General features: G+C 37.6%; 4 long non-coding RNA genes, 55 other non-coding genes and 5 pseudogenes across 60 annotated transcripts; all 64 read right to left on the bottom strand.

Annotated features, from left to right (window-relative positions):
• Positions 1-28854: 28854 nt before the first annotated feature.
• Positions 28855-28928, bottom strand: LOC115867392 (small nucleolar RNA SNORD113/SNORD114 family). Its single transcript, XR_004045104.2, has one exon. It is a non-coding gene; the product is annotated as a small nucleolar RNA SNORD113/SNORD114 family (small nucleolar RNA).
• Positions 28929-30009: 1081 nt separating this feature from the next.
• On the bottom strand, positions 30010-30155 carry LOC115867403 (small nucleolar RNA SNORA79). The gene has a single exon (XR_004045113.1). It is a non-coding gene; the product is annotated as a small nucleolar RNA SNORA79 (small nucleolar RNA).
• A 55-nt stretch (positions 30156-30210) lies between these two features.
• LOC132596790 (uncharacterized) lies at positions 30211-33209 on the bottom strand. Its single transcript, XR_009562794.1, has 4 exons — positions 33125-33209; positions 32527-32602; positions 30858-30900; positions 30211-30292 (listed from the first exon to the last, which is right to left on the bottom strand). It is a non-coding gene; the product is annotated as an uncharacterized lncRNA (long non-coding RNA).
• LOC115867449 (small nucleolar RNA SNORD113/SNORD114 family) lies at positions 32124-32198 on the bottom strand. The gene has a single exon (XR_004045150.1). It is a non-coding gene; the product is annotated as a small nucleolar RNA SNORD113/SNORD114 family (small nucleolar RNA).
• Positions 32725-32796, bottom strand: LOC115867413 (small nucleolar RNA SNORD113/SNORD114 family). Its single transcript, XR_004045121.1, has one exon. It is a non-coding gene; the product is annotated as a small nucleolar RNA SNORD113/SNORD114 family (small nucleolar RNA).
• A 501-nt stretch (positions 33210-33710) lies between the features above and the next one.
• LOC115867390 (small nucleolar RNA SNORD113/SNORD114 family) lies at positions 33711-33783 on the bottom strand. The gene has a single exon (XR_004045102.1). It is a non-coding gene; the product is annotated as a small nucleolar RNA SNORD113/SNORD114 family (small nucleolar RNA).
• Positions 33784-34698: 915 nt separating this feature from the next.
• On the bottom strand, positions 34699-34770 carry LOC115867370 (small nucleolar RNA SNORD113/SNORD114 family). Its single transcript, XR_004045085.2, has one exon. It is a non-coding gene; the product is annotated as a small nucleolar RNA SNORD113/SNORD114 family (small nucleolar RNA).
• Positions 34771-35537: 767 nt separating this feature from the next.
• On the bottom strand, positions 35538-35606 carry LOC115867436 (small nucleolar RNA SNORD113/SNORD114 family; annotated as a pseudogene).
• Positions 35607-36507: 901 nt separating this feature from the next.
• Positions 36508-48656, bottom strand: LOC132596789 (uncharacterized). 2 transcript variants are annotated; one of them, XR_009562793.1, is made up of 8 exons: positions 48345-48656; positions 47370-47454; positions 46191-46265; positions 44666-44750; positions 39311-39411; positions 38428-38513; positions 37022-37098; positions 36508-36738 (listed from the first exon to the last, which is right to left on the bottom strand). It is a non-coding gene; the product is annotated as an uncharacterized lncRNA (long non-coding RNA). The 2 variants fall into 2 exon arrangements; XR_009562792.1 differs by lacking the exon at positions 36508-36738 and having other exon boundaries at positions 36746-37098.
• Positions 36627-36702, bottom strand: LOC115867369 (small nucleolar RNA SNORD113/SNORD114 family). Its single transcript, XR_004045084.1, has one exon. It is a non-coding gene; the product is annotated as a small nucleolar RNA SNORD113/SNORD114 family (small nucleolar RNA).
• On the bottom strand, positions 38920-38992 carry LOC115867444 (small nucleolar RNA SNORD113/SNORD114 family). Its single transcript, XR_004045146.1, has one exon. It is a non-coding gene; the product is annotated as a small nucleolar RNA SNORD113/SNORD114 family (small nucleolar RNA).
• LOC115867450 (small nucleolar RNA SNORD113/SNORD114 family) lies at positions 44857-44933 on the bottom strand. The gene has a single exon (XR_004045151.1). It is a non-coding gene; the product is annotated as a small nucleolar RNA SNORD113/SNORD114 family (small nucleolar RNA).
• LOC115867380 (small nucleolar RNA SNORD113/SNORD114 family) lies at positions 45781-45852 on the bottom strand. The gene has a single exon (XR_004045094.1). It is a non-coding gene; the product is annotated as a small nucleolar RNA SNORD113/SNORD114 family (small nucleolar RNA).
• LOC115867430 (small nucleolar RNA SNORD113/SNORD114 family) lies at positions 46986-47057 on the bottom strand. The gene has a single exon (XR_004045135.1). It is a non-coding gene; the product is annotated as a small nucleolar RNA SNORD113/SNORD114 family (small nucleolar RNA).
• On the bottom strand, positions 47939-48008 carry LOC115867396 (small nucleolar RNA SNORD113/SNORD114 family; annotated as a pseudogene).
• Positions 48657-49513: 857 nt separating the features above from the next.
• On the bottom strand, positions 49514-49588 carry LOC115867441 (small nucleolar RNA SNORD113/SNORD114 family). The gene has a single exon (XR_004045143.1). It is a non-coding gene; the product is annotated as a small nucleolar RNA SNORD113/SNORD114 family (small nucleolar RNA).
• Positions 49589-49871: 283 nt separating this feature from the next.
• Positions 49872-64400, bottom strand: LOC132596788 (uncharacterized). Its single transcript, XR_009562791.1, has 10 exons — positions 64351-64400; positions 57446-57530; positions 56478-56551; positions 55520-55597; positions 54559-54640; positions 53931-54008; positions 52939-52954; positions 51985-52068; positions 50831-50916; positions 49872-50005 (listed from the first exon to the last, which is right to left on the bottom strand). It is a non-coding gene; the product is annotated as an uncharacterized lncRNA (long non-coding RNA).
• Positions 50429-50500, bottom strand: LOC115867452 (small nucleolar RNA SNORD113/SNORD114 family). The gene has a single exon (XR_004045153.2). It is a non-coding gene; the product is annotated as a small nucleolar RNA SNORD113/SNORD114 family (small nucleolar RNA).
• LOC115867454 (small nucleolar RNA SNORD113/SNORD114 family) lies at positions 51400-51473 on the bottom strand. The gene has a single exon (XR_004045155.1). It is a non-coding gene; the product is annotated as a small nucleolar RNA SNORD113/SNORD114 family (small nucleolar RNA).
• On the bottom strand, positions 52559-52622 carry LOC115867456 (small nucleolar RNA SNORD113/SNORD114 family; annotated as a pseudogene).
• On the bottom strand, positions 54154-54228 carry LOC115867423 (small nucleolar RNA SNORD113/SNORD114 family). Its single transcript, XR_004045130.1, has one exon. It is a non-coding gene; the product is annotated as a small nucleolar RNA SNORD113/SNORD114 family (small nucleolar RNA).
• Positions 55131-55207, bottom strand: LOC115867442 (small nucleolar RNA SNORD113/SNORD114 family). The gene has a single exon (XR_004045144.1). It is a non-coding gene; the product is annotated as a small nucleolar RNA SNORD113/SNORD114 family (small nucleolar RNA).
• Positions 56091-56162, bottom strand: LOC115867378 (small nucleolar RNA SNORD113/SNORD114 family). Its single transcript, XR_004045092.1, has one exon. It is a non-coding gene; the product is annotated as a small nucleolar RNA SNORD113/SNORD114 family (small nucleolar RNA).
• Positions 57068-57139, bottom strand: LOC115867421 (small nucleolar RNA SNORD113/SNORD114 family). Its single transcript, XR_004045128.1, has one exon. It is a non-coding gene; the product is annotated as a small nucleolar RNA SNORD113/SNORD114 family (small nucleolar RNA).
• On the bottom strand, positions 58010-58081 carry LOC115867395 (small nucleolar RNA SNORD113/SNORD114 family). Its single transcript, XR_004045106.2, has one exon. It is a non-coding gene; the product is annotated as a small nucleolar RNA SNORD113/SNORD114 family (small nucleolar RNA).
• Positions 62506-62577, bottom strand: LOC115867389 (small nucleolar RNA SNORD113/SNORD114 family). Its single transcript, XR_004045101.1, has one exon. It is a non-coding gene; the product is annotated as a small nucleolar RNA SNORD113/SNORD114 family (small nucleolar RNA).
• LOC115867391 (small nucleolar RNA SNORD113/SNORD114 family) lies at positions 63936-64010 on the bottom strand. The gene has a single exon (XR_004045103.1). It is a non-coding gene; the product is annotated as a small nucleolar RNA SNORD113/SNORD114 family (small nucleolar RNA).
• Positions 64401-64573: 173 nt separating the features above from the next.
• On the bottom strand, positions 64574-64648 carry LOC115867424 (small nucleolar RNA SNORD113/SNORD114 family). Its single transcript, XR_004045131.2, has one exon. It is a non-coding gene; the product is annotated as a small nucleolar RNA SNORD113/SNORD114 family (small nucleolar RNA).
• An 883-nt stretch (positions 64649-65531) lies between these two features.
• LOC115867433 (small nucleolar RNA SNORD113/SNORD114 family) lies at positions 65532-65603 on the bottom strand. Its single transcript, XR_004045137.2, has one exon. It is a non-coding gene; the product is annotated as a small nucleolar RNA SNORD113/SNORD114 family (small nucleolar RNA).
• Positions 65604-66945: 1342 nt separating this feature from the next.
• On the bottom strand, positions 66946-69621 carry LOC132596787 (uncharacterized). Its single transcript, XR_009562790.1, has 3 exons — positions 69543-69621; positions 68573-68642; positions 66946-67011 (listed from the first exon to the last, which is right to left on the bottom strand). It is a non-coding gene; the product is annotated as an uncharacterized lncRNA (long non-coding RNA).
• Positions 67154-67228, bottom strand: LOC115867443 (small nucleolar RNA SNORD113/SNORD114 family). The gene has a single exon (XR_004045145.1). It is a non-coding gene; the product is annotated as a small nucleolar RNA SNORD113/SNORD114 family (small nucleolar RNA).
• Positions 68110-68181, bottom strand: LOC115867418 (small nucleolar RNA SNORD113/SNORD114 family). The gene has a single exon (XR_004045125.1). It is a non-coding gene; the product is annotated as a small nucleolar RNA SNORD113/SNORD114 family (small nucleolar RNA).
• Positions 69622-69764: 143 nt separating the features above from the next.
• Positions 69765-69837, bottom strand: LOC115867438 (small nucleolar RNA SNORD113/SNORD114 family). Its single transcript, XR_004045140.1, has one exon. It is a non-coding gene; the product is annotated as a small nucleolar RNA SNORD113/SNORD114 family (small nucleolar RNA).
• Positions 69838-71606: 1769 nt separating this feature from the next.
• LOC115867425 (small nucleolar RNA SNORD113/SNORD114 family) lies at positions 71607-71681 on the bottom strand. The gene has a single exon (XR_004045132.1). It is a non-coding gene; the product is annotated as a small nucleolar RNA SNORD113/SNORD114 family (small nucleolar RNA).
• An 879-nt stretch (positions 71682-72560) lies between these two features.
• Positions 72561-72632, bottom strand: LOC115867419 (small nucleolar RNA SNORD113/SNORD114 family). Its single transcript, XR_004045126.2, has one exon. It is a non-coding gene; the product is annotated as a small nucleolar RNA SNORD113/SNORD114 family (small nucleolar RNA).
• A 1593-nt stretch (positions 72633-74225) lies between these two features.
• On the bottom strand, positions 74226-74300 carry LOC115867373 (small nucleolar RNA SNORD113/SNORD114 family). The gene has a single exon (XR_004045087.2). It is a non-coding gene; the product is annotated as a small nucleolar RNA SNORD113/SNORD114 family (small nucleolar RNA).
• Positions 74301-76765: 2465 nt separating this feature from the next.
• Positions 76766-76839, bottom strand: LOC115867381 (small nucleolar RNA SNORD113/SNORD114 family). The gene has a single exon (XR_004045095.1). It is a non-coding gene; the product is annotated as a small nucleolar RNA SNORD113/SNORD114 family (small nucleolar RNA).
• An 855-nt stretch (positions 76840-77694) lies between these two features.
• On the bottom strand, positions 77695-77766 carry LOC115867379 (small nucleolar RNA SNORD113/SNORD114 family). Its single transcript, XR_004045093.1, has one exon. It is a non-coding gene; the product is annotated as a small nucleolar RNA SNORD113/SNORD114 family (small nucleolar RNA).
• Positions 77767-79129: 1363 nt separating this feature from the next.
• On the bottom strand, positions 79130-79204 carry LOC115867376 (small nucleolar RNA SNORD113/SNORD114 family). The gene has a single exon (XR_004045090.1). It is a non-coding gene; the product is annotated as a small nucleolar RNA SNORD113/SNORD114 family (small nucleolar RNA).
• Positions 79205-80098: 894 nt separating this feature from the next.
• LOC115867428 (small nucleolar RNA SNORD113/SNORD114 family) lies at positions 80099-80169 on the bottom strand (annotated as a pseudogene).
• Positions 80170-81078: 909 nt separating this feature from the next.
• Positions 81079-81152, bottom strand: LOC115867394 (small nucleolar RNA SNORD113/SNORD114 family). Its single transcript, XR_004045105.2, has one exon. It is a non-coding gene; the product is annotated as a small nucleolar RNA SNORD113/SNORD114 family (small nucleolar RNA).
• A 1346-nt stretch (positions 81153-82498) lies between these two features.
• LOC115867374 (small nucleolar RNA SNORD113/SNORD114 family) lies at positions 82499-82571 on the bottom strand. The gene has a single exon (XR_004045088.1). It is a non-coding gene; the product is annotated as a small nucleolar RNA SNORD113/SNORD114 family (small nucleolar RNA).
• Positions 82572-83261: 690 nt separating this feature from the next.
• LOC115867388 (small nucleolar RNA SNORD113/SNORD114 family) lies at positions 83262-83334 on the bottom strand. The gene has a single exon (XR_004045100.2). It is a non-coding gene; the product is annotated as a small nucleolar RNA SNORD113/SNORD114 family (small nucleolar RNA).
• A 701-nt stretch (positions 83335-84035) lies between these two features.
• LOC115867440 (small nucleolar RNA SNORD113/SNORD114 family) lies at positions 84036-84109 on the bottom strand. Its single transcript, XR_004045142.1, has one exon. It is a non-coding gene; the product is annotated as a small nucleolar RNA SNORD113/SNORD114 family (small nucleolar RNA).
• A 13049-nt stretch (positions 84110-97158) lies between these two features.
• On the bottom strand, positions 97159-97233 carry LOC115867455 (small nucleolar RNA SNORD113/SNORD114 family). The gene has a single exon (XR_004045156.1). It is a non-coding gene; the product is annotated as a small nucleolar RNA SNORD113/SNORD114 family (small nucleolar RNA).
• A 1181-nt stretch (positions 97234-98414) lies between these two features.
• On the bottom strand, positions 98415-98489 carry LOC115867446 (small nucleolar RNA SNORD113/SNORD114 family). The gene has a single exon (XR_004045148.1). It is a non-coding gene; the product is annotated as a small nucleolar RNA SNORD113/SNORD114 family (small nucleolar RNA).
• An 867-nt stretch (positions 98490-99356) lies between these two features.
• On the bottom strand, positions 99357-99432 carry LOC115867434 (small nucleolar RNA SNORD113/SNORD114 family). Its single transcript, XR_004045138.1, has one exon. It is a non-coding gene; the product is annotated as a small nucleolar RNA SNORD113/SNORD114 family (small nucleolar RNA).
• Positions 99433-100345: 913 nt separating this feature from the next.
• Positions 100346-100420, bottom strand: LOC115867429 (small nucleolar RNA SNORD113/SNORD114 family). The gene has a single exon (XR_004045134.1). It is a non-coding gene; the product is annotated as a small nucleolar RNA SNORD113/SNORD114 family (small nucleolar RNA).
• Positions 100421-100858: 438 nt separating this feature from the next.
• Positions 100859-100933, bottom strand: LOC115867420 (small nucleolar RNA SNORD113/SNORD114 family). Its single transcript, XR_004045127.1, has one exon. It is a non-coding gene; the product is annotated as a small nucleolar RNA SNORD113/SNORD114 family (small nucleolar RNA).
• Positions 100934-101659: 726 nt separating this feature from the next.
• Positions 101660-101734, bottom strand: LOC115867445 (small nucleolar RNA SNORD113/SNORD114 family). The gene has a single exon (XR_004045147.1). It is a non-coding gene; the product is annotated as a small nucleolar RNA SNORD113/SNORD114 family (small nucleolar RNA).
• An 896-nt stretch (positions 101735-102630) lies between these two features.
• LOC115867435 (small nucleolar RNA SNORD113/SNORD114 family) lies at positions 102631-102703 on the bottom strand. Its single transcript, XR_004045139.1, has one exon. It is a non-coding gene; the product is annotated as a small nucleolar RNA SNORD113/SNORD114 family (small nucleolar RNA).
• Positions 102704-104289: 1586 nt separating this feature from the next.
• Positions 104290-104364, bottom strand: LOC115867432 (small nucleolar RNA SNORD113/SNORD114 family). The gene has a single exon (XR_004045136.1). It is a non-coding gene; the product is annotated as a small nucleolar RNA SNORD113/SNORD114 family (small nucleolar RNA).
• An 878-nt stretch (positions 104365-105242) lies between these two features.
• On the bottom strand, positions 105243-105317 carry LOC115867416 (small nucleolar RNA SNORD113/SNORD114 family). The gene has a single exon (XR_004045123.1). It is a non-coding gene; the product is annotated as a small nucleolar RNA SNORD113/SNORD114 family (small nucleolar RNA).
• A 920-nt stretch (positions 105318-106237) lies between these two features.
• Positions 106238-106310, bottom strand: LOC115867447 (small nucleolar RNA SNORD113/SNORD114 family). The gene has a single exon (XR_004045149.1). It is a non-coding gene; the product is annotated as a small nucleolar RNA SNORD113/SNORD114 family (small nucleolar RNA).
• A 652-nt stretch (positions 106311-106962) lies between these two features.
• On the bottom strand, positions 106963-107037 carry LOC115867412 (small nucleolar RNA SNORD113/SNORD114 family). Its single transcript, XR_004045120.1, has one exon. It is a non-coding gene; the product is annotated as a small nucleolar RNA SNORD113/SNORD114 family (small nucleolar RNA).
• Positions 107038-107950: 913 nt separating this feature from the next.
• Positions 107951-108022, bottom strand: LOC115867422 (small nucleolar RNA SNORD113/SNORD114 family). The gene has a single exon (XR_004045129.1). It is a non-coding gene; the product is annotated as a small nucleolar RNA SNORD113/SNORD114 family (small nucleolar RNA).
• A 687-nt stretch (positions 108023-108709) lies between these two features.
• LOC115867417 (small nucleolar RNA SNORD113/SNORD114 family) lies at positions 108710-108784 on the bottom strand. Its single transcript, XR_004045124.1, has one exon. It is a non-coding gene; the product is annotated as a small nucleolar RNA SNORD113/SNORD114 family (small nucleolar RNA).
• A 1383-nt stretch (positions 108785-110167) lies between these two features.
• Positions 110168-110238, bottom strand: LOC115867431 (small nucleolar RNA SNORD113/SNORD114 family; annotated as a pseudogene).
• Positions 110239-112093: 1855 nt separating this feature from the next.
• On the bottom strand, positions 112094-112166 carry LOC115867377 (small nucleolar RNA SNORD113/SNORD114 family). Its single transcript, XR_004045091.1, has one exon. It is a non-coding gene; the product is annotated as a small nucleolar RNA SNORD113/SNORD114 family (small nucleolar RNA).
• Positions 112167-113893: 1727 nt separating this feature from the next.
• LOC115867453 (small nucleolar RNA SNORD113/SNORD114 family) lies at positions 113894-113967 on the bottom strand. Its single transcript, XR_004045154.1, has one exon. It is a non-coding gene; the product is annotated as a small nucleolar RNA SNORD113/SNORD114 family (small nucleolar RNA).
• A 2210-nt stretch (positions 113968-116177) lies between these two features.
• Positions 116178-116252, bottom strand: LOC115867372 (small nucleolar RNA SNORD113/SNORD114 family). Its single transcript, XR_004045086.1, has one exon. It is a non-coding gene; the product is annotated as a small nucleolar RNA SNORD113/SNORD114 family (small nucleolar RNA).
• A 2311-nt stretch (positions 116253-118563) lies between these two features.
• Positions 118564-118638, bottom strand: LOC115867385 (small nucleolar RNA SNORD113/SNORD114 family). The gene has a single exon (XR_004045097.1). It is a non-coding gene; the product is annotated as a small nucleolar RNA SNORD113/SNORD114 family (small nucleolar RNA).
• Positions 118639-119941: 1303 nt separating this feature from the next.
• Positions 119942-120019, bottom strand: LOC115867386 (small nucleolar RNA SNORD113/SNORD114 family). Its single transcript, XR_004045098.1, has one exon. It is a non-coding gene; the product is annotated as a small nucleolar RNA SNORD113/SNORD114 family (small nucleolar RNA).
• A 1996-nt stretch (positions 120020-122015) lies between these two features.
• LOC115867384 (small nucleolar RNA SNORD113/SNORD114 family) lies at positions 122016-122090 on the bottom strand. Its single transcript, XR_004045096.1, has one exon. It is a non-coding gene; the product is annotated as a small nucleolar RNA SNORD113/SNORD114 family (small nucleolar RNA).
• Between the last annotated feature and the right edge of the window lie 19430 nt (positions 122091-141520).

The following is a 141520-nucleotide window of genomic DNA, read 5'->3' as shown; positions in this document are numbered from 1 at the left end:
CATCAGAGGTGATGGCACGTCCCCACTGCCCCATTTCCTCATCTTTCTCTCTCTTTTCCCTCGGGGCTCTTTCCGGGTGGAAGGAATGCGGTTTGGGCATCATCTAAGAGGAAAGATTGGTCGTGCTGCATGTGAAAGATCACGGCTGCCACCGCAACTGTTCTGACCCTCATCAAACTAAGTGGGGTTGAAGTAGAAAGACCTGGGCCTCTTCAAGAACCCGGTGCCCCTTCCCCAAATGCCACGACAAAGCCCAGAACTGAGTCACGGCCTATTGCCATCGAAACAAACGCACTACCAACAGCCTACCTCTGTGCCCCCGCTTTAGAGCCGGCCAAGAACCACTTCCTTTCCCAGAGGTTGGCGTCGCCTCCATGAAGTCCTCCTGAAAAGGATGGGGTAAGAAGCATCAGTGTCAGACACACCATACAGATCAAGGGAAGCAGACGTCTCAGCTCACTCACCCTGGACTGGAGCTGACAACTTCTGTCTCATTCAGGAAGTCTTCCAAGCTGGTATTTGATATTGAAGAGTGGTCGGTGGGAACGATCTGTCATAAAAGATCGAGTACACCAAAGGAAACCTCTCCTTAGTACCGCAAAGAAGAACCACCTACAGACAGCTTCTTCCCTAACAGCAGCATCGCCTCCTAAGGATGAATAGATACTATGGTAAGTGAACCAGGTGTGTCCCTGGTAAAGCACATGGCCTGTGGCCAGCTCTCTGCTTATTTCTCTTGACCCAGGGTTGATGATAAAGCCCTTTCCCCTAAACTGGCATATATCAAACATTCCTCCAGATTTAAAATAAGCCCACTCCAGAATTCCTGTTGGAAATAAACAGGTCCTACCACCGACCAATTCTAGAGACCCCCGAGGCTTCATCTTGATCTCAGAACTGGCTTTTCTCCCCAAAGGTGTCATTATGTCTAGGACATCTTTTCAGAATAAACCAGAGGCTGAGGGGCAGTGGTCCAGGGCACCTACATTGTCCAGGGCATGCTCTCTGTGCCACAGGCATTCACCAACGTGGGTTGGGCTAAGTCCAAGACAAATGCAGCCACAGGTAACCTACCTGCATGTTCCAGGCATGGAGCTGTCTTGGGGACCACAGTCTTCCTCCAGGTAGGCACCCCCTTGGGAAGTACTCCTAAGAATGGATAAGATATTGATGGTTAGTGGAACAGATGATTAAAGTCAGAAATATGGGACAGGCTTTGTGGGCAACCATTAATTCGTGTCCGCAGCGCCCCTTCCTGGAAGCTGAGATCTGTGCCAGAAGGCCTCTAAGGTGGGATCTGATACTGGAAAAAAGGTTAACCAGGTGTGTTTCGTCCTCATGAAAGAAACAGAGACCTAGAAAACCTGTCCTCAGGTACCACCAATTACGCCGATACAGTCGCCACTGGGTCTTCCCCAGACTTGACAGTCAGTCCTGGAAGCCCTGTTAGTACGGACTGGACGCGGATGGTTAGCAGAACAGGCGACATGAGTCATGAATACAAGGTGTCGTGGCCGGCCACTTATTTCTGTCCACTGGGCGGAAGCTGACAGTAACATCTGTCCCTGAAGCTGAGGTCTGGACCAGAAGGCCTTCAAGATGGGATTTGATACTGGAAAAGAGGTTAACCAGGTGTGTTTCGTCCTCATTAAAGAAACAGAAACCCAGAAAACCTCTCTTCAGGTACCACGGATGAACACTGACCAGAACACCAGTGATTCTTCCCCAGACTCGACATTCAATCCTGGACGTCCTGTTAGTATGGAATTGGATACCGCAGTGGTTGAAGTGCTGGTGTAAGCCACTGGATGAATGCATGCGGTCCGTGACCCATCCGTCCGAGTACCCCAGCGGAGCAGACCCCGACGGCATCCTCAACATCCTGACATTGGCATCGTGGCCAGAGGGTGTTGAGGCTATAGAGACGCTGCTCATAAAAGCTGTCCCATTTTTGGTTCACTCCCCGCCCCACAGGGCAAACTTTTCTCAGTTATCATAGAGACACGGATGCCCCACGCCAAGGCGGGCTCCCCCAAAGGTCCTCCCAAGGACTCCCTGGATATGGAGGTGTGGTGGCCCAAGTGACCTGGGTCATAAAGAAAGTGCACACACGCTGGCCAGTGGGTCACTTGAGTACTTTGGGGTGGTGCAGACAGCATGCCCCTCCCCCTGAATTTGGATGGCCTCACACCTCGGAAGCCCCCAAAGAAAGATCCTACTGCAAACAAGTCCAAGTTTGCAGTATCTGGGTAGCGAACGCCTCGAGGATGCTCTCTTCCAGGTCTAGTGGAGCCCGGCCGGCCCTGCTTTATCGTCTCCTTCCCCAGAGTTGGCACTGCTTCCGGAAGTTCTCCAAGGGGGGATTAGATACTGAGGGTTAGTGGACCAGGTCACAAACGGCACAAATAAAGCGTGTGCTCTCTGGTCAACCATCTCATGTACCCAGGCACGTGTTGAGGCCACTCTGCTCGTCCACAAGTTAGCCCTGCCCTTGAAGCCGCCAAGCCAGCGCCGTTTGCTGGGAATAAGGCTGCCACCCGTGAGTTATCGTCACACACAAGACAAACGCATCACAAACAAACCCTGCCGAGCTGCACGGAGCGCAGACCTAGTGTCCCCACCCCGCCGTTGATGTTAGCTCCAGGAAAGCTTGCAAGGCGGGATTAGATACTGCAAAGAGGTCGACCGTGTAATGTGCGCCATAAAGAAAGCGAACGCGCCACGGACCACCTCTCTCCAAGTACCAAGCAGCAGCAGTACTGACACCAGGGCAGTGGCTCTTCCTCAAAGCTGAGATCACCTCCTGGGAGTCTTCCAAGGCGAGATGTGATATTGAGAAGAAGTAGACCATGTGTCCTACGTCATAAATAAAGCGTACACACCATGGTCAACCGCGTCTTCAAATACCAGGAAGTGACGCCAACCCCGCCTCTCTTCCCTTCCTCTGGGATCACCTCCAGGGAGCCCTAGCAGTCTGCATCATGAGTCATCAGCCATCAGCAAGGGTGGCAACGACCACAAACCCATGCCCACTGCTGCTACCACCTCCAGGGTGCCCTGTAAGGCTGGGACTGAGTGCCGAGTGTTGGCTGGGGGGATAAAGCACGTGATCTGTGCTGGATGGCGTCTACCTCACAGGCCCTGCTCCCAAGTTGGCATGGCCTCCAGGAAGTCCCCTCAGGCTGACTGATGCTGAGAATTAGTGGACCATGTGACATACGTCATAAACATCACGTACGTTTTATGGTCGACCATCTCTCCACATACAGGGGAATGGAGCTGAAGCCAGACCAGTGCGTCTCCCACGAAGTTGGCTTTGCCTCTGGGAAGCCCTCTGCGACAGAATTTGATATTGAGAAGACGTGGACCACATTACATACGACACAGAGACAGCGCATGTTCTATGGTCAACCATCTTTTCAGGTACCGTGGGAAGGGCTGATGTCGGACCCGGCATCTCTTTCCTCTCCTTAGCATCACCTTCCGGAAGCCCTCTGAGGCTAGAGGCAGTATTGAGAAGAGGCCACCATGCAATGTTTGCTAGAGGCGTGGTGGACGTGGCACAGAGAAACCCCTCAAGGACCCAGAGTGGAGATGACGCCAGGACGAGCGCTATGCCTGACACTCAACATGGCCTACAGGAAGCCCCCAGGGTGCAGTGGCTGTTATGAAAAGGTGGACCGAGTCACATGCGTTGTAAGTAAGGCATATGAAGCGTGGTCAACTCCTAGGAAGTATCTCAAAGCGGTCCTGGTGCCAGAACCAGGAGACCTATGAGGCTGGATATCTGGAGACCTATGAGGCTGACTATCTGATACTGAAATGAAGCAGACCACGTTACATACGCTGTTGATCAAACCCATGCAGTGCGGTTGAACCCTTTCCAGGTACCGTGAGGTCGGCGCTGACGCCAGAACCAGGGCTCGGACTCTACTGTCAGACTGGCAGCATCTTCCGCCAAGTTCTCCAAGGCTGGGTTGGAGGGAGGGGAGGAAGCGGGCCCACGGACCATACATCGTCTGTGAGCATATGTGGCCCATCAGATCTTCATGGAGGAGCAATGTTGAGTCCAGAGCCAGGGCGTCTTCCCCGAGAAGACTAAACTTGATATGGAAAAAAGATAGACTGTACACGCACCATCAGTGAAAAATACGGGTCAGTGTGTCTTCAAGTACCTGGTGTGGCATCGTCTCGCGGGCACCCGTGTCCACCTCTACACGGGCACTCGGTCCTGGAGCCATCTGACGATAGCTTTGAGGCTGATGAGAGGCAGAACGTGGAACAACAGCCCTCCTTCGTGAACATTCGCGGTGCCAACCACCACTTCTTCAAGTACTATGGGGGGGGGGTGCACCAAGGTGGAAACAGGACACCTTCCTAGAAGTTATCATTGTCCTAGGGAAGCCCTTAGAGGCTGCATTTGACACTGAGGAGAAGACTGTCGCAAGCATTAACAGATTAAGTACACATCTAACAGTCTACCATTCCACCAAGTACCACGGAGCAGGGAGGACGCTGAGACCAGTGTCACTTCTCTAACTTCAGGCTGTCTCCAGGACGGTTTGGATGGCTGGGCTGGATACCAAGAAGCGGTTTACCGTCCCACATACATATTCAAAATGTATGTGGGACGGTAAACCATTTCTTCAAGTACCGCACGATGGCAGTGATGGCTGGAAGAAGGCTCGCGTCTGCAAAGTTGCCTCTGGGGACCTCTTCAAGGCTGTATTTGATGCTGAGAAGAAGCAGGTCATGGTGTCACACTAAACAAGAGTCGCGAAGTCAACCATGTCATTGAACGCCAGAGAGCAGCACTGATCCCAGAAAGAGAATCAAGATCTCCTCCCCAGAGACGGTGAGATTTCCCGAGGCAGAACTTGATATAAGAAGAGTGAGAGTATGTCATTTCGCACCATGCAGAAAAGAACATGTCATACAGAAAACCATCTCTTCGAGTGTCACGGAGAGGCCTGATGCTGGGTCCAAGGGCGCCTCCCTGAAGACGACGTCACTTCTGGGAGCCTCGAGGATGGATTTGATACTGAGGGTTAGTGGACCGTGTTACATACGTCACAGATAAAGCGTACGCTATACGGTCTACTATCTCTCCAAGTACCACACAGGGATGCCGAGGACAGAGGCTGAGGACACGTCCAGAAAGCCTTCCAGAGCTGGAGGGAATCAGAAGGCAGGTCGAGTACAACACATGCATCATGCGACAAGCACACACAGGCTAGGAGTCTTGTCTCCACTGTCAGGAGTTGACGCAGACGCTTGAACTGGTGGCTTATCCCCAAAGCTGGCAACTCCTCCAGGAAGCCCTCCAAGGCTGAAAGTCCCACTGAGCGGAAGTGGACGATGTTCTGGATTTCATCATTCCAGAAATACCGATCAACGTGCCTACTAGGTGCCAGGCACCATGTTGGATCTGAGGGAACGGGTAGGTGGGCGTGGTGGGAGGGTGGACATGGCATGTGGCTAACAGGACTGTGTGGGGGAGGGTGGAGAGCAAAATGAGAACTAGAAGATGGCGTGTGCACCACCGAAGAGAACACCTGTCTAGTTATCCCGAGCAGGCCAAGCAAATAGCCTCGGGGCACGTGAAGCCCAGGTCATGAGCACTCGTTTCGAGCGTTAAAAAAAATAACTGTGCCACAAGGAAAGACTGACGGCCGTCTCTGCCTCAATGCCAGGGGCATTTCCAGGAGGTCCTCTCAGGCCAGATGGGATCTGAGCAGTAACCACCGTGCCATCTTCATAAACCAGGTGGCTGTCGTTTTGGTCAATGGATTCCCTAAAGTCTGAACCTCCATCTCATCCCCAGTCTTGGCACTGCCTCCAGAAAACCTCTGACACTGAATTTAATATTGATCAGAGGTGGACCTTCGTACAAACATAGGAACTTCAACACAGGGGAATATCTCTTCAATACCACACAGTGTGATGGAGGCTGGGCTGGTGGGTCTCCCTGACGGTGGTGTCGGTTCCATGAAGCCCTCCAAAGCTGGCCAGGCTACTGGGAAGTGGTGGGTCACGTCACACAAATCTTTCCTCGTGCATATGCCACACGGCAGCCATCTCTTCAAGGACCATGGCTGAGGCTGGAACCGGTGTCTCTCCCCAAAGCTGCATCACCTCCAGGAAAGCCCCCAGGGGCTGCATTTAATAGGCCTTGTTGTAAGACTCGGACATCAAACATGGGCCCCGGGGATTACCGTGGAGCAGGGCCGCAGCTAAACCCAGTGTCCTCTTCCCTCACGTTGGCAACACCTCCGGGGTGCCCTCCGAGGATGGATTGGATACTGAGAGTTAGTGGACCATGTTACATAGGTCAAAAATCATAAAGCCTACGTTCCATAGTCTACCATCTCTGCAGGAACCATGGAGTGGTGCTGACCCCAGAGCCAGGGCTTGTCCCTGAAGTTGGTGTCGCTTCCAGGCTTCCAGAAAACTTTCTGAGGCCTGATTTGGCACTGGGAAGCAGGCACGTAATGAACATAAACTGCTCCCCTCAAGTCTGGGGTAGCATTTCTGATAGGGAACACGTGCTTCTACCCTGAAGCAGCATCTCCCCTAGGAAGGCCATGCCAACTTGGAAAGACCGAGAAGCAAACCATGCAATGTTGAGCGTGCTTTGGCCATTACACGGTCAACTGTTTCTTAGTCACAGTGAAGGGCAGTGGTTTGCTCTGCATGGCAGAATGGGAAATTCTAAGAGCAGAGCTCATATGTGAAAGGGGGGCCTCGACTTCTGGGTAACAACCTGCCTGAGCTCACCCAAGCTCTGAAAGTCCTCGCCACACGCCACATGCCCTTGTAGACTCAAACCACAGAGCTGAGTGGGCAGTGGGTACTTCCAGATCCTGCTCAACACCTCCACTTCCTCCCAGAGGTCTTCCTTGGGTCTCTCCATCCCCTCTCATAGCCCAGCTGTCAATACCATCACCCCGCATGAATGGGAGGCACGGCCGTGAGGTCAGTTAGTCTCCAAGGAAAGGGCAAGAGCCTGGGCGGCATGGTGGGGGGCATGGCTGTCCTCCGACGTCTCGAACCCCACTGCATGGCACTCCCCTGCTCCCAATCCATATGTTGAACAACAAACTCCACAGAACAGCATTCAAGGCTTCAGCCTTTGTCTCCGTCCTCTTCCCTGATCCCTGAGCTCTGACACTACCTTCCAGCTCCAAGCTTTGCATCCCCGACCCTCCACAGCACCCTGATCACGTCTTTCCCCCAGCTCCATCACACCTTCCATGTGGTGACTCAGAGAAAGAAGCTCATATTTATAAAAAAAACAAACAAACCCATGAGGTGCTGGAGCTGTGAATAAAAATGGTCTCTGTCCTCCTGGAGCTTCTAGCCTTGCAGGGGAGACTCACATGGAAATAATTATTGCAGAGCATTGATTTCAAAATTAAAAGGGGCCAAAATGTTGTGAAGGAGCAGGGAGCATATAAGAAGAAGATCTGATGAATCAGGAGGAGTTTCTCAGAAGAAGTTTAAAATAAAAGATGAAGTATGAGGAAACTAAGCTAGGAAGAGAGGGGACAAGAGTGGACAGTGCAGGGTTGAAGCAGAGGAATGGATGGAGCACGGACCATAGAGAGGGCTCATGGACCAGACAGGTAGAGCGTGAGCCAGATGGAACACAGAATGGATGGAGCATGGACCAGACAGATGGCTCATGGACCAGATGGAGCATGCCAGATAAATGGCTCATAGACCAGCTAGGTGGCTCAGAGACCAGACAGGTAGAGCGTGAGCCAGATGGAACACAGAATGGATGGAGCATGGACCAGACAAATGGCTCGTGGACCAGATGGAGCATGGACTAGATAAATGGCTCATGGACCAGATAGGTGGCTCATGGACCAGACAGGTAGAGCATGAACCAGATGGAACACAGAATGGATGGAGCATGGACAAGACAGATGGCTCATGGACCAGATGGAGCATGGACCAGATAAATGGCTCATGGACCAGATAGGTGGCTCGTGGACCAGACAGGTAGAGCGTGAGCCAGATGGAACACAGAATGGATGGAGCATGGACCAGACAGATGGCTCATGGACCAGATGGAGCATGGACCAGATAAATGGCTCATGGACCAGATAGGTGGCTCAGGGACCAGACAGGTGGAGCATGGTCTGGATGGAGCATGGTAAGCAAAAGAGCATCTATGTGAATGGTACATGGAGAGCCAGAAATGTGCCAGAAATGATGCCGAGGAGCTAGGTGGGGACTAGATCATTCAGAGCTTTACAGCAAAGGTTAATGATTACAAATTTTATCCTTAAGCCAAGCGAAAGCTCTTATTAGTTGATAAGGGACTTGAGTTTTACATTTTTACATCTCTTGCTGATATGAAGAGAAAGCGCTGGGGGAAAAAGTGGAGGCAGGGAGAAAGAGTATAGGGTCTAAAAGAAGAGAGTTGCGCCCTGGACAGGGTAGGAGTCATGGAAATGCAGGAAAGTGGGCATGTTTGGAAATAGAAGGAAGGGCATAGCAGACTTGGTAAGGTCCCAGATGTGGATGAGGAATGTGGAGCAGTAAGACAACACGAAGAATCTGTGCAAGTGTTTGGAACAGACATCAGGAGGGGGTGGCACCTGCCTCTGAGCTGGGGAGCATCTGATGAAGAATGAGCGTTGGTGGGGGAATGGGAGTTTAGTTCTGAGTGCTCTGAGTTCGAAGCACTGGTGAGAAATCCTAGCGGAGATGCTGAGTCAGCAATCTGATGGAGGTCGCTGGTGATCCTAATGAAAGCACTTCCAGGGGAAAGATAAGGTGAGAAGTCAAATTAAAATGAGATACAGAGACTACCAAGAGGGTGGTAGCTGGATGGAGGAGATGGATTCCTGTGATTTTTCAGACTCAAAGGACAGCAGTGTGGTAGGGGCCAATGGGAAGGCTGCAGGGTTGGGGAGGGCTGTGTGAGACTCCTGAGAAGCTGGAGGGACGGAGCCCAAGCTTGGCGGTGGGGGGGGGGGGGGTTGCTGCTGGCCCAGCGGCAGGTCACTTCCTCCCTGGTCCTAGGGAAAGAGAAGCCAGTAGGCGAGGAAGATGGTAGGAAGCTGCGGGGGTTCATTTGGATGGCTTTTATTTTCCCTGTGTCTGTGATGGGAGAGGAACTCAACGCTGCCGCTCCTTGGTATGGGAGCTCCTCTGATGCAGGAAGGGGGTCACCGACCTCGGTGTTGCATCTCCAGTGCCCAGCACCAGATATTCCACAGAGTAGTGGGCAAGGAAAGAACAGACAACTCTGAATAGCAGAGGTGGACCCTGAAAGTACCCTCGTCCTCCTGGATAAAGTGACATGCATCCCTACTAGCCTCCTGGATCTCTAGAGACGTGGGTGAGCTCACTTTCCCCACCCAGCCTCCTGACCCCAGATGGCTGGTGGCTGGTGGCCCTTCTCACTTCCCCAGGCATCGCTCCTCTCCCTCACCTGTCCACCTGTTTGGTCGCTCTTTCAACGGCACATCGATATACCCGTGCACTCCTCTGTCTCACAAACTCACCCCTTCAGGCACACATTTACTTCTCTGCTACTCATCCTTGCGTTGACTCACCCACACATCCTTGCAGACACTTAACCTTAAGCACACATGTGCTGGCATCAGTCCCGTGTGGAGCCCGAGGCTGCCTGAGGGGCAACCTCAGTGTTCCTGCCTCCCAGGAGCTCACAGGATGGGAGAAGACAGACATGATCCACACACCAATACGTGATGATGGAGGTATGCCGCGTGCTAGGATTTCAGGCTTCCATGATCTCTAGTCCAGAAACGGTACGGAGTTTCAGCTACTGCAGAGGGGGGCTAGAGCACAGAAAGCAGATGGGTGATTTGTTCCTCCCAAAGATTAGGACACAGGGGTGGAAAACTACGTAGAGGAGATGGTGATAAATCCCACTCATATCTTAGCATTTGGAAGGGGATACCCAGGAGGAAGGGGAAGAAACAGATACCTCCTCAGCTTAATAATTACAGAGGGCAGAGTGAGGACAATACTATTTCACTGCTTTGCCACACAGGAATTTAGATGTAGGCATGTTTTGTTTTGTTTTGTTTTAACTGAGGCATAAGCACTAACAGACTTAGAAACTGGTTGTGTACTTCCTAAATCAGCAAAAAAAAATTTTTTTAAGAGAAATGTAGTCTATATAATATACTAAAAGATAGCAGGGAAGAAAGAAAGGGTGAAAAAAAGAAATCAAGCATTAAGTGCAGTTTTTTTTTTAAGTCCAAACAAGACAATCCAGAAAAAAATGTAAATGAGTTAAACGCCCTTAAAAGAGGGAGTTTTCAAGTCAAAAATCCTCAAAGCCAACTATATGTTGTCTATTTGAAGCACACTTTCAATCAATTAACTCAAAAAGACTCAAATCCAAGGGATGGGCCTCAATTTTTGTGCATTTGCCTCTCTGGGAGCCCACACAATCACGCGTTGACATCTGAAAAAACTACGGAATTTATACAGCAGCTGATGGCCATCAATCAACTCCCTATCAACGGCATCCCCAGTTTTGCATACACAGCAATTTGTTCAATTTGTTTCTGCAATTCCTTAAACATCTCGTTGCAGAGGCTTTCCAAGGGTATTCTTAGGGGTACCTGGGGCCCCCTGTCACTGGCAGGATGGTGCCCACAGCTCAAGGTCTCCACCCAGCTCCAAAGAGGGCAGCTTTGATTTGATCTGTCTTACTTATTGAGCTTCTGGGTAATAGTTGGTCTGAACAAAAGGCTTGGCTGCATTTGAAAACCAGTGTTTAATTACATTTTGCTCTTATTGTTTTATAAAGATTAGTGGGAAATGGAAAAATAAAATCGCTGATACCGGTGGTAAGAACATAGATCTCATATATACTTAAGAAATGAAGACAAAGATGGAGACCATTAGGTGAACCTAATGTGGCCAGTTCTCAGCCTCAATAACTGAATTTAAGGCAGTCAACTACGTGTTTGGAAAGAACGAAATTAAAGAACATCCGTGGAATGCTAGAAATTGCCTGGGAAGGTACAGAATGTTGAGCTCTCGAAGAGCAGAATTCTTTGGAACATGCAAGTCTCTGGTTCAACTTTCAAACAACACTTTGCCTTGAATACAGACTTCCAGAAACAATTATATGAGAAAGCAGGGTTACCTAACTCAGGAACACAAATGAAAATAAAGCAGAGGTGCTTCTGAATTTCAAGTACCCAAGAGCAAAGTCATTAAGCAGGTTGAAGAAAACCACCTCTCAGAGACAGAAGGTACCATCCACAGCAACGAAATTCACAAACATTTACATTAGGAATAAAATAGCATCCAAAAATGGGGAAACAGAAGCAGTGTCCAGAGCCCTCTCAGTCATAAAGACATCAAATAGGCAAAAAGTAAGTGAGAAACATACCTCAAATCGAGAGGCAAGTAACATTGTACTTAGAAAATGAGAAATGAAGATGCTTACTTCATCAATATTAGTATACACTGTCCTAAAAGCTCTAACCAATACAATAAAACAAAAAATAGATAAATGTTATAAACTATTAGAATGACGTTTAAATTATGGTTATTTACAATTACTTAATTCTTTACTAAGAAAATCCAAAAGAATCAACTGAAAAGCTAGTAAAACTAAATGTCTTTACATCAAAATCTGTATCCTATAAACAAGATGTACACCTTACTTTTAAAGGCCCATGAAACATTCACAAAATTAAAGAAAGCACAAAGGAGACATCCATAAGTTCCCCAAAGTAGAATTTGTGTGTCCACATTCTCTAAACGCAATGAAGTATGACCACAATTGAATAAAAAAGTATAAGCAACAATACACAACTCAAATAAAGTAGAAATTAATTTAAAAAGTAAGCTCTACTTTTGCATATTTAATTCAGATAATCATTTCTTCTAAGAACTAGAAGAAATGAAAAGCATAATTACAAGAAGAAATGAAAAGCATAATTATAAAAATTTTAAAATATTGAAAAGACTACATATTAAAACTTATGACAGGCAGTCAAAATTGCAATCAGAGGCAAATTCATACTACGAAATGGTTTCACTATTAAAGAAGAATAACATAAGGGACATATGAACAGATCCATAAAACAAGGAAAGCAGAAGGAAGGGATCAATAAAGATAAAAGCAGATATTGGTGAATTTGAACACACACAAAAACAGTTGAATTGATAAACTATTCCCAAGAACTGATTCTTTGAAAACCCTCTAAAATATACACTCCTCTACCTCACCTAATAAAAAAAGAGATAAAGTACACATATACAAAATTAAGAATGAAAAAGATGATATAATCACAGAAATAGATACAATTTTATTATAAAAATACTATTTATAATTCTATGCTTAGAAATATTTAAATCTCAGAAAAATAGATTATTTTCTAGGATTAGCTTTAAAAGAATCATGGAGCACTCGCTATGTGCCAGACTCAGTGCAAGATACTTTATCTCTTTAATTCTCACAGTGGCCCTCTTAGCTACAGGCTCTCATTAACCATTTAACAAGTGAGGAAACTAAGAATTAGGGAGAAGACATAGTTTTCCCGAGGTCACATGAAAAATGACAGAGCAAGAATTTGAACCCAAGTTGCCTGATTCCAGGGCCTGCACATGTAAACGCTGAGCTATATCAGGAAAAGAAGCAAACATTCTCAAGATTTAGAAAGTCTGAAGAATCCAATAAATACAGAAGAAATAGGAAAAGTTGCCAGAATTATCCCAGGAGAGTTATATGGCTGAGTTCTTTCAAGCTTTCATGAAATAGATCATTTAAATGATGTATATATGGTACAGAATACAGAAAAAGGTGGATGGTTCCCTAATTCATTTTACAAAGCCAGCATAACTTTGAAATCAAATGAACAAAAAATTAATTTGAGATACTAGCGGACCAAATCATGTAGTATATTAAAAGGCCAGTATACCACAACCAGGTAGAATTTGATCCAAAAATGTTTCTAAGTTATGAAACATTATTATAATTCATTGCATCAACAGGTCAATGGAGAAAAACAACACCAATATCTCTATAGATATCAAAAAAGTATTTCATAAAATTCTAATCCATTCCTGATTTTAATCGTACATGAAAAAGAAATAAATACTTAATTAGCATTATAAAAACATACAGCCTTAAAAAAGTATCTGTTATCATACTTAACATGAACCAGAAATGAGATAAAGTTTTCTGTTATCAACAATTTAATGTTTTGGAAGATCTAGCCAATACTATAAGACAAGGAAGAGAAATAGAAGAGATAAAATTTTTAAAAATTTCCTGTAATTGTATAGATACGAATGACTCTTTACCTAGAAATTCCAAAACATTCAACTAAAAACTTGTAGAACATACGAGAGAATTCAATGAGATAGCCAAAACAATACATACATAATCTCTTCCCTACATACCAGTAACAACCAGTCAGAAAATATAAGAAAACATTCACAATAGAAGCAGTACTTAATTCCTTGAAATAAACTTAATGACAAATTGTGAATCTGTCAAATTTGACAAATTGTGAATATATATATTAAACTGCAGAATATGTAAAGCCACAGTATCAAAAAATACCAATTCTTTTTAATTTACAATTTTATAAAATTCCACAGAATATCTATAAAGCATGTTTTTAACTTCACCATATTACTAAAATTCACCTGGAAGAATAAACAAATGAGACTAAACAAGAAAATCTTGAAAAATAAGAATGAAGGAAGACTATTGCTATCAAATAATAATACATATTACAACGATACAATATATTATAACAAAGCAATTCTAGGGTAAGAATAGACAGATTAATGGCATACTAGAAAGCCACAATGAGAAACAAAAACTATAAAAGTATCTAGCATGTGGTAAACGTGGAAATGAAGGATGCAGTTGCTTCTCACAATAATTAAAGGATTAAAGATTCAATATAAAGAAGAAATCATGAAAGAACTAGGAAAAAATAAAAGTGACTAATTATATGAGCTTCTAAGCAAGAAGAAACTATAAGAACAAATTAGTGATAGATTTTTAGAACTTAAAATTTTTTTAAATAAAAATGTTGAAAGCTCCATGAACAAAATGGAATGGCAAATGAAAAATGGGGGGGGGGGGAAATGTTGGTAATATAGGATGGAAAAAGAGTTACTATTCTTATTTTGAAAGGTATTATAAAATAAAAGATACACCAGTAGAGAAAAATGGGAAAATGACTTTCAGTTCAATATGGTGAATTACATATAGATATTCACCTGCCCTCTCTCTTGAAACTGCGCTAAATGAAAGTGAAGGGATTTTCACCTGGAGCGTGAGGACACAGGGAAGAGGACAAGAAGATAGGGGAGGGTAACTGATTCAGAGCTGGGAACGCTAGACTGGCAGTGAGGAAAGCTGAAATAAAGGCCAGGGTATGCCATGGAACCCACTGAAGTCTCAGGACTTGGCAGTACCAGGTGCCTCCAGGAACACCTGGGCCTAAATAAGATGAATTGGCTAAAAGTCTGTAAAAGAAGACAGAGCCCCAGATCTTCACCCATTAGGCAAAGCCTTCCCTAACTGTGAGAGAAGACTGAAAAGGTATTACACGCAGAAAGCAAAGCAGAGGTGACTGGAGCAGAGATGCACCAGTTGAGGGCAAGAGTCCTAAAGTTGAAAAAGAAGGTGAAGCTTTGCAAGTTGGTTGCTGAGACCACCCAGTCTTCCTCTACAAATCTCCCAGAGCACTGGCAGCCAGTGATACTCTAGACCAGAAACTGAAAAACTTTCTTTGGAGCATCTGAGCAATCTAAAAGAAAAAAAACATAAAAATGCTGAAACCTGGGTTCCCCAATCAAAAAGACCAGTTAGTTCACTCTACAGTAAAGCCCATAGTTTACAGGGCTCAGCCACATACTGAGAGCTTCCAAATAGCCCATTAGTGTATCTGGATGCATGCATTACAGATGTGCATCTATATCATCTATACCTATATATCTATCTATATGACCAGAGAGTTGAGAAAAGCACCTAACATGGAAGTTAGAGACTCACTTGGAAGGAGGAAGAGACCAAAAAAAAAAAAAAAAAAAAAAGCTTGGAGATTTTGTGAGAGAAAATAAATTTCAGAAAACCTATTATTAATATTTTCAGAAATATCAAAGAAGCAATTACCTCCATGAAACAAAATGCTATAAAATACTGTTCAGGGTATAATTTTAAAAAAAACTCTTGAATATCAGAGATTGCAGAAGTGAAAACAGGTTAAAAGAAGAAGACAGAGAAATCTCTCAGGAAGAGAACAAAGAGGTGAAGAGATGAAAATCAGAGGAAAAATACATGAGTAGCAGAGAATCAGTCAAAGAGATCCAACATACAAACAATATAAGTTCAAGAAAGAGAAAAGTGATAGGACATTGTCCAAGGAATCGTTTAAGAAAAATTTTCACAACTGAAGGACACACATTTTCAGATCAAAAGGGCCTGGAAAAATGGATGAACGTAGATCCCCATCAAGACGTACACACATGAAATTCAAAGCACAAGAAGACAATAAGAAAACACTGCAAGTTACAGAAAGGGAGGAGGAAGAAAAGATCACATACAAAGGATGAGGAATCAAAAAGTTTTCAGACTTCTGGTCAACAGCACTAGAAGCCAGAAAGCAATTATATATGCTTTCCAAATCTGAAGGGGAAAAAAGATACTAACTAGAATTCTATTCCCAGACAAGCCATCAACATCAGTGTTGACTAGACATTTTCCTTTTCAGATGTGAAAGGTCTCCAAAAATTTACCTCCCATGAACCCTTTCTCAGGAAACTGCTAGAGGATGCACTCTAGCTAAACAAGGGAGTAAACCAAAAAAGAGGATAACACGGGATTTACAAAATCAGGGATCCAACCAAGGAGAGATGGTCAAGGGAATCCCCGGGTAGAGAATGAGGAGGAGATCCCAAGATAAGGGCAGGAAGCCCAAAGATGAACCAATCCAGAAGAGAACAGGCAAGGAGGCTCCAGGAAGAGATTTCTTCAAAAAGATAAAACACATTAAATACAAACAAAAAATACTGATGTGTTTGAATGTCTTGAGAGGCTGGGGATAAAGTTTTGATAAGTTCATTAAAAACTAACCAACCAATCAAAGGGAGAAGGAAAAAAAGAAAGAAACAAACAAAAACCAAGACAATTATTACCTCCAGAGAAAACAACAAGTTGTAAGGAGAAGTAAATAAACATCGTGCTGTTGTTCCGCTATCAAGAGTATTTATACTGTTAAAATAATGTAAACACTGAATATCAATCAAACCAAAAATGTGAGCTAAATATATGGAAAGGATGGGACAGAGAGGTCTTCCTGTGTGTGGTGAGGCCAAGGGCATTTGTGAAAGAGATTTAAATCTTCATCTTCTGTGGTTGAAAAGTCAAGATAATGCTTAAGCTAAAAAAAATTTTCTGAGAACTAGAAAAATCAGAATGTTACTTAGAAAAATGGTTGTAAATGTCAAGAGACTCAGTTAAAAGAGTTAAAAACTGTTGCTTCTGTGGAGCAGGCTACGGGATTGGAGTGGAGAAGGCTGATGCTTCTACAAAATTTTGTAAAACTATTTGATGCTTAAAATGACGTATGTGCATGATTTCAACAAAAATAAAACTCAATGAAAAATGCAAAGAACCTGAAATGACAACTCAGATACAAAGCACCAATAAAGATACGGGAGGAAATGCTCTTATCGCAGGTAATAAAATAACTGAAAATGAGAACAATGAAATATTGCGTTTTGACAAATTGGCAAATGTTTTAAAACTTTGATAATTCCCAGAAAAACGGTCACTTCTTAAACTAATTCTGAGAATGTAAGTAAGTTGGTACAAAGGAGGGCAATTTGGCCATAAAATGCTCACACCTTTTGACATGGCCATTCCACTTTCAGAGTGCACTGCAGGAAACTGAAAGATGAAAAACACAAAGTTGTTCAGCCCAACTTACACCATCCAACTTTTAAAAATCATGTAAATATCTGACAAGAGCAGGTCAATTATATCAATTATGATTTAGTCATTTGCTAGGATACTAGGTCAAAAAATCACAAGACAGGAAATTACTTAATGGCATAGGAAAATGTTCAGGATGTATAGTTAGGTGAAAAATTAGGATGACTGTGGTGAACCCAATTTACAATATAGAGACATATGTGTGTACACGCGCACACACACACACACACACACACACACGCATACACACACACTTTTGCAATTTATAAGTGAAACCAAAAGACCAGAGGCTGGTCACCAAAATGCCGGCAGTGGTCATCTCTGAGCAGTGAGACTCTTGTTCTTTTTAGTATTTTACAAGTTTTCACAATAAACGTATTTCTTTTTTCTAGAATTATTACATGCAATAAAGTTTAGTTATCAGCTTAGTAACTTTACAGGAAAAACTCACATGGCTCCCCCGTCTTCATTCTCCACGACAGAAATGAGTTCACAAAACACAATTATCTGCATAATTTATAAGAGACTCAGCAGGGGACAGGGGTGTGAAGGTAACCCTGAGTCTCAGCTCAAGCAGCCAACAAGGACTCTGGCGTCTGGTCAGCTGCAAAGTGACCACTTGGGTGGGACCAGAGATGAGGGCCAGGTATCTGGGGTTGGGACCCTGCTGACCTCCCTTCTATGCTTGGGGTAGCTTCTGAGTGGCTTCATCCTTCACTCAGAGAAGCAGCTGCCAGAAACGGCCCAGCCTCTACCTGCCACTGCCCAGGTGGGCAGTGCGTGCACTTGGGCCCCTCGGAGGCCTTCACACACGCTAGTATCGCCTCTAGTCTTTACCTTTTCTAGACCAAGCCTGGCCCTTAGTCACGGGCACACAAGCCTCTTAGAGTGTAACCAGGAAAAGCACAACTCACCCAGCGAAGCAAGGGCTCCACCCATTGGAAGTGTCCTCGGGAAGCCTTGCGCTCAAGCAACCACACCTCCACGGGCTCCGTGCGAACAACCTTCCAAGACAAGAGGGCTGAGTCACAAAACCATGTCCAACCGTGTGAGCACGTGTCTGACCCCCAGGGTCCATCCCTGGAGGGGTGGCTGGTTAATGGTGAGGCCAGCCCTGGGGACGTGGGGCCAGAGCAGAGGCAGCTCCCCGACTCAGATGCTCCTAACCCAACGTGACACGAACGGGGCAGATCTGGGTCGGGGTGATAGGAGGTGTGAATGGGGGAAGGACAAGAAACGCAGGCTGGAGCAGGGCGGAGGGGAGGAAGGAGAGGATGACCTCGGTTTCGGCCAGTTGGGACGTCTGTCAGGATAAAGAACACAGGGGCCTGTGGGACTGGCCTAGCCGATCAGTGCCCTCGGACCTGCACCCGTCGAGTTAGCGCCGTTGTTAGTATCACTGTCATTGTCTATTGTATCCAGGGATACACGGAGTTGGACTGATGACAGTCTTCATCCCATGACACCAATCACCACTGGTCCACGAATGGCTCTTTTAGTTTATTCTTTTTAACTTTTTAAGGATTTAATGCTCATTCATAAACCCACCAGAGCTCCAACCCAGAGCTAGGACACTAACTGTAAGTTGCATCCCCCAGGGCTGGGTGGCCATTCCGTAGAGCCCTGGGGTCATGGGGCTCCCCTCCAGCCCTGCCATTGGAGGCTGACACGCCCAGATGCTGGATTTGGGAGCCACGCCCCAGCTATTTACTCCCTGCTCCGATCCGTTCCAGCCACGCCATTCCTGGCCTGGGGACTAAGCGAGGCCAGGCTCTCGACACTGTGAAAGAAACGGGCTGGTCTCAGACAAAGCCCCAGCTGGAGTTCTCCCTGAGGTCACAGAAGCCAGGGTCTGGGGGCAAGTGAGTACCAAGTGGGCTCTGGGGCAGGGGGCAGTTCGGGCGGGCCAAGGGTGGCCCTACACCTGCTCCCCTGATGGTTGGAGTCTCGCGTTCAGTGTATTTTGAAACATGCTGTTTGGGGCAACACTCAGGAGTGGAAGAGCATTTTCCAGAAGGTTCCCTGCAGGGCTTTTATGAAAGGTCACCACGCTCGCTGGTGGAGTCGGCCTGGAACATTTGTTCAGTTCTTTCATCCTGATGAGCAAACCATAAACACGTGCTCTCCTCAGGACCTGACCCCTTGCACAAAAGGGGACACTGCCTCCGATCCCACAGGTGAGGACAGCAGACACCCAGGCTCTGCCCCCAGAGCACCTCTCCGGCTTCACTCTCTCCTACCCTACGACCCAGGGAGGTGACCAGTGCCGGGACTGCTGCGGGACCCAGGGGACCGGCGCTGGGCTCAGGCACAGAGCTGGGCTCATCACATCTGAGCCTCGGTTTCCTTCTTTGCAAGGGGGAGACAATGATGTGCCCCCTGTGGCACTGGGGGCTTCGGTGAGGTGCAAATGCAGCAGCACCCTCTGACTCAGCCAGCTCCCGGGGAGGGGCGGGAAGGGAAGGCAGAGCAGCTCCTGGGGCGGGGGGCAGGGAGGACGTGCACAGGTGGGCTGTGGGTCCCTGAAGGGCCTCTCCCTCCCTTGCGTCTCCAACATCTGCCCAGCATTTTCTAGCTCATAAAACCCTTCCCTCTGTGTGCCCTGTCGCAGCCCAGAGAAGGGCTATCATATGGGGAGGCTCATCTTCCAGCCATCCCCGCCCTCACGTCCCCCAGTCTCCCTCCAAACCGGGCACTAAGCGCAGTCCCTGAGAAGGCGTGGCAGGGAGAAAGAGTTGGGAGGAGAGGCTGGGAGACGTGCAAAGTGAAGGACTCAGACCGGAGGGTCCCAGGGGCCCTCTCACGCCCTGTCTTCTGCGAAGGGAATGAGTCTCCTTTGGTGACCTCCCTGCCCTTCAAGCACAGCTCCTTCAAAGTGTGACGAGCGCCCGCCAGCTGGATGAACAGCCGAGCGAGGAAGGCAGGCTCACGGCTTGCCGGGGTACTGAATATCTGGATATGCGACCTGCAGATCAGCGGGGTTGTTTTGTGGGGGGGAAGGGGGGCCGGGCAGAGGGTCTATATAGAGAGGAGGGGCATGAACAGGAGGAGGCATGGGCCCAGAGATGCAGGGGGAGGCCAGGGGCAGAGGCAGCTGGACACATGGCCTTTGAGAAGTCTGAACGTGGGCCGGGGTTCCCCGGAGAACCCCACAGGAGGGGCCATCAGAAAATGAAACCAGGATCCCGGCGGCACCAGGGGTGGGTGGTGCAGCAGGGGTGAGTGGACAGCTGAGGCTGCAGCAGGGACACCTGTGCCCAGGCCCACCTTCCTCCCCGCTGGGCAGCTGCCAACAGCTCGGGCCGATACCAGGAACATCTGCCACAGACAGGGTCCAGCCCCCACCAAGCTAGCGGGACTGTCATCGTATCATGTTGAAAAACCACGCGCTGGGAGAAGCCTTGGATCTCAGGGAAAAGAAAATAAAACTGGGGACTTCCCTGGTGGTCCAGTGGGTAAGACTCTGCACTCCCAATGCAGGCCCAGGCTCGATTCCGGGTCAGGGAACTAGATCCCGCATGCATGCTGCAACTAAGAGTCCACATGCTGCAACTGAGAAGCCCACATGCCACAACTAAGACCCAGCAAGCCAAAATAAACAAATAAAATAATAAATAAATATTGAAAAAAAAAAGAAAACTGGCCCCAAATTACAAGGGAGGCTCAAGGGCCTGGAAGGACAGAAGAGAGAGGGGTCAGGATCACAGTGAAATAGGGAGACATCTTTTCTCTCTCCCCAGCAGGCAAGACATCACCCTTCTTCCAGGTCTGCAGATGGGGAAACTGAGGCCAGGCTGGGTGGCCACTGGCTCCAGCTCGAGTCTCAGATGCTGGAAGGAGGAAACATCACCCTCTGTGAGGGTCCCTGGGGGATACTGAGGTTCCCCTGCGAGCCTGGGAGGCCAGTGGAGGGAAGACGTGAGGACGAAAAGGCAAGTGGGAGATTCCTCATGTGAGTGAGCACCTCTGAGGCTCCGGAAGGGCAGGGACAGGAGAAGAACCCATGGCACGGCACACGCTCCACAGGGACAGAGCTGCATGCAGGGGCCACGAGCTCTGGTCAGTGCACAGCTCTTAGCACTTTCGAGATATCTGCAGAATAAATGAATGAAATTTACTTCCCTTTTACAGATGACGGGCATGGGACTTGGAGGGGCCTGGTGACTTCTCCAAGGGCACTCTCTGCTATCTTTCCTGGCAGAGAAAAGAACAAAGAAGTCAGAAGAGAACGAGAGACAACAGAATCACCTGTCCTTGGGGGCCAGTCCAGGGCCAGTGTCCACTCACCGAGGACAGCAGGGACAGGGGCCACGGGGCGTGAACACTGAGAACTGATCTCCAGGGCTGTGTAACCCTGTGCCCCACCGCCACCGCTTCTGTGGTCCTGAAGCCCGGCCTCAGGCTTTGCTCTGTGTGTCGGGCGCCCATTGAGGAAAAGCCCAGGGAGAGCGCAGGATGTGGAATCAGGACTGTCTGGCTGAACTGCGGCCCTGAGGGGACCCAGGACACATCTCCACCCCTCCCCCCAGGCCCCAGTGTCCTTGTCTCCACAGTGAGGAATGAGTGTCACCCATCTCCAAGTGAGATGTGGACACTTTGGGCTGTGAGAGCAGACACACTATAACGTCATTATTCTTTCACCCCAATGCCAGGCCCACTGAGCTGCAGTGCACAGCCCCTCCGGGACCTGCTCCCAAAGGGAAGGGGAGCCTCTGGTCGCCGTGGTCCCCCCAGTGGGGCTGGATGGTCCCCGAGCCTGTCCCTGAGCATCTCTCTCCTCCAGGCCTGGGCCAAAGCCCTGGTCCCTGTAGCGCTCACACACTTGTCCCATTGATTTCAGGACCAGCTCAAACTCCCCTCTGGCTTCGGGAGGGTTTGAGGCCTCCGCCGAAAGCTTGAAAGAAGAGCTGATGAGGGTGACCCAGCCCGCTCAAGTTTCATCAGAGAAGCAAAACCAAACCGCGGAATTCTGTCTTGCAAACCTTCAGCCTATTCGGTGACGGCTGAAGGTTTGTTTTCAATCTTCCCTTCCCTTCTTTGGGAGGAGGCCCCAGCGACCCCCACAAACCAGACTCGGCTCTGGCCAGTGGCCACGGGGTTTCAAATTCTGAAACGGGCCTTTTGCAAAATGTTCAGTTTCGAGCCCTGGTCCGATTGCCCACATCCTGTCCAAACTTCCTGGGGGAGCGAGATTTATTTAAGAAAGGAATAAAATCCCCATGTTCAGGCCATTGAGTGAAAACACGCTCCATCACAGGCAATTTCAAGGATTAAGGTTACATATCTCTTAATGAGTCACAGGCAGAAAGCAAAGTGGAGTTGGCTGGAGGAGGAGGGCCAGCCTCGGTCCTGAGGAGGCGCTAGGCCTCAGCGCCAAGGACCCCGGTTCTCTGCCAGGGATATAATCTGCCCCCCAGCACGGCCTCACAATCATTCTTTTGTGCATTCATTCATTCTTTCACTCAACCCGTATTCTTACTGATGGATGAGCTACTCTGCACAGGTTCTGTACTGGAGAGTGGGGAGTCCGAGGCACCCAAGACCGAGCACCCCCAGTCGGGAAGCTCAAGGTGTGGTTGGGAAAGCAGATGCCTAACCAGATCACGGCCAAGCAACAGGACCGGTTTCCACATGGAAGTCAAGTTCATGGCCATGGAACAGTTGTGAGTGTGGGGGCACTCATCCCATCTGGAGGGGCAGGACAAGCCCTCCGGTGATTGAGCACCGTGGGGAGAGGGCTAAAGGGTGAGCTTGTGCAAAAGGCTCAGGGGCACAGATGCACGCAAACTCGGGGGGGGGGGATGGTCTGCTGGGTGATGCACGAGGTCAGGGAGCTTGTGATGGGAGGCCAAGTCATGAGGATCCTTGAGCATGAAGCCAAGGAGCCTGGACTTCACCCTGGGGCTTTGGGAACTCATGAGAGAGCTCTAAGGAGCAGAGGACTCTTTCTCAGTCATTCTAAAAGGATGCACATGGAGGAGAGCAAATTGGAGGAGGAGCAAGAAGACCAGTCGGAGGCGGATGACAGCCCAAGGAGCCTGGACCAACATGGGGGTGATGGTGATGAGAACCGTAGACTCATGGGCTCCCTGGAGAGATGCTGAAGGGGGTGGACTGGAGTTGGAAGCAGAGGGAGGGAGGCATCAGGGATGGCGACTGAAACAACGTATGCCCATTTGCCGGGGGTGCTGTAGAACATTCTAGTAATGTTAGCGATAGCCAGTGTCCCAGGCAGCCATTTTGAGAAACTCAAAGAAATATGGTAGAGGGAAGCAAAAACGTCAACATATATTCCATTCTACCCTCGGTTTGTCATTTGGCAACACATCTAAGAGAAATACTTGAAAGTTGACAGGGCAGATCAAACCCTGACACTCAACAGAACTTTCCTTAACAAGCACGGTGCTTGAGTGAATGTTGTGTTGGGCTGGCTGGTCACAACTGACCAGGCAGCAGCTGCACAAACTCCAAAGTACACTTGTCTCTCTTTCCTCCAAGGATGTCCAAAGACTCTGCTGACCTGATTGACCCCAGGGAGCCAAAGCCATCAAGCAGCTCCCACCAAGTCTATAGCTTTGTCCTCCTTTCAGTGGCCCCCAAAACACAGGAGACAAGCAGATTCAGCTTCTTATGAGGGTCAAGACCAGTCCAGTTGGCAGGTTAACAAAGCCCCGGGCACCTGGGCTTCATAGCACTGGTCACATATGTAATCAGGTAATTTTGCCATATGCATAGTTGTTTAAAATCTATCTCCCACTCAAGACTTGACGCTCCACCAGGATAGAGATGGGATATGTCTTATTTCTTGCTATTTATCACGCAGCCTCTGGCGCCATAGAAAGGGCCCAATATTTTTTGAGTAAATGAAAGAATGAATGATTAATTCGCCAAGCATTTCCAGATGCCCAGACCTTCTGCTGGGGGAGCATGACTCAAAAAGAAGACCCCAACTTCAAGAAGTTCAGAGCCCTTTGGGAGAGACTGGTGGCTCATAATTTAACAACGTGATATGGGCTCTGTCAGTGGTACTGATGAAAGATGAATGAGTGAGGAAGGGCAAATTTGGACACAGGGATGTGGGAAGTCAAAGGAGGGGCAAGGGACTGTGGGAATGTGAGAGGCAGGTGACATCTGTGTTAGGCAGTGAGGGAAGCACACCTCGTTTACCCAGGAACTCTGGGGAAATGTGAGAACCTGATTCCCATATGTGTACACACTTGACAGCCGAATCTTAGCCTCTGGCCCAAAGGCATCAACGCTGACCATGCTGCTCACCCTCAGCATGCGGGGGGCCCACCTGCTACCCACATGGTCTGAACGCCTCTCTGGAGGGACTGGAGTTTGCCCAGATGGGAGAGAGTTGACCCAGAAGACTCAAAATTAGAGGCCCAGATGCCCACAGTTAAAAAGGGGGATTCTACCTGATTCAGGTGAATGGTTTGAGTGGACATCAAATCCTTGAGAAGAAGATGGCTATATTCCAAGCCAGCTGACCAAGTACCACCACCAAGTTCAAAGGAAGGATGCAAGACCAGGAGTGGGAGACGGAATCCAGGGTCAGGAGCTGGTCAAGACAAGAGAGGAAGAGTAGTGGTCGGTATTAGGTAAATAGTGGATACTGAATATGTAATTGCTGGGGGGAGGGAGGGAGGAATAGAAGGAGGGAGGGAAGGAGGACGGGAGGGAGGGAGAATCTTGGGCAAATGTCCCACACAGTGCAAAATTGTTGCCAACTCACATTTCTTGTTGTCTGTCCCTGGTAGAGGGTATGATATGATGCCTTAAATGCGCATGGTCTGGGCTGGCCTGTCCCATCCAAACTGGTATTCTTCCAAAACTTAGTTGAACTCTATTCTTCTGGGACAGGGGAATTTGGGTACCACATCCATTTGGGAGCTTTTAAATGAATGCAGTTGACACCATCAATTACATCTCCTTCAGGTAATTTCTGAGGTATCTCTTTCCTCTCTGGTACCATACTATTATGTATAGGATAGGTATTACGCCAGATAAGGGCCTTATAATAAGCTCCTGTTAGACAAGGTTAATTCTCACAACAATCCAGCCAGGTAGGTATCATTATTCTCATCTAATAGGTGACACTGAGGCTGGAGGTCCGGAGTGCTTCCTGTCTAACCCAAAGTCCCACAGCTAGAAGCAGGATGAAAGACAAGGAGTGGCCCCCCTCACTGGAGGCATGAAAACAAGACTGGGTTATTTTCAATCTCCTGTCTTGGCAGAGGCCGGGGCAGCTTTCGGGAAGACCCAGGGCTTCCATTCCACCAGTCCAAGCCAATGTTGCCCAAGGATGGGCCAAGGTCCAGGGCAGTCAGAACTGCCAGGATCCTGTCTCACTGTCTGGCACTGGCCACAGGAAGCTGGACTCAAGGGAGAATTTGCACTTGGGTAGGAGGATGCCACAGACCATCTGACACACAGCATACCTCCCTGCAGAAGAGCTCCCGGGCCCTTCTGAGAAGGGCCATCCCGGTTCCACAAAAGCACATGTATTTTTAGCTATTCATTCATTCATTCAGCAGTAATTTACTGGGCGCCTCCTAGGCTCAGGCTGGGCAGGCCCTGGGGAGACAGAGAAGAATTTGACCCAGTTCTTGGCTCATGGAGCAGGTCAGTTTAATGGTGACATGTAAACAAATGCCCACGACGGAGTGGGATGGGTGTTCCGTGCGGTATTTAGAATGCGCTCTGAGGCTGGGGTGTGGCTGACTTTGGACTGGTCAGGGAAGGAAGCCCAGTGGGACCTCATCTACCCATTGCCTCACACATGGGTCACTGACTCATTCATTTACTGATTCGTTCACTTATTCACTCGTTCATTCATAGAGCACTCAATTTATTCTTGGATGACATATTCATTGACTCGTTGAATCACTCAATTATTATTCTTTTATTCAATGACTCTAAGATATTCATTCCTCCATCCATTTGCCTGTCCATTCCCTCATTAATTTGTCTCAGGCCTTGACTTACTTATCTAGTGATTAGTTAAATTATTCAACTTTGTCCTCTTTTCATTGACTTCTTTATTCCCACACTCCTTTTTTGACTTATTCATCAATTAATTCATTTGGTTCCTCATTGACTCACTGGCTCACTCATTCTGTCCTTACCAATTAACTTTCACTAATCCATTTATTGATAAACTCATTCTGGAATCCACTTATTAATTCACCCATCTGGTTGCATACTCATCTTTCTCTTATTGAGTCATTGAACAACTAGTCTTTCATTCATTCCCTCCTTCACTTACTCATTCATCACTCGCCATCCACCTCTTGACATCTGTACCTACACATCGACTCATCCACTCATGAATTCATCATACACTTAAGTACTCATTGACTTAGTTACTCTACACATTATCAATGTGTTCACTCATTTGTGTACTCCACATTTTCACTCCTTTTTTCCCATTCCTTTTTTTACTCAAAGACTCATTCAGGGGCTTCCCTGGTGGCACAATCATTTTGAATCCACCTGCCAATGCAGGGGACACGGGTTCAAGCTCTAGTCCAGGAAGATCCCACATGCCGCGGGGCAATTAAGCCTATGTGCCACAACTACTGAGCCTGCGCTCTAGAGCCTGCAGCTCTAGAGCCACAGCTACTGAAGCCCGTGCAACTAGAGCCTGTGCTCTGCAACAAGAGAAGCCACCACAGTGAGAAGCCCTCACACTGCAACAAAGAGTAGCCCCCACTCGCCACAACTAGAGAAAGCCGGCAGGCAGCAACAAAGACCCAACACGGCCAAAAATAAAATAAATAAAATTAAATAAATAAATTTATTTTAAAAAAGACTCATTCGTTCACTTACTCACTGCTTCATTCATTCATTATTTCATTCACCTTTTATTCAATGACTCATCCAACAAATGTATTACATGTGCTCTTTGTGCAGTGCGCAGGAGGAGTGTGAGTCCTAACGCCCTGGACCTTACAGCCCAGGGAGGTGGTCATTGGCACAGGCATCTTCTCTTTTATAAAGCATCTGATACTTGAGACTGAGCTGAAGTCCTGCCATCTGTGCTTCTGGAAAGCCCATCTACTTGCCCTATTTATATTGAATTACTATATTTATCAGTAGGTCTCCACCTAATCCCAAAGAGCTATTTGATTGCTGGAACTAGATCAGATTTAGATATGAATGCCATGACCAATACAGAGCCTCACACAGATCTGGATCAATACTTGTTGAGCTGAAATTAATACCTTAGTATCAGTTATTCTTGCACTCTCTCAGATACCAAGGGCCAGAAAATTTTAAAATATGGGGTAGAGGGACCTCCTGCCATCACCTCCAATCAGGTCATTAGTATTTGTTCCTGAGATAGGGTAAAAAAAAAAAATCCAGATAAGCAGCATGCAAAAACATCCAAATTAGTTCAGTACAACATGAACTGCACACTACGTACTATTAAAACAAACATTTTAAAAGGTGTTTTATTTTTATAAATGTCAGTGGTGCAGAACTGTAATAATCATAACCCTTGTTTCAAAACACATTTCCATCACTGGCCCTCTTCTAATTTACTTTTTCATAGATTGATTTACTAAACAATAATAATAACGATAATAGTAACACCCAAGAACCCACTAAAATATAACAACAAATATTTTAATATCTATGTCCCCCTTATAAACAGAGGTAACAGATTAAGTCTTTTTGGTTAAATGGATCTCAGAGAAGCAAAATTGGGCCCCTCATAATTCTTGTTTCATAAAATGTTATCATTGAAGTACTCTTGGTCATTTTAATTTTCTTTATATATGGATTTTCTCTTATTTATTAATTTAGTCAGGTATTCATTTTCAAAAGTAAAGTCAACAGCAAAGAATCCACTTCCAAACAAGAGGGTAAGCTTTGACTATTACGTCTCCCTATAAACTCCTTAAACAGAGTGGTACAATAGCTGACTTGGGTTAAACAAATCCTTGTTTCATGAATAATCACATCATTGGTCATGAGTGGCCAATGTGATTTTACTAGCATATTTATCTTTAATTTGTTCAATTATTTATTACCCAAGGAAAACACAACCAACCCAAGAACAAGATCTTTGACTAAGCCTAGAATTCATCTATGCTCTTCTTACTCTAAGAGGTAGCAGTCTAAATCTATTTTTTAACAGAAACCTTTTTTTTTTTTTTTTTGGTTTTGCAAAATGAATTAACCACGATCCTTGTCAGACAAAGTCTTGTCATTGGTCCCTGCATAATCTTCTTTGATTTGTTCTATAGTTACATGAAGCCATCTATTCTTTTTAAAGAATATAGTCATCATCCATAAACAAAATGACCAAACCAAGAATAAAAACTTAATCTCTTACTTACCCTGATCTATACTCTTCTTGGCCACATAGGTAACAGTCAAGATCTTCATCATTAAATAATGACTAAAACAACCAAGGTGTGGCCATTCTGGGGCACAAAGCAGATGGAAAAAAGAATAACATGCACTGATCATTGGTTCCTATTTTGCACTCTTTCATTTAGTTAACCATTTTTTAATCCTAATTTTGTTTCCTTCATGAATCAAACATCTAGTAACCCACTTCAGACTAAAAGCTGAACATTGATTATTAAATACCTCTTTCTAGCTGCTTCCTACACAAAGTGGTAACAACTTTATGTATATGTTTTCTTATTGAGCCAACATATTTCAGAACTGAAGTAATTATATTCCTTATTTTATAACACATCCTAAAAATTGGTCCGTGTTTTGACCTCTCTTTCTTTTCTTTTGAGTGTATTTGTTTATTGATCCATTCATTTATTCACTAATAGTATAAAACCAATGTCTATTAACTAGATTCTCAAACTTTCCTGAGATCATTCCCAAAAAAGTCATACACTAGTTCTCTTTTTGCCATGGACCTCAGTGGTTCAAAAAATGATTGACCATAATTTTTATTCAGATGCATTCCATTCACATCATTGGTCCAGGTGTGGCCCTTCTGCATTTAATTTGAACAATTTTTAGATGTTACAATGAACAACCATGAAACTGTTGTCCTACTCAACAACTAGAGTACTGACTTCCTAAATGAGTAACAGCCTAGATCTTTATCAAGAGGGGGATGTTTAAATAATCAATGGGACAAACATAAAATGGGACATTTCAGTTTTGAAATGAATGGGAAAAGTTAAGTTTTTTTCTTGTACTTCATTTGTGCTAAATTGCATTAATCATAAACTTTGGCTCATAACACCTTCTCATTGTAGGTCTATGCATGGCATTTAATTTTAATTACATTTATTCTTTTTTAATGATACAACGGAAACCCATGAGCTAACCACCCAAACCAAGAACTTTATTACTTACATGGCAAGATACGGTCCTCCCCCGGAGGGATTAGGCAAATATCTTCATGATTGGAGAATAATTTAATTAGTTATAGTTCATCCATCCTGTGGAATGTAAGATGCTGACAAATGAAAAGGCCTGGATTGGGGTTTTAATTTAGTGAACCTGAGGTAACCATGACAACAATTAATTGTAAACAATGATTTATGCTACATTCTTATCTCTGCTTCATGAATGGACCTCCATTTTATTAATTAATGTATTCAGTTACTCATTTTAATAACACAATAAGCACCTGTAAATGAACACCCAATATAAGAAGAACTATGAGTGTTGCAGACAAGAGACTCTAGGTCCCTTACCCACAGAGCTAAGAAGTCAGAACTTCATTTTTTTTTTAAATTGGGGTATAGCTCTTTTACAATGTTGTGTTAGTTTCTACCATACAGCGAAGTGAGGTAGAATTCCCTGTGCTACACAGCAGCTTCTCATGAGTTATCTATTTTATACATATTAGTGTATAGATGGCAATCCCAATCTCCCAATTCATCCCATAACCCCCTTACCCTCCTTGGTGTTCATACGTTTGTAGAACTTCATTTTTTAAAAGGTGTCTGTTGTGCTGAATCAGATTCTTCACGAATCTTGGTTTACGACACAATCTTATCATTGGTCCTTATGTGGCCTTCTTCGATTATAGTCCATACTTTCTTTTTTTCAATTGTTCGATCTGCAAAAATCAGGAGTCACTATCGGACAGGCAATCCATCCGCATGGTGCTCTGAGTGAAAACAGATCAGCTTGCTATATGATGGACTAAAATCCCACTACCCAAGAGGTAAAGTAGTGAGAGGAACAGCCATCAAATGTATTCCATACTTTTAAATCATACACTGAATATTTTAAATAAGTTATCCCAACGAAGACAAGAACTTGACCATTACTCACATTGAACCATGAAGGTCTTGATAATTACAAAATGATTATCCACTCATGTCCATTCTGTGAAGCACAAAGCAAAGAGCACAAAAAAGGGCGGGGGAGGAAATGAATACGGACTCTTTTATAACTTTAAAAATGTTAAATAAAATAGGACAGAATATCTTTTGTCCAAAAAGGCAAATATGCAAAATTCTCTCCACTGATTCGTGTTTTCCACTTGATTGACTTGCTACTTAGGTATTAATTCATTTCATTATTTATTTCTGTTTCTCTTAATTAAATAAACTAGAACTCACCACTGATCTAGACCAAGAACATTGACTATGACTATTCTCTGTCTAAATGACCTTCATCCCAAACAGGTAACACCTCTGATTTGTTTGTTTATTCATGAACCTCAGTGTCCTAGGATGATATTTAAAAATATATAGTTCAACAGTTGTACTGACTGGTTACATACTAATCCTTGATGTGTAATTCATTCTCATCTCTGGTCTTTTAAATTTTTGTGTACGTATATAGACATTTATCCATTTTTTGTAATACAGCGAACACCCATGAGCAAACTACCCACCCAAGGATGAGAACTTTGTGTACCACGTATACAGGCCTATAGGCTTCTTACCCAGAGACTCCCCAGCCATGACGTTTAACCATGAGAAGACATTCTGGGGAGTAGAAAGCAAATGTTAAAAAGATTGAAACAGCCTAGATCTTGACTTTGCTCTAATACGCTAATGGATGCAGGGTGAGCAGGTTGAGATTAACCTTAAAACTTTGGGCCATGTTACTTGCTACAATTGGCAAAAAAGTAACCCCTCTTTTAATTTAATTAATTCAATGATAAAGTTTACATAAAAAAGGGATACCTTTGAATCCAGTACCTGAATCAAGGACAGGAGCATCTGTGAGCATCCGTCTCTATGCTCCACACATACATACAACCACCTGAATCTCTGAGCCTTACTTGTGCAGAATTAGATTCATCTCAGCCCTTGCTCCAAGGTAATTTCATACCAATGAACAATACTAAATCCTACTTTATTTATTTATTTATTCATAAATTAATTCGGAAACTATTCATTCTTTTTAAAGAAATGGAACAACGTTTAAAACCTCCAAAACCCTGAACAGAAATGCTACTGTATGTATCAATGTTCTTCTTACCCAAACTAGCAAGGGCCAGAATTTCTGCCCTAAGAGGGACATCAACTGAATGGAACTGGTTAAATCATAATTATTTCAAGACACGCTCATTACTGGCCCACACTTTGTCCCTTTGAGCTAGTGATTGTTATTAACTTATCCATTTATTCACTGTAATGATAAAATTGCACACGCGCAATGCAATAGCATGAATAATAGTAATACTTGTGCAGTTTGCTGCTCATTAGCAAGCTGATAACAGACTGGGTAACTCTGCAATGGAATTCAGTGAGCACAATAGCTCATGCTGCCTAACAAACTTTTATCACTGGCCTTCTTTAATTTAAACGGCACTTAATCTTTTATTTAATTTTATAAACACGTTTCCGAATTAGTAATAAAACAAACAACCAGTAGACCAAAGACATCCCAGAATGAGAACATTGACAATTCATGCATCTGTCTGTATGTGCTGCATTCTGAGAGATAAGGAACATGAATCCCAACTCCTCAAAAATAGATTAGTACTGATACTTGTTTCATCACATCTGCGATAGTTAGTCCAGGACTGGCCATGTTTTTATTCATTTATTCCTATTTTTTAAACCTCCATGCATTAATTCACTTATACTAATATAATCATTATCCTTGACCCACAAAAGCGCAAAAACAGGATAACTGAATATTCGAAACAACTGTCTATAAGATCATTTCCAATACAGACATAGACTAGATTCTTCTTGTGGTGGACCTCAGATGTCCTGACACATATTATTCAACATCCTTGACTCAGACATCACCAGTTGTTAGCAAAGGTCCAAGCACGGAATCTTTTTTCTTCATTTATACTTTGCCTCTTGATTTTATTTATTAAGTTACGACTTACAAATAAAGAAATATACATGAATCAGAAAAAACCCAAAATAAGAACCTTGATATCCCTAATGTAGATCTATAAAATCATTTCCTAGACACCAGATCTGTTTCTTGAATTGACCTCAGTGTTTCATACATGGATGCCTCAACATGTTTCCATGTCCATTATTGGACTATGGTTGCCCTGCTCTGATTATATTTCCTATTTCTTAATAATGCATTGACCACCATAAACCACCCAAACCAAGACAAGAAATTTGACTATTACTCACACTGGTCTCCATGTTCCTAAGACAACTGAGTTTGAGGCCACAGTAGAATGCTAGAATCAGTGCAGGAGTGACCATTCTGAGGAGTAGAAAAAAGAACAAAAAGTAAAGTTTGAGACCTTCTATGCATTGATTGTTTGCGTTCCACCTTTCATGGACTCAGTCATTTAATATTTATTAGTTTATGGTAATTCTTTCCGGTTGGACCTCAGAGTTCCAGACACGTATTCATCATGTACGACTCATACGCCACCAGTAGTCATCATCAATCCAGTATTGCCCCTCTTTTTCTTCGCTCATTTCTATGTGTTTATTGATCAAATCACTAATTCACTAATAATAATTTTAAATCACTATGATTCACAAAAACCCAAGAAGAGTTTTTACATACATAATCTGTACACAGAATAATTCTCACATCAATATATATTTCACTATATCCTCAGTTTTACAAACATTCAATAAACAATACAGTGCATCACATCAATCTCATATTTATTGCTAGTCTAGAGTTGACCATCTTTGATTATTTTTCACACTTTTTAATAATATTTTGAATACTCTTAAACAAACCAAGACAAGAACTTTGACTATTACTCACATGGTCTTCATGCTCCAAACACAGATGTAACCAGAAATCTCCTGACAATGGAAGATGCTTAAATCAGCTCAAGTGCATTCATTCTGGAGAGTACAAAGCAGGACAAAGAAATCAAAAAAACTCAGACCTCATCTCCATTGATCCTTGATTTCTGCATTTCAGTTACTCATTGAGGTATTTATTAATTTTGCATAAATATACATTTTTCCTTAACAAAAAAGGACTAACCTTAAACTTGGAACTGATCCAGATCAAAAAACTGATTCTTACAAAACAGTGTCCAGATGATCCTAAACCAAAGAGGTAACATTCTTGAATCATTTATTTCTTAAGGAACAACGTTTCAATATTAACATGAAAACTTTTATGAGCAATATTTTTTGTGTCACCACATATGTTCATGTTGAAAAATGCTTCACCCTCCTCTTCTTTATCTATTTATTTATATGTGCTTAATGGTTCTATCATTGATTCATTAGTAATAGCAAATCTAAATCTATGAATCTAAATAAGAACACGGTATTTGTATATTGCTGACATCTGTCTATAGGATCATCTCAAACAGAGGGAATAGACTGGATCTCAGGTTGACCCCAAGTTCCACACACATACTACTCATCATCCGTGACTCACATGCCCCAGACATCATTAATGGTCCACATTAGACCCTCGTTTTCTTCATTTGTTTTACATTGGTATCAATTAAATAATTCGTTCATGGATTTTAACAAAAATCAAATTATTTAAGGAAACACACGAACAAGATCCTTAAATATTCCTGAAGTCTGTCTACAGAATCTTTTCCCATATACACTATATTTTTTCATTAAGTGACTTCAACATTGATTAGTCGATGATTCCTATGACATCCTATGACGATGATTCCTATGACATCTCTTATTATCTATTATGGATAATTTTTCATTATATTTAGTACTTTTTAATAATGCCAGGAATACTCAAACAAATTACTGAAACCAAAATAAGATCTCTGACTACTGCTACTCATCTGTTCTCTTTCCTGACACAGAGGCAATATAATCTTGATCACAACAGAACCTAAGATCAGCTCAGTGCATCCATTCTGAAGAGTACCAAACAGACATAATGATAAAAAAAAGTTGAGATATTCTCTTCTCTCCATTTATCCACAATTTCCATCCTCCATGTACATAGTCATTTAAGTGTTTATTAATTCACGGTAATTTTTATTTTTCTTTCAATACAATAAATATCAAACATGCAACTGACTCAAGGTAATAACTGGCTACTACTTACCCCTGTCAATATCACGCTTATTTAGTTCAAGACATAATACATTTGGTCCATTTTATTATCTATTCCAGTATATATTAATATTCATTTTGCTGACTAAATATTTTATTAATTAACAATGCTTCACCCCTCTTCAGCTTTATTCATTCACACATTTGTTAATTTATTCTGCCATGGATTCTTTTATAATTATATTTTTAAAATTCATGAGCACAAAGTCCAAGAAAAAGATCACTGTATAATCCTGAAATCTATCTATAGTCGCTTAAAATATGATGAATAGACAGAGTCCCTTTGTGTTGATCCTCAGACTTCTGGACACGCAGAATTCATCGTATATGACTCATACACTAGTCATCATCATTAGACCATGATTGGCCAACTTGCTCTTTATGTCACCAATATTTGTTTACTAATTCACTAATAAGGAAATACATGTAAATCACCAAAAAAAGACAAGAATAACATTCTTGAATATCTCATAACATCCACCTATAGACTCATTCATTTCAATCATCTCTTTCAATTAACTGAACTCAATGTTCCATTTATGGATTAATCAATGTAATGCTTCATATTAATCTGATATTAAGCATCAGTATGGTTGGCTTTCTTTGATTATATTCAATACTTTTTAATAATACAGTGAATAGTTGTTTTTAAAAAAAACACTCAAACCAAGTCAAGAACTTTGACTATTATGCTGTTCTCCACACTCCTAATACAAAGATGCAACCATACAGCTTGTGACTTTGGAAGAACCTTTAAATAAGCTCGAGTGGGTCCATTCTGAGGAGCAAAATGAGGAGCAGATGATAAAAAAAATAAGACATTCTATCCATTGATCTATAGATTACACCGTTCATTTATATAGTTGTTGAGGTATTTATTAAAATAGGTTAATATATTTCTTCTTAATAAATCAAATTGTCAAACTGGAAACTGACTCAACAATAACTGACTCTTACTTACAAGGTTCTGTTATCATCCTTTTGTCAAAGACAAAACACACTTGGCAAAATACACACGGTACATTTACTGTCCATTCCAAATTATAATATTATTTTTCCTCATACATTCCTGCCATTAGTTTAAAGCGTCAATTCAAACAGAGATAATGAACTAGATTTTTTTCAGGTTGGACCACGTTCCAGACACACATTCATCATATATGACTCATACGCCATCAGTGGTCATCACTAATCCAATATTGCCCCTCCTTTTTTTCATTAATTTCTATAGGTTTGTTGATTAAATCATTACCTCATTAATAATCATTTTTAAATATTATGATTCACAAAAACTCAAGAATACTTTCTGTGTCCCGAATCTATATATGGAATTATTCTCACAACAGTATATCTCTCACTAATTATCCTCAGTTTTTCATATATACATTGATATGATAACTTTATCCCATATTTATCACTGAGATAGAGTTGCATTCTCTAAATCTATTTTGCACTTTTTTAAAAATTAATTAATTAATTTATTTATTTTTGGCTGTGTTGGGTCTTTGTTTCTGTGTGAGGGCTTTCTCTAGTTGTGGCAAGCGGGGGCCACTCTTCATCGTGGTGCACGGGCCTCTCACTATCGCGACCTCTCGTTGCAGAGCACAGGCTCCAGACGTGCAGGCTCAGTAGCTGTGGCTCACGGGCCTAGTTGCTCCGTGGCCTGTGGGATCTTCCCAGACCAGGGCTCGAACCCGTGTCCCCTGCATTAGCAGGCAGATTCTCAACCACTGAGCCACCAAGGAAGCCCCTTATTTTGCACTTTTAAATGAATCGCTTAAAAAAACAACAACACTGAAACCAAGAGAGTAACCTCACTATTACTCACATTAATCTGTCTTCCTAGTATATACAGGCAACCGTAGAGCTCATGAGGGTGGAAGATGCTGAAAGCACCTCGAGGGCATCTGTACTGAGAAGTACAACATGGAGCAGACAATTAAAAAAATGAGACTTAATCACCTTTTCTGAATAGGTATCAATGTTTTCAATTTTATTAATATCTTTTGCCACGCAACATACATTCATAATTGGACAATGCTTCACCCTATTGTTTTTAGTGTATGTATTTATATTTGTCTAATGATTCTATAGTAATTCCATAATAGTAACAAATCTAAGTTATGAAATGAATACAAGAATATGATCTTTGTATATGTCTCACATCTCTTTATAGAAACAATTTCAACAGAGGAACAGGTTAATTTTGTTCTGTGTTGGACCTCCGAGCTTCAGACACAAATTCTTTCATCGTCCATGACTCCTATGCCATCAGACATCACCACTGGTCCATGATTTGGTCTGTTTCTCTTCATTTGTATGTTTGTACTGATTAAATTATGAATTCATTGATAAGAATAAAAATAATACATGGTTCATAAAAACTCTAGGACAAGATTCCTAACACTGGTTTACAGAATCATTTTCCACACAGACTATACCTTTTTCATTAATAGACCTCAATCCTGCACATTATTGATTAATCAACATAATGTTTCATATCCTATTTATCATTAGGAATATTTTAATGAATTTAATACTTTTTAATAATATTGTAAATACCCTTAAACACATGACCCAATCCAAGACAACAGTGTGGACCATTACTCACCTTGGTCTCTTTCCACACAAGGAAGCAGCAGACGATCTTGATGACAACAGGAGCTGAAGTCATCTCCAGCATCTGTTCTGAAGAGGACGAAGCAGACAAGATGATAAAAATGTTGAGACTTTCTCTCCACTGATTTAAAGTTTCCACAACTCATCTGCATAGTCATTTAGGCATTTATTAATTTATGGTAAGATTTATTTATTTTGCTCTTAAGAAATCAAATGTCAAAGTTGTAACTGAATCAGTAAATGACAATTATCACTATTATTCTCAAAGACATATACACTTGATCATTTTATTTTCCGTCCCAACTTACATCATCAGATTTCTTCATAATACTTTTTAACAATGAACAGTGTTTCTGCTCTTCATATTTATTTACTTACCTATTTATTGACTTATCCTGCCATTGATTTCTTAATAATAATACTTTTAGATATTTCTGTACACTAAGACTAAGAACATGATCCTCATATATGCCTGGCATCTCCCTACAGGATCACTTCAAAAGAGGGGAGAGGCTTCCCTGGTGGCGCAGTGGTTGAGAGTCCGCCTGCCGTTGCAGGGGACACGGGTTCGTGCCCCGGTCTGGGAAGATCCCACATGCCGCGGAACGGCTGGGCCCGTGAGCCATGGCCGCTGAGCCTGCGCGTCCGGAGCCTGTGCTCCGCAACGGGAGAGGCCACGACAGTGAGAGGCCCGCGTACCGCAAAAAAAAAAAAAAAAAAAAAAAAAAAAAGAGGGGAGAATGTTAGATTTGTTTTGTGTTGGTCCTCAGAACTCCAGACCTGTAGTGTTCCTCATCAAAGACTCATACCACAAGTCATCATTGTTTATGCAGACTTGGTCCTCATTACCTTCATTCACGTCAACACTTTTTATTGATTAATTCATCAATTCACTAATAATAATAAAATAAATGCTTCACGGTCACAAAAACTTAAAACAAACAAGGTCCTTGGCTCTTTCATTTGTCTATAGAATTACTTCCCACAGAAACTGTCATTAATTGACCTCAAAGTTTCCTATATAGATTCATTAATATGAATCCTATATAAATTTATTAATGCTTCATATTAACCCTACTTTTACTGTTCAGCCATGGTCGACAATCATCAATTATATTTCACATTTTTTTTTAAAGATTTTTTGATGTGGACCATTTTAAAAGTCCTTATTGAATTTGTTACAATATTGTTTCTGTTTTATGTTTTGGTTTTTTGGCCCCGCAGCATGTGGGATCTCAGCTCCCTGACCAGGGATCGAACCCACACCCCCTGCAATAGAAGGCGAAGTCTTAACCACTGGACCACCAGGGAAGTCCCTCACAGGTTTTAAGAATGCAGTGAAAATCTTATAAAAAACAAAACCACAAAACCAAGAAAATAATTCTGACTATTACTCACTTTGCTCTCCAAGCTCTTAACACATAGATGAAAGCACAGGATTCGTGACGTCGGCGGAACACTTAAGTCAGCCCATTGCAACGATTCTAAGGAGCACAAGACAAAGTAGAAGATAAAAAAAGAGGTTAAGATATTTTCATTAGTCCTTGAATTGCACATTTCATTCAGTCAGTCATTTAGGTAGGTAGTGAATTGGGATCATTTGTATTTTATTTTCTCCTGAGTAAATGAACAATATCGATCTTGACAATGACAGTGAACATGAAAATTTGACTTATCAATAACTATCTCATCCTTAGTCAAAGAATAACCCCCTTGTACCATATGCTCCCTAACACACATTTGTTTTTGATATATATTGATAGTATTTCTTGCCTAACCACATATTTCTATAATTGGAGAAAGTTCCACCACCTTCATCTTTATTTATCTATTTATTATTTGATTGATCCCATTATAAAAATAGGGGCAATGGGCCAGAATCCATTTGCATTGGACCTCAGAGTTCCAGACGCGTATTCATCATACACAACTCATAACGCACCGAACAGTCATCATGGATCCAATGTTGTACCTATTTTCTTCATTCATTTCTACAGTGTTTATTGACTAATTCATTAATTCACTAATAATAATTTTAAAACTCAATTATTCGCAAAAAGCCAGAAAAGCCCTGAAATCCCTATTCTGTATATATAATAGAATTATTTACACATCAGTATATCTCTTTGTTTATATCCTTTGTTTTTATGTTACATATTAATTCAGTATTTATCACTGGGCTACAGTTGGCCATTCTTATTATATATGGTACTATTCAATAACACACTAAATACCCTGAAAGGAATCACTGAATCTATACAAGACTTTCACTATTACTCACATTAGGTGTCTGTGTTAGGTGTCTGTTCTCCTAACACAGAGATGCAATCACAGAGGTCACCATCACGGTACACTGCTTAAATCAGCTCAAGTGTTTCCATTCTGCAAAGTACAAAGAAGTCGATGATAAAAAAACATTTAAGTATAATCCCCATTGATCCTTGATATCCACATTTCATTTACTCATGCATTTAGGTATTTATAAATTATTCACAAGGGAGATATTTGTTTGTTTGTTTGTTTTTGTTTTTTAAATTTACGGCTTTATTGAGCTACGATGGACAAATAAAAATTGTTCATGTCTAAACTGTACAAAATGATGTTTAAAGCTATTCAACATTATTTAACACACATACAGATTGTGAAATAATCAATAAAATCAAGTTAATGAACACACCCATCACCTCACATAGTTGACTTTGTGTGTGATGAGAACACTTAAGACTTACTCTATTTGCAAATTCCAAGAACACAATAGAGTATTATTAACCATAGCCACGAAGGTGTGCATTACATCCCTAGATATCATTCATTGTGTAAGGGAAATGTGTACCCTTTGACTAACATCTCCCATTTCTCCCACCTCCCGGTGGCCCCTGGCTACTCAGCATTTTTTTTTTTTTTACATCTTTATTGTTTTACAATGCTTTACAATGGTGTGTTAGTTTCTGATTTATAACAAAGTGAATCAGTTATACATATACATATGTCCTCCTATCTCTTCCCTCTTGCATCTCTCTCCCTCCCACCCTCCCTATCCCAACCCTCTAGGTGGTCACAAAGCACCGAGCTGATCTCCCTGTGCTATGCGGCTGCTTCCCACTAGCTATCTATTTTATCTTTGGTAGTGTATATATGTCCATGCTACTCTCTCACTTTGTCACAGCTTACCCTTCCCCCTCCCCATATCCTCAAGTCCATTCTCTAGTAGATCTGTGTCTTTGTTTTTTTTTTTTTTTTGGTCTGTGTCTTTATTCCTGTCTTACCCCTAGGTTCTTCATGACCTTTTTTCTTATATTCCATATATATGTGTTAGCATAGGGTATTTGTTTTTCTCTTTCTGACTTACTTCACTCTGTATGACAGACTCTAGGCCCATCCACCTCATTACAAATAGCTCAATTTCGTTTCTTTTGATGGCTGAGTAATATTCCATTGTATATATGTGCCACATCTTCTTTATCCATTCATCCGATGATGGGCACTTAGGTTGCTTCCATTTCCTGGCTACTGTAAATAGAGCTGCAATGAACATTTTGGTACATGACACTTTTTGAATTATGGTTTTCTCAGGGTATATGCCCAGTAGTGGCATTGCTGGGTCATATGGTAGTTCTATTTGTAGTTTTTTAAGGAACCTCCATACTGTGCTCCATAGTGGCTGTACCAATTCACATCCCCACCAGCAGTGCAAGAGTGTTTCCTTTTCTCCACACCCTCTCCAGCATTTATTGTTTCTAGATTTTTTGATGATGGCCATTCTGACTGGTGCGAGATGATATCTCACTGTAGTTTTGATTTGCATTGCTCTAATGATTAATTATGTTGAGCATTCTTTCATGTGTTTGTTGGCAGTCTATATATCTTCTTTGGAGAAATGTCTATTTAGGTATTCTGCCCATTTTTGGATTGGGTTGTTCTTTTTTTGATATTGAGCTTCATGAGCTGCTTGTAAATTTTGGAGATTAATCCTTTGTCAGTTGCTTCGTTTGCAAATATTTTCTCCCATTCTGAGGGTTATCTTTTGGTCTTGTTTATGGTTTCCTTTGCTGTGCAAAAGCTTTGAAGTTTCATTAGGTCCCATTTGTTTATTTTTGTTTTTATTTCCATTTCTCTAGGAGGTGGGTCAAAAAGGATCTTGCTGTGATTTATGTCATAGAGTGTTCTACATTTTCTCCTAAGAGTTTGATAGTTTCTGGCCTTACATTTAGGTCTTTAATCCATTTTGAGTTTATTTTTGTGTATGGTGTTAGGGAGTGATCTAATCTCATACTTTTACATGTACCTGTCCAGTTTTCCCAGCACCACTTATTGAAGAGGCTGTCCTTTCTCCACTGTGCATTCCTGCCTCCTTTATCAAAGATACGGTGACCATATGTGCGTGGGTTTATCTCTGGGCTTTCTATCCTGTTCCATTGATCTATATTTCTGTTTTTGTGCCAGTATCATACTGTCTTGATTACTGTAGCATTGTAGTATAGTCTGAAGTCAGGGAGCCTGATTCCTCCAGCTCCGTTTTTCGTTCTCAAGATTGCTTTGGCTATTCGGGGTCTTTTGTGTTTCCATACAAATTGTGAAATTTTTTGTTCTAGTTCTGTGAAAAATGCCAGTGGTAGTTTGATAGGGATTGCATTGAATCTGTAGATTGCTTTGGGTAGTAGAGTCATTTTCACAATGTTGATTCTTCCATTCCAAGAACATGGTATATCTCTCCATCTATTTGTATCATCTTTAATTTCTTTCATCAGTGTCTTATAATTTTCTGCATACAGGTTTTTTGTCTCCTTAGGTAGGTTTATTCCTAGATATTTTATTCTTTTTGTTGCAATGGTAAATGGGAATGTTTTCTTGATTTCACTTTCAGATTTTTCATCCTTAGTGTATAGGAATGCCAGATTTTGTATCCTGCTACTTTACCAAATTCATTGATAAGCTCTAGTAGTTTTCTGGTGGCATCTTTAGGATTCTCTATGTATAGTATCATGTCATCTGCAAACAGTGACAGCTTTACTTCTTCTTTTCCGATTTGGATTCCTTTTATTTCCTTTTCTTCTCTGATTGCTGTGGCTAAAACTTCCAAAACTATGTTGAATAAGAGTGGTGAGAGTGGGCAACCTTGTCTTGTTCCTGATCTTAGTGGAAATGCTTTCAGTTTTTCACCATTGAGGACGATGTTGGCTGTGGGTTTGTCATATATGGTCTTTATTATGTTGAGGAAAGTTCCCTCTATGCCTACTTTCTGGAGGGTTTTTATCATAAATGGGTGTTGAATTTTGTCGAAAGCTTTCTCTGCATCTATTGAGATGACCATATGGTTTTTCTCCTTCAATTTGTTAATATGGTTTATCACATTGATTGATTTGCGTATATTGAAGAATCCTTGCATTCCTGGGATAAACCCCACTTGGTCATGGTGTATGATCCTTTTAATGTGCTGTTGGATTCTGTTTGCTAGTATTTTGTTGAGGATTTTTGCATCAGTGTTCATCAGTGGTATTGGCCTGTAGTTTTCTTTCTTTGTGACATCCTTGTCTGGTTTTGGTATCAGGGTGATGGTGGTCTCATAGAATGGGTGTGGGAGTGTTCCTCCCTCTGCTGTATTTTGGAAGAGTTTGAGAAGGATAGGTGTCAGCTCTTCTCTAAATGTTTGAAAGAATTAGCCTGTGAAGCCATCTGGTTCTGGGCTTTTGTTTGTTGGAAGATTTTTAATCACAGTTTCAATTTCACTGCTTGTGATTGGTCTGTTCATATTTTCTATTTTTTCCTGATTCAGTCTTGGCAGATTGTGCATTTCTAAGAATTTGTCCATTTCTTCCAGGTGGTCCATTTTATTGGCATAGAGTTGCTTGTAGTAATCTCTCATGATCTTTTGTATTTCTGCAGTGTCAGTTGTTACTTCTCCTTTTTCATTTCTAATTCTATTGATTTGAGTCTTCTCCCTTTTTTTCTTGATGAGTCTGGCTAATGGTTTATCAATTTTGTTTATCTTCTCAAAGAACCAGCTCTTAGTTTTACTGATCTTTGCTATCATTTCCTTAATTTCTTTTTCATTTATTTCTGATCTGATCTTTATGATTTCTTTCCTTCTGCTAACTTTGGGGTGTTTTTGTTCTTCTTCCTCTAATTGCTTTAGGTGCAAGGTTAGGTTGTTTATTTGAGATGTTTCCTGTTTCTTAAGGTAGGATTGTATTGCTATAAACTTCCCTCTTAGAACTGCTTTTGCTGCATCCCATAGGTTTTGGGTCATCGTGTCTCCATTGTCATTTGTTTCTAGGTATTTTTTGATTTCCTCTTTGATTTCTTCAGTGATCGCTTCATTATTAAGTAGTGTATTGTTTAGCCTCCGTGTGTTTGTATTTTTTACCGATCTTTTCCTGTAATGATATCCAGTCTCATAGCGTTGTGGTCGGAAAAGATACTTGATACAATTTCAATTTTCTTAAGTTTACCAAGGCTTGATTTGTGACCCAACATATGATCTATCCTGGAGAATGTTCCAAGAGCACTTGAGAACAATGTGTATTCTGTTGTTTTTGGATGGAATGTCCTATAAATACCAATTAAGTCCATCTTATTTAATGTATCATTTAAAGCTTGTGTTTCCTTATTTATTTTCATTTTGGATGATCTGTCCATTGGTGAAAGTGGGGTGTTAAAGTCCCCTACTATGAATGTGTTACTGTTGATTTCCCCTTTTATGGCTGTTAGTATTTGCCTTATGTATTGAGGTGCTCCTATGTTGGGTGCATAAATATTTACAATTGTTATATCTTCTTCTTGGATTGATCCCTTGATCATTGTGTAGTGTCCTTCTTTGTCTCTTGTAATAGTCTTTATTTTAAAGTCTGTTTTGTCTGATATGAGAATTGCTACTCCAGCTTTCTTTTGGTTTCCATTTGCATGGAATACACAGTGGAGATATTTTTATCTTAACAAAATGAATAACAGCAAACTTGAGACAAACCCACAACAATATAATTGATTCTTAATTATCTGTATTGATATGATCCTTAGTCAAAGCGATGCTCTTGATCCATTTATTCCTGAGTTTCAGTGTTTTCAATTTTATTAATAGTATTTCTTGTCTAGCCACATGTTTATACTTAGACAAAGTTCACCCTTTTTTCTTTACCTGTTATTTATATTTATTTAATGGTTTTATAATTAATCCATTAATAATAATAAATCTAAATCTATGAACCAAATACGTATACTGGGTATATCTTAACATGAAATACAAGAAATACACTAGGTATTTTGTTGGACCTCAGTATCTAGACATATATTACTCACTATCCAGACTCATCTGCTACCATTCAGCATCACTGGCGCATGAAAGCCCTCTTTCTTTTCATTCTCATAAACATCTGTTTATCGATAAATTCATTGCTAAATACACAGAAATAAAAAATAAACTAAAATATTGTCAATATCTATCTCTAAAATCTTTTCCAGAGACTAACTCTGTTTCAAAAACTGACCTCAAGGATACATTTATAGATTAATCAACATAACATTTCATGTCACTCTGATACTAACATGGCATTTTTCCTTCTTTGATTATATTTCATATTTTGAATAATACATGAATAACCTTAAACAAACCACTGAAACTAAAACATTGACTATTACTCACATGGTCTTCATACTCCTACAGCACAGATGAAACCAGAGAGCTCGTGACCATGCAAGATGTTTCAATCAGCTCCAGTGCGTCCATTCTGAGGAATATAAAGCAGAGGAGATGATAATAAAATGAGATGCTCTTCCTGACATCTGTCTATAGGATGCCTTCTCAAGTTGAGAATGGACTAGCTTAATTCAATACTGGACCTCAGAGTTTTAGACATGTATTCATCGTATATGACTCATATTGATGATGACCAGAAATCATCATCGATCCAATATTTGTCCTATTTTTCTACATACATTTCTATATCTTTATTGATTAAATCAAAAATCCACTAATAATTTCAGCAGTACAATTCAAAAAATAAAACAAGAAGAGCCTTGGTGTACATAGAAGTATTGTTACTGTAACATATCTTCCTCGATAATACATTGTTTTCCATATATACATTAATCTATATAATGGTTCATATATTCATACTCAGGACTGAGATGTAGCTGCCTTCTTTACTTATATTCCACATTTCTTAATAATACCGTAAATTACTTTAATAAAAAAACAGAGAACGTCAACTGTTACTCAGAGCTCCTGTCCATGGAAGATGCTAAATCATCTCTACTGCCTTCATTCTGAGGAGTACAGAACACGGAAGATGATAAAAATATTGAGACCTAATAACCACTGATCCTTGTTTTCTGCATTTCATTTACTCAGTATTTAGGTATTTATTACTTTTTCTTTCTCTCTATACTTTTTATCTTGTTAAAAGAGAAAGCTTAATCTATAGTCTTAGGCAGAACAATTAAACTGTCTGTACTGATGCATTTCTATCTAAGCTTGGTCAAAGAGATGACCTTCAGCCATTTATTTAATGGGCATCAGTGTTTTCAGTGTTTACTAACAGTGTCTTTTGCCAAACCAAATACGTTCATATTTGGACAGTGCTTCACCCTATTTTTCCTTATGTTTATTTGTATTTGTTTAATGGTTCTATCAGAGATCCATTAATAATAACAAATCTAAGTCTGTGAAATCCATACAAAGATATGATCTATTTATATTCCTGTCATCTCTCTATAGAGACAATTTCACCAGAAGGAAGAGACTACTTATGGTCTGGGCTGGACCTCAGAGTTTCAGACATGTTTTCATCGTTCAGGACTCTTCCCGTCACGTTCATCATCATTGGTCCATCACTGAGTCTCTTTTCTTCCATCATTTCTATATTTGTATTGATTAAATCATTAATTAATTGGTAGTAATAAAAATAATATATGGTTCACTAAATATTCCAAGAATAAGACTCTTCAATACCCCTAACCTCAGTTTACAGAATCATTTCCCACTAAGGGCCCATCTCTTCCAATTTTCAACCTCAATCCTATCCATTATCAATTATTCAAAAGAATATTTCTTATATTTATCATTGAACTATGAGTAAGTTTTTGATTAATGTAATACGTTTTAATAACACCATGAGTACCCTCAAACGCACCACCAGTCCAAGACAACAACCTTGCCCATTGCTCACCTTAGTTTCCTTCCTGACACAGGGGCGGTGTGACAAGTGAGCACGGCAGAAGCTGAAATGGCAGGAACATCCATCCTGAAGAATAACAAGCAGACAAGGTGATAAAAATACTGAGATATACGCTCTCCATTGATCCAAATATCACACTATTCATTTGCACAGTAATTGAGGCATTGACTAAATTATGGTAATATTTGTTTCTTTTTCCCTTAATAAATCAAATGTCAAAGTTGTAACTGACTCAGTCAGTAACCAATACCTGTCACTTTCTATGTCACCCAAAGAGGTAACACCCTTATGCCACATCTTTCCCAATGGTTATCAGTCTTTTCAATAAATTTTTTTAAAAAGAATTATGGGGGTGTTTTTTGGATGTGGACCATTTTGAAAGTCTTTACTGAATTTGTTCCAATATTGCTTCTGTTTTATGTTTTGTTTTTTTGGCCACGAGGCATGTGGGATCTTAGCTCCCCGACCAGGGATCGAAACCGCACCCACTGCATTGGAAAACGAATTCTTAACCACTGGACCGCCAGGGAAGCCCCTCAAAAAATATTAATGTATTAATATACGATAGTAATTTTTGCCTAACCATATATTTTTATAATTGGAAAAGGCTTCACATTCATCATTGTTTAAATTTTACACATCTGTATATTCACTATTTCATTGATTCAGTTACAAAAATAGAAAAAAATGCCTGGTCATAATAACCAAAACAAACATCTTTGTGTATTCCTAATCACTGCCTATAAGGTCACTGCAAACAGGAAAATGGACTAGAATCCATTTGCATCGGACTTCAGAGCTCCAGACACGTATTCATCGTACACGACTCATACGCCACCGGTAGTCATCATCGATCCAATATTGTCCCTTTTTTTCTAAATATATTTCTATTTCTTTATTGTGTAAATCACAAATTCACTAATAATTTCATCAGTACAATTAGAAAAACAAGAAGAGCTTTGATGTATATAGAATATTCTTACTTTAATACATCTCTCATTAACACTCTCAGTTTTCCGTATATTCATTAATCAATATAATGATTCTTATACCAATACTCAACACTGAGATGCAGCCGCCTTCTTTACTTATAGTCCACATTTCTTAATCATACATTGAATTACTTTAATAAAAAAACAAACTGAGAAAAGAACTTCGACTATTACTCACATTAATCTCCATCCTCCTACTATTCAGAGGCAAGCACAGAGCTCATGCCCATGAAAGACGCTAAATCATCTCTATTGCCTTCATTCTGAGGAGTACAGAACACAGGAGATGATAAAAATATTCAGACCTAATTGCCATTGATCCTTATTTTCCAAATTTCATTTACTCAGTATTTAGGTAGTTATTATTTTTTCTTTCAATACTTTCTATTTTGTTAAAAGAGAAAGCTCAGTCTTTAGTCTGAGGCAGAACAAGTAAACTGACTCTTACATATGCATTTCTATCCAAACTGGGTCAAATAGGTGACCCTCAGCCATTTATTTAATGGGCATCAGTGTTTTCAATGTTTGTTAACAGTAACTTTTGTCACAAAGTTCCGATTTGGACAATGTTTCACCCTACTCTTCCTTATATGTTTATTTATACTTGCTTAATGGTTCCATCACAGATCCATTAATAACAACAAATCTAAGTCTATGAAATCAATATAAGAATATGATTTCTTTATATTCCTGACATCTCTCCATAGAAATAATTTCAAACAGGGAATAGACTACTTATGATCTGGGTTGGACCTCAGTTTCAACCATGTTTTCATCATTCAGGACTCTTCCCATCACAATCATCATCATTGGCCCACGATTGAGTCTCTTTTTTTGTTCATTTCTATTTGTTTATTGACTAATTCAGTAAGTCACTCATAATAATTTAAAAAGCCTATTATTCACAAATCCAAAGAAGAGTTATGATATTTCTGTCTATAAATAGATCATTCTCACAGCAATGTACCTCTTTTTAAATTATATGCTGTTACTCATCTATGCATTAATCAATTAATGTTTCATAAACTTCTGTATCACTGAGCTGCATTGTCCCTCTGTCATCCTATATGGAATTTTCAAATAGTACACTGTATACACACACAGAGGAAAAAAAATCACTGAAACCAAGACAAGAAATTTGACTATTACTCACATTGGTCTCTGTGCTTCTAACACAGAGATGCAATCATTAAGGTGCATCACCACGGAATAACGCTTTATCAGCGCGAATGTGTCCATTTTGAACAATATGAAGCACAGTCAATGAGGAAAAAAAACAAATTTATTGCCATTGACTCTTGCATTCTACATTTCATTTACCCAGTCATTTAGGAATTTATAACTTTTTTATAATGCAGACATTGTTTTCTCTTAACAGAAAGAACAACTTCAAACTTGAGATTGACTCAGAACAATAAAATCAACTCTGAATAGTTCAAGTCTATTTGATACTTGGCCAGAGAGGTGATACCCCTGAGCCATCCATTTCATAATGGACATCAATGTTGGCAATTTTTATTAATATTTCTTGCCTCATTATATATATTCCTAATTAGACAATAATTTACTGTTCTTCTTCATCTATTATCTACATATTTTTAATGGTGCTCTTATTGCTGTATTACTAATTTTTAACCTCGGTCTAAGCACTTGAACTTCTTAACATCTGTGCATAGGATGAAATAAACAAAGAAAAAGAGTATGGACTGTGTTGGGCCTCAGCGTTCCAGACCCTTATTTTTCATCATCCATGGTCATGTGTTAATCATCATTGATTCATTTGGGCCCATGTTTAGTTCATTTATTTATATATTTGTATCAATTAAATGATTACTTCACTTATAATAATAAAATAAATATTTGAGTAACAAAAACCAAAGAACTAGCCATTGGATATCCCTGACTTGTCTCTAATACCAACATAGATTATATCATTCATTAATAAATATGAATGTTATATATTATCAATTAATCAACATAAGGTCTCATATGATATTTATCATTGGGCCATAGTTAACTTTTTGATTATATTTACTACTTTCAAAGAATACAATGAAAACACTTAAACCAACTCCCCAAACCAAGACAGGAACCCTGGCTATAGCTTACCTGGGTCTCTGTCCCATAGCAACCTGAAAAGGAGAACCTTGATCAAAATGGAGGCTGAACTCACCTTGAGCTTCTATTCTGGAAAGTACCAAACAGAGAAGGTGATAACCGAGATTGAGACTTTCACACCATGGATCGGTGGATTTGTTGACTGATGCTTTCATTAGCATAACCAATGAAAACACACGAAGAGAAGACCACATTTCTTTTGTATTGGACCTCAGCGTTCCAGATACATATTATTCGTCATCAGTGACTCACACACTAGCATTTATCATCATCAATCCAGAAAAGATGACTTTCTCTTCATTCATTCTATATCATTTATTGGTTAATTCATTAATTCACTAATTACAACTTTAAAACAATATGATTCACAAAACGCCAAGAAGTCCTTGTTATTCCTGATATGTATCTTGAGTCATTCTCAAACCAATGTATCTTTGTTATTAATTATACAACTTTTCATAAATGCTTTAATCATTGTGATTCTATTAATCACATATTTGTTACAAGGACACATTGGACTTTCTGGAATATTTTTAATTCTTTTTGTTAACATAATGAAGACCCTTAACAAAACATCCAAACCAAGGAAAGAATTTGCTTATTACTCACATAGATCTCTGGGATCCTAAAACACAGATCCTATCCTAAGGCTGTCAATCAAGGAAAGGTCCTTAAATCAGGTCCACTGTATTGCTTCTGAGGAGAAGAGGGAAGAACAGATGATCAAAATGGTTGAGACATTCTCTCCACTGATCATTGATTGCTTTTACCTTTCATTTAATCAATCCTTAGGCAATCATTAATTTGGTGTGAATATTCATTTCTCTTAAGAAAATGAACAAGTTTGACCCTTGACCAGATTATGAACATTATGTAAGACTTTTATTCCCTTAGAAAACAGTTAACAGTCATATACCATTCATATATTTATATAATGGCCAATGCTTCATGCATTCATCTTTACTGATTTATATAATTATTTATAGATTCTCTCATTTATCCAATTATAATAATAGATGAAAATGCATGCACATAAGCAACAAATCAAGATGTCGGTATATTCCTGACATCTGTCTATAGAATACCTTCAAATAATGAAAATGGACTAGATTAATTTTATTGGGCCTCAGAGTTCCAGACACACACTCATCGTATGTGACTCACATGCTGCCAGTAGTCATCATTAATCCAGTACAGTATCTCTTTTTCTTCATTCCTTTCCACACTATTTATGGGTCAATTCATAATTCGGTAATTATAATTTTTAAAATGGTTATTCATCGGAACCACCGAAGAGCTTAGAAATATCTTATATTTAGAATCATTCTCGTGTCAACATCTTTCATTAATAACTCTCATTTTTCATTTTATGAATGAATCAATATAGTACTTCATATTAATCCCATTATTTCACACTGGGCTATTTGGATTTCATTGATTATATATCACAACTTGCAATAATACAGTCAATAGCCTTAAATAAAATATTGAAACTAAGGCCAAAATTTGTCTATTACTCACGTGGTCTCCACAGTCCTAACACGTGAATGCAACCAGAGCTCTCAGGACCACAGAAGAATCCTTCAACCAGCTTAAGTGCTCCCATTCTAAGGAGTACAGAGCAGAAAAGATGATAAAAAATTTCAGACCTTATCTCCATTGATCCTTGTTATCCACATTTCATTTACTCATTTAAGCATTCATGAATTTTTCATAGTGTAGTATTTTTTTCTCTTAACAAAAGAAAACCTTAAACTTGAGACTGACCCAGAACAATAATGTTGACTCTTACTTATCAGTGTCTGTATGATCCTTTCAGCAAAAGGGCAAGACACTTATTCACTTATTGCTTAAAGGGCATGAATGTTTTCTATTTTATTAATAATATTTCTTGCCTGACCACATATGATCCTGGTGGACAATGCTTCACCTTCTTCTTTTCATCTTTTTTTTACATTTTTTCAGGGCTCAATTACTGATTTATTATTATTAATACATCTAACCCCAAAAATGGAATATGATGCTTGTATTTTCCTAACATCGACCCATGGGGTCATTTATAACAGAACATTGGCTAGATTTTGCATTGTGTGGAATCAGGGTTACAGACACATGGTATTCACCATATATGACTCCTATGCCTCCAGTCATCATCAGTGGTCCAGGAGGGGCTCTTTTCTCCAGTATCGTCTACATCTGTTTATTGATTAATTCACTATTATTTAAATGACTCCCCTGGTAGTCCAGTGGTTAAGACTCCATGCTCCCCATGCAGGGGGCCCGGGTTTGATCCCTGGTCAGGGAACTAGATACCGCATGCCACAACTAAGAGCTCACATGCTGCAACTAAAAATGCTGCAACTAAAGATACTTAATGCTGCAACTAAGACCCGGCATAGCCAAATAAATAAATATTTTAAAATAAATAAATAAACATAAGTCACACAAATAAATCATGAGTAAGACCCTTAAATATCCCTAACATCTATCTAAACCATCATCTCCCCTGACACTCAACTCTCTCATTAACTGAGCTCAGTGTTTCATATATGGATTAATGATCATATTCCTTGACTTTGGCAAGTTTGGACTTCTACTATATTTTTTAACAATACAGTAAGTGTCTTTTTAAAAATACGGCTCAATTCAAGACATGAACACTGACTACTACTCACATTGTTCTCCATCCTCCTAACACAGATGCAACCATAGGGCTCCTGAGCATGCAAGATGCTTAGATCAGCTCAAGGGCATCCATTCTGAGGAGTACAGGGCAGAGCACATGATAAAAAATTGAGAACTAATCTCCACTGATCCTTGCTTCTGCATTTCATTTTTCAGTGGTTTAGACAATCATTAATTTGGAGTATATTTATTTCAATTTCTCTTAAGAAAATGAACTTAAAACTTGACGCTGACCAAGAAAATGAGCAGTGATTATTACGACAACTGTCCATCTTCTCTTAGTCAAAGATTTTTCATGTACCATTTATTTCTATTTGGACTTCACTGTTTTCAAATTTACTAATATTGTTTCTTCTATCACCACATATGTTTATAATTGGACAATATTTCACTGCCTTCATCTTTATTTATTTATATGCTTGTTTATTGCTTCTTTGATTAACCCAATTATAAAATATAAAGAAAATGCATAAACATAAAGACCAAAAACAAGTCTCTTGTATATATCAGGCAAGTGTCTCTAGAATCAACTCAAATAGGACAATGGACTAGATTCCATTTGCATCGGACATCAGACTTCCAGTCATCGTACACGACTCATTCGCCACCAATAGTCATCATCGATCCAATATTGTCCCTCTTTTTCTTCACTCATTTCTACATGGTTTATTGACTAATTCAGAAAAATCAATCATAATAATTTAAAACAGTTTATTCACAAAAAGGGTTAGGCCTTATTTATTCTGTAAATAATTCATTCTCACAGCAGAGTAGCTTTCTTAAAAATAATGATGCCGTTTTTCATCTAAGCAGTATTCAATATATATCACTGAGCTACAGTTGACCTTCTTTTATTCTGTATGGAACTTTCAAATAAACAGTGAATAATGCACAGGAAAAAAAAAATCACTGAAACTGAGACAAGAAATTTGACTATTACTCACATTGGTTCCTGTGAATCTAACACAGCGATGCAATCATAAGGTGCATGACCATGGAATCATGGTTAATCAGCTCAAACATGTCCATTTTCAGAAGTACAATGCACAGCAGATGTTTAAAAAAAAGGAAAATGTATTGCGATTGATTCTTGCTTTCTAGATTTATAGTACACAAATCATGAAGAATTTATAACTTTTTCATAATTTAGAGAATTTTTCTATGAACAAAAAGAACCTCAAACTTGAGAATGACACAGATCAATAAAACTGACACTTAATCATCACATCTGTATGATGCTTGGTCAAAGAGGTGACACCATTGATCCATTCATTTCCTAATGGGCATCAGTGCTGGCAATCTTCATTACTATTTCTTGGCTGACAATATATTTTCATAGGTACCTAATAATTTACCTTTTCTTCTTAAGCTATTATTTATATATCTTTAATGGTTCTATTATTTACCCATTAATAATACTAAATCAAAATCTATTAACCCAAACTAAGAGCATGACTTTATATATTTCAAACATGTGTCCATAGGACGAAATCAATGTAGAAAATAGAGTGTGTACACTTCTTGGTCCTCAGGCTTCCAGATACTTATGGTTCCTTGCCCATTAATGCCTCATCCTCTACCCATCTTCATCGTTGGTCCCCTTGGGTCCAATTTTAGTTCATTCATTGGTACATCTCTATCAACTAAATCATTACATTATTAATACTAACGAAAGAAAAACATGAATACCCCAAACCCAAGAACCAGACCAGCGAATATCCCTAACTTCTCTCCAAACATTATCACCATACATGAGATCTCCTTGGTTAATGAATTTCCAGGTTCTAGATTATCACTTCATCAGCATAAGCTCTCATGGTTATTTATCAACAGGCCATCATCAACCCTTTGATATATATCGATTATGTTTGAAAATACAATGAAAACACTTAAACCAATTCCCCAAACCAAGAGAGGAACACTGGCCATTACTCACCTGGGTCTCTGTCCCATAGCAACCCGAAAAGGAGAGCCTTGATCACAATGGAGGCTGAAATCACCTTGAGCTACTATTCTGAAAAGTACCAAACAGAGAAGGTGATGACCGAGATTGAGACTTTCTCTCCTTTGATCCGCAGATTTCTTGATTGATGTTTTCATTGGCTTAATTAGCACAACCAATGAACATGCATGAAAAGAAAGACCACATTTCTTTTGTATTGGACCTCAGAGTTCGAGACACGTATTATTCATCATTGATGACTCATACGCCGGCATTTATCATCACTGATCCAGAAAAGATGAATGTCTCTTCATTCTATATTGTTAATTGATTAGTTCATTGATTCACTAATTATAATCTATAACTCTATGAGTCACAAAACCCAACAAGGCCTTGATACCACTAACATGTCTCTAGAAAGATACTCACATAATTATATCTCTTTCATATTTATGATCAGTTTTTCAAATCTGCATTAATCAATATAATGCTTCATATTAATCTCTTTATTATCAATAGGATAAAAATAGCCTTCTTTAATTATACTTCAAATATTTTATTAATACAGTAAATATGTTAGAAAAACCACCCAACCCAAGACTACAAATTTGATTTTGCTCACACTGGTCTCTTGGCTCCTAAAACAAAGATGCCATCCTAGGCTGGTGCTCAAGGAAGAATCTTTCAGGTCCAGTGTGTCCACTCTGAGGAGTATAAAGCAAAGCAGATGATAAAAATGGTGGAGACACTCTCCACTTACCCTTACTTCAACATTCACACAGATATTTAGGCAATCATTAATTTAGTGTATGTATTAAGTCTGTTGAAAACGAACCACTTCAATCTTGCCACTGAGCCAGAATATGAAGGTTGTCTACAAATTATCCTGTCTACCTCATTCTTACCCTAAGTGGTAATGGTCATGTACCATTCATTACTAATTGAACTTCAGGGTTTCCATGATATATTAATAATATTTCTTGTCTCACCACATATTTTGGTAATTGGAAAGTGTTTTACTCCATTCATTGTTAGTTTTAATTATATATTTATTTATAGATTCTCATAGTATCCAATTATAATAATAGAATGAAATGCATGAACACAAAGACAAAAAACAAGCCCCTCATTTATTCCTAACATTTGTCTATAGGACACCTTCTCAAGTTGAGAATGGACAAGCTTAATTTAATATTGGACCTCAGAGTTCCAGACATGTATTCATCATATACAACTCATATTGATGATGACCAGAAATCATCATCGATCCAGTACTGTTCTTATTTCTACATACATTTCTATTTCTTTATTGATTAAATTAAAAACTCACTAATAATTTTAGCAGTACAATTCAAAAAACCCAAGAAGACCCCTGATGTACATAGAATTATTCTCAGTGTAATACATATCATACTAACAGTCTCAGTTTTCCATATATGCATTAATCAATATGATGGTTTGTATATCCATACTCAATACTGAGATACAGCTGCCTTCTTTATTTATATTCCACATTCCAAACAATACAGTGAATTACTTTAATAAAAAAGCAAACTGAAAAAAGAACTTCAACTATTACTCACATTAATCTTCATCCTCCTATTATACAGAAGCAACCACAGAGCTCATGTTCATGGAAGATGCTAAATGATGCATTCATTCTGGAGAGTACAGAACATGAAAGATAATAAAAATATTGAGACCTAATCACCAGTGATCCTTGTTTTCTACATTTCATTTAGTCAGTATTTAGATATTTATGAGTTTTTCTTATTCTCTCTATTTTTTGTCTTGTTAAAAGAAAAAACACAACCATTTGGCTAAAGCAGAACAATTAAACTGATGCCTACTTATGCATTTCTATCTAATCTTGGTCAAATAAGTGACCCTCACCCATTTATCTAATGGGCATCAGTGTTTTCAATGTTTATTAACCATATCTTTTGCCTCACAAAATACGTTCAATTTGGACCATGCTTCACCGTATTCTTTCCTTACATGTTAATTTATATTTGCTTAATGGTTCCATCACAGATCCATTAATACTAACAAATCTAAATCCATGAAATCAATACAAGAATATGATCTTTAAATATTCCTGACCTCTTTCTACAAAAGCAATTTCAAAGAGGGAGAGACTACTTATGTTCTGGGTTGGACCTCAGAGTTTCAGACATGTTTTCATCGTTCAGGACTCTTCCCGAAACGATCATCATCATTGGTCCACGACTGAGTCTCTTCTCTTCATACATTTGTATATTTGCATTGATTAAATCATTAATTAGTTGATAATAACCCCAAGAATAAGACCCTTCAATATCCCTAATTCTCAGTTTAAGAATCATTTCCCATTAAGGGTCCACCTCTTGCATTATTCAACCTCAATCCTGCCCACTATCAATTATTCAAAATAATATTTCTTCTCAGATTTATCATTGAACTATGAGTAATTTTTGATTAATTTAATACTTTTTAATAACACCATGAGTACCCTCAAACACATCACCTAATCCAAGAACACCAACCTTGCCTGTTATTTACCTTAGTTACTTTCTGACACAGAAGCAGCAGGACAACTGAGCACAGCAGAAGCTGAAGTAGGGGGAACATCTGTCCTGAAGAGTAACAAGCAGACAAGGTGATAAAAATATTCAGATTTATCCATCTATTTATTTATTCTCCATTCATCCAATATTCTGCTATTCATTTGCACAGTAATTTAGTCATTTACTAAATTATGGTAATTATTTATTTGTTTTTTCCTTAATGAATCAAATGTCAAAGTGCTTACTGACTCAGTCAGTAACTAATACCTATCATTTTCTGTATCACTCTTAACCAAAGAGATAACATCTTTATATAACTTTTTACCTAAAAACGTCTTTTCAATATATATTAATGTATTTGTATATAATAGTAATTTTTGACTAACCACATATTTTTATTATTGAAAAGCCTTCATATTCATCATTATTTAATTTACAAATTTGTATATTGACTACTTCATTGATCCAATCATAAAAATTTTTTAAATGCATGGTCGTAATAACCAAAACAAATATCTTTGTATATTCCTAACCTCTGCCTATAGAATCACTTCAAACAAGACAATGGAATAGATTCCATTTGCATTGGACCTCAGAGTTCCAGACACGTATTCATCGTACACGACTCTTACGCCACGGGTAGTCATCATTGATCCAATATTGACCCTCTTTTCTACATACATTTTTATTTCTTTATTGTATAAATCACAAATTCACTGATAATTTTAGCATTACAAAAAAAAACAAGAGCACTGATGTATATGGAATTATTCTTAGTTTAATATATGTCTCATATTAATGCTCAGTTTTCCATATATGCATTAATCAATATAATGGTTTGTAATAACATACTCAACACTGAAATGCAGCTACCTTCTTTACTCATATTCCACATTTCTTAACGATACAGTGAATTTCTTTAATAAAAAAAAAACTGAAAAAAGAACTTCAACTATTACTCACATTAATCTCCATCCTCGTATTATACAGAGGCAACCACAGATCTGGTGACCATGGATGATTCTAAACCATCTCTAGTGCATTCATTCTGAGTACAAAACACAGAAGATGATGAAAATACTGAGACCAGAAGCCACAGATCCTTGTTTTTGGAATTTCATATACTCAGTATTTAATTATTTATTAGTTATTGTTTTTCTATTTATTTTTTACCTTATTAAAGAAAAACCTAAATCTTTAGTCTGAAAAAGAATAATTTAATGATTCTTACATAGGCATGTCTATAGAACTCTGGTCAAGGAGGTGACCCTCACCCATTTATTTAATGGGATTCAGAATTTTCAGTTTTTATTCACAATATCTTTTGCTTCAACAAAGGTGTTCATATGAGAAAAATACTTCACCCTATTTTTCCTAATACATTTATATTTGCTTAATGAGTCCATCACAGATCAATTACAAATAACAACTATAACTCTATGAAGTCAATAAGAATATGATCTTTTGGTATTCCTGACATCTCCCTATACAATTTTAATGAAGGAAATAGACTACTTATGCTCTGTGTTGGACCTCAGAGTTTCAGACATGTTTTCATCACTAAGGACTATTCCTGGAACGATCATCATACTTCGTCCATGAATATGTCTCTGTTCTTTGTTCATTTCTATTTGTTTATTAACTGATCAAGTAATCCATTCACAAACATTTTTAAATTCTATTATCTGCAAAACCCAAAAAGAGCATGATATCCCTACTGTGTAAATAGTTCAATTTCATATCAATGAAACTCTTTTTTGAATTAGATGCTGTTTTCATTTATTTATTAATCATTTAATGTTTCATCAAATTCTCTATTTCTTATTGAGCTTGGCCATCTACTATTCTGTACGGAAATTTTGAACTTTACCCTTAATACACACACACACACACACACACACACACACACACACACACACAAACACAGAAATCAACAAAACCATGAGAAAAAAAATATGATTAAATATTTCTTAATAGATCTTTATTGGAGTATAATTGCTTCACAATACTGTGTTAGTTTCTGTTGCACAACAAAGCAAATCAGCCATATGCATACACATGTCCCCATATCCCCTCCCTCTTGAGTCTCCTTCCCATCCTCCCTACCCCACCCCTCTAGGTCATCGCAAAGCACCGACCTGATCTCCCTGTGCTATGTTGTTGTTTCCCACCAGCCAAATATTTTACATTCGGTAGTGTATATATGTCAATGCTACTCTCACTTCGCCCCACCTTCGCCCTCCCACCCCATGTCCAAAAGTCTATTTTCTATGTCTACCTCTTTATTCCTGCTCTGCATCTAGGTTCATCAGTACCTTTTTTCTTTTAGGTTCCATATATATGCGTTAGCATACGGTGTTTGTTTTTCTTTCTGACTTACTTCACTCTGTATGACAGACTCTAGGTCCATCCACCTCACTACAAAACTCAATTTTGTTTCTTTTTATGGCTGAGAAATATTCCATTGTTTACATGTGCCACGTCTTCTTTATCCATTCATCTGTCGATGGGCATTTAGGTTGGTTCCATATCCTGGCTATTGTAAATAGTGCTGCAATGAACATTGTGGTGTATGTCTCATTTTGAATTATGTTTTTCTCAGGGTATTTGCCCAGTAGTGGGATTGCTGGGTTGTATGGTAGTTCTATTTTTAGTTTTTTAAGGAAACTCCATACTGTTTTCCATAGTGGTTGTATCAATTTACATTCCCACCAACAGTGCAGGAGGGTTCCCTTTTCACCACACCCTTACCAGCATTTACTGTTTCTAGATTTTTTGATAATGGCCATTCTGACCAGCATGAGGTGATACCTCATTGTAGTTTTGATTTGCATCTCTCTAATAATTAGTGACGTTGAGGATCTTTTAATGTGCCTGTTGGCCATCTGTATGTCTTCCTTGGTGAAATATCTATTTAAGTCTTTGGCCCATTTTTTAACTGGATTGTTTTTTTTTTTTTTTTTTTTGATATTGAGTTCCATGACCTGTTGTATATTTTGGAGATTAATCCTTTGTCTGTTGTTTCATTTGCAAATATTTTCTCCCATTCTGAGGGTTGTCTTTTTGTCTTGTTTATGGTTTCCTTTTCTGTGCAAAAGCTTTTAAGTTTCATTAAGTCCCATTGTCTAGTTTTGTTTTTATTTCTGTTACTCTAAGAGGTGGGTGAAAAAGATCTTGCTGTGGTTTATGTCAAAGAGTGTTTTTCCTATGTTTTCCTCTAAGAGTTTTATAGTGTCTGGTCTTATGTTTAAGTCTTTAATCCATTTGGAGTTAAGTTTTGTGTATGGTGTTAGGTAGTGTTCTAATTTCACTCTTTTACATGTAGCTGTCCAGTTTTGCAGCACCACTTACTGAAGAGGCTGTCTTTTCTCCATTGTATGTTCTTGCCTCCTTTGTCGTAAATTAGGTGCCCATATGTGTGTGGGTTTATCTCTGGGCATTCTATCCTATACCATTGATCTATATTTCTGTTTTTCTGCCAGTACCATACTGTCCTGATTACTGTAGCTTTGTGGTATAGTTTGAAGTCAGGGAGCCTCATTCCTCCAACTCCGTTTTTCTTTCTCAAGATTGCTTTGGTTATTCAGGGTCCTTTGTGTTTCCATACAAATTGTAAAATTTTTTGTTCTAGTTCTGTGAAAAATGCCAGTGGTAGTTTGATAGGGATTGCATTGAATCTGTAGACTGCTTTGGGTAGTATAGTCATTTTCACAATATTGATTCTTCCAACCAATTGATCGGAAGATCAACTGATCGCCTCCTTAGGAAGATTTATTCCTAGATATATTATTCTTTTTCTTGCAATGGTAAATGGGAGTGTTTTCTTAATTTCTCTTTCTGATTTTTTGTTGGTGGTGTATAGGAATGCCAGAGATTTCTGTGCATTAATTTTGTATCCTGCAACCTTACCAAATTCATTGATTAGTTCTAGTAGTTTTCTGGTGGCATCTTTAGGATTTTCTGTGTATAGTATCATGTCATCAGCAAAGTTACAGTTTTCCTTCTTCTTTTCCAATTTGTATTACTTTTATTTCTTTTTCTTCTCTGACTGCTGTGGTTAGGACTTCCAAAACTATGTTGAATAAGAGAGGTGAGAGTGGACATCCTTGTCTTGTTCCTGATCTTAGTGGAAATGCTTTCAGTTTTTCACCATTGAGTATGATGCTTGCTGTGGTTTTGTCATATATGGCCTTTATTATGTTGAGGCAGGTTCCCTCTATGCCCATTTTCTGGACAGTTTTTATCATAAATGGGTGTTGACTTTTGTCAAAAGCTTTTCTGCATCTATTGATATGATCATATGGGTTTTATTCCTTATTTTGTTAATGTGGTGTTCACATTGATTGATTTGCATATATTGAAGCATCCTTGCATCCCTGGAATAAACCCCACTTGATCATGGTGTATGATCCTTTTAATATGTTGTTGGATTCTGTTTGATAGTATTTTGTTGAGGATTTTTGCATCTATGTTCATCAGTGATATTGGTCTATAATTTTCTTTTTTTGTGATATCTTTTTCTGGTTTTGGTATCAGGGTGATGGTGGCTTCGTAGATTGAATTTGGGAGTGTTTGTGCCTCTGAAATTTTCTGGAAGAGTTTTAGAAGGATGGGTGTTAGCTCTTCTCTAAATGTTTGATAGAATTAGCCTGTGAAGCCATCTGGTCCTGGGCTTTTGTTTGTTGGAAGATTTTTAATTACGGTTTCAATTTCACTACTTGTGATAGGTCTGTTTATAGTTTCTAATTCTTTCTGGCTCAGTCTTGGAAAATTGTACTTTTCCAAGAATTTCCATTTCTTCATGGTTGTCCATTTTATTGGCATATAGTTGTTTGTGGTAGTCTGTTATAATCCTTTGTATTTCTGCACTGTCTGTTGTGATTTCTCCTTTTTCATTTCTAATTTTATTGATTTGCGTCCTCTCCCTTTTTTTCTTGATGAGTCTGGCTAAGGGTTTATCAATTTTGTTTATCTTCTCAAAGAACCAGCTTTTAGTTTTATTGATCGTTGCTATTGTTTTCTTCGTTTCTATTCCATTTATTCTTGCTCTGATCTTTATGATTTCTTTCCTTCTACTGACTTTGGATTTTCTTTGTTCTTCTTTCTCTAGTTGTTTTAAATGTAGAGTTAGATTGTTTATTTGAAATGTTTCTTGAGGTGAGAGTGTATTGCTCTAAACTTCCCTCTTAGAACTGCTTTTGCTGCATCCCATAGGTTTTGGGTCGTTGTGTTTTTATTGTCATTTGTTTCTATGTATTCTTTTATTTCTTCTTTGAGTTCTTCAGTGAACTTTTGGTTATTAAGTTTAGCCTCCATGTGTTTGTGTTTTTTACAGTTTTTTTCCGTAATGGATTTCCAGTCTTATAGCTTTGTGGCCAGAAAAGATGCTTGATATGATTTCAATTTTCCTAAATTTTCCAAGGCTTCATTTGTGACCCAAGATGTGATCTATCCTGGAGAATGTTCCATGTGCACTTGAGAAGAAAGTGTAATCTGTCACTTTGGGGTGGAATGTTCTATAAATATCAATTAGATCTATCTGGTCTGTTGTGTCATTTTAAAGCTTGTGTTTCCCTATTTATTTTCTGTTCAGATAATCTGTCCATTGGTGTAAGTGGGGTGCTAAAGTCCTCTACTATTATTGTGTTACTGTCAATTTCCCTTTCATGGTTGTTAGCATTTGCCTTATGTATTGAGGTGCTCCTATGTTGGGTGCATAAATATTTATAATTGTTATATCTTCTTCTTGGATTGATCCTTTGATCATTATGTAGTGTCCCTCCATATCTCTTGTAAGAGTCTTTATTTTAAAGTCTATTTTATCTGATACGAGTATTGCTACTCCAGCTTTCTTCTGATTTCCATTTGCATGAAATATCTTTTTTCCATCCCTTCACTTTCAGTCTGTATGTGTCACTAGGTCTAAAGTGGGTCTCTTGTAGATGGCACTGGTCTCCTGGCTCCTAAAAAAAGATGCCACCCAAGGCAGATGCCCAAAGAAAAATCCTTACATTAGCTTTGAATAGGACATCAAAGTTACAGACACAAATTCAACTTTCATAACCCATAAGCCACTAGGAGTAATCAGCCATACAATGTAACTTCTGTGACCTCAAGTATTTGGGCATTGTTTATTGAATAATTCAATACATCACAAAATAATTGAAAGTGCTATTAAACACAAAACCTAAGGATAATCATGATATCCCTATTCTGTAAATAGTTCATTCTCACGGCAATGAATCTCTTCTGTGAATTATGATGCTGCTTTTGTATTTTTTTTTTCAGCTATGTAGTAATCAACTAATGCTTGAAAAATGCAACATTTAAAACTGAGGTGCATTGGCTTTATGTTATCCTATATGGATCTTTCTAAAAATAAACTGAGTGTACGCTCAGAGGAAGGAAAAAGACTAAAAGAAAAGCAAGAAATTAGATTATTGATTACATGGGTTCCTGCAGTTATATGATGCATCGCCATGGAATCGATCTATTATGGCCCTTCCTTCTCTTTGCTTATTACTACATTGTTTACTGATTGAAGAAATAAATCTCTCATAAATATTGGAAAACCTATTAATCACAAAACCTAAGGGCAGTCATGATATCCCTCTTATCAAAAGAGTTCATTCTCACAGCAGTACATCTCTCCTGTAAACCATGATGCTGGGTTTGTGTTGATTTGTTTTGTATTGTTTTGATTTGTTTGTTTTTTCCATCTGGGCAGTAATCAATTAATGTTTCATAAAATGTAACATTTATCACTGAGCTGCATTGGCCTTACTTTTCCTGTATGTATCTCTCCAATAATACACTCAATGCACACACAGAGGGACAAAAAAAATAACGGAAACCATGACATGAAATTTATTACCCACATGGGTTCCAGCAATCATAAGGTGCATCACCATGGAATACTGATAGCTTAATCAGCTTGAACATGTCCATTTTAATCAGTAGAAAGCACAGTCAATGAAACAAAAAAGAGAAAGAAAAAGGAAACTGTATGGACATTGATGCTTTCTGTCCAAATTTAGAGTTCTCAATATTCATGAATTGATCACTCTTTCATAATGCAGAGATTTTTCTTATTCTACAATCAAAAATACCCTCGAACTTGAGAGTGTTCCAGAACAATAAAATTGAATCTTAATTATTCACATCTAAATGATGCTTGGAAACAGCTGACCTCCTAGGTCCATTTGTTATTAACGGTCCTAACTGATGGAAATATTTAGGATTGCTTCTTGCCAAACCCCATGTGTCCACAGTAGACAATAATGGACCTTTTCTTCTTAATCTACTATTTATATATTTTGAAGTGTTCTATCACTGATCGATTAATAGTATGAAATATAAATTGAGTAACGCAAAGTAGGAGCATGATTTTATATATTCCGAACATCTGTCCAAGGGAAGAAATCAATGTAGAAAATGAAGTATGTATCCTTTCTTGGACCTCAGGATTCCAGATACTTATAGTTCCTTGGCCATGCCTCATCCTCTACAGAACATCATCGTTGGTCCCCTTGGGTCCAATTTTAGTTCATTCATTGATACATCACTATCAATTAAATCATTACATCATTGATATTAATGAAAGAAAGACACGAAAAAACAAAACCCAAGAACAGTATACCCACGAACATCCCTAATTTCTCTCCAATCACTATCACCATACATGAGATCTCTTTCCTTAATGCATTTCCAGTATCTAGATGATCACTTCATCAGCATAAGCTATCATGTCTTGTTTTTAAATGGCCATATCATCAACCCTTTAATATATATTGATGACTTTTGAGAATACAATGAAAACACTTAAATCAATTCTCCAAACCAAGGCAGAAACCTTGGCCATAACTCACCTGGGTCTCTGTCCTATAGCAACCTGAGAAGGAGAACCTTGATCACAATGGAGGCTGAAATCACCTTGTGCTTCTATTCTGAAAAGTACCAAACAGAGAAGGTGTCGACTGAGATTGAGACTTTCTCTCCATGAATAGGCAGATTTGTTGACTGATGCTTTCTTTGGCTCAATTAGCAAAACCAATGAAAAAGCATGAAGAGAAAGATCACATTTCTTTTGTATTGGACCTCAGAGTTCCAGACACATATTATTCATAATCAGTGACTCATACGCTGGCATTTATCATCATCAATCCAGAAAAGATGAGTTTCTCTTCATTCTATATGTTTCACTGAAGCATGCGCTAATTCACTAATGCCAGTTATGACCCTCTAGGGTTCGCAAAACTCAGTGAGGCCTTGATATCTCTCACTTGTCTCTATAACCATTCTCACATCATTATATCTCTCTCATATTTATTATCTGGTTTTTGCTTCACAAGAGTTCCTGTTAATCAATGGGATAAAGATGCCCTCCTTTAATTTTCTTTCATCCATTTGGTTAGCATAGTCATTACTTTTAGCAAAAGCGCCCACCCCCAGACTAGGAACTAGATGATGCTCACACAGGTCTCCTGGCTTCTACGACCATGATGCCATCCTAGGCTGGCCCTTGAGGATGAGTCCTCGTTTCTAGTCCAGTGCATCCATTCTGAGGATTATAAAGCGAAGCAGATTATAAAAATGGTGGAGACACTCTCCACTCATCCTTGCTTCCACATTCACATCGTTACTTAGGCTATCCCTAACATAGCAGGTATGTGAGACCTGTTGAAAAGGAACAACTTCAATCTTGCCTCTGCGCCAGAATATGAAGGTTGTCTACCACTTCCCCTGGTCCCCTTCTCCTTACGCTAAGTGGTAACAGTCATGTCCCATGGCTTTAAAATTGAAATCCTGGCTTTCCTTGACATATTAATGGTATATCTTGTTTCCACCCATATATCCATGAATAGAAATTGTTTTCCGTCATTTTTCTTTATTTTAATTCATATATTTATGAAGAGGGCCTCAGTTTTTCATTTGCACAAACAAAATGAAAAGGCATGAACACAAAGACTGCAAAGGAGCCCCTCATTCATTCCTGACCTCAGCCCCTAGGGTCACTTCCAATAGGACAATGGACTAGATTCCATTTGCATCGGACCTCAGAGTTCCAGACATGTATTCATCATACACGACTGGTACGCCACCAGTAATCATCATCAATCCAATAGTGTCCCTCCTTCTCTTCATTATTTCTACATTGTGTACTGATTAAGGTAATAAATCTCTCATAAATACTGAAAAGCCTATTAATCACAAAACCGAAGGGCAGTCATGATTTCCCTCCTCTCTCCATAGTTCATTCTCACAGCAGTGTGTCTCTCCTATAAATCATGATGCTGATTTTGTGTTGTTTTGTTTTGTTTTATTTTATTTTTTTAATTGGGGCAGTAATCAATTAATGTTTCATAAAATGTAACATTTATCACCGAACTGCACTGGCCTTTTGTTTTCCTATATGAATATCTCGAATAATACCTTGAATGCACACCCAGGCAGACAAAAATAAACGGAAACCATGACAAGAAATTTGCTTATTACTCACATGGGTTCCTGCAATCATAAGGTACCTCACCATGGAATACTGATAGCTTGCTCAGCTCAAATGTGTCCATTTTAATCAATAAAAGCACAGTCGATGAAACAAAAGAGAGAGTAAGGAAACTTATGAACATTGATGCTTTCTTTCCACAGTTAATGTTCTCAGTCATGAGGAACTGACCACTCTTTCATAATGAAGAGATGTTTTTTTCTACAGAAAATAATACCCTTAAACTTGAGAGTGGCCAAGAACAATAAAATTGACTCAGTTATTCACATCTACATGACTCTTGGCCAAACAGTTGACCTCCTAGGTCCAATTGTAATTAAGGGGCATAAGGGGTGGAAATTGCCCACATGTGTCCACATTTGGCAATAAATGACCATCTCTTCTTAATCTACTATTTACATATTTTGAATGGTTCTATCATTGATCGATTAAAAGTATTAAATATAAATTTAGTAAACCAAACTAAGAGCATGACTTTATATATTCTGAACATCTGTCCATAGGAAGAAATCAAAACAGAGTACGTATCGTATCCTTGGCCCTCAGGCTTCCAGATACATATGGTTCCTTGCCTATGCCTCATCCTCTACCCACCTTGTTTGTTGGTCCCCTTGGGTTCAATTTTAGTTCGTTCATTGACATATCTCTATCAATTAAATCATTATATCATTGATATTAATGAAAGAAAGACACGAATATCCAAAACCCAAGAACAAGACCTGCGAATATCCATACGTTCTCTCCAATCACTATCACCATACATGAGATCACTTTCCTTAATGAATTTCCAGGATCTAGATGATTATTTCATCAGCATAAGCTCTCATGGCTTATTTTTCAACAGGCATCATCAACCCTTTGATATATATCAATGACTTTTGAGAATGTAATGAAAACACTTAAACCAATTCCCCAAACCAAGACAGGAGCCCTGGCCATAACTCACCTGGGTCTCTGTCCCATAGCAAACTGAAAAGGAGAACCTTGATCACAATGGAGGCTGAAATCTCCTTGAGCTTCTATTCTGAAAAGTACCAAACAGAGAAGGTGATCACCGAGATTCAGACTTTCTCTCCATAGATCCGAAGATTTGTTGGCTGATGCCTTCACAGGCTCAATTAGCATAACCAAAGAAAACACATAAGAAAGACCACATTTCTTTTCTATTGGACCTCACAGTTCCAGACACGTATTATTCGTCATCGATGACTCATGCACTGGCATTTCTCATCATCGATCCAGAAAAGATGACTTTCTCTTATTCTATATGTTTCACTGACTCATGTGTGAATTCACTAAGGCCAATTTTGACACTCCAGGGTTTGCAAAACACACTGAAGCCTCGATATCACTCACCTGTCTCTAGAACCATTCTTACATCATTATATCTCTCTCATATTTACTATCTGGTTTTTGCTTCACACAGTTCCTTGTTTATCAATAGGAAAAAGAGTCCCTCCTTTTAATTTTCATTAACCCATTTTGTTAGCGTAGTCATTACTATTAGTGAAAACACCCACCCTCAGATTAGGAACCAGATGATGCCTACAATGGTCTCCTGGTTCCTATGACCAAGATGCCATCCTATGCTGGCGCTCAAAGAATAATCCTCCTGAGGTCCAGTGCATCCAGCCTGAGGAGTATAAAGCAAAGCAGAAGATAAAAACGGTGGAGACACTCTCCACCCATCACTGCTTCCAAATTCACATCGTTATTTAGGCAATACCTAATGTAGCAGATGTGTGAAATCTGTTGAATAAAAACCACTTCAATCTTGCTGCTGTGCCAGAATATGAGGGATGTCTACCGATTCTCCTGCCCCCCTTCTCCTTGCCCTAAGTGGTAACAGTCATGTGCCATGGCTTTCCAATTGAAACTCAGGCTTTCCTTGACATATTACTGGTATAGCTCATCTCCACCCATATTTCCATGATTGGAAATTGTTTTCTGTCATTCATCTTTATTTTTATTCACATATTTATGAAGAGAGACTCAGTTTTTCAGTTGTATGAACAGAATGAAAAGGCATGAACACAAAGACTACAAAGAAGCCCCTCATTCATTCCTGACCTCAGCCCCTAGGGTCACTTGCAATAGCACAGCGGACTAGATTCCATTTGCATCGGACCTCAGAGTTCCAGACACGTATTCATCATACACGACTCATACGCCACCAGTAGTCATCATCTATCCAATACTGTCCCTCCTTCTCTTTGCGTATTTCTACATTGTGTACTGATTGAGGCAATGAATCTCTCATAAATATTGAAAACCCATTAATCACACAACCTAAGGGCAGTCAGGACTTCCCTCTTCTCTCCATAGTTCATTCTCACAGTAGTATTCTCTCCTGTAAATCACGATGCTGGTTTTGGGTTGTTGTGGTTTGTTTTGTTTTGTTTTGCTTTGCTTTGTTTTTTTCATGAGGCAGTAATCAATTAATGTTGCGTAAAATGTAACATTTATCACCAAGCTGCACTGGCTTTCTGTTTTCCTATAGGGATCTTTCCAATAATACACTGAATGCAACACAGAGGGACAAAAAAATAACGGAAACCATGACATGAAATTTGATTATTACTCACATGGGTTCTGGCAATGATAAGATGCCATCACCGTGAAATACTGATAGCTTGCTCAACACAAATGTGTCCACTTTAATCAGTAGAAAGAACAGTCGATGACAGAAAAGAGAGAGAGAGAAAAGAAACTTTATGGACCTTGACGCTTTCTTTGCAGATTTAATGTTCTCAGTCATGGAGAATTGATCACTCTTTCGTAATGCAGAGATTTTTCTTTTTCTACACACCAAAATACCCTCAAACTTCACAGCGACCCAGAACAATAAAACTGACTCTTAATTATTCACATCTAAATGATGCTTGGCCAAAAAGTTGACCTCATAGGTCCATTTGTTATCAATGGGCATCAGTGGTGGTAATCTTTAGGATTACTTATTGCTGGAACACGTGTCCAATGTAGGCAATGATTGACCTTTTCTTCTTAATATACTATTTCCATATTTTGAACCATTCTATCACTGATCTATTAATAGTATGAAATCAGAATTGTGTAACCCAAACAAAGGGCATGACTTTATATATGCCAGACACCTGTCTATAAGAAGAAACCAATGGAGAAAACAGAGTATGAATCCTTCTTGGCCATCAGGCTTCCAGATACTTATGGTTCCCTACCCAGGCCTCATCCTATACCCAAATTGATCGTTGGTCCCCTTGGGTCCAATTTTATTTCATTCATTGATATATATCAATTAAATCATTACATCAGTGATACTAATGAACAAAAGACATGAATACCCAAGACCCGCGAATATCCCTAACTTCTCTCCAATCACTATCACCATACATGAGATCACTTTCCTTAATGAACTTCCAGGATCTAGATGATCACTTCTTCAGCATAAGCTCTCATGGCTTGTTTATCAACAGGCCTTCGTCAACCCTTTTATATATATTGATGACTTTTACAAATACAATAAAAACAGTTAAACCAATTCCCCAAACCAAGACAGGAAACCTGGCCATAGCTCACCTGGGTGTCTGTCCCATAGCAACCTGAAAAGGAGAACCTTGATCACAATGGAGGCTGAAATCTCCTTGAGCTTCTATTCTGAAAAGTACCAAACAGAGAAGGTGATGACGAGATGGAGACTTTCTCTCCATGGATCTGCCTATTTGTTGATTGATGCTTTCATTGGCTCAATTCACATAACCAATGAAAACCAATGAGGAGAAAGACCACATTTCTTTTGTATTGGACCTCAAAGTTCCAGTCACATATTATTCATCACCGATGACTCATGCTGGCATTTATCATCATTGATCCAGAAAAGATGACTTTCTCTTCATTCAATATGTTTCACTGATTCATGCGTTACTTCACTAATGCCAATTTTGACACTCTAGGTTTTGCAGAACCCAGCAAGGCCTCAATGTCGCTCACCTGTCTCTAGAACCATTCTCACATCATCATATCTCTCTCATATTTATTATCGGCTTTCTGCTTCACAGCAGTTCCTTGTTTATCAGTGGGATAAAGATGCCCTCCTTCGATTTTCTTTCACCCATTTTGTTAGCATAGTCATTACTTTTAGTGAAAACACCCACCCCCAGACTAGGAACTAGATGATGCTCACACGGGCTCCCATGACCAAGATGCCATTCTAGGCTGGTACTCGAGGACAAAGCCTCTTTTTTTGTCCAGTGCATCCACTCTGAGGAGTATGAAGCAAAGCAGAAGATAAAAATGGTGGAGACACTCACCACTCATCCCGGCTTCCACATTCCCATTGTTATTTAGGCAATCTCTAACACAGCGGATATGTGAAATCTGTTGAAAAGAAACCAGTTCAATCTTGCCGGTGTGTCATATTATGAAGTTTTTCTACCCATTATCCTGGCCTGCTCCTCCTTACTCTAGTGGTAACAGTCATGCGCCATGGCTTTCTAATTGAAATTCAGGCTTTCCTTAATATATTAATGGTATATCTCGCCTCCACCCATATTTCAATGATTGGTAATTGCTGCCGTTAATTTTTTTTTATTCATATATTTATGAAGACAGCCTCAGTTTTTCAATTGTTGAACAGAATGAAAAGGCATGCATACAAAGACCACCAAGAAGCCCCTCATCATTCCTGACCTCTGCCTCTAGGGTCACTTCCCATAGGACAATGGACTAGATTCCATGTGCACTGGAACTCCTAGGTCCACTTGTTATTAATGGGCATCACTGGTGGCCGTCCATAGGATTACTTCTTGCTGAAGCACATGTGTCCACAGTAGGCAATAATTGACCTTTTCTTCTTAATCTACTATTTACTTATTTTGAAGGGTTCTATCTCTGATCGATTAATAGTATGAAAACTAAATTGAGTAACCAAAATAAAAGCATGACATCATATATTCCGAACATCTGTCCATAGGAAGAAATCAATGTAGAAAATAGAGTACGTATCCTTCTTTGCCGTCCGGCCTCCAAATACTTATGGCTCCTTGCCGATGCCTCATCGTCTACCCATCTTCATCGTTGGTCCCCTTGGGTCGGATTTTACTTCATTTATTTATATATCTCTATCAATTAAATCATTACTTTAGTGATACTAATGAAAGAAAGACACAAATACCCAAAACCCAAGAACAAGACCTGCGAATATCCCTAACTTCTCTCCAGTCACTACCACCATACATGAGATCTCTTTTCTTAATGAATTTCCAGGATCTAGATGACCACTTCATCAGCATAAGCTCTCATGGCTTGTTTTACAACGGGCCATCATCAACCCTTTGAAATATGTCAATGAGTTTTGAGAATACAATGAAAGCACTTAAATCAATTCCCCAAACCAAGACAGGAACCCTGGACAAAGCTCACCTGGGTCTCTGTCCCATAGCAACCTGAAATGGAGAAACTTGATCAAAATGGAGGCTGAAATTACCTTGAGTCTCTATTCTAAAAAGTACCAAACAGAGAAGGTGATGACGAGATGGAGACTTTCTCTCCATGGATCAGCAGATTTGTTGCTTGATGCATTCATTGGCTCAGTTAGCATAACCAATGAAAATGCATGAAGAGAAAGACCACATTTCTTTTGTATTGGACCTCAGAGTTCCAGACACATATTATTCATCATCGACGACTCATACGCTGGCATTTATCAACATCGATCCAGAAAAGATGACTTTCTCTTCATTCTGTACGGTTCACTGATTCATGCATTAATTCACTAATGCGAATTTTGACACTGGGGTTCGCAAAACCCCATGTGGCCTCGCTATCGCTCACCTGTCTTGAACTATTCTCACACCATTATATCTTTCTCATATTTATTATCAGCATTTTGTTTCACAACAGTTCCTTGTTTATCAATGAGATAAAGATACCATTCTCTCATTTTCCTTCACCATTTTGTTAATATACTCATTACTTTTAGGGAAAACACCCATCCCCAGACTAGGAACTAGATGATGCTCACAAGGGTCTCCTGGCTCCTACGACCAAGATGCCATCCTAGGCTGGCACTCAAGGAAGAATCTTCATTTCTGGTCCAATGCATCCACTCTGAGGTGTATAAAGCAAAGCAGAAGATTAAAATGGTGGAGACACTCTCCACTCATCCCTGCTTCCACATTCACATCATTATATAGGAAATCCCTAATGTAGTGGATATACGAAAGCTTTTGAAAAGGAACCACTTCAATATTGCCTCTGTGCCAGAATATGAATGTTGTCTACCACTTCTCCTGGCCCCCACCTCATTACCGTAAGTGGTAACAGTCATGTGCCATGGCTTTCTAATTGAATTTCAGGCTTTCCTTGATATATTAATCGTATATCTCATCTCCACCCAAATTTCTGTGACTGGAAATTGTTTTCCATCATTCATCTTTAGTTTTATTCATATATTTATGAAGAGAGCCTCAGTTTTTCAATTGTACAAACAGAATGAAAAGGCATAAACACAAAGACTGCAAAGAAGACCCTCATTCATTCCTGACTTCAGCCTCTAGGGTCACTACCAATAGGACAATGGACTAGATTCCATTTGCATCAGACCTCAGAGTTCCAGACACATATTCATTCTACATGACTCATACGCCACCAGTAGTCATCATCGATCCAATAGTGTCCCTCCTTCTCTTCACGTATTTCTACATCGTGTACTGATTGAGGCAATAAATCTCTCATAGGTATTGAAAACCCTACTAATCACGAAACCTAAGGGCAGTCATGATATCCCTCTTCTCTCCATAATTTATTCTCACAGCAGTGTGTCTCACCTGTAAATCACAATGCTGATTTTGTCTTGTTGTGGTTTGTTTTGTTTTGCCTTGTTTTTTTCATTGGGGCAGTAAGCAATTAATATTTCATAAAATGTAACATTTATCACTGAGCTGACTGGCCTTCTGTTTTCCTATAGGGATGTCTCTAGTAATATACTGAATGCATACACATAGGGACAAAATAATAACAGAAACCATGACATGAAATTTGATTATTACTCACATGGGTTCCTGCAATTATAAGGTGCCTCACAATGGAATACTGAAGGCTTGATCAGCTCGAACATGCCCACTTTAATCAATAGAAAGCACAGTCGATGAAACAAAAGAGAGAGAGAGAAAGGAAACTTTATGGACTTTGATGCATTCTTTCCAGATTTAATGTTCTCAATCATGAGGAATTGGTCACTCTTTCATAACGCAGAGATTTTTCTTTTTCTACAAACAAAAATACCGTCAAACTTGAGAGCACCCCAGAACAATAAAATTGACTCTTAATTATTCACATCCACATGAAGCTTGGCCAAACAGCTGACCTCCTAGATCCATTTGTTATTAATGGTCATCACCAGTGGAAATATTTAGGATTGCTTCTTGCCAGACCACATGTGTCCACAGTAGGAATTAACTGACTTTTTCTTCTTAATCTACTATTTACATATTTTGAACGGTTCTATCACTTATCGATTAATAATATGAAATCTAAATTAAGTAACCCAAACTAAGAGCATGATGTTATATATTCTGAACATCTGTCCATAGGAAGAAATCAATGTAGAAAACAGAGTATGTATCCTTCTTGGCCCTCAAATTCCAGATACTTATAGTTCCTTGCCCATGCCTCATCCTCTACCCACCTTGTTTGTTGGTCCCCTTGGGTTCAATTTTAGTTCGTTCATTGACATATCTCTATCAAATAAATCATTATACCATTGATACTAATGAAAGAAAGACATGAATACCCCAAACCCAAGAACAAGACCTGCAAATATCCCTAACTTCTATCCAATCACTATCACCATACATGTGATCTCTTTCCTTAATGCATTTCCAGGATCTAGATGATCACTTCATCAGCATAAGCTCTCATGGCTTATTTTTCAACGGGCCATCATCAACCCTTTGATATATATCGATGACTTTTGAGAATACAATGAAAACACTTAAACAAATTTCCCAAACCAAGACAGGAACCCTGGCCATGACTCACCTGGGTCTCTGTCCCATAGCAACCTGAAGAGGAGAAGCTTGATCAAAATGGAGGCTGAAATCGCCTGAGCTTCTATTCTGAAAAGTACCGAACAGAGAAGGTAATGACCGAGATTGAGACTTTCTCTCCATGGACCAGCAGATTTGTTTACTGATGCTTTCATTGGCTCAGTTAGCATAACCAGTGAATACGCATGAAGAGACAGACCACATGTCTTGTGTATTGGACCTGAGAGGTCCAGACATGTATTATTCGTCATCCACGACTCATGCGCTGGCATTTATCATCATCGATCCAGAAAAGATGACTTTCTCTTCATTCTATATGTTTCACTGATGCATGCGTTACTTCACTAATGCAAATTTTGACACTCTAGGGTTTGCAAAACCCAGCGAGACCTCGATATCACTCACCTGTCTCTATAACCATTCTCACATCATTATATCTCTCTCATATTTATTATCAGGTTTTTGCTTCACAACAGTTCCTTGTTTATCAATGGGATAAAGATGTCCTCCTTTAATTTTCTTTCACTCATTTTTTTTAGCTTAGTCATTACTTTTTGAGAAACCACCCATCCCCAGACTAGGAACTAGATGATGCTCACATGGGTGTCCGGGCTCCTATGACAAAGATGCCATCCTAGGATGGCACTCAAGGAAGAATCCTCATTTCTGGTCCAGTGCACCCACTCTGAGGAGTATAAAACAAAGTAGAAGATAAAAATGGTGGAGACACTCTCCACTTATCCCTGCTTCCGCATTCACATCATTATTTAGGCAATCCCTAATGTTGAGGATATGTGAAATCTGTTGAAAAGGAATCTTCAATCTTGCCACTGCGCCAGAATATGAAGGTTGTCAACCACTTCTCCTGACCCTCGTCCTTACCCTAAGTGGTAACAGTCATGTCCTTTGGCTTTATAATTGAAATTCTGGCTTTGCTTGACATATTACTGGTATATCTTTTTTTAAAAAACATCTTTATTGGAGTATAATTGCTTTACAATGGTGTGTTAGTTTCTGCTGTATAGCAAAGTGAATCAGCTATACATATACATTTGTCCCCATATCTCTTCCCTCTTGCATCTCCCTCCCACCCACCCTCCCTATCCCACCCCTCTAGTCGGTCACAAAGCACCGAGCTGATCTCCCTGTGCTATGCGGCTGCTTCCCACTAGCTATCTATTGTCTCCACCCATATTTCCCGTAATTGGAAATTGGTATTTTTTTGCTCACCTAATATTTTAAATTTTTTATTTGAGTATAATTCAACATAGTTTTGGAAGCCCTAACCACTGGTATCAGAGAAGAAAAGAATTAAAAGTGATCCAAATTGGAAAAGGGAATGTAAAACTGTCACTATTTGCCAATGATATTATATTATACATACAAAATCATATATATGATACCGGGAAACTAGTAGAGCTCTTCAATGAACTTGGAAAAGTTGCAGGATTCAAAATTAATACACAGAAATCTCTTGCATTACTATACTCTAACAACGGAAGTTCATAAATAGGGATTACGGAAACAATCACATTTACCGTTGCATCAAAAAGAATAAAATAGCTAGGAATAAACCTTCGTAAGGAAGCCAAAGACCTGTAATTAGAAAACTATAAGATGCTGATGAAAGAAATAAAAGATGACACAAACAGATGATGAGATATACCATATTCTTGGATGAAAGAATCAATATTCTGAAAATGGCTACATATCCAAAGATATCTACAGATTCAATGCAATCCTTATCAAATTACCAATTTTTTTTTCAGAATTAGAACAAAAAACTTTACAATTTGTATGGAAATACAAAAGACCATGAATAGCCAAAGCAATCTGGAGAAAGAAAAACAGATCTGAAGAAATCAGGCTCCCTGACTTCAGACTCTTCTAGAAAGCTATAGTCATCAAACAGTATGGTACCGGCACAGAAACAGAAATATAGATCAATGGTACAGGATAGAAAGTCCAGAGATAAACCCACGCATTTATGGTCACCTAATCTATGACAAAAGTGGCAAGTATACATATACAATGGAGAAAAGACAGTCTCTTCAATAAGTGGTGCTGGGAAAACTGGACAGCTACATGTTGAAGAATGAAATTAGAACACACCCTAGCACCATACACAAAAACAAACTCAAAATGGATTAAAGACCTAAATGTAAGGCCAGATAGTGTAAAACTTTTAGAGGAAAACATAGGGAGAACCCTCTGTGACACAAATTGCAGCAAGATCTTTTTTGATCCATCTCCTAAACTAATGAACATAAAAACAGTAATAAACAAATGGGACCTAATTAAACTTAAAGGCTTTTGCACAGCAAAGGAAACCATTAACAAAACGAAAAGAAAACCCTCAGAATGGGGGAAAATATTTGCAAACCAAGCAATTAACAAGGGATTAGTCCCCAAAATATACAAACAGCTCATGCAGCTCTGATTCATTTTGTTGTGCAGTGGAAGCTAACACAACATTGTAAAGCAACCATGCTCCAATACATATTAATTTAAAAAATAATAAATAACAACAACCCAATCAAAAAATGGGCATAAGATCTAAATAGACATTTCTCCCAAGAAAGTATACAGATCATTCACCTTTATTTTTAATTACATATGTATTTATAGATTCTCCCATTTTCCTATTTTAATAATAGAATGAAAAATATGAACACAAGACCAAAGTAAGCTCCTCGTTTATTCCTGCCTATAGGATGCCTTCTTGAGTTGAGAATGGAATAGATTAATGTAATATCGGACCTCAAAATTCCAGACAAGTATTCACTTTATATCACTCATACTGATGAACAGAAATCATCATCGATCCAACATTGGTCCTTTTTCTATGTACACATCTTTTTTTTGATTAAATAAAAAATTCACTAATTATTTTTAGCAGTACAATTCAAGAAAAAAATACAAAAAGCCTTCATCTATATAGAATAATTATTACTTAAATATATATCTCTCTTTAATACATCATTTTCTATATATGTATTAAACCATATAGTGGGTTTTATATCCATACTCAACACTGAGATGCAGTCTCCTTCTTTACTTATATTCCTCATTTCTTATTAAATATATTGAATTATTTTGATAAAACCATAGAGGAAAGAACTTCTACTATGACTCACAGTAATCTCCATCTCCTATTTCACAGAGGCAAACCCATAGCTCATATCCATGGACGATTCTAAATCACGTCTAGTGACTTCACTCTGAGGTGTACGCAACACAGAAGATGATAAAAATATTCAGACCTAATCACCACTATCTTTGTTTTCGGCATTTCTGTTACTCAGTATTTATGTTTTTATTACTTTTTCTCTCTAAATTTTTTACCTTGTTAAAAGAAAATCTCAGTCTTTTGTATGAAGCAGAACAATTAAACTGACTCTTGCTTATGCATGTCTTTCTATCTAACCTTGGCCAAACAGGTGACCCTCACCCATTTATTTAATGGGCATCAGTGTTTTCAATATTTATTAACAGTATCTTTTGTCTCGCTTCACCCTGTTTTTCCTTATGTTCATCTATATTTGCTAAATGGCTCATTATAGATCTATTAATAATAACAAATCTGTCTATGAAATCCATACAAAAATGTGACCTATTTATATTCCTGTCATCTCTCTATAGAAACAGTTTCACCAGAAGGAAGAGACTACTTACGGTCTGGGTTGGACCTCAGAGTTTCAGACATGTTTTCATCATTCAGGACTCTTCCCGTCACAATCATCATCACTGTTCCATCCCTGAGTCTCTTTTCTTCCATCATTTCTATATGGAAGAATAATAAAATAATATATGGTTCACTAAATATTTCAAGAATAACACCCTTCAATACCCCTAACCTCAGTTTACAGAATCATTTCCCATTAAGGGTCCATCTCTTCCAATTTTCGACCTCAATCCTGCCCATTATCAATTATTCAAAAGAATATTTCTTATATTTATCATTGAATTATGAGTAAGTTTTTGATTAATTTAATACTTTTTACTCTTTTCTTTGTTCATTTCTATTTGTTTATTGACTAATTCAGTAAGTCACTCATAATAATTTTAAAATTATTAGTCACAAAACCCAAGAAGAGTCGTGATATCGCTAACTGTAAATAGATCATTCTCACAGCAACGTACCTCTTTTTAAATTATATGCTATTATACATCTATGCATTAATCAATTAATGTTTAATGAAGGCCTATATTTATCACTGAGCTACACTGGCCTTCTGTTACTCTATATGGAAGTTTCAAGTAATACACTGAATACACAGGGGGAAAAAAATCACTGAAACTAAGACGAGAAATTTGACTATTACTCACATTTGTCTCTGTGCTTCTAATACAGAGATGTAATCATAAGGTGCATCACCATGGAATAATGCTTCATCAGCGCGAATGTGTCCATTTTGAAAAATATGAAGCACAGTCAATGAGAAAAAAAGAAAATTTATCTCCATTGACTCTTGCATTGTACATTTCTTTTTTTTTTTTTAAAACATCTTTATTGGAGTATAATTGCTTTACAATGGTATGTTAGTTTCAGCTTCACAACAAAATGAATCAGTTATATATATACATATGTCCCCATATCTCTTCCCGCTTGCGTCTCCCTCCCTCCCACCCTCCCTATCCCACCCCTCCAGGCGGTCACAAAGCACCGAGCTGATCTCCCTGTGCTATGAGGCTGCTTCCCACTAGCTATCTACCTTACAGTCATTTAGGAATTTATAACTTTTTCTTAATGTAGAAATTGTTTTCTCTTAACAGAAAGAACAAGCTCATACTTAAGACTGACTCAGAACAATAAAATTGACTCCTAATTGTTCAAGTCTATCTGGTATCTGGAAAAAGTGATGACACCCTTGATCCATCTATTTCATAATGATCATCAGTGCTGGAAATTTTTATTAATATTTCTTGTCTCATCATAGATGTTCATAATGAGAACATAATTTATCTTTTCTTTGTAATCTATTATTTATGTAACTTTAATAGTGCTCTCATTGATCTAGTAATAATTTTAAAACTTAATCGAAGAACTTGAAAATTATACATTCCTAACATCTGTCCATAGGATCAAATAAACATGAAAATAGAGTATGTATTGTCTTGGACCTCAGGGGTCCAGATACTTATTATTCATTGTCTGTGCCTCAACCTCTACCAATCCTCATCATTGGTTCATTTAAGCCCAATTTTAGTCCATTCATTTATATATTTGTATCAATTAAATCATTACTTCATTGATAGTAATAAAATAAATATATGATTAACAAAAGCCAAAGAACAAGACACTCGAATATCCCTAACTTCTCTCTAATCATTACCAAAATAGCTTACAACTCTTTCATTAATGAATATCAATGTTATACAATATCAATTTTTTAAAATAAATTTATTTATTTATTTTTGGCTGCGTTGGGTCTTTGTTGCTGCGCTCAGGCTTTCTCTAGTTGTGACAAGTAGGGGCTACTCTTCGTTGTGGTGTGCGGGCTTCTCATTGTGGTGGCTTCTCTTGTTGCGGAGCACAGGCTGTAGGCACACAGGCTCAGTACTTGTGGCTCGTGGGCTCTTGAGCGCAGCTCAGTAGTTGTGGCACACGGGCTTAGTTGCTCTGCAGCATGTAGGATCTTCCCGGACAAGGGCTGGAACCCGTGTCCCCTGCATTGACAGGCGGACTCCCAACCACTGCGCCACCAGGGAAGTCCCTACAATATCAATTAATCAGTATAAGGTTTCAGGTCATATTTATCAATGGGCCATTATTAACCTGTTGATTAGATTTATTACTTTTTAGAATACAATGAAAACACTTAAGTAAATTACCCAAACCAAGAGAGGAACACTGGTCATTACTCACCTGGGTCTCTGTCCTATACCAACCTGAAAATGATAACCTTGATCACAATAGAGGCTGAAATCACTCTGAGCTTCTATTCTGAAAAGTACTAAACAGAAGGTGATAAAGATTGAGACTTTCTCTCCATTTGTCCACATGTTTGTTTATTGATTCTTTCATTGCTTCAATTATAATAAAAAGTGAAAATGCATGAAGAGAAAAAAGACATTTCTTTTGCATCAGACCTCAGAGTTCCAGAACGTATTCATTGTACACGACTCATACGCCACCAATAGTCATCATTGATCCAATACCATACCTCTTTTTACTCATTCATTTCTATATTACTTATTGTTCAATTCATAATTCAGTAATTATAATTTTAAAAATGGTTATTCATTGTAACCACCAAAGAGCTTAGAAATATCTAATATATATTTAGAATCATTCTTGTGTCAACATCTTTCATTAATTACTCTCATTTTTCATTTTATGAATGAATCAATATAATACTTCATATTAATCCCATATTTCACTCTGGGCTATTTGGATTTCATTGATTATATTTCACAACTTGCAATAATACAGTCAATAGCTTTAAATAAAATATTGAAACTAAGGCCAAAATTTGTCTATTACTCACATGGTCTCCACAGTCCTAACACGTGAATGCAACCAGAGCTCTCAGGACCATAGAAGAATCCTTCAACCAGCTGAAGTGCTCCCATTCTAAGGAGTACAGAGCAGAAAAGATGATAAAAAATTTCAGACTTATCTCCATTGATCCTTGTTACCCACATTTCATTTACTCATTTAGGCATTCATTAATTTTTCATAACATAGTATTTTTTCTCTTAAGAAAAGAAAGCCTTAAACTTGAGACTGACCCAGCTCAACAATGTTGACTCTTACTTATCAGTGTCTGTATGATCCTTTCAGCAAAAGGGCAAAACACTTATTCGTTTATTGCTTAAAGGGCATGAATGTTTTCTATTTAATTAATAATATTTCTTGCCTGACCACATATGTTCCTAGTGAACAATGCTTTGCCTTCTTCTTTTTATGTGTTTTTTTACATTTTTTAATGGCTAGATTGCTGATTTATTATTAATAATATGTCTAAATCTATTAACCCAGAATAGGAATATAATGTTTGTATATTCCTAACATCGACCGATGGGGTCATTTATAACAGAAGATAGGCTAGATTTTGCGTTGTGTGGAATCAGGGTTACAGACACATGGTATTCACCATATATGACTCCTATGCCTCAAGTCATGGCCAACGGTCCAGGAGAGGCAGTTTTCTCTACTGTCCTCTACATTTGTTTATTAATTAATTCCCTATTATTTAAATAAACATAAATCAGGGACTTCCCTGGTGGCCCAGTGGTTGAGAGACCACCTGCCGATGCAGGGGACACGGGTTCAATCCCTGGTCCAGAGCAACAAAGCCCATGCACCACGACTACTGAGCCTGCGCTCTAGAGCCTGCAAGTCACAACTTCTGAGCCCGCACACCCTAGAGCCCTCATGCCACAACTACTGAGCCCATGTGCTGCAACTACTGAAGCCTGTGCTCTCTAGGGCCCACTTGCCACAACTACTGAAGCCGCATGTCTAGAGCCCATTCTCCGCAACAAGAGAAGCCACTGCAACGAGAAGCCTGCGCACCACAATGAAGAGTAGCTCCCACTCGCCGCAACCAGAGAAAGCCCGTGCGCAGCAACGAAGACCCAACAAAGCCAAATAAATAAATAAATAAATCACACAAAAAATTATGTGTAAGAGTCTTGAATATCCCTAACATTTATCTATACAATCATTTCCCCTGAAACCCAACTCTTTCATTAACTGAACTCAGTGTTTCATATATGGATTAATCATATTGTTTTGTATCAATGGTATTTGACATTAGCATGCTTGGACTTTCTTATTATATTTAATTTTTTAAATAATACCTTTTAAAGTAATAATTAAAAAAAAATACGGCTCAATTCAAGACAAGAACATTGACTACTACTCACATTGTTCTCCATCCTCCTAACACAGATGCAACCATAGGGCTCCTGTCCATGGAAGATGCTTAAATCAGCTCACGGGCATCCATTCTGAGAAGTACAGGTCAGAGCAGATAATAAAATATTGAGAACTAATCTCCATTGGTCCTTGCTTCTGCATTTCATTTTTAGTGACTTAGACAATCGTTAATTTGGAGTATGTTTATTTCATTTTCTCTTAAAAAAGTGAACTTAAAACTTGTCCCTGACACAGAAAATGAGCAGTGACTTACAGTAAGTAAACTTACTGATTACAGTAAATCATCTTATTATTGTCTGTATTATTCTTAGCCAAAGATTTAACAGTTAGGCACCACTTGTTTCTCTTTGGACTTCACTGTTTTCAAATTTATTAACAGTATTTCTTGCATGACCACATATTTTTATAATTGGATAAGGATTCACCCATTCAGCTTTATTTATTTACATATTTGGTTTTTGATTATTTCATTTCTCCAATGATAACAGTAAAGTGAAAATGCATGAATGAACACAAAGAATAAACAAGATCCTTGTATATTCCTGACTTTTATCTATAGGATCTTTACAAACAGAGTTAATGCATCAGATTTCTTTTTGCTGCACCTCAGAGTTTCAGACACATATTATTTATCATCCTTGATTCAAATCATCAGTCATCATCATTGGTCCAGGATTGGCTCAATTTCTCTTTGTTCATTTCTAAATTGTTTATTAATTCATTAATTCACACTAATCATACAGTAACTACTCTTAAGCAAACCACCCAAACCAACACGAGAACTTTGACTGACAGTGGTCTCCATGCTTCTAATGTATAGATGCAACAAAAGAGCTTGTGATCATGGAAGATGGTTAAATCCCTCAAGGGTGTTCACTCTGAGGAGTATAGAGCAGAACAGTTTATAAAAAAAAAAAAAAAGTTAGGACCTTATTTACATTGGTCCTTCCTTTCCACATCACTTACTCCAATTTTTTAGGTATTCATTAATTTTTCTTTATATATACACATTTTCTCTATTAACAAAGAGAACAACCTCAACCTTGCAACTGATCAAGAATAATGAAACTGACTGTTAATTATCTATGTCTACATGATCCTTAGCCAAAGAAGTAACACCCTTGATCCATTTATTTCTTAAAGGGCTTCACTGTTTTCAATATTTATTAATAATATATCTTGCCTCACTACATATGTTCATGATTGAATAATGCTTCATTTTCACTTTTATCCTTCTCTAATGGTTCTATCTATGATCCATTAAATCTATGAATCTAATATAAGAACATGACCTTTGTATATTTCTGACAGTTGTCTATATGATCATTTCCAAAAGAAGGATCGAACACATTATGTTGTGTATTGGATCTCAGCATTTCAGACACTTATTTTCATCATCCACTACTCATATGTCACCAGTAGTCATCAATGTCATGTTATTCCATATTAGGGTGTCATTTTCTTCATTGGTGTTTGTATTGATTAAACTATTAATAATTATTAATTCTTTGATAATAATAAAATAAGTATATAATTCACACACAAAAAAAACCAAGAGCAAGATTCTACAGTCTGTCTATACAAGCATTTCCCACATGGATCATATCTCTTCTGTTATTCAATCTCAGTGTTACACATTATTGATTAATCAACATGTTTCATACATATTTATCATTGACAATAGTTAACTTTTTGATTTAAGAATTTTTAATAATACCATGAACACCCTTAAACGAAGACCCAAACCAAAACAAGATCTTTGACCATTACCTACCTTTGTCTCTTTCCTGACAGAGACAGTACAGTAACCTTGATCATAGTGGAAGTTGAAATCAGCTCCAGTATCTGTTCTGAAGAGTACCAAGCAGAGAAGGTAATAAAAAGATTGAGACATTCACACCATTAATCCATACTTTCTACCATTCATATACATAGTAATTTAGGTATTTATTGATTTATAGTAATATTTATTTATTTTTCTCTTAATCAAACATCAACCTTACTCTGCTATTGATTCTTTTATAACAATATTTTTTAAGTCTATGGCCACAAGTTCAAGAAAAAGATCCTTGCATATATGTGACAAATGTCAATGGAACATGTCAAACAGGGTGAACGTACTAGATTCTTTTTAAGTTGGACCTCAGAGCTCCCGACACGTAATATTCACTGTATATGACTCATATGCGCCAGTCATCATCATTGGTCCATAATTTACCCTTATTCTTCATCTTTTGTTTAACTCAATCATTCACAAATAATAGCAAAATAAATTCACGTAAATCACAAAAACCTAAGAAGTTTCTTGAAAATTCCTAAGATCTGTCTATAGAATTATTTCCCACAGAGACTAGATCTCTTTCTCTATTTGACCTCAATGTTTAATATATCAATTAATCAACATCATGCTTCATGTCAACACCAGCTTCACTATCAGGCTATGGTTGGTCTTCTGTCACTATATTTCATAGATATTTATTTTCTGGCACAACATATGGGATCTTAGTTCCCCAACGAGGGATTGAACCCTCGCCCCCTGCAGTGGAAGCACGGAGTCTTAACCGCTGGACCACCAGGGAAGTACCCGATAGTGAATGCCATTAGTCACCTCAACAAGAAATTTAATTATTACTTACGCTGGTCCGCACATGTAAATGCAAACGTAAATTTTTTGATCACAGGGATCATGGCAGAACCTTGAACAGCATCCAGTACCCACCCTGAGGAGTACAAAGCATAGCAGATGATAAAAAGATTGAAGCATTATTGATCATTGCTGTCCACATTTCATTTTATTAGGCATTTAAATATTTACTAATTGATGTTAATAATTCTTTGTCTCATCTCCTAAAAGAAGAGAACAACATTGAACTGACTACTGATCCAGAACAGTAACATTGACTATATACTATCCCTGGCTATGTGATAGTTAGCCAAAGATGTAATACCCTTTATCCAATTATTTCTTTTATTTTTTTAATACAACTCAAGTAAATTTATTACATAAAACAAAAATATGACAAGGCCAAGTAAAATGAAGGCTCAGTGTTTGGTATAAGTGAAAAAATTATTCATGAAAATTCAAGATAGGTCAATTGCTACTAAAATACTTGCCAGAGAGAGGAGCTTCAAGATGGTGGAAGAGTAAGACGTGGAGATCACCTTCCTCCCCACAAATACATCAGAAATACATCTACACGTGGAACAACTGCTACAGAACACCTACTGAATGCTGGTGGAAGACCTCAGACCTCCAAAAAGGCAAGAAACTCCCCACGTACCTGGGTAGGGCAAAAGAGAAAAGAAAAAACAGAGACAAAAGAATAGAGACAGGACCTGCACCTCGGGGAGGGAGCCGTGAAGGAGGAAAGGTTTCCACACACTAGAAGCCCCTTCTCGGGCAGAGACAGCGGGTGGCGGAGGGGGAGCTTCGGGACCGCGGAGGAGAGCGCAGCCACAGGCGTGCGGAGTGCAAAGTGGAGAGATTCCCGCACAGAGGATCCGTGCCGACCAGCACTCACCAGCCCGAGAGGCTTGTCTGCTCACCCGCCAGGGCGGGCGGGGCTGGGAGCTGAGGCTCGGGCTTCGGTCGGAGCGCAGGGAGAGGACTGGGGTTGGCGGCGTGAACACAGCCTGTGAGGTTAGTGCGTCACAGCTGGCCGGGAGGGAGTCCGGGGAAAAGTCTGGACCTGCCGAAGAGGCAAGAGACTTTTTCTTCCCTCTTTGTTTCCTGGTGCGCGAGGAGAGGGGATTAAGAGCGCTGCTTAAAGGAGCTCCAGAGACGGGTGTGAGCCGTGGCTAACAGCGCAGACCCCAGAGACGGGCAGGAGATGCTAAGGCTGCTGCTGCCACCACCAAGAAGCCTGTGTGCGACCACAGGTCACTGTCCACACCCCCCTTCCGGGGAGCCTGTGCAGCCCGCCACCGCCAGAGTCCTGGGATCCAGGGACAACTTCCCCGGGAGAACGCACGGCGCGCCTCAGGCTGGCGCAACATTACAGCGGCCTCTGCCGCCGCAGGCTCGCCCCGCACTCCGTGCCCCTCCCTCCGTCTGGCCTGAGTGAGCCAGAGCCCCCGAATCAGCGGCTCCTTTAACCCCGTCCTGTCTGAGCGAAGAACAGATGCCCTCAGGTGACCTACACGCAGAGGCGGGGCCAAATCCAAAGCTGAACCCCAGGAGCTGTGCGAACAAAGAAGAGAAAGAGAAATCTCTCCCAGCAGCCTCAGGAGCAGGGGATTAAAGCTCCACAGTCAACTTGATGTACCTGCATCTGTGGAATACCTGAATACACAACGAATCATCCCAAACTGAGGAGATGGACTTTGAGAGCAACGATATATATATATATTTCTTTTTTCCCCTTTTTCTCTTTACGTGTCTATGTGTATGCTTCTGTGTGAGATTTTGTCCGTATAGCTTTGCTTTTACCATTTGTCCTAGGGTTTTGTCTGTCCGTTTCTTTTTTTTTTTTTTTTTAGTATAGTTTTTAGCACTTGTTATAATTGGTGGATTTGGTTTGGTTGCTCTCTTCTTTCTTTCTTTTTTTATTACTTTAAAAAACTTTTTAATAATTATTTTTTATTTTTTAATAACTTTTATTTTCTTTTATCTTCTTCTTTCTTTCTTTTTTTTTCTCCCTTTTATTCTGAGTCATGTGGATGACAGGCTCTTGGTGCTCCAGCCAGGCATCAGGGCTGTGCCTTTGAGGTGGGAGAGCCAAGTTCAGGACATTGGTCCACAAAGGACCTTCCAGCTCCATGTAATATCAAACGGCAAAAATCTCCCAGAGATCTCCATCTCAATGCCAAGACCCAGCTCCACTCAAAAGACCAGCAAGCTACAGTGCTGGTCACCCTATGCCAAACAACTAGCAAGACAGGAACACAACCCCACTCATTAGCAGAGAGGCTGCCTAAAATCATAATAAGGCCACAGACACCCCAAAACACACCACCAGACATGGACCTACCCACCAGAAAGACAAGATCCAGCCTCATCCACCAGAACACAGGCACTAGTCCCCTCCACCAGGAAGCCTACACAACCCACTGAACCAACCTTAGCCACTAGGGACAGACACCAAAAACAACAGGAACTACGAACCTGCAGCCTGTGAAAAGAAGACCCCAAACACAGTAAGTTAAGCAAAATGAGAATACAGAGAAATGCACAGCAGATGAAGGATCAAGGTAAAAACCCACCAGACCTAACAAATGAAGAAGAAATAGGCAGTCTACCTGAAAAAGAATGCAGAATAATGATAGTAAAGATGATCCAAATCTTGGAAATAGAATGGAGAAAATATAAGAAATGTTTAACAAGGACCTAGAAGAATGAAAGAGCAGAGAAACAGTGATGAACAACACAATAAATGAAATTAAAAATACTCTAGAAGGGATCAATAGCAGAATAACTGAGGCAGAAGAACAGATAAGTGACCTGGAAGATAAAATAGTGAAAATAACTACCACAGTGCAGAAAAAAGAAAAAATAATGAAAAGAATTGAGGAAAGTCTCAGAGACCTCTGGGACAACATTAAACGCACCAACATTTGAATTATAGGGGTCCCAGAAGAAGAAGAGAAAAAGAAAGGGACTGAGAAAATATTTGAAGAGATTATACTTGAAAACTTCCCTAATATGGGAAAGGAAATAGTTAATCAAGTCCAGGAGGCACAGAGAGTCCCATACAGGATAAATCCAAGGAGAAACACGCGAAGACACATATTAATCAAACTATCAAAAATTAAATGCAAAGAAAAAAAATTAAAAGCAGCAAGGGAAAAACAACAAATAACACACAAGGGAATCCCCATAAGGTTAAAAGCTGATCTTTCAGCAGAAACTCTGCAAGCCAGAAGGGAGTGGCAGGACATATTTAAAGTGATGAAGGGGAAAAACCTACAACCAAGATTACCCTACCCAGCAAGAATCTCATTCAGATTTGACAGAGAAATTAAAACCTTTACAGTCAAGCAAAAGCTAAGAGAATTCAGCACCACCAAACCAGCTCTACAACAAATGCTAAAGGAACTTCTCTAGGCAGGAAACACAAGAGAAGGAAAAGACCTACAATAACAAACCCAAAACAATTAAGAAAATGGTAATAGGAATATACATATCGATAATTACCTTAAATGAAAATGGATTAAATGCTCCAACGAAAAGACATAGACTGGCTGAATCCATACAAAAACAAGACCCATATATAGGCTGTCTACAAGAGACCCACTTCAGACCTAGGGACACATACAGACTGAAAGTGAGAGGATGGAAAAAGATATTCCATGCAAATGGAAATCAAAAGAAAGCTGGAGTAGCAATTCTCATATCAGACAAAACAGACTTTAAAATAAAGACTATTACAAGAGACAAAGAAGGACACTACATAATTTTCAAGGAATTGATCCAAAAAGAAGATATAACAATTGTAAATATTTATGCACCCAATATAGGAGCACCTCAATACATAAGGCACATACTAACACCCATTAAAGGGGAAATCGACAGTAACACAATCGTAGCAGGGGACTCTAACACCCCACTTTCACCAATGGACAGATCATCCAAAATGAAAATAAATAAGGAAACACAAGCATTAAATGATACATTAAACAAGATGGACTTAACTGATATTTACAGGACATTCCATCCAGAAACAACAGAATACACTTGCTTCTCAAGTGCTCACAGAACATTCTCCAGGATAGATCATATGTTGGGTCACAAATCAAGCCTCAGTAAATGTAAGAAAATTGAAATTGTATCAAGTACCATTTCCGACCACAACACTATGAGACTAGATATCAATTACAGGGGAAAAAATCTCTAAAAAGTACAAACATATGGAGGTTAAACAATACACTACTTAATAACCAAGAGATCACTGAAGAAATCAAAGAGGAAATCAAAAAATACCTAGAAATAAATGACAATGAAAACAGGACGACCCAAAACCTATTGGATGCAGCAAAAGCAGTTCTAAGAAGGAAGTTTATAGCAATAAAATCCTATGTTAAGAAACAAGAAACATCTCAAATAAACAACCTAACCTTATACCTAAAACAATTAGAGAAAGAAAAACAAAAGAAACCCCAAACTTAGCAGAAGGAAAGAAATCATAAAAACCAGATCAGTAATAAATGAAAAATAAATGAAGGAAATGATAGCAAAGATCAATAAAACTAAGAGGTGGTTCTTTGAGAAGATAAACAAAATTGATAAACCATTAGCCAGACTCATCAAGAAAAAAAGGGAGAGGACTCAAATCAATAGAATTAGAAATGAAAAAGGAGAAGTAACAACTGACACTGCAGAAATATAAGATCATGAGAGATTACTACAAGCAACTCTATGCCAATAAAATGGACAACCTGGAAGAAATGGACAAATTCTTAGAAATGCAAAACCTGCCAAGACTGAATCAGGAAAAAATAGAAAATATGAACAGACCAATCACAAGCACTGAAATTGAAACTGTGATTAAAAATCTTCCAACAAACAAAAGCCCAGGACCAGATGGCTTCACAGGCTAATTCTTTCAAACATTTAGAGAAGAGCTGACACCTATCCTTCTCAAACTCTTACAAAATACAGCAGAGGGAGAAACACTCCCAAACCCATTCTACGAGGCCACCATCACCCTGATACCAAAACCAGACAAAGATGTCACAAAGAAAGAAAACTACAGGCCAATATCACTGATGAACATAGATGGAAAAATCCTCAACAAAATACTAGCAAACAAATCCAACAGCACATTAAAAGGATCATACACCATTATCAAGTGGGGTTTAACCCAGGAATGCAAGGATTTTTCAATATACGCAAATCAATCAATGTGATACACCATATTAACAAACTGAAGAATAAAATCCATATGATCATCTCAATTGATGCAGAGAAAGCTTTCGACAAAATTCAACACACGTTTATAATAAAAACCCTCCAGAAATTAGGCATAGAGGGAACTTACCTCAACATAATAAAGGCCATATATGACAAACCCACAGCCAACATCGTCCTCAATGGTGAAAAACTGAAACCATTTGCACTATGATGAGGAACTAGACAAGGTTGCCCACTCTCACCATGGTTATTCAACATAGTTTTGGAAGTTTTAGCCACAGCAATCAGAGAAGAAAAAGAAATAAAAGGAATCCAAATCAGAAAAGAAGTAAAGCTGTCACTGTTTGCAGATGACATGATACTATACATAGAGAATCCTAAAGGTGCTACCAGAAAACTACTAGAGCTAATCAATGAATTTGGTAAAGTAGCAGGATACAAAATTAATGCACAGAAATCTCTTGCATTCCTATACACTATGATGGAAAATCTGAAAGTGAAATTAAGAAAATACTCCCATTTACCACTACAACAAAAAGAATAAAATACCTAGGAATAAACCTACCTAAGGAGACAAAAGACCTGTATGCAGAAAATTATAAGACACTGATGAAAGAAATTAAAGATGATACAAACATATGGAGAGAAATATCATGTTCTTGGATTGGAAGAATCAACATTGTGAAAATGACTCTACTACCCAAAGCAATCTACAGATTCAATGCAATCCCTATCAAACTACCACTGGCATTTTTCACAGAACTAGAACAAAAAATTTCACAATTTGTATGGAAACACAAAAGACCCTGAATAGCCAAAGCAATCTTGAGAAAGAAAAACGGAGCTGGAGTACTCAGGCTTCCTGACTTCAGACTATACTACAAAGCTACAGTAATCAAAACAGTATGGTACTTCCACAAAAACAGAAATATAGATCAATGGAATAGGAAAGAAAGCCCAGAGATAAACCCACACACACATGGTCACCTTATCTTTGATAAAGGAGGCAAGAATATACAGTGGAGAAAAGAAAGCCTCTTCAATAAGTGGTGCTGGGAAAACTGGACAACTACATGTAAAAGAATGAAATTAGGACACTCCCTAACACCATACACAAAAATAAACTCAAAATGGATTAAAGACCTAAATGTAAGGCCAGAAACTATCAAACTCTTAGAGGGAAACATAGGCAGAACACTCTATGACATAAATCACAGCAAGATCCTTTTTGACCCAACTCCTAGAGAAATGGAAATAAAAACAAAAATAAACAAATGGGACCTAATGAAACTTATAAGCTTTTGCACAGCAAAGGAAACCATAAACAAGAACAAAAGACAACCCTCAGAATGTGGTAAAATATTTGCAAATGAAGCAACTGACAAAGGATTAATCTCAAAAATTTACAAGCAGCTCATGCAGCTCAATATCAAAAAAACAAACAACCCAATCCAAAACTGGGCAGAAGACCTAAATAGACATTTCTCCAAAGAAGATATACAGATTGCCAACAAACACATGAAAGAATGCTCAACATCATTAATCATTAGAGAAATGCAAATCAAAACTTCAATGAGCTATCATCTCACACCAGTCAGAACGGCCATCATCAAAAAATCTACAAACAATAAATGCTGGAGAGGGTGTGGAGAAAAGGGAACCCTCTTGCACTGCTGGTGGGAATGTGAATTGGTACAGTCACTATGGAGCACAGTATGGAGGTTCCTTAAAAAACTACAAATAGAACTACCATATGACCCAGCAATGCCACTACTGGGCATATACCCTGAGAAAACCATAATTCAAAAAGAGTCATGTACCAAAATGTTCATTGCAGCTCCATTTACAATAGCCAGGACATGGAAGCAACCTAAGTGTCCATCATCCGATGAATGGATAAAAAAGATGTGGCACATATACAATGGAATATTACTCAGCCATCAAAGGAAACGAAATTGAGTTATTTGTAGTTAGGTGGATGGACCTAGAGTCTGTCATACAGAGTGAAGTAAGTCAGAAAGAGAAAAACAAATACCATATGCTAACACATATATATGGAATCTAAAAAACAAACAACAAAATGGTCATGAAGAACCTAGGGGCAAGACGGGAATAAAGGCGCAGACCTTCTAGAGAATGGACTTGAGGATACGGGGTTGGGGGGCAATGGTAAGCTGGCACAAAATGAGAGAGTGGCATGGACATATATACACTACCAAATGTATAACAGATAGCTAGTGGGAAGCACCGCATAGCACAGGGAGATCAGCTCAGTGCTTTGTGACCACCTAGAGGGTGGAAGGGAGGGAGATGCAAGAGGAAAGAGTTATGGGGATATATGTATATGTATAACTGATTCACTTTGTTATAAAGCAGAAACTGACACACCACTGTAAAGCAATTATACTCCAATAAAGATGTAAATAAATAAATATATAAAATTAAATAAAATACTTTCCAGAATTTAATAACTAACTTTTATATAGTGTTGATCCAATTATATCTTAATGGATACTCATATTTACAAGTTAAATCAATAGTATTTCTTGTCTCATATTACTGGACAGTACTTCACCCTTTCATCTTTATTTACGTAATTGTATAGATTTTGTTATTGATTTTTTGTAGCAATAATACCATCAAAATTCATGAACCACAAAAGTCCAAGAACAGACTTCAGTGCATTCCTAGTCTGTCTTGAGGATCACTTCCAACAGAGACCACAGACTAGATCTCTTTCTGGACAGTACCTCAGAGCCAGATACATATCATCTATCACCCGTGATTCATACCCCACCAGCGGTCCCATCTCAGTCCAGGATTTGCCCTCTTTCTCCTCGTTCATTTGCACACTCGTTGATTTTTAATTTTTAATTGCCTAATAATAATAAATTTACATGAAGCACAAAAACTCAAGAACAAGAGTTTCAAGTATCCCTAACACCTGTACATAGAATAATTTCCCTCAGCAACTATATCTTTCATTAATCAATCTTAGTTTGCACCTGTTCATTAAGGGACGTATGTGACATATGAAACCCATAGTGGGCCATGGCTAACTTCTTAGATTATACTTAATACATGTTTATAACAAAACAGCGAATATTCTTAAACAAGCCCCCCACACCAAGATAAGGGCTTTGACTATTACTCACATTGGTCTCTTTGCTCCTAATACAGAATTCACAGCCAGGGCAAAAGGCTTGCATCAGTTCAGTTCATTCATTCTGAGTATAAGCAATGCAGATAATAAAATATTGAGACATTCTTCCCATTAATACATGGTTTTCTCGTTTCATTTTCTTAATATTTAAGTATTTATTATTTTATAGTGTGATATACTTCTTTTTATCTAAAGTAAACAAACTACTCAAACTCAGGACTGACTCAAAGCAAGAAGACAGACTAATACATGTAACTATCTATATCATCCTTACCCCAAAGTGTAACCTGCTTGATCCATTTATCACTTAATGAACTCTCATGGTTCTAAGTTATATTAATAGTAATTCATACCTCACCACATATTTTCATAATTTGATATGCTTCACCCTTTTCATCTTTATACACTGACATATCTGTTTATTCTTTCATTTATTCACTTAATAAAATCAAAATCCATGAAGCACCAAAGACTGAGAATATGATCCTTGTAGATTACTGAAATCTATCCATGGGCTCATTCCTACAAATGTAAACACTTAGTATTTTTTTGTAATGGACCTCAGTAGTTCGTAGATGTTTTCATCATAAAATATAGTTCAGAATCGGTCCATGGTTGGCCTTTTCTTCATATAATTTGTATACTGTTTCTATATATAGCATGAACCCACCATCAGCACTACAATACTGACTAGTACTTACGTATCCTATGTGCTCCGTCCTCATAATGAAAATAGCTTACATCGTTATCAATTAAGGAATGTGTAGGGAAAACCTAAAACAAATTTAAAGAGCTATAAAATGAATGACATGGACTCAACCTGTTTTTAAAATCATCCTAAGTGATCAAATTAATCATAATCAAATTAATCATAAACTTTGGTTCCTCATCCTTAGTATAGGCCTAACCTTGTTTGATTTTGTTCATGTATGTAGCCACGTACTCATTTTAAATATACATTCCTAAACATACTGGCAGCCTACAGATCTTGGTCTTTTCAGCATGCTTAAATCAGTTCAGGGGCACCCATTTTGTAGAGTACAAAGATGATGTTAAAAGAATGAGACATTTTCTCCATTGGACCATGCTTTTCTCCCTTCGTTTACTTAGACTTTTAGATGTTTATTAATTAATGTATTTGTTATTTCTTTAAAAATGAGCAACCTGGAACTCATCACTGACACACAGCAACAGCACTATTATGACATATATTTGACTTTATCAGTGATTCTCGAAACGTTGTTTCCTGATAGGCAGCATTAGCAGAACTTGGGAACGTGTTAGGAATGCAGATTAGCGGACCCGACACTAATTTTACTGAATCAGAAATGCTGAGAGTGGGACCAGCAATCTGTAGTTTAACAAGCCCTTCGGGTGATTCTGGTTCTCACTCAGGAACACTGCTCTATTATTAACCTATCCCAGAGAGGCAAAACCCTTGATCTACTGGTTTCTTAATGCACTGCTGTGCTTCAGAATTATATGAACAAAAATTTCTCTCACAACATTTTTTCTTAATTAACCCAGCTTTACTCTCTTTATCTATCTACCTATCACCTATCTATCCGTCTTTTGATTCTTTAATTTATTCCCTTAGAATAATGTAATAAGTCCCCATGATCCATTTAAACCCCAGAATTAGTTGCTTGAAAATTACTGAAATCTAGCTATACACTTATTCCCACCGTTTTCTCAAATCTCCTTTTGAAATGAACTTCAGTGATGCAGAAACGAATTAATCACAAGACACATTCAGACTGCATTCCATTCACATCATGGATCCGTGCTTGACTCGTTTTCATTTAACTTCTGCATTCTTTAAAGATGTAAGAAAGAACGACCATGGACCCGCCAACCACTCCACATCCAAACACCGTAAGTATCTGACATTTTCCTGTGGGTTGCTTCACTCAATTCACAGCTTAGGTCTTTTCCACAGAGGAATGTTTATAAACTGTGGTGCAAACCTAGTATGGAATAAGTAGCTGTGAAAGTGAATGTAAAACCCTCAAACTTTTAAAAACTTGTACTGAATTCGATGACTTCATAAAACTTGCCACATTGCATATCTTCAGCATATATCCATATTTGGTCTTCTTTGAATTTATTTGTCGGTAGCTATTTATTAATAGCTTTAATTTTCATTCATCCATTCTTTAATGCGTGAAAGAATCTGACAAACTATTCGTGTCGTAAAGAAAATGCAAAATGTTTAACTTCCCAGAAACCAAGAGACAAATGCCTATTGTGTATATCTGTCTAATCCCCCTTATTCAAACTGGCCAGAGCTAAGATTCGTTTTTCTCAAAGGGACACAACAGGAGTAAAACTGATGAATCATGTTTCATCATGTATTCATCACTGGCCAGGTGCTTTGTCCCCTTTGATCTTATTAAGGTATTAACTTAGTTATTAATTTATAATACTAAGATCAGTACCCTTGTATACAAACTCAATTCAATAACATTCATTAATAGTAACTGCATCCAGCCCCTCATTATCATTAAGCATCAAGGGACTATATACTTTTTATTCCCAACTTTATTTAGGAGTAATTGACAAACATAGTTTGCATATATTTAAAATGTACAACATGAAGATTTGATTTACGTATACACTGTGGAATGATTACCAATGGAACGCTGAAGCCAAGGGCTTGATCATAACTTGTCATATGACACATTTTTGTCACTGGTTCATGTTAAGCCCTCTTTAATGTAGTAAGGGGGTTCAATTATATAAACTTTTTTTTCCCATTTCTTAATTAAAAAAAAAATGCCTGCAACCCAAAGATAACCCAGAACATAAACATCAACAATTACAAACATCTTTCTCTGGGTCTCACGATATAAAAACCTCTACATATTTATAATAGACTTCGGTTCCTTAGAAATAGATTGGTCATGACGTTTATCACATACTCTATAGTTATTCCAGATTTGGCCCTATTTTTCCTTCATTTACTCATACATTTGTTTAGTTATTATTGTATTGATTAACTTTTACTAAGCAATCAATATCTATGAAACTCAAAAGCCCAAAAATAAGATCCTTGGATATCCTTAACAAGTCTTTGTAGGCTCATTTATATCAGAAGAACGGACTAGATTTCTTTTTGCTTTGGACTTCGGCATTCTAGGTAAGCATTGCTCATCCTTGACTCACATGCCACCAGTCCTCAATATTACTTCAGACTCCATCCTCTTTTTTTCATTCAATTATAATTTTGTTTAGAGATAAATCGTTAATTCATAATGAGAAACATATACTCATAAATTTTTAAAGGAGTTTTAATATCCCTAACATCTGTATGTAGAATCATTTTTTACAGAGTGAAAAGTCCAGATCTCTTTTGTTAATCGGCCTTGTGTTGAATGTACAGATTAGTCATCATATTTGCTTCATTTTCACATCTAACTTTACTTATTGTTAGTCCAAGGTTAGCATGGACTAATCCCTAACATCTGTCTGTAGAATTATTTCCCTCATCAAACCATCTCTTCCATTAATTGACCTCAATGTTTTGACTTGGATGAATAAACATAATGCTTCATATTAATTGCATTTGGGGGCCATGGTTGGCATTCACTGATTATATTTCACATTTTTAAATAATACAATGAATACCCTTAAACAAACAACCCAAACCGAGGCAATAACTTTGACTATTACTCACATTGGTCACCATGCTCTAAACCATAGAACTTGTGATCATAGAAGAATCATTAAGCCAGCTTGAGGGGGTCCATTCTGAGTAGTACAGAGCAGATGAGATGATTTTAAAAGGCTGAGACCTAATCAACATTGGTCTTTGTATTTCACCTTTCACTTAGTGAGTTATTTAGGAAATTAGCAACTTGGGAAAATGTTTACTTAATGTCTCCTAAGTAAACAAACAATAACGATCTTGCCACTGACACAGAATATGGACATTGCCTATTAACTACTTCACACTGCCTATAAAATCCTTAGCCAGAGGTAACACCTTGTATGATTTGTTTCCTAATAAATAGAAGTATTTTCAAAATATGTTAATAGTATTTCTTGTCTTGCTATATATTTTTATAATTGGACAATGCTTAATGACCTTCATCTTTATTTATGTATGTATTTATCGATTATTTCATTGATCTGACTATAAAAATAGAGGATGCATGAACGTAAACCAAAAATGAGATTCTTGTATATTCATGGCATCTGTCTATAGGATCACTTCACACAGGGCAATGGACTAGTTTCCATTTGCATCAGACCTCAGAGTTCCAGACACAGATTCATCATACACGACATACATGACTACACCAATAGTCATCATCGATCCAGTATTGTCCCTCCTTTTCTTCAATCGTTTGTACATTGTCCATTGATTAATTCATTAATTCACTAATAATAATTTTTAAACCCTATTATTCACAGAAACCCAAGAAGAGCCTTGATAGCCCTAAACTGTATACAGGATAATTCTCACATCAATATATCTCTCTCATTTATTATTCTGATTTTCCTATATGCATTAATCAATATAATCAACCCCATATTTATATAATCAATTCCATATTTGTCACTGGGCTATAGTTAGCCTTATGCAATTATACTTCACATTAATACTTCATAATGATACAGTGAATATGCTTTTTTAAAAAACACTAAAATAAGACAAGAATTTTGACTGTTACTCACATTGGTCTGCATGCTCCTAACACACGGGTGCAACCGTAGACCTGGTACCCATGGAAGATGCTTAAATCAGCTCAAGTGTGTCCATTCTGAGGCCTACAGAGCAGAGCAGATGATAAAGATAATTGAGACCTTATTTCCATTGATCCCTGCTTTCCACCATCCAGTTACTCAGTCATTTAGGTATTTATATATTTTTCATGATATGGATTTTCTTTTCTCTTAACAAAGGAAACTCTCTCAAACTTGAAACTGATCCAGTAAATAAAACTGACTCTTATTCATCAGCCTACGTGATTCTTAGCCACAGAGGTAACATCCTTGATTCATTTATTTCTTAGGAGGCAGCAGTGTCTTCTTCCATTTTTATGAGTAATATTTCTTGCCTCACCACATACGTTCATAGTTGGACAATGCTTAACATTCTTCTTTATCTATTTACTTCTATTTTATTCTACCGTCAATCCATTAGTAATAATAAATCTAAATCTATGAACTCAAAATAAGAACACAATATTTGTATATTTCTGACATCTGTCTGCTGCAGGGGTCTCCAACCCCCAGACTGCGGACCGGGGCTGGTCCAAGGCCTGTTAGGAACCGGGCTGCACAGCAGGAAGTGAGCAGCGGGCGAGCGAGCGAAGCTTCGTCTGCCGCTCCCCATCGCTGCTCTCCATCGCTCGCATTGCCGCGTGAACCATCTCCCTCCGTGCCATCCGTGGAAAAATTGTCTTCCACGAAACCGGTCCCTGGTGCCAAAAATGTTGGGGACCGCTGGTCTACTGGATCATTTCCAAAAGAGAGATTCAACTAATTATGTTTTGTGTTGGAGCCCGGAGTTCCAGACACGTAGTATTCATTGTTTATAACTCATATGCCACCAGTTGTCATCACCGGTATATGTTTCTCTTTTTCTTCATTCATTTCTGCATCTGTATTAAATAAATCAAACTAATTCACTGATAATAATATAATGAATACATGATTCCAAAACCCAAGAGCAAGATATTTGCATATCCCAAGCATAGTATATAGAGCCATATCCCATGTAGACTTTATCTCTTTGATCAGTGAATTTCAATGTTGATTAAATAACATAATATTTCATATGATGTTTAAATTTGGACATAGTTCATTTTAATTATATTTATTATTTTTTAAAATAATACTGTGAAACCTTTAAACAAATAACCCAAACCAAGACAAGAACTTTGACCTTTGACCGTTACTCACCTTTGTCTCTTTCCTGACACGGGAGCAACATGACGATCTTAATCAGCTTGGAAGATCCATTCTGAATAGTACCAAGCAGAGAAGAAAATAAAAAGATGGAGACATTCTCTCCATTGATTCATTGTCTCCACCATCCAGATACATAGTCATTTAGGTATTTATTGATTAATGGTAATATTTATTTATTTTCCTCTTAACAAATTCAGCATCAAAGTTGTAACTCACTCAGATGAGAAACTGTACATATCACTGTCTATACCATCCTTAGTCAAAGATGTAATACACTTGATCCATTTAATATTGATTTCAATTTATATTAGTATTATTTTCTTTACTATACACTTTAAAGATGAACAATACTTCAGCCTCTTCATTTTTACTTACACATTTGTTTATTTATTCTGCCATTTATTCTTTCAGAATAAGGTTTTGTAAAATTCACAGACACAAACATCAAGAACAATATCTTTGTATATTCCTGACATCTGTCTATAGAATCACTTTAAACAGGAGGAATGGGCTGGATTTCTTTGTGCTGGACCTCAGAGTTTCAGACACACAAGTACTCATCGTATACAACTCATACGTCACTAGCCATCATCATCGGTCCATGATTGGACTCTTTCTTCATTCTGATCTATATTTACTGATCAATTCATCAATAATAATAAAATAAATATCTGTGAATCACAAATACTCAAGGACTACTAGATCCTTAATATCTTTAATAGCTATCTATAGAATCATTTGCCTCATTGAATATTCTTCTTTCATTAATCATCTTCATTGAGGCAAATACCTATTAAGCAACATAACATCTCATGTCAATTCTATATTTATCCATAGACCATGTCTAGCCTTCTTTGAATACATTTATTTATTATCACAGCGAATAAACGAACACCCAAACCAAGAGAAGAATCTGACAATTACTTACATGGACCACATGTACTTATACACAGGACAACCAGCAGAGTTCCTGATCATGGTCAATGCTTAGCCAATTCAGGTGCATCCATTCTGAGGAATACAAAGCAGAGAAGATGATAAGAAGATTGACAGACACTCCACTGATACGTACATTTCAACTTTCACCTGGTCACTTACTTAGGAAAACAGTACATTGGGGTCATGTTTATTCATTTATTCTTAACAAACGAAACAGCATCAAGCTTGACACAGACCAATAATAAGAACTTTGATCGTTATTTACTGTCTGCATCATTCTCAACCAAAGAGGTCAGACATTTGAGCCACTTACATTTCCTAACGAACTTCAGTATTTTCGATCAATGTTAATAGTTTTTATTGACTCACCACATATATTAAGAGTGAATATGCTTCAGCCTCTTCATCTTAACTTATTTACACTTGTACATTGATTATTTCTTTGGGCTAATTTTTATAGTATCAATAAAATCAAAGACTCATAAACACAAACCAAGAAGATTGTTCTTTTATTTTCCTAATACTTGTCAGTAATAGCATGCCAAATAGAGGTGACAAATTATACTTCTCTTTTTACTGGACCTCGGAGTTTCAGACACATAGTATTCATCATCCAGGACTCATACGATATCAGTCATCATCACTGGTCCATATATGGGCCTCTATTTCTTTATTCTCATCGGCATAGTTCATTGATTAATTCATTAAGTGACTGATATTATATTTCACACTTGTACAACACAGTGAATACTTGAGAAAAAAAACTCTCAAAGACATGAATTTAATTACTGTATTACTCACATTGGTCTATAGAGCACAGGACCGTGCAAGATGCTTAAACCCACCAGCATGCGTCCATTCTGAGGAGTACAGAGCAGAGCAGAAAAAAAAAAATTTGAGACGTTCTCTGAATTGGTCCTGGTTTTCTTCATTTTATTTACTCAGACATGAAAGTATTTATTATTTTCCATAATTTATACACATATATAAGCATAAATATAAATATAATATGATCCTTAGAAAAATGATCCTAACATCTTTCCATAAGATCACTTCAAAGAGAGGCAACAGATTATATTTCCTTTTTGATTGGACCTCAGAGTTTCAGACACAAAGTAGTCATCGTCCATGGCTCATACTCCACCAACGGTCATCACTGGTCCATGCCTGAGCCTCTGTTTCTTCGTTCTCATGGACATTTTCTATGACTGGTGTTTTGGATTACATTTCACACTTTTAACAGTGCAGTGAATACCCTTAAAAAAAAACTTCTTAAACACAAGAACTTAACCTTTACTCACATTCATCTCTAGGCTCTTAACACACAGAAGAAACCATAGAAAATGCTTGAATCAGCTTGGGTGTGTCGTTTCTGGGGAGTACAAGATGAGGCGGATGATTAAAAATCTAGACCTTTCAAAAGAAGATCCACATCAGTCTTTGTTTACATCATTTCATTTACAAAGGTATTTATTAATTTTTCCGAATATATGTACATATGAGATATATACCTATGAAACAAGATTGACATCCTCTACTGAGACAGACCCAGGCCTATAAAACTAGGTATTACTTATCGAGGTCAGTGTCTGTATGATCCTTAGGAAAAGAGGGAACACCGTTGGTCCATTTATTTCTTAACATGCATCAGTTTCCTCAGTTTATATTAATAGTATTTCTTGCCTCTCATGTATATTCATAGGTGGGCAAAGCATCATCCTCATTTTTATTTATTTGTATTTTGTTTATTGGCTCTATCATTGATCGATTGATATTAATAATATATAAATCCATGAATCCAAAATTACAAGAACAGTATCCTTGTAAACTCTTAACATCGATCCACAGGGTCATTTGTGAGAGAGGAAACAGATTAGATTTTGTTTTGTGCTGGACCTCAGACTTCCAGACATGTGGCATTCATCGTATAAGACTCCTAGGTCATCAGACATCATCACTGATCTGGGGTTGGGCCCCTTTTTCTTCATTCTCCTCTACAGTTGTTTATACATTAATTCATCAACCTACTAATAAAAATTAAGTAAATATATGTGAATTACAAAAATGCAAGGACAAGAGCCTTCAGTATCCCTGTCATTTATCTTTAGAATCATTGCCTAATTGAATATACCTCTTCCATTAATCATCATTGTTGTAAAAACAGATTAATCAACATAATGTTTCAGACACTTCCAATTTAATCGCTGGACCATAGTTGGTCTTTTTTCTTATATTTAATACATTTTTAATTATTACAGGGATACCCTGAACAAATCACCCAAACCAGGACAAGAACTTTGATTATTACTCACACTGGACTTAATGCTCCTACACAGAGATGCTCCCATGAGCTCCTGACTTCAGGGTCCTCTTTCTGAGAAGTACAAAGCAAAACAGATATAACAAGATCAAGACATTATCTCCATGGTTCTGTGCACTCCACCTTACATTTAGTCAATCATTCAGTAATATGTTAATCTGGGATAATACTCAACAAATTTCCTCTTTAAAAAATGAATAAGATCAGACTCGCTATGGACTCAGAATAAGAACGTCTCTATCAGCATGAGCCAAAGAGGTAAGGCACTCGAACCACTCGAACCACTTATTTTTCGTAATGGCGTTCAGTATTCTCAGCACGTTTTAACAGTTTCCATCGCCTTACTCCATATCTCAAGAGTGCATGTGCTTCATGCTCAGCATCCTCGCTTTTTTATATTTGTACACTGATTCTTTAATTGATCCATTTATAATAAAAGAATCAAAATTCACAAAAAATAGTCAAGAAAAGAGTCCCTTTAGATTCCTGAAATCAGTCTATAGGATTTCAAGCAGAGGCAACAGACTATATTTCTTTCTGATTGGACCTCAGATTCCAGAATGAAGTAGTCATCATCCACGACTCATACTCCACCAGCGGTCATCATCGATCCACATGTCAGTCTCTTTTTGCTCATCCTCCTGTACATTAGCTCATTAATTAATTTCTTATCCACTGATATTAATTTTTAAAACCCCATGATTCACATAAAAACAAAGAATAAGAACCTTGGGGCTTCCCTGGTGGCGCAGTGGTTGAGAATCTACCTGCCAATGCAGGGGACACGGGTTCTAGCCCTGGTCTGGAAAGATCCCACAGGCCGCGGAGAAACTGGGCCTGTGAGCCACAATTACTGAGCCTGCGCATCTGGAGCCTGTGCTCCGCAACAACAGAGGCCGCGATAGCAAAAGGCCCGTGCACCACGATGAAGAGTGGCCCCCGCTTGCCACAACTAGAGAAAGCCCTCGCGCAGAAACGAAGACCCAACACAGCCATAAATAAATAAATAAGATAAATTTAAGAATAAGAACCTTGACTATTTTACTTCTGTCCATAGAATCATTTATCACATTGATATCTCTCTTTCATTAATTACTCTTACAATACCATAAATTGATTAATAAATACTATTGGGAATAATCCCATATTTATCACTGGCCACGGATGGCCAATAAGTACACTTTTTTAAAAAACGTTTCGAATGAAGACATGAATGTTATTACTCACATTGGTCTCTATACACCAAAGACGTGGAGACAACCAGAGAATGTGACCATGAGAGAATTTTCCAATCAGCTCGACTGGTCCATTCTGAGGAATATAAAGCAGAGTAGATGATGTTTTAAAAATGAGACCGGGCTTCCCTGGTGGCGCAGTGGTTAAGAATCCTCCTGCCGATGCAGGGGACACGGGTTTGAGCCCTAGTCCGGGAAGATTCCACGTGCCACGGAGCAACTAAGCCTGTGTGCCACAACTACTGAGCCTGCGCTCTAGAGCCCACGAGCCGCAACTACTGAGCCCATGTGCCACAACTACTAAAGCCCGTACGCCTAGAGCCCATGCTCCACAACAAGAGAAGCCACCGCAATGAGAAGCCTGCGCATCACAACGAAGAGTAGCCCCCACTCGCCGCAACTAGAGAAAGCCGGCGCACAGCAACGAAGACCCGACGCGGCCAAAAATAAATAAATAAAATAAATTTATAAAAATGAGACCTTGTCTGAATGGATTTTTCCTTTTCACAATATATTCGTTCAGTCCTTTAGGTAGTTATTAATTTTTCATAATTTAGATTTTACCTCTTAACAAAAGGAACAACCTTAAATTTGATACTGACCTAGAAAATAAAATTGACTCTAATTATGAATCTATATGATCCTTAGCCAAAGAGGTGACACTCTTGATACATTCATTTCTAAAGAGGCATCAATATTTTCAATTTTTATTAATAGTAATTCTTGCCTCACCACAAATGCTCACAGTTGAACAATGCTTCACTCTCTTTTTATCTGTTTATTTATTATTTCTTTAATGGTCCTTTATTTATTGATACTTCTTCAACAGTAATATCATTCATCCATTCATTAACAACAATAAATTTAATCAATGAATCCAGGGTAAGAACATGGTCTCTGTATATTTCTAATATCTGCCTACAAGATCATTTCCAACACAGGTATTTGATGAATTATGTTTTGTGTTGGACCTCAAAGTTCCAGACACATATTATTCATCATCCACAACACATACACCACCAGTTGTCTTCATTGGTTCAGGTTTGGCTGTCTTTTTCCTCCTTCATTTATCAAGTAAATCATTAATTTCTTAATAACCATAAAATAAACACATAATTCACAAAATCCAAGAATAGGATCCTTGAATATTCCCAACATCTGTCTATAGAACTATTTCACACATGGACTGATTCTCTTTATTAACCAACCTCAGTGGTGCACAATACTGATGACTCAACATAATGTTTCATATCATATTTATCATTGGGCCATAGTTAACTTTTTTATTATGTTTAATACTTTTAATAATTCAATGAATACCTTTAAACAAATGACCCAATCTAAGATGACAAACTTGACCATTACTCACCTTTGTCTCTTTCTAATACAGAGGCAATAGGACAATCTTGATCACAGCAGAAGCTGAAATCAGCTGGGGCATCAATCCTGAATAGTACCAAGCAGAGCAGGTGATAAAAAGTTTGATATTCTCTCCATTGATCCATACTTTCCACCATTCATATACATAGTCATTTAGGTATTTATTAATTTATGGCAATATTTATTTGTTTTTTCCTTAATAAAACAAACATCAAGCTTGCAATAGACTCAGATCAATAATTGACTATTACGTATCACTGTCTATATCATCCTTACTCAAAAATGCATAATATACTTGATCTGTTAATTATCCATTCTAACTTATATTATTTCTCTTTACTATGTATTTAAGTAATGAACAGTACTTAACCCTCTTCATCTTTAGTCACTTATATACTTGTTTATTCAGCCAGTAACATTTTATAATAATATTTTTAAAAACTCGTGAACCACAAAGAATAAAACAAGGTCCCTATATATTCCTGACATCTGTCTATAGGAACACTTCCAACAGAGGAAATGGACTAGATTTCTTTTGCTGGACCTCAGAGTTTCAGACACACAGTATTCATCATATACGACTCATATGCCATCAGTCATCATCAATGGTCCAAGCTTAGACTCTTTTTCTTTATTCTCATCGACATTTGTTTACTGATCACTTTATTAATTCATTAATAATAATAAAATAAATATCTGTGAGTCAAAAAACTCAAGGACAAGATCTTAAATACTAACTTCTGCCTATAGAATCTTTTGCCTCATGGAATGTACTTATTTCAATAATCATCCTCATTGTGGCAAATATCGATTAATCAACACAAAGTTTCATGTCAATTCCATGGTAATCATTAAGCCATGTTTGGCCATCTTTGAATATATTTAATAATTTTTAGTATTACACTGAATATCCTAGACAAACCACCTAAACCATGAGAGGAATCTGTTGTTCACATTGGTCTTCATGATCTTACACACAGGGCCATCCATGGAGGTCCTGATCATGGCCAAATACGTAAATAGGTTCCAGTGTATCCATTCTGAGTCGTAAAAAGCAGGAGAGATAATAACAACATTGAGATACTCGTTATTGATCCACACATTCCACCTTCATCTAGTCAGTCATTTAGGAATATCATAAATTCAGGTCATATTTCTTATTTTTCTCTTAGAAAAAAGAACAATATCAAACCTGGTACTACCATAGAATAAGAACTTCGACTGTTATTCATTTTCTAGACCATTCTTAGCCAAAGAGGTATGACATTTGCACCATTTACATTTCCAAATGAACTTCAGTATTTTCAATCAATATTAATAGTTTTTATTGCCTTACCACATATATTAAGAGTGAATATGCTTCAACCTCTTCATCTTAACTTATTTATACTTACACTTATTTCTTTGGGCTATTTTTTTAAAGTAAAATCAAAATTCATGAACACAAAACAAGAAAATTGCTCTTTTATTTTCCTAATATTTGTCTATGGTGTAATACCAAATAGAGGCAACAGATTATATTTCTTTTATTTACTGAACCTGAGTTTCAGACATGTAGTATTCATCATCCATGACTCACATGATATCAGTCATCATCATTGGTCCATACATGGGCCTCTATTTCTTCATTCTCATCTGCATAAGTTCATTGATTAACTCATTATTACTAATATTAATTCTATTCCACACTTTTAACAATACAGTGAATATCTGAGGAAAAAGAGAAGCTCTCAAAGACATGAATTTGCTTACTGCATTACTCACATTGGTCTATAGAGCACGTGACCATGAAAGATGCTTAAATCCACTAGCGTGCGTCCATTCTGAGGAGTACAGAGCAGAGCAGATGATAGAAAAAAATTGAGACTTTCTCTAAATTGGTCCTTGTTTTCCTCATTTCATTTACTCAGTCACAAAGGTATTTATTATTTTCCATGATTTATACACATATATAAGCATAAATACGAATATAATGACATGATCCTTAGAAAAAGAGCTAACACCCTTGGTCCATCCATTTATTAATATGCATCAGTTTCTTCAATTTATATTAATAGTACTTCTTGCCTCACCACATATACTCATGGTTGATAAGGCTTCATTCTTGTTTTTATTTAGTTATACTTTGTTTATTGGTTGTATCATTGATCTATTTATATTAATAACATAGAAATTCATGGATCCAAAATTAGAAGAACAATATCCTTGTTTATAGGGATGATTTGCAAGAGAGGAAACAGACTAGATTTTGTTTTGTGTTGGACCTCAGACTTCCAGACACATGGTATTCATCGTATATGACTCCTACGCCACCAGATGTCATCATTGGTCCAGTTTTGCGACTCTTTTTCTTCCTCCCATCTACTTCTGTTTAGTGATTAATTTATCAATTTACTGATGGTAATTAAATAAATACCTATGAGTCACAAAAGCTCAAGGACAAGAGCCTTCAGTATCTTTATAATTTTCTTTAGAACCACTGCCTAATTGAGTACACTTCTTTCATTAATCACCCTCATCATTCTAAAGATAGATTAATCAACAGAATGATTCATACATTTCCAATTTAATCACTGGACCATGGTTAGTATTTTTTCTTATAGTGAATATTTTTTTTAATATTTCAAAGAATACCCTAAACAAACTACCCACGGTAAGGTGAGACCACTGACTATTACTCACGTTGGTTTCCATGTACAGGCAAATTCAGAGACTGTTGACCAAGACATATGTTTAAATCAGCTAAAGCGTGTCCATTCTAAAGCACAGAATGCAGAGTAGATGATAACATGATTGAGATGTTTCCTCTACTGATCTTTGTATCTACATTAATTTTCAGTGATTATGTTATATATGAATTGGGTAATATATAACTTTTTCCTAAGAAAACAAACCACATTGAACTTTCTACTAACCCAGAGTAAATACTGGCCATTATTTATATTATCTATGACATCCTTAGCTAGAGGAAACACCCTTGAACCATTTATTTCTTAACTGACTTAGTGTTTCCATATTTATTAATATTATCTCTAGCTTTAAATTTCTTCATAACTGGACGATGCTTCACCCTCTTCATCTTATTCATTTACATCTGTACATTGATTCTTTATTGATTCATTTATTATAATAGAATCAAAATCCATAAACACAAAGACCCCTGAGCATGAGCTTTATAAAATAAATCCTAAATCTGTCTATAGGATCATTTCCAACAGAGGCAATAAACTAGATTTCTTTTTTATGTTGGACCTCAGAGTTCCAGACACGTATTCATCATCCACGATGCATATGCCACCAGTGGTCATCATTGCTCCAGGCTTGGCCTCTTTTCTTCCCCACTCTCATCTACCTTTGTTTAGTAATTAATTCAACAAATTCTCTAATAGGAATAAAATGGATACCTATGAAGCACAAAAAACCTAGAACATAGGCCTTGAATCGTTTAACTTCTGTCTATAGAATCGTTTACTACACTCATATATCTCTTTCATTAATCACCCTCAAAATTTCATATAGGAATGAATCAATATAAGCTGCATTATTAATCAATGGACCATGTCTGGCATTCTTTGCTTATATTTCATACTTTTCAAATAGAGTGTTTACCCATAAAAACTCACATTTGTTTCTACGTGCCAAACACAGAGACAATCAGACATCTTGTGACCTTAGATGAATCCTTAAATCAGCTCCAATGTATCCATGCTGAGAAGTACAAAGCACAGAAGGTGATTTTTAAACACTGAGACCTTATCTGCATTGACTTTGCTCTCCACATTTCAGCTATTCAGCCTCTTAGGGATTTATTAACTTTCATAATTTACAGTGCTTCACTTATTCATATTTATTTGTTTATATTGAGTGACTCTTTCATTTATCTGTTTATACTAATAAAATCAAAGTTCTTGAACACAAAAACCAAGAACACAATCCTTGTATATTACTAACATCTGTGAGTATGGTAATTTCCAACAGAGGAAATAGACTAGATCTCCTATAGTGTTGGACCTCAGAGTTCTGGACACATAGTATTCACCATCCGTGACTCATACACTACCAGTGGTCATCATTGGTCCAGGCTCAGCCCACTTTTTCTTCATTCACTTCTACATTTCTTTACTGATTAACTTATCGATAAAGCAACAATTGTAAAATAAATATCTATGAGTCAAAAAAAACTTGAAAATAAGACCTTCGAGAATCTCTACAAACATATGGACACCAAGGGGGGAAAGCGCGGGGGTGGGGTGGGGGTGGGGGGATGAACTGGGAGATTGGGATTGACATGTATACACTAATATGTATAAAATAGACAACTAATAAGAACCTGCTGTATAAAAAATTAATTAAATAAAATTCAAAGAAAAAAGAATCTCTAACATCTCTCTATAGAATCATTTGCCTCGAATTTACATTTCGCTAATCACCTACGTGGTTGCAAATATTGATTCATCAATGTAATGTTTCACGTCAGTTCCGTATTTATTAGGGGGCCATGCCTGGCCTTTTTTATTATATTTAACTATTTTTTAATATTACAGTTAACGTCCTAAACAAACCACCAAAAACAAGACAAGAACTTTGACTATTTCTTACACTTAGAGCTCACGATCATGCAAGACGTTTAAGTTGGCTTGGTGCGCCCACTCTAAGAAGTACAAAGCAGAGAAGATTAAAAAAAAAAACAACTGAGATATTATCTTCATTAATCCTTGTATTTCACCTTTGATTACATCAGTAATTTAGGTATTCATTAATTGGGGGTAATATTTATTGATATTTCCCTCAAAAAAACATCAAACTTGCCACTGAGCCAGAATAGGAATAATAATTATTACTTGTACTTTCTATAGAACCATTAGCCAAAGAAATATCATAAAATCATGTCCTTCTTAATTGAATCAGTGTTTTTAACATATATTAACAGATTCTCTTACTTCATGACATTATCATAATTGGATAATGCTTCACCCTCTTTATTTATTTGTATACAGTTGACCCTTGAACAACACGGGTTTGAACTGCATGGGTCCATTTGTACATGGATTTTTTTCAATAAATATAGTACCTGTATTTTCATTTTAGGGATCTTTAAATTAACTAAGTGTGGGAAAAATTTGTGTTTGATTAGAGATCACAACATGCGGTATCAAAAGAACCAGGGTTTGAGTCCTGATTCTATCCAAACTATTTATGATTCCTGGCCTTGGGTGAGTCATTTATCAATTCCTTTGCTTCTAAAGCAGAGATAGCCTTACAAGGACTTTCGACTGCGTGGGGTTACACCACGTTGTTCAAGGGTCAACTGTATTTACTGATTGATTCTTTCATTGATCCACCTGTAATAACAGAGTCAAATTCCATAACAAAAACTAAGAACAAGATCCTTGAATATTACTAACACATGTCCACAGGATAATTTCTAACGGACGTATGGTATAGATTAGATTTCTTACTGGGTTGGACCTCAGAGTTCCAGACAAGTACTCATCATCCATGACTCACACCCCACCAGCATCACCATTGGTCCAGGATTGGCCCTCATTACCTTCAATCATGTCTGCATGTTTTTATTGATTAAGTCATCAATTCACTAATAATAATAAAATAAATGCCTGGAGGTCATAAAAACTTGAAACAAGATCCTTGAATATCTCTAACATTTCTCTATAGATTACTTCCCACTGACAATATATATATATTTCATTAATTGGCCACAATGTTTTCTATATAGATTAATTAATACAATACTTTATATTGACCCCATTTTACTGTTTGAATGTGACAAAACCATGTCTTTATAGAGGGAGGTTTAAATCAACTGTGACTCAAATTAAAATTGATAATACATTGTACATTAATTAATTAATTGAATAATTAACTGTGAAAATAAATAAAATGGTCTTTCTTTTTTCTCCTTAATTGACCACAGATGTACTGAATTGGCCCACACATGATCTCCATTCATTTAATTTGTACATGTAGCCATTTATTCCCTTCCAATAACAGAGTTAACACCCATGACAAACCACCAAACCAGAAGCAATTACTTTGACTGCTACTTACGTAAGTTTCTATAGTCCTTAATTGAATCGTTGTGCATCCATTCTGTAGAGTGCAAAGCAAATATGAAAATAGACAGATTAGATTAGGTAGATAGATAGATAGATAGATAGATAGATAGATAGGAAAAGCTAGATTCAGATTTTTCTAGTTGACTTCAAGTCAACAACTGATGAGGAATAAACCTTAAGTGCTTGTTGTATATTAAAACTCTCCATGGTATATTGCTTGATTGATTGAATCAAGTATTAAATGTAACGAATATAATGAACACCTCTGAAAGCAACACCAGACAAAAGAATAAGAACTATGTGTGTCCCCTACCCAGTCAGGTAAGAGCTACAACAACTTTCTAAATGAACCTTTCTTGGAGAGAATCGGTTAATCTGAGTCTTAGATTCGAGCACATTCTCAGCAATTGTCCATGCTTGTCCCATCTTCATATATGTATGTATGTATATAGCTATACATGGAGTCATTTTATCTTCCATTTTTTTAAAGTAATTGCACCAACAAGCCAGGAAGAGAAATCCTCTCTAAATATATTGACCATTTCAAAAATTAAGAGCCTAGGTCTACTTTTTTTTACCTAGAGAGCAACCGTTAGAACTGGATTAATCACTCTCCTTGTTTCATAACACATGGTCCTCACTGGGTCATGCGTTACCTTCTTTCAAGGAACTGATTAAAATATTAACTTATTCCTTGATATATTTATAATAATAACATTAATACTTGTGACTCCACAGAAACAACAATATTAATGCCTGTGCATATGCTCACTAGGCACAGAAAAAAGATCAGATAATTTTTTCTTGTTCTTTTTTTAATTAAAAAGTAGAAGATCATTGAATTAATCATAACTTGTCATGTGACATTCTCAACATAGGTCCAAGTATAAGCCCACTCTCAATTATGTAGTTATTTAATCAATAATTAAGTAAATGTTTTGCCCTTCTCTTAATAAAACAAAAACCAACAACCCAACCCAGAAAAACAGCATGAGCTCTTACACCCATTTATCGAGATGCTCTTACTCAAAATGGTCAGCTTCAATCAATTTATTTTACTAGAACTCAGTGCTTCAGAAATGTATTAATAATGATTTTTATATTACATATATTACATTACATTCTCCCATATTTGGACCAGGAATAAACCATTTTGTCCTTATTCATGTATACTTTCTTGATTTATTCATGCATTGAGTTACTGAAAATACAATACTCAGAAACCCAAGCACAAGAACAAACTCTTGAATATTTTTAACTCCTTGAACAAGTTCATTTCCTGTAGAGATAAAGAGGAATGAATCTTTTTGTAATGGACCTCAGAGTTATAGGGTTTAATCAAAGTCCTTGACTTCAGACACCCCAGGGTACTCATCATCGATCCAGGCTAAGCAATCTTTTTGTTCATTTATACCTTTGCTCATTGATCCACCAACAGTAATAACATCAATATCCATGAATTTAAAAAAAGCCAAGAACAAGACCCTTGAATATGACCAACATCTGTGTATAGGCTCTTTTTCCATAAACTAGATCTTTCTCAATAGATGAGATCTCTTTTTGTAGTGGCCCTCATTGAGGTATGTATGGATCAATTATCATCCTTGTTTTCTATGCTTCCCCTTCCAGCTCTCTTGCATCTTCCTAATCTAAATAATTCAACAAACACTAATGAAAAATTCACTCCAAGATCTTTTGACAAGATCTTTTGACTATTATTATTTTAGTTTAGTCATTAGAATCCTTACCCACAAAGGTAACAGTCAAGATCTTCCTCAAAACAGACTGATGAAAGCAGCCATGGTCTTCATCCTGTGGAGTCAAATGCCAATGATCAAAAGAATGAACAGTCCAGAATTAGATTGATTTAAAAGGACATTAGTTGCGTGGTACTAGGTTAATCATTAAGTTGATTCAAGTGTCATCTTCATCACTGACCTGAGAACAGCACTCCTTTTTATTACTTGATTTAACTATTACTTATAAATAATATAATGAACACTGTTGAATTCATCACTCAAAAATAAGAACTATGACTATTGCTCATATCTGTCTATAGACCCCTACCCACATAGGTAAGAACCTAGATAATCTTTTTTTAATGGTCTCAATTTGTGTAGAAATGGTTGAATTTAAAATCTGTGATTTATGGCATAGTCTCACCAAGGTCTATGCTTGACCCTACTCATATATTAATTCAATTGTTCATTGTTTTATTTATTCATTTATGGAATTATTCATGGAATACTTGATCATATATTCAAATATACAAACACACGCACACACAAAGTGATAAACCCATGAAAAACCCAGAACAGAAATGATCTTCATGTACATGTCTATATGTTCATACCTAAACTAGGAAGAGAGGATTAGTAGTATACATAAAGATTAGTCATTATTCTTGCTTCTTACTGAGCCATGTTTTCCTCCTTTTAGACTATTGACTGTGATTAGGACTTCATCTACTTACATGTAAGATTACATCGATATCTAGGAATTAACTAACATTAGATAGGAAACTTGAATAATATTTATTATCTCCATATGTCTATTTCACTACACAGAGGTTTGAAAACTAGATTCTTTTATTATTTTTAATAAAACTCAGTGAACAGAGTTGGATTAATAATAACTCTTCTCATAAGGCACATTCTGAAGATGAGCTTTGCTCATTCTTTTTTCAATTAAATAATTATTTAACAAGCATTTATTTATGTAATTTTTCCCTTCTCTAAGTAAAAACAACCAACCAGCAAACAACCACCTACATCAAACAATAATTCTGAATCTTACATACATCTGTATACATATTCCTTCCAAAAGAAGGCAAACAGCCTTTATGTATATATTTCACTGGAATTTAGTGCTACAGAAACATATAACAATAATCCATGTTTCATTACATACTCTCATAACTGGTCCAGGCCCAGCTTCTTTTACATTTACCCATCTTTACATTTCTTCATTTATTCATGCATTGATTTATTTATGAAAATCAATCTATACCCAGAAGGTGTGGACGCCTGTCATCAAGATACCTGAATATTCTGAACTTCTGCTCTACACTCATTTCCATAAAGGAAAAAAAAGAGAAGGCCACTTTTAAATGATGGACCTCAGAGTTACAGATGGCTTTAATCAAAAGTTTTGATTCAGACACCCTCCAATCTCATCATTGGTCCAGGCTTGGCACTCTTTTTCTTTGTTATTTATACCTTCATTTTCCCATGAGTCACAGACTCCCAAGAACAGGATCCTTGATATAACTATGATAATTGTCTCTAGACTGATTTCTGACAGAGCTTTCAGACTAGATCTAAGGGTAGCCTTGCTTCATCTCAGTACCATCACAAAAAATGACCCATGATTGGGCCATGTTCATTTAATTCACCCAATTTTAAACATGCTGTAGTGAACATCCAAAAACCACAATGGTGCCCTACATCTAGAACACACACAGTAAGTTCCACCTTCTAAGAGCTTCCTCTAAACAATTAATAGGCTGGATCTCTAACAATATGGAAATGCTTAAACCAACTGCAGTGCAGAAATAATATGAAATAGCAAATGGTTCTGAAAATGAATTAAATACCTTTCATTTTTTTAAAAAATGAATCTCAGAGGTGCTGAAATGTGTTCATTCTACTCCTTGGCCCATAACACATTCTTCACTATTGGTCCCTACTTGGTGTTCTTGGATTTGGTTTTTATGTATACAGCCTTTTGTTCTCTTGAACTACCTCAGTGACCACACTTGAACAAACCATACGAACAAAACACAGAAACTTTGATTGTTACTTACATTGCTCCTTACCTACAGAAGTAACAGCTAAGGTCTTCATCATTGGACAACGACTGAATCCAATGTGGAGTGTTCATTCAGAAGGAAAAGGCAGATTTTTAAAAGAATGAAAAGTGTAAACTTAGATTTTTAAAATAGAAGTTAGTTCTGCATTACTAGTAACCAGAAACATTGGTTTGTGTCACATTTTCATCAATCCATCCAACAGTGGTATCCGTTTCATCTATTGACTTAATTTTTAGTGTGAAATAAAATAATAAAGACTTCTTAAATGTTTTTATGAAGGTGTTTTAATCTATCACCCAATATAAGGACTATAACTATTATTAATATTTGTCTATACCCCTACATAATCGCAAAAAGGCCACATAATTTTTTTAATGGGGAAAACTTTTGCAAAATGTGATAAATTTAAATTCTTATTTCAAAACACAATCTGACCCCTTGGTGCCATATACTTTAACTATGTACTTATTGATTAGTTTATTCACTCATTTATTTAATAATTCTAAGCATAATTTAATTATCTAGACTTTTTTTTTTGAAAGGAAATACAAACTGATAGAGCCATCTGCTATTCAAAACTAAATACTATTACATGCAACTTTCTCTATCAGCAATGACCAAAATGGTAGCCACTGGCCACTTATAGCTTGAAATGTGCCTAGTGTTACTACGGAACTAAATTTTTATTTTTGGCTGTTTGAATTTAAATGTTTACAGCAAGATGTGTTTAGAGAGTGGGGTCTATGTGATCCTTCCTTAAAGATGGAGGGGCTCAGATCTTTTTTATTTAAGTGGATTTCTAGGCAATAAAACAGGATTAATCATGCTCCTTCACATATTACATATGCTCCTAACGGGCCCACAGTTTGTACTCTTTTAAATAATAGATTGAGATATGAAATTATGCTTTTACTCACTTATAATAACAGCACCAATATTGGTGAAGCCTAAGAACACTTGACAAAAGCACTGAGAGACACTAAATCTATCCATTGGATGATTACTCACAAAAATCATCAACAACGTGCATTTACTTTTTTAAAAATAAAAATCAATGAACACAAGAGGATTCATAATTAGTATATTCTCATGCTTAGACCTTTTGTATGTTTCAATAACTATCTAATCATTTGTATTTTATTTTTTCATTATTGATTATATTAAACTACTACTTATTAAATATGTTATATTAATATGTTTATCATGATTTGTTATATTACTATTGAATATATTTATTATTATTATTGTACAGTTATGTAAATATTCTTAAAATAAGACATACAACCAGAAGCTCACCACCAACCAAGAACAACACTGATGTTCACATATATCTATGCTCCCAAAGGAGGAGTAGCCTTGGTCTATTTTATTGAACTCAAATTTTCAGAAATGTATTAACAATCATTTTTGGTTCATAAGCTCCTTTCATAATTGGACAAGGTGTAGCCCTCCTCTTTATTTATACTTTATTTATTCATACATTTATTTACTTACAATAATACAATCCATATTCATAAACAACAAAAGGTCAAGAACACAATCCTTGAATATTTCTGACTTCGTAAGCACATTTCCCAAAGATGCAACGGACCTCAGAGTTACAGACTGGGTTTAATCAAAATGTTATTCAGATGCCCCACGCATACTCATCATTGATCCAGACTTGGTATTCTGTGCCTTTGTTTGATATATTGTTCTTGACTTATTCATTGATTCATTAATAATAATACAGTCAATGTCCATTAATTAGGAAAATAAAACCAAGATCCTTGAAGATATGAATATGTCTGTGAACATTCACTTCCTACAGAGCTAGAGAAGTAGCTCTCTTCGTGCAATGCAGCCCAGCATTGAAAATAGGAGTGAATCCATTTCCTTGCATCATATCAGTTCCATATTAGCCATTCGTCCATGCTTGGACCTCTTTCACTTAACATCCATATTTTAAAGATGAACAATGAACTTCCATTTTATACCACAACTAAGAAAAATGCAAAATTTTCCATTTTTGTATATTCTCCTCCTCAGTGGGTTCATGGTCTATAACAATACCAATGGAGAAGTTTATATCCACTGTGGTAAAAAAATTAAATGGAATATTAACATTTTCTGAAAGTGAGTGAAATGCCTTTCATCTTGTTGTTCTAATAAATTCAGTCATGCTGAAATGCTGAAACGGAGTGATCATAATTCTGAATTCCTAACACACTTTAATCATTGGTCATCCACCTTGAATTGTTTGTGTATGCAGCCATTTATTCCCTCAAAACATCTCAGTGGATACCCATGACCGAGACCCCCAAGTAGAACATGAACTTTATTACTTACACAGATCTCTTCTCTCTTTATCCAAAGAGGTAAAACTCAAGATCTTTGCCATGGGCTAATAATCAAATACGGTAGAGTTGTTCATTCTGAGCAGTAAAAAGCAAATTTTAAAAAGAATCAATCTACAATTACCCATTTTTAAACATCAGTAATCAGGTAACAATAATCCTTGGTTTGCATTCTATTCTCAACATTTGGAAAGAGAGAGCTCTACTTCATATTTATTAACTTGTGCAATTCTTAATTTTAAATAATACAATGAACACCACTGGATCTAGCAGTAAACAGAAGAAAAATAACTATAATTATTAAGAATATGTCTCGGGGCTTCCCTGGTGGCGCAGTGGTTGAGAGTCCGCCTGCCGATGCAGGGGACACGGGTTCGTGCCCCGGTCCGGGAAGATCCCACGTGCCGCGGAGCGGCTGGGCCCGTGGGCCACGGCCGCTGGGCCTGCGCGTCCAGAGCCTGCACTCTGCAATGGGAGAGGCCACAACAGTGAGAGGCCCACGTACCGCAAAAAAAAAAAAAAAAAAAAAAAAAACAAGAATATGTCTCTCTACTGACTACCCACGAAGAGCCAAGATCATCTTTTTTATTGAACTTTATTTGTGTGGCATTGGATACATGGGAGATTCAACTCATGGCACAATCTCACCAATGGTCCAAGCTTTACCCTACTTAATATATTTACTAATTCACTCACTAATTCCTTTATTTAATTACTCATGGAATAATAAGACCATCCCTTTATTTTTCTAAAAGAATTCCAAAAAGCTTAAACAATCATCAAAACAGAACTGAAACACTATTATTTACAAATGTCTATGTACACCGTTGGAAAGGCCTGTGACTCTTTATCTTCCTGCGGACATCAGTTGTGTAAAACATGATGAATCACAATCTTTACATCCAATTGCATGCTTTCCATTGAGGTAATATTGACTGACTTTTTTGAAAAATTGATTGAGATACAAATGTATACATTTGTTCACTTATAATTAAACTTCAATATCTGTGACCCACCCACACTGGATAAGCACCTTGAATAATATTTACATTTGTCCTAATGTCATTACCCAATTGAATAATATTTACATTTGTCCTAATGTCATTACCCAAAAGAATAGCAAACTGGTTCCTTTAATTTAAGTTTGTTTGTATGCAACATAAAATTGCATAAAAAGATTGAATTAATCACAAATGTGGCTGAATAAAAGAGTCTCATCATCATTCAATGCCTTCCCTCCCAATTACACAGTTTATTCAATCAACTATTTATGTAAATGTATTTCTCTTTCCTTAATAAAATGATCGATTGGCAACTCGCCTCCACACAAAACAAAAACATTGAGTTTTGTGTGCAAATGACCATATGCTCCTTACAAAAATGATAAGAGCCTTGACTATTAATTTACTGGGACTAAAAATCTCAAAATTGTTTTCGTAATTATCAATGTTTCATTGCATGCCTTAAAAAGTACTACACATATATCTCTCTTATTCCTCATTCACTGATATATTTCTTTATTCATAGGCTAAATTTATTCTAATAATGCTATTCATACCCCAAACCAAAAAGCCTGAGAATAAGGTGCTTGTACGCTCATTTCCCACAAAGAGAATAATGAGATGTCTCTTCGTTATGGACCTCAGAGTTGCAGATGGGCTTAATCAAAATTCTTGTTTCACAAACCCCATGAGATTCATCACTGGTCCTTGCTAGAAAAATTTTTTTCATTTATTGATTAATTTTCTGATGCACAAATAATACAATCACAGAATTCCAAAAACAAGATCCTTGAATTTTAGGCTCTCACCCTATAGAGCTAATAAACGACATTTCTTCTATAATGGAACTCAAACCTGCACGTGTGGATGGATCAACATCCCGGCTTTGTATCAAACCCACATTCAGCATTGCTTCCTGTGTGGCCCTCTTTTATTTAATTCATCTGTATGTCAAAGATGGTTCCATGAAAAACAATGAAACCACCATCTGAATCACCTCTGGGCTGCCCACAAAGAGTTATCAGCCCCTCTACCCATATGCAAATGGTGAAATCAACCATGGTGGAAAATAGAATAATATTAAACAGCTAGGAGAATAAATTAAATAACTTCTATCTGCTTTTAAAATGACCTCAGTTGTGCTGATTTAGATTAAACATAATTTGGGGTTTGTAACACATTCCCATCATTGGTCCATACTTGAAGTATTTTATATATTTCATGTATGTAGTACATAATTATTACTTTGGAATTCTTCAGCTAACACTCATGAATAAACCATTCAAACAAAGAATGTGAACCAAGGGACTTACTTATATTAGACTTTATGCTCCTTGCTTGCGATAACAATTCTTTATTAAATGATTAAATCAGCTGTCCTGTGTTCACTCTGGGGAGGAAAAAAAGCAGATTTAGACTAGATTTCAATTTTTTAATTATTGTTAGCCAGGCAGAACTAGATAACAATAAACTTTGGCTCAAAAATGTAATTTTTTTACTAATCCAGTATTGAATTCTTAGTTATGAATAATATAATAAACATTATTAACTCCACCACTTAGCCCAAGATTAAGATCTGTAATGATTACAGATATCCACGAATATAAACATCTGTTAAGTACATGGTTATTTAATAGATTTTTGACTGATGCAAACACTTTTCCTTTTCCTAATTAAAAAATAGCAAACTACCAAAACTCAAAACATTGCCTCCTGACCACAGATACTCATATGCTCCATGTGAAAGAGGATTGCAGACTAAACCTGTTCATTCTACTTCAGAACTGTATTAATATTAATACTTATTTTATTGCACTCTACTGATTGCTCCATGAGCAAATCTCTTCGTTTTTCAGATGTACATTTCTTTCTTCATTCATGCACTGATTCACTTGCAATAATACAATCCGTATCCATGAACCACAAAAGCCCAGGAACAAGTTTATTGCCTTTTCCTAACTTCTACTACTAGTTAATGTCTACAGAGAATATTTACTAGTTCTCTTTCCATAGTGGACCTCAAAGTTACACAGAGCACTTAATCAAAGTTATTGACTCAGATACCTCCCCCAATACCCATCATCGACCCAGGCATGTCTTTCTATTTCTTCATCCACTTATGCCTTCTTGAACTGATTCACTCGTTCATGAATTCACGAATAATTATACAATCAATTACCTTCGGTGACGCAAAACTAAGAACAAAAGCCTTAAATACAACCAAGATCTGTTCGTTGCCCCTGTTCATGTAGAGTGAATAGACTCAGTCACTTTTCACTGTGAGGCTCTGTTTTACATGTAGGGATTAATCAACATGCTTGCTTCATATCAATCCCTTACTTAAGATTAGTGCCCACCTGCTACTCTTTCACTTGATTCGTCCTTACATTAAAGCTAGTGTAATCAACAACCACAGACCTATCATCTTAGCCCACAACTGACAAAAATGACATCTGCCATCTTCCAAAGTACTCCAGCCTCAAAGAGTTAACAACTGAGATCTTAATCAATGAAGAAATGGATTCAGCAAATGTGGCAAGAATATTAAGTAGGAAGTTAAACTGCTCTGAAAATACGTGAAATGCCCTCCATCACTTTAGTAACGGTCCTTAGTTGGGCCGGGTCAAATTAATCATAAATGTTAGTTTATGACACATTCCAATCATGAGCTGGTAACTGGCATTCCTTAATTTCATGTACTATTTAACTATTTATTTTATTGAAATAATTTAGTGGGATCCCATTAATAACCCCCATTGGAGCTTAGAACACCAACATTGATGTTTCCTTATTTCGGTCTTTAAGCTCCTTAGTCTCAGAAGTAAGGGTCTTCACCTTTAGAGAATGATTAAATCAGATGTGTGGTGTTCATTCTATAAAGAAAAAATAAGAGCCTAATATCAAAAACTATAGAGTTAGCTTTTTTCAAATTGCTATAACACATTCTCATCATTTTCCTAAGAATGGCACTCTTTTATTTACTTACATTTTACTATTAAATTATATGAATACCACCGAATTCATTGTTCAACACAAAATTAAAACTACAATTACAGATATCTGACTTTACCTGCTACTTACATAGGAAGAGCCAAGATCATCTTATTGGACTTTTGCAGAATTGGACATATTTAATATGTTTCATGGTACCATCTCACCAATCCTCCACTATATGGACTTATGGATTCATTCACCTACTGATTCATTTTATTTTTCAAAGAATAATATTATCATTTCTTTATTTTTCTAAAGAAAACTCAAAATGGTTAGACACTAACCCAGAATCAAATTACTGGAACTTGGAAAAGTTCAGGTGTACCTTTCAAAGAATAGAAGAGCTTAGAATTTTTCCTAGAATATCTGACTCAGAAAACAAAATGAGTCAGTATCCTGATATCAAAACATGTGTTCTGAATTGGTCTGTGGTTTGCTGACTTCCTAAAAAATAGATTAAGATATAAAATTATACCTTCTTTCTCTTATACAAGCATATCAGTATCTGTGATCTTATCCACTAGACAAGAACACTGAACAAAATTTATGTCTATCTATGGTCATTGCCATTGAGAATAACAGACTTGCTTCTTTTTTTATTGTTTTAACAAAAATCAATGAAAAACAGGATTGGATTAATTAGAAGTGTTGTCTTACAAAACATTCTCATCAGTGGTCTCTGGCTCTCAATTAAGTGGTTATTTAAACAAGTATTTATACAAGTAAATGCATTTGCATTTCCTTAATACCACAACCAGTCAGCAACCCACCACCACCACAGAACAAAAACTGTTATATACAAATGACCATACATATACCACTTTCCAGAGCAGTAACAGTCTCTACTATTAATGTATAGTAAAGAGTCAGAGCCTCAGCTAGATTTTAATAACAATCCATGTTTCGTTACATTCCTTAATAATAGGTACATGACTTATTATATTTTTAAATTCATTGATACATTTCACTTATTTATGGCTCAACTTTATAATAAAAATACAATCCATCCCCAAGAACCACAAAAGTACAAACACAAGGTACCATGTGCTCATTTCCCACAGAGGGAAAAATTTAACCATGTGCCTCTTTGCAATGGACCTCAGAATTGCATATGGATTTAATCAAAACTCCTGTTTCAGATACCCCATGGAACTCATCATCGATCCAGACACGTTGTTCTTTCTGTATTTACTTATTAATTGATCCATGAATAACAATATAATCATAAAATTCCAGGAACAAAATCTCCTTTTATAATGGACCTCAGAGAACATGTGTGATCAATCAACATCCATGCTTCATACCAAATCCACATTCACCATTGGTCCATCTGGGTGTTACTTTTATTTAGTTTGCCCATGTTTTAATGATGGTTCAATGAAAAGTGATGAAAGCACCACCTTTAATCACTTCTCAAACACAGAGTCTTCCATGGGCTTGTGGGTTGCCACACAGTTACCAGCCAGTGCTATACCGATATGGAAATGTTTAAGTCATTTGTGGAGGAACATAAAATGTAATATTAAGTAGTTCTAAAAATGAATGAAACGACTACTGAATTAGACTGCTGAATTAGACTAAACATAATTTTTGATTCATAACATATTGCCATCATTGGTCCATATTTGGGATTTTTATTTCCTTTATACACATTGATTCTTTTGAAATACCACTAAGTATTTGTGAACAAATCATCCTACCCAAGGATAGGAACTTCAATTCTTACTTATTTTTCTCTAGGTTCTTAACTCACAGAGCTAACTGCCAAGATTTTGCTTCTTAGAAAATGAATAAGTGTGCTGTCCTGTGGTCATTCTGTGGAGGAAGAAGGAGAATTAAACTAGAATTTAAGCGTATTTTAGTTACTTGGAGCTAGGGAGTTATAAACTTCGGTCCTTTTTAATTAATCCAGTATTCGACTTTTACTTTTAGATACTTTTAGTTATAGCCACTGTTGAATTCACACATAAGAATAAGAAAGATATTTATCAAAAATATCTTTATAGGGGGCTTCCCTGGTGGCGCAGTGGTTGAGAGTCCGCTTGCTGATGCAGGGGACACGGGTTCGTGCCCCGGTCCGGAAAGATCCCACATGCCGCGGAGTGGCTGGGCCCGTGAGCCATGGCCGCTGGGCCTGCACGTCCAGAGCCTGTGCTCCACAACGGGAGAGGCCACAACAGTGAGAGGCCCGCGTACCGCAAAAAAAAAAAAAAGTATATATATATATATATATATATATCTTTATAGTTTAACAGTCTTAACAGAATAAAAGATAATTTTAATGGATGCTACTTTTGCAGAATTAGGTACATTTAAATCTTTATTTGGGTACCTTTAAATCCAATAAGAGGTTAATATCCAACATATACAAACAGCTCATACAACTCAACATAAAAAAAAAAAATTAAAAATGAGCAGAAGAACTGAATAAGCATTCTTCCAAAGAGGAAAAGCAGGCGGCCAACAGGCACATGAGAAGATACTCAACATCGCTAACCATCAGGGAAATGCAAATCAAAACCACAGTGAGATACCACCTCACACCTGTCAGAATGGCCATCATGAAACATAACACAAATAACAAATGTTGGCAAGGATGTGGAGAAAAGGAAACCCTCATATACTGTTGGTAGGAATGTAAAACATGGAAAACAGTATGGAGGTTTCTCAGAAACCTAAAAATAGAACTATCATATAATCCAGCAATTCCACTCCTGGGTATATATTCAGAAAAAAACCCACTAATTTGAAAAGATACATGCACCCAAATGTTCACAGCAGCATTATTTACAATTGCCAAGATATGGAAGAAACCTAAGTGTCCATGAACAGATGAATGGATAAAGAAGATGTGGTGTGTGTGTGTGTGTGGTGGAATACTACTCAGCCATAAAAAAGAATGAAATAATGCCATTTGCAGCAACATGGATGGACCTAGAGATTATCATATTGATATTAAGTGAAGTCAGACAGAGAAAGAAAGTATGAATCTAACAAATACAACAAACTAGTGAATATAACAAAAAAGAAGCAGACTAGCAGATACAGAGAACAAACTAGTGGTTATCAGTGGGGAGAGAAAAGGGGGAGGGGAAATATAGGGGTAAGGAATTATGAGGTACAAACTATTAGGTATAAAATAAGCTACAAGGATGTGTTGTATAACACGGGGAATATAGTCAATAGTTCATAATAACTATAAATGGAGTATATAACCTTTAAAAATTGTGAATCACTATATTGTACCCCTGTAATTTATATATATCAACTATACTTCAGTTTAAAAAAAACAGAAAAGGAAAGAACCCATAATCTCATTTTTAAAAATTCTTATTTCACATTCTCAGTGATGACTCTGCTTGATTCAATTTTATATGTTCATTTATTTATTTACTTAACTACACATGGAATGATTAAATTATATGCTTATTATATGAAAAAAGTCAAAATGGTAAACCAGCCAGTAATCCAGAACAGAAATATTATTATATGCAATGAATTATATGTCCCTTATCAAAAATGGGAGTAGGCTAGGAATTTTTTCTTTCTATAAACATCTGTAGCAAAAACCCAAACTAATAATTATCATTGTCTCATAAAACATGGTCTTCCAATGATCTGTGCTTTCTCTTATTTTAAACAATTAAGATAGGATTTTATTTACGCATTCAATTATAATAATACATCAATATCTATGAATGCAAAGACACTAGGAATAAATCCTGAATGATACAAACATCTGTTTATCCACTTGTTAGTCACAGACATAACAGACTAGATCATGTTTGGGCTGTTAATAAAATTTAGAGAACACAATCTGTTCAATCCTAATGTTTTTTATATGACCTGTCATCAACATATGTCCATAACTGCTTCTCATTCAATGAGCTTCTCGTTCATTTATGTTAACGTCTCCTGTTTCAAAAACACCAAAAAAACAAAAAAATGGATGCAGCAAAAACAGTACTTGGAGGGCAATTTATAGCATTGAATGCATACATTAGAAAAGAAGACCTAAGTGTTTGCTGACAGATGAATGGATAAAGAAATTGTGGTATATATATACAGTGTAATATTTTTCAGCCTTAAAGGAGGACATCCTGTCTTTTGCAACAACATGGATGAACATGGAGGACATTATGCTAAGTGAAATAAGCCAGATACAGAAAGAAAAATCCTGAATGATCTGACACATGGAATCTAAAAAAGATGAATTCACAGAATCAGAGACTAGACTACTGGTTACCAGAAGCAAGGAGGTGGAGGAAATAGAAAGATGTTGGTCTAAGGTACAAATCTGCTATTATGTAAGGTAGGTAAGTTCCAGAAATCTAATGTACAGCACGGTGACCATAGTTAATAAATATATTGTATACTGGAAATTTGTTAAGAGAGTAGTTTCAGATGCTCTTATCACAAAAACAAAAAAGCAAAATATAAAAGTGTGTGAGATGAATATGTTAATTAGCTTGTCTGTGGTAATTATTTCTCTCTCTATATATGTACATCAAAACATCATGTTGTACATCTTAAATATATACAATTTTTATTTAAAGAAAAAAAGAAATATGTAAAATCAGTAATCTAAGTTTCTGCCTTAGAAAACTAGGAAAAGAACAAACTAAATCCAGAGTAAGCAGAAAAAAAGACATAATAAAAATTAAAGCAGAATCAATGAAACTGAAAACAGAGAATCAACAGAGAAAAATCAATGAAACAAAAAGCTGTTTATTTTAAAAGATCAATAAAAACAGTAAGCTACTAGCCAGGCTAAGAAAAAAAATGAGAGGACACGAATTACTATTATAGAAAGTCTAAGGAGAAAGCACTACAGATCCCTGGGACATTAGAAGAAAGGTCACAGAATGCTGTGAAATCCATGCCCACAAATTTGATAACCTAGATGAAATAGACTAGTTCCTCAAAAGACACAATTTGCTAAAATCCAAACAAGAAGAAATAGACAATATGAATAGGCCTACATCCATTAAAGAAATAGGTCTATGATTAATAACCTTCCAAAACAGACAGCACCACACCCAGGTGGGTTGTCTGGTGAATTTTACCAAATATTTAAGGAAAAAATTATAACAGTTCTCTTAAAGACTTATTTATTTATTTATTTATTTAACATCTTTATTGGAGTATAATTGCTTTACAATGGTGTGTTGGTTTCTGCTGTATAACAAAGTGAATCAGTTATACATATAAATATGTCCCCATATCTCTTCGCTCTTGCATTTCCCTCCCTCCTACCCTCCCTATCCCAGCCCTCTAGGTGGTCACAAACCACCTAGCTGATCTCCCTGTGCTATGCGGCTGCTTCCCACTAGCTATCTATTTTACGTTTGGTAGTGTATATATGTCCATGCAACTCTCTCACTTTGTCCCAGCTTACCCTTCCCCCTCCCCATAACCTCAAGTCCATGATCTAGTAGGTCTGTGTCTTTATTCCCGTCTTAACCCTAGGGTCTTCATGACCATTTTTTTCCTTTTTTTCTTAGATTCCATATATATGTGTTAGCGTACGGTATTTGTTTTTCTGTTTCTGACTTAATTCACTCTGTATGACAGACTCTAGGTCCATTCACCTCACTACAAATAACTCAATTTCGTTTCTTTTGATGGCTGAGTAATATTCCATTGTATATATGTGCCACATTTTCTTTATCCATTCTTCTGTTGATGGACACTTTGGTTGCTTCCATGTCCTGGCTATTGTAAATAGAGCTGCAATGAACATTTTGGTACATGACTCTTTTTGAATTATGGTTTTCTCAGGGTATATGCCCAGTCGTGGGATTGCTGGGTCGTATGGTAGTTCTATTTTTAGTTTTTTAAGGAACCTCCATACTGTTCTCCATAGTGGCTGTATCAATTTACAATCCCACCAAAAGTGCAAGAGGGCTCCCTTTTCTCCACACCCTCTCCAGCATTTATTGTTTGTAGATTTTTTGATGATGGCCATTCTGACCAGTGTGAGATGATATCTTGTAGTTTTGATTTGCATTTCTCTAATGATTAATGATGTTAAGCATTCTTTCATGTGTTTGTTGGCAATCTGTATAACTTCTTTGGAGAAATGTGTACTTAGCTCTTCTGCCCAGTTTTGGATTGGGTTGTTTGTTTTCTTGATATTGAGCTGCATGAGCTGCTTGTAAATTTTGGAGATTAATCCTTTGTCAGTTGCTTCATTTGCAAATATTTTCTCCCTTTCTGAGGGTTGTCTTTTCATCTTGTTTATGGTTTCATTTGCTGTGCAAAAGCTTTTAAGTTTCATTAGGTCCCATTTGTTTATTTTTGTTTTTATTTCCATTTCTCTAGGAGGTGGGTCAAAAAGGATCTTGCTGTGATTTATGTCATAGAGTGTTCTGCCTATGTTTCCCTCTAAGAGTTTGATGGTGTCTCGCCTTATATTTAGGTCTTTAATCCATTTTGAGTTTATTTTTGTGTATGGTGTTAGGGAGTGTTCTAATTTCATACTTTTACATGTAGTTGTCCAGTTTTCCCAGCACCACTTATTGAAGGGCTGTCTTTTCTCCACTGTATATTCTTGCCTCCATTGTCATAGATTAGTTGACCATGTGTGCGTGGGTTTATCTCTGGGCTTCCTATCCTGTACCATTGATCTATATTTCTGTTTCTGTGCCAGTACCATACTACCTTTTTTTTTGTGGTATGTGGGCCTCTCACTGCTGTGGCCTCTCCCGTTGCAGAGCACAGGCTCTGGATGCGCAGGCTCAGCAGCCATGGCTCACGGGTCCAGCTGCTCCGCAGCATGTGGGATCTTCCTGGACTGGGGCACGAACCCGTGTCCCCTGCATTCGCAGGCGGACTCTCAACCACTGCGCCACCCGGGAAGCCCATACTATCTTGATTACTGTAGCTTTGTAGTATAGTCTGAAGTCAGGGAGCCTGATTCCTCCAGCCCCGTTTTTCTTTCTCAAGATTGCTTTGGCTATTGGGGGTCTTTTGTGTTTCCATACAAATTGTGAAATTTTTTGTTCTAGTTCTGTGAAAAATGCCAGTTGTAGTTTGTTAGGGATAGCACTGAATCTGTAGATTGTTAAAGCCTTTTTAAGAAGATACAAGCTGAGAAGACACTTCATAACCCATTCTATGAAGCCAGCATTACCCTAATAAAAATACAGAAAAACTACAGAACAATATCTCTCATGAACATAGGTGCAAAAATCCTCAACAAAATATTAGCAAATTGAATCCAACAATGTATAAAAAGAAATACAATATGATCAACTGGAATTTATCCCACTATGCAAGGCTTGTTCAGTATTCAAAAGTCAATTAGTGTAATCTATCACATCAAAAGGCTAAAGGAGAATACTCACATGATCATATCAATAGATGCAGAAAAAGCATCTGATAAAATACAACAGCAATTCATGAGAAAAAAAAACTCTCAGTAAACTAGGAATACAGAGGAATTTCCTCAACTTGAGAAAGAATATTTACAAAAAAACCTATAGATAATATCATACCTAATGATGTAAAATTTGAAGCTTTCCCACCAATATCAGTATCAATGCAAGGATGTTCCCTCTCAACACTTCTTTTCTACATTGTACTGGAAGTTATAGCTAACATAACAAGAGAATAAAAGGAAATAAAAAGTATACTATTAGTGAAAAAAGAAATAAAACTGTCTTTATTAACACATGAAATGGTCATCTATATAGAAAATACAAAAGAACTAACCAAAAAACTCCTGGAACTCATAAGCAAATATAGCAAGGCTGCAGGATACAAGGTAAATAAATAAAAGTCAATCACTTTCCTATATAATAGCAATGAACACGTGGAATTTGAAATTAAAAACATAATATTATTTACATTGGCACCCAAAAAATGGAATACTTAGGTATAAAACTGAAAAAATATGTATAAATACTATATGAGGAAAACTATAAAACTCAGATGAAAATAATCAAAGAAGAACTAAATAAATGGAAAGATATTCCATGTTCATTGATAGGAAGAGTCAATATTGTCTAAATGTCACTTCTTTCCAACTTGATCTATAGATTCAAGGCAATTCCAATCAAAATCCCAGCAAGTTGTTTTGTCGATATAGACACAGTGATCCTAAAGTTTATATGGATAGGCAAAAAAAAAAAAAAAAAAAAAAAAAAACCCAGAATAGCCAACGCAATATTGAGAAACAAAGTTGGAGGTATGGCAGTATCTGACTTCAAGACTTACTATAAAGCTACAGTAATCAAGACTGTGGTATTGGTAAAAGAATTCACAAACTGATCCATGGAACAGAATACAGCCCAGAAATAAGGCCCACATAAATATGGGCAACTGATTTTTGACAAAGGAGCACTTTTCAGTAAGTGGTGCTGGAACAACAGGACATCCACATTTAAAAAAAGAAAGAAAGAAATCTAGACAGAGACCTTACACTCTTCCCAAAAATTAACTCAAAATGGATCACAGACCTAAATGAAAAATGTAAAACAATAAAACCCCTAGAAGATAACCTACGAGAAAATCTAGCTGACATTGTATTCAGTGATGACTTTTTTTTTTTAACATCTTTATTGGAGTATAATTGCTTTACAATGGTGTGTTAGTTTCTGCTTTATAACAAAGTGAATCAGTTATACATATACATATGTTCCCATATCTCTTCCCTCTTGCGTCTCCCTCCCTCCCACCCTCCCTATCCCACCCCTGTAGGTGGTCACAAAGCACCTAGCTGATCTCCCTGTGCTATGCGGCTGCTTCCCACTAGCTATCTATTTTACGTTTGGTAGTGTATATATGTCCATGCAACTCTCTCACTTTGTCCCAGCTTACCCTTCCCCCTCCCCATAACCTCAAGTCCATGCTCTAGTAGGTCTGTGTCTTTATTCCCGTCTTACCCCTAGGTTCTTCATGACTGTTTTTTTTCTTAGATTCCATATATATGTGTTAGCATATGGTATTTGTTTTTCTCTTTCTGACTTACTTCACTCTGTATGACAGACTCTAGGTGCATTCACCTCACTACAAATAACTCAATTTCGTTTCTTTTGATGGCTGAGTAATATTCCATTGTATATATGTGCCACATCTTCTTTATTCATCTGTTGATGGACACTTAGGTTGCTTCCATGTCCTGGCTATTGTAAATAGAGCTGCAATGAATATTTTGGTACATGACTCTTTTTGAATTATGGTTTTCTCAGGGTATATGCCCAGTAGTGGGATTGCTGGGTCATATGGTAGTTCTATTTTTAGTTTTTTAAGGAACCTCCATACTGTTCTCCATAGTGGCTGTATCAATTTACATTCTCACCAACAGTGCAAGAGTGTTCCCTTTTCTCCACATCCTCTCCAGCATTCATTGTGTCTAGACTTTTTGATGATGGCCATTCTGACCGGTGTGAGATGATATCTCATTGTAGTTTTGATTTGCATTGCTCTAATGATTAATGATGTTGGGCATTCTTTCATGTGTTTGTTGGCAATCTGTATATCTTCTTTGGAGAAATGTCTATTTAGGTCTTCTGCCCATTTTTGGGATTGGGTTGTTTGTTTTTTTTGTTATTGAGCTGCATGAGCTGCTTGTAAATTTTGGAGATTAATCCTTTGTCAGTTGCTTAATTTGCAAATATTTTCTCCCATTCTGAGGGCTGTCTTTTGGTTTTGTTTATGATTTCCTTTTCTGTGCAAAAGCTTATAAGTTTCATTAGGTCCCATTTGTTTATTTTTGTTTTTATTTCCATTTTGCTAGGAGGTGGGTTAACTGATGACTTTTTACATACAACACCAAAGACATATGTGAAACAATTGATAAGTTGGACTTCATTAAAATGAAAAGTTTCGGCTCTGCAAAGAAAGTTTCAAAAGAACAAAATACAAGCCACAAATTGGGGGAAAAAATATTTGCAAGACATGTCTGATAAATGACTATTATCCAAAACACACAAAGAATTCTTAAAGTCAACAATAAGAAAACAAACAACTTGGGACTTCCCTGGTGGCGCAGTGCTTAAGAATCTGCCTGCCAATGCAGGAGACACGGGTTCGAGCCCTGGCCCAGGGAGATCTCACATGCCACGAAGCAACTAAGCCCGTGTGCCACAACTACTGAGCCTGCGCTCTAGAGCCCGCAGGCCACAACTACTGATACTGTGTGCCACAACTACTGAAACCCACACACCTAGAGCCCATGCTCTGCAACAAGAGAAGCCACCACAATGAGAAGCCCATGCACTGCAACGAAGAGTAGCCCCTGCTTGCTGCAAGTAGAGAAACCCCATGCGCAGCAACAAAGAACAGCACAGCCAGAAATAAATAAATAAAATTAAGGGAAAAAAAGAAAATAAACAACTTCATTAAAAAATGAGTCAAAGAAGCCACGTAGATAGCCTCATCCACCAGAGGGCAGAGAGCAGAAGCAAGAAGAATTACAATCCCGCAGCCTGTGGAACAAAAACCACATTCACAGGAGGATAGACAAGATGAAAAGGCAGAGGACTATGTACCAGATGAAGGAACAAGATAAAACACCAGAAAAACAACTAAATGAATGGAGATAGGCAACCTTCCAGAAAAAGAATTCAGAATAATGATAGTGAAGATGATCCAGGACCTCGTAAAAAGAATGGAGGCAAAGATCAAGAAGATGTAAGAAATGTTTAACAAAGACCTAGAAGAATTAAAGAACAAACAAACAGAGATGAACAATACAATAACTGAAATGAAAAGTACACTAGAAAGAATCAATAGCAGAATAACTGAGGCAGAAGAACGGATAAGTGACCTGGAAGACAGAATGGTGGAATTCACTGCTATGGAACAGAATAAAGAAAAAAGAATGAAAAGAAATGAAGACAGCCTAAGAGACCTCTGGGACAACATTAAACGCAACAACATTCGCATTATAGGGGTGCCAGAAGGAGAAGAGAGAGAGAAAGGACCAGAGAAAATAGTTGAAGAGATTATAGTCAAAAACTTCCCTAACATAGGAAAGGAAATAGCCACCCAAGTCCAGGAAGTGCAGTGAGTCCCATACAGGATAAACCCAAGGAGAAACATGCCGAGACACATAGTAGAAATTGGCAAAAATTAAAGAAAAAGAAAAATTATTGAATGCAGCAAGGGAAAAATGACAAACATACAGGGGAACTCCCATAAGGTTAACAGCTGATTTCTCAGCAGAAACTCTACAAGCCAGAAGGGAGAGGCATGATATACATAAAGTGATGAAAGGGAAGAATCTACAACCAAGATTACTCTACCCGCCAAGGATCTCATTCAGATTCAATGGAGAAATCAAAAGCTTTACAGACAAGCAAAAGCTAAGAGAATTCAGCATCACCAAACCAGCTCTACAACAAATGCTTAAGGAACTTCTCTAAGTGGGAAACACAAGAGAAGAAACGGACCTACAAAAACAAACCCAAAACAATTAAGAAAATGGTCACAGGAACATACATATCGATAATTACCTTAAACGTGAATGGATTAAATGCTCCAACCAAAAGACATAGACTGGCTGAATCGATACAAAAACAAGACCCATATATATGCTGTCTACAAGAGACCCACTTCAGACCTAGGGACACATACAGACTGAAAGTGAAGGGATGGAAAAAGATATTCCATGCAAATGGAAATCAAAAGAAAGCTGGAGTAGCAATACTCATATCAGATAAAATAGACTTTAAAATAGAGAATGTTACAAGAGACAAGGAAGGACACTACATAATGATCAAGGGATCAATCCAAGAAGAAGATATAACAATTATAAATATATATGCACCCAACATAGGAGCACTTCAATACGGCAATAAGGCAACTGCTAACAGCTATAAAAGAGGAAATAGACAGTAACACAGTAATATTGGGGGACTTTAACACCTCACTTACACCAATGGACCGATCATCCAAAATGAAAATAAATAAGGAAACAGAAGCTTTAAATGACACAATAGACCAGATAGATTTAATTGATATTTATAGGACATTCCATTCAAAAACAGCAGATAACATTTTCTTCTCAAGTGTGCATGAAACATTCTCCAGGATAGATCACATCTTGGGTCACAAATCAAGCCTCAGTAAATTTTAAAAAATTGAAATCATATCAAGCATCTTTTCTGACCACAACGCTATGAGATTAGAAGGGAATTACAGGGAAAAAAACCTAAAAAACACAAACACATGGAGGCTAAACAATACATTACTAAATAACCAAGAGATCACTGAAGAAATCAAACAGGAAATCAAAAAATACCTAGAGACAAATGAGAATGAAAACACGATGATCAAAAACCTATGGGATGCAGCAAAAGCTGTTCTATGAGGGAAGTTTATAGCTATACAAGCCTACCTCAAGAAACAAGAAAAATTTCAAATAAACAATCTAATCTTACACCTAAAGAAACTAGAGAAAGAAGAACAAACAGAACCCAAAGTTAGCAGAAGGAAAGAAATCATAAAGATCAGAGCAGAAATAAATGAAATAGAAACAAAGAAAACAATAGCAAAGATCAATAAAACTAAAAGATGGTTCTTTGAGAAGATAAAAAAAATTGATAAACCATTAGCCAGACTCCAAGAATAAGAGGGAGAGGACTCAAATCAATAAAATTAGAAATGGAAAAGTTACAACAGACACTGCAGAAATACAAACCATCCTAAGAGACTACTACAGTCAACTCTATGCCAAAAAAATGGACAACCTGGAGGAAATGGACAAATTCTTAGAAAGGTATAACCTTCCAAGACTGAACCAGGAAGAAATAGAAAATATGAACAGACCAATCACAAGTAATGAAATTGAAACTGTGATTAAAAATCTTCCACAAATAAAAGTACAGGACCAGATGGCTTCACAGGTGAATTCTATCAAACATTTAGAGAAGAGCTAACACCAATCCTTCTCAAACTCTTCCAAAAAATTGCAGAGGAAGGAACACTCTCAAACTCATTCTACGAGGCCATCATCACCCTGATACCAAAACCAGACAAAGATACTACAAAAAAAGAAAATTACAGACCAATATCACTGATGAATATAGACGCAAATATCCTCAACAAAATACTAGCAAACAGAATCCAACAACACATTAAAAGGATCATACACCATGAACAAGTGAGATTTATCCCAGGGATGCAAGGATTCTTCAATATATGCAAATCAATCAATGTGATACACCATATTACAAATTGAAGACTAAAAACCATACGATCATCTCAATAGATGCAGAAAAAGCTTTTGACAAAATTCAACACCCATTTATGATTAAAACTCTCCAGAAACTGGGCATAGAGGGAACCTACCTCAACATAATAAAGGCCATATATGACAAACCCACAGCAAACATCATTCTCAATGGTGAAAAACTGAAAGCCTTTTCTCTAAGATCAGGAAAAAGACAAGGATGTCCACTCACCACTATTATTCAACATAGTTTTGGAAGTCCTAGCCATGGCAATCAGAGAAGAAAAAGAAATAAGAGGAATACATATTGAAAAGAAGAAGTAAAACTCTCACTGTTTGCAGATGACATGATACTATTCATAGAGAATCCAAAAAATGCCACCAGAAAACTACTAGAGCTAATTAATGAATTTGGTAAAGCTGCAGGATACAAAATTAATGCACAGAAATTTCTTTCATTCCTATATACTAATGATGAAAAATCTGAAAGAGAAATTAAGGAAACACTCTCATTTACCAATGCACCAAAAAGAATAAAATACCTAGGAATAAACCTACCTAGGGAGACAAAAGACCTGTAGGCAGAAAACTATAAGACACTGATGAAAGAAATTAAAGATGATACCAACAGATGGAGAGATATAACATGTTCTTGGATTGGAAGAATCAATATTGTGAAAATGACTATACCACCCACAGCAATCTACAGATTCAATGCAATCCCTATCAAATTACCAATGGCATTTTTTATGGAACTAGAACAAAAAATCTTAAAATTTGTATGGAGACGTAAAAGAGGGAAAAAAACGGAGCGGGAGGAATCAGACTCCCTGACTTCAGACTATACTACAAAACTACACTAATCAAGACAATATGGTACTGGCACAGAAACAGAAATATAGATCAATGGAACAAGATAGAAAGCCCAGAGGTAAACCCATGCACCTATGGTCAACTAATCTATGATAAAGGGGGCAAGTATATACAATGGAAAAAAGACAGTCTCTTCAATAAGTGGTGCTGGGAAAACTGGACAACTACATGTAAAAGAATGAAATTAGAACACTCCCTAACACCATACACAAAAATAAACTCAAACTGGATTCGAGACCTAAATGTAAGACTGGACACTATAAAACTCTTAGAGAAAAACATAGGAAGAACACTCTTTGACATAAATCACAGCAAGATCTTTTTTGATCCACCTCCTAGAATAATGGAAATAAAAATAAAAATAAACAAATGGGACCTAATGAAACTTATAAGCTTTGACACAGCAAAGGAAACCATAAACAAGACGAAAATCAACCCTCAGAATGGGAGAAAATATTTGCAAATGAATCAACAATCAAAGGATTAATCTCCAAAATATATAAACAGCTCATGCAGCTCAATATTAAAGAAACAAACAACCCAATCCAAAAATAGGCTGAAGACCAAAATAGACATTGCTCCAAAGAAGACATACAGATGGCCAAGAAGCACATGAAAAGCTGCTCAACATCACTAATCATTAGAGAAATGCAAATCAAAACTACAATGAGGTATCACCTCACACCAGTTAGAATGGGCGTCATCAGAAAATCTACAAACAACAAACGCTGGAGAGGGTGTGAATAAAAGGGAACCCTCTTGCACTGTTGGTGGGAATCTAAACTGATACAGCCACTGTGTAGAACAGTATGGAGGTTCCTTAAAAAACTAAAAATAGAATTACTGTATGATCCAGCAATCCCACTACTGGGTCTATACCCAGAGAAAACCATAATTCAAAAAGACACATGTACCCCAATGTTCATTGCAGCACTATTTACAATAGCCAGGTCATGGAAGCAACCTAAATGCCCATTGACAGACGAATGGATAAAGAAGTTGTGGTACATATATACAATGGACTATTACTAAGCCATAAAAAGGAATGAAATTGGGTCATTTGTTGAGACGTGGATGTATCTAGAGACTGTCATACAGAGTGAAGTAAGTCAGAAAGAGAAAAACAAATATTGTATATTAACGCATGTATGTGGAACCTAGAAAAATGGTACAGATGAACCGGTTTGCAGGGCAGAAGTTGAGACACAGATGTAGAGAACAAACGTATGGACACCAAGGGGGGAAAGCCGCAGGGGGTGGGGATGGTGGTGTGATGAATTGGGCGATTGGGATTGACATGTATACACTGATGTGTATAAAACTGATGACTAATAAGAACCTACTGTATAAAAAATCAATAAAATTCAAAACAAAAAAGAAACGAAATTGAGTTATTTGTAGTGAGGTGGATGGACTCAGAGTTTGTCATACAGAGTGAAGTACGTCAGAAAGAGAAAAACAAATACCGCATGCTAGCACATATATATGGAATCTAAAAAAAAAAAAAAAAGATACTGCTGAACCTAGCTGCAGGGCAGGAATAAAGAGGTAAGCATAGAGGATGGACTTGATGACATGGGTGGGAGTGTGAAGCTGGGGCGAAGTGAGAGTAGCAGCGACTTATATACACTACTGAATTTAAAATAGTTGGCTGGTGGGAAGCAGCAGCATAGCACAGGGAGATCAGCTCGGTGATTTGGGATGACCTAGACGGGTGGAACAGGGAGGACGGGAGGGAAGCTTACGAGGGAGGGGATATGGGGACATGTGTATGCATTATGGCTGATTCACTTTGTTGTGCAACAGAAACTAACATGGTATTGTGAAGCAATTATACTCCAATAAAGATCTATTTAAAAAAAAAAAGTCAAAGACCTCAACAGATACCTCACCAAAGAAGATATACAGATGGCAAATAAGCATATGAAAAGATTCTCCACATCATATGTCATGAGGGAAATGCGAATTAAAACAATGAAATTAATGAAATTAAAACCTATTAGAATAGATATTTGGCAGCTCCTTACGAAACTAAACATCGTCTTACCATACGATCCAGAAATCACACTCCTTGGTATTTACCCAAAGGAGCTGAAAACTTATGTCCAGACAGAAACTTCCACATGGATATTTATAGCAGCTTTATTCATAATTGCCAAAACTTGGAAGCAGCCAAGATATCCTTCAGTAGGTGAATGGATAAACTGTGTTATATCAAAATAATGGAAGATTATTCTTCACTAAAAAGAAATGAGCTATCAAAGCCATAAAAAGGTGTGAAGGAACCTTAAACACATATTACTAAATTTAAAAAGACAATAAGAAATGGCTATGTACTGTATAATTCCAACACTATTACATTCTGAAAAAGGCAAAACTAGGGGGACAGTAAATGGAGAGGTTGCCAGAGGTTAAGGGGAGAGAAGGATGAATGGAGCACAGAGGATTTTTAGGGCAGCAAAATATTCTGTATGATACTATAATGGTGGATACATGTCATTATACATTTGTCCAAAACCACTGAATTTACAACCAAGAGTGAACCCTGAGGTCAACTATGGACTTTGGGTGAAAATGATGTGTCAGTGAAGGTTCATCAATTATAATAAATGTACCCCTCTGGTGCAGGATGTTGATAATGGGGGAGGCTATATACATGTAGAGCCAGGGGGATTATGGGAAATCTCTGTGCATTCCTCTCAATTATGCCATGAACCTAAAACTGCTCTAAAAAAATAAAGTATTTTAGAAAAGTAAGCAACATCTAAAAAAAAAAAAAGAACAAAAACAAAAAATTTGCTTTTCATCAATTGCAACATTGACTCATATAAAATTGTCTTTTATGTTTCTTACTCAAAAGTGTAAGAGCTTTGATCTATTTAATTTTATTGGAACTCAGCATTTCTAAATCATATTAGTTTTGTTCCTTATTTAATTGCATACACTCATAATTGATCCATTCAGGACATTCCTTGTCTTCATTCATTTACATATTTTATTCTGATTTAGTTAAAATATAATCTATACTCAAGAACCTCAACAGACCAAGAATAAGAACTGACACTTCCTCAGTTCTGCTATATGATCATTTCCCACAGAGATAATAGGGTAATTTTCTTTTTCTAATAGATCTCACAGCTATAAGGCTTAATCAGAATTTCAGATTCAGACACCCCAGGATACTCATCATTGGTTTAGGCTTGGCACTCTTTTTCTTCATTCATTTGCACCTTTATTGATTGACTCATTCAGTGATTCACTAACAATAAAATGTCAACACACGAAAATCCCAAAATTAAGAACTGTGATATTGCTAAGATCAATGTGTGAATCTCAAAGTCACACACATGGATTAATTAACTTCCTTGCTTCTTAGAAATTCTGTACTCATGGCAGATCCATGCTTACTCCTTTTCATTTAATTTGTCCCTATTTTAAACATGATACAATAAATGACCATGAACCCACAATCTTTACCCCACAATAGGAGCCCTGACAACATCAACCATCTTCTTATGTGCTCTCATTAAAGAGTCAAGAGCCTAGGTCACTTGAGGAAATTTAAATTAGCTGTGGTACAAAAATACAGTGGAATCATCATCCACTCTGAAAGGGATGAAAATGTCCTCCATCTTATTTTCTTTCACAGCCCAACTTAGGTTGAGTAGATGTCACTTGTGCAGGATTGGATTCACTTAAATACTTCTTTCATGGCACATTTTCACCAATAGTCCATGCTAGACCCTACTTTGTGTATTTATTTATCCATTCATTGTTTTATTTATTCATTTACTTTTGTATTCATGAATAATTTGATCAATTTATTTTTCCAGAGAAAACACAATATGATCAATCCATAAACAACTCAAAATGCAATACAATTAGATACACATGAACCTGAGATAATGTGGGAAGAGCCTAGTTTGATTTTTCTTTGTCTTAATATCAGCAAGGAACAATAGGACAAATGAGTCACATTGTTTTTTAACACATGTTCCTCTTTGGTCCATGCTTTACCTAGTGGTCCTCAATGGAGGCGATATTGCCCCCAGAGGACATATGTCAATGTTGAGATATTTTTGGTGGTCACAATGGGAGAGGGGGTCAATACTGGCATCTAGTTAGTAGAAGTCAGTGAAGTTACCAAACATTCTACAATGCACCGGACAGCGCTCCAACAGCAATGAGTTACCCAGCTCAAAATGCCAATAGTGCGAGGTCGAGAAATCCCACTTTACCTTCTTCAAAATAACTGGTTGAAAGATGACTGTCTTTATACATTCACTCATAATATCACCAGTACCACTGAACATAGAAACTGGATCAGAAATTTCAATGGTATTAACAGCTGCTCATGTGTTCATTACTCCCAGACATAACCAATTAGATCATATCTTCTTATTTTCAATAAGCAAACAGCACTGCCCAAATAATGCAGAACAACATTGATTTCCAGATATTTATCTCTATATGCTACTGACTCAAATAGATTCATGTTGGAACTGAGTATTTCAGAAAAATATTAATAATAAAAAATATATTAAACATTCATAATTGGGCCACATATGGCTCTCCTTGTCTTCATTTATTTATATATATATACATATATATAAAATATATATATTTTTCTTTGTTCATTAATTCACTTACAGTAATACAATCCAGACCTACGAACCTTAATAGCCTAACAAAATCTTAAATATTATTAACTTCTGCTGTAAGTTCATTTACCATATAGGCATTAACTAGGTCTCTGGCCTCAGAGTTATAGGGTTTAATCAAAATCATTGATTCCAGGCACCCCAGATATTCACTGGTCCAAACTTGGAGCCTTTTCCATTCATGCATACTTTTGTTTACTGATTCTTTCATTAAGTCACTAATAATAATAAAGTCAATGTGTAAAAATAAAATTAAAAAAACTAAAAACAATATCCTAGAATGTTACGAAGCTCTATCTATAGGTTTGTTTTCCATAAAACTAAGAGGCTACGTCTTTTTTGCAGCAGATCTCAGCATAGAGATTATCAGCTTACTTGCTTCATGCCAATCCCATATTTATGCCTTGTCCATGCTTGTCCTTCTTTTAATTTTTCCACATTTTAAAGATGGTAGCCAGCCTCCAAGATGGCGCCCAATGATCCATGATGCCTGGTATTCACAGCCTTGCACAATCTCCTCCCATATTAAACCATGCCTGGCCTCTATAACCAACAGAATACTTGAGAGAGTGATGGTGTATGACTTCTGAATTTAGGTTATAAATACATTGAGTTTTCCACCTCCCTTTCTCTTGTATTTATTACTCTTGGGGAAGTCAGCTGTCATGTTGTAAGGACACTCAAGCAGTCCTGAGGAGAGGCCCATGTAGGAAGAAATTGTGGCCTCCTGCCGACAACCAGCGCCAACTTTCTAGCCACGTAAGTGAGCCATGGAGGCAGATCCTCCAGCCCAAGCTTTCATATATCTACAATTCTACCTGACATCTTGACTACAACCTCACAAAAGACCCTAAGCCAAAACTGCCCACTAATCCTCTCCTGGATTCCTGCCCCATAGCAATTGTGATAGGTAACAAATATTTACTGTTGTTTTCAGCCACTAACTTGTAGGGTAATTTGTTACACAGCAATAAATAACTAATACAATACAATGATCAACCAACCACTGTCATATCTCACCATGAGGACATTAATACTATTTTCTCTTCTCCTATCTACTCCCCCTTCAAGGAGTTATGGACTAGTTCTTTATCACTGAGGAAAGGTTTAAATTAACCATGGTATAAAATAAAATAAAATATTAAAAACTCTGAAGATGAATAAAAGCCCTCCATCATTTTTAGTGAATCTCAGTTGCCCTTCATTGGATTACATGTAAAATTCGGTTAATTACCATTATTGGTCCCTGCATGGCATACTTTGATTTTATTTATGTATTTAGTATTTTTTCCTTTAACATAATGTCAGGATGGACAAATCACCTTCACCAAGGACATGAATTGTGACTGTCGTCTACCAGAATCTCTAGACTCCTTACCCAGAGGTAAAGACTAAAACCTTATGACTATTGAATAATTAAATCAGCTATAGTTCTTTCATTCTGTGACATAAGATGTACATTTTTATAGAGAATGGAACAAGATAAATTTAACTATTTTTAAAGAACTGGAGTCATGAGGTACTAGATTAATCATAAACCTTGGTTCCTATCACTTTCTTATTATTGAATTTTCATATATTGACTTGTTTACTGTTTAGTTTTTAATTAACGTAGTGAATGCTGTTAAGTCTACCACCTAACATGAGAATAATTAACGTAACTGGTACTTCTATTGATCTATATACTCCCTAGCCACACAGTTCACAGCCCCATTCATCTTTTTTAAAGGACCACATTCATGCATTGCTTAGAGTGTGCCATGAAATACTGGTCCAAGATTTACCCTAATTTTTCATCCACTGACTCACTCATGTTTTTCTCTTATTTAAATACTCAAAGAATAATGTGATCATTTATTCATCTTTTTAAAGAAAGAGTAAAA

This window comes from Globicephala melas, chromosome 2 (genome assembly GCF_963455315.2).
Source record: "Globicephala melas chromosome 2, mGloMel1.2, whole genome shotgun sequence".
In the NCBI taxonomy this organism is placed as follows: domain Eukaryota; kingdom Metazoa; phylum Chordata; class Mammalia; order Artiodactyla; family Delphinidae; genus Globicephala; species Globicephala melas.
Note: the sequence above shows the minus strand (reverse complement) of the source record. Positions and strands in the feature narration are given on the sequence as shown.